Source organism: Pinus tabuliformis, chromosome 9 (assembly GCF_031772625.1).
Source record: "Pinus tabuliformis cultivar Carrire ecotype Pingquan chromosome 9, CPIR1, whole genome shotgun sequence".
Taxonomy (NCBI): Eukaryota; Viridiplantae; Streptophyta; class Pinopsida; order Pinales; family Pinaceae; genus Pinus; species Pinus tabuliformis.
Window position 1 is genome coordinate 1,627,437,252 of NC_142307.1, and position 144,179 is coordinate 1,627,581,430.

Here is a 144,179-nt window from a genome sequence, read left to right on the forward strand (position 1 = left end):
ACCCATGACTAAGAGGTCATTGTTCATCATTTGTCATGCTTGTCTTGTTTTTCCTAAAATGGCAAGAGATGCCGTTTAAGATATAAACTATGCAAGCTAAGTTGTTTCTGATGTGATTATTATTAGGTTGAGTTTTGTTATGTAAAATTGATATAGGGGTATGGGTTGCATGGTGATCAAATAGTTAATGTTGGCCACAATCATGGACTTCTATCAGTTATAAGTTACTTGGGACTGAGGGAAACATATGTGACAAGATCTATGTGTTGGATATTCCTTTGTTCAAATTTGACAATTTGATATCAAAGCATATGATCTCTTACAATTACTGCAACAAGTGGAGACATGATGAAATGATCAAATAGTTAATGTTGGCCACAATCATGGACTCCTATCGGTTATAAGTTACTTGGGACTGAAGGAAACATATGTGACAAGATCTATGTGTTGGATATTCCTTTGTTCAAATTTGATAACTTGATATCAAAGCATATGATCTCTTACAATTACTGCAACAAGTGGAGACATGATGAAATAATCTGGCCACCAATGTTATAATCAAATTAGAGTACTCTTTTATTATTGGAGTTACTTGACAAAAAAATGTCATGTTGATAAAGAAATAGTTCAAAGGATTACCATTGATGATGAGTAAACAATAAAATTTCCTTTGTTGTAAATATTTGTTAGTAGAGAACTTATATGCATTGCATGGGAATATTATGTAATGATATCTTAATTATGAATAACTCAATGTCTCTCATTCTTTTGCCAATGTAAATTCAAATGAATAATAATTTCCACTAATGACTAAAATAGGTTAGTGGGACTTGAAAGTACAGTTAATAATAGAAAAATAAAGTGTTCCTAAGGCATCTGCCTTACAAGAAAAAAGGATGTCATGGTAACAACTAAAAGTGAGGTTAGACCTAACATGGGTATACCCTCGATAATGAAGTAGAGTATAATCTTGAAGAGGAAGTTAGAAAGAGCAAGCAATGCTATGACAGAGAAAGCAATTCAACCAAACCACAAGCAAAGAGATAGATAATGAAGTGTCTCTAGCTAGTGTTTGAACCAAAGGGTAGCTTTGATTCCCATCATTCATCGTGAATTCACCAATTTTGATCCTAATAATGCCATCTAGAGAGTGGGTTGGATTAAGAGGATCTTGTTCCAATAATAAAAGTTTCATGGTACTCTGCATAGAATTTCTCCTAGCATCCATGGTTGAAAGGGCCCCAGAAGAGGGGAAAAAGCTAAATGTGCTTTTGTGCATTATTATCAATGTTTATCTTCCAAGTAAAAAATGATTTCACTTAAAAGCCTTAATGTTTATAATTAAACCAATCAAGTTTTTGCGTGATGTTATTTTGGCTTAGGTTAGTAGCTCAAAAAATTACTAGTTATAGATTTTGAAATTATGGTTTTGACCAAATGAACAATTTCAATGTTCTTCTTCTATGAATCGAATCATAATGTATTAGTTAATTCTTCTAATGTTTTTAGTTCTATTGTTTATATAGGTTTTGCAGCGTGCAACTAGTATGTATCGCAATCTTAATGCTCTTGCAATGCAATTGACAAACAAAGGAGGCTTGCTTATGACTTGTTCATGTTCAGGGGCAATGACACAAAGTGGGTCATTTCTAAGTATTTTGCAGGTGAACCCATTACTTAACAATCCTTTTTGTATACTCAAAAGCCACTTTCTTCAATTTATGCACATTTTGTTTTCCAATGCAGATAGAAAATATACCACCATATTTCTCATCCATGTTTCAAAATGTAAATTGACATTTTTTGATTTCTTGCTTCTTGGATGTTTTTGGCATATATGTGAATACTAAACCATTGTTTTGCTTGGGTTTTAAAGATACAATCTGAAATCCCTTTCAATTTATGCACTTCTTTGTTCCCAATGCAAATAGAAAATGTGGCATTATAGTTCTCTTCCATGCTTCAAGATATACATTTACTCTTTTTGCTTTGCCTCTTCTTGGATAATTTTGACATATAACTGAATACTAGATCATGGTCTTTTGCTTTGATTTTAAAGACACAATGTCTTCGATGTTGTGCATCATGCAAATAAATTGGACTCAAATATAAACACACCAAAAATTAATTTCAAATTAATAGAAATAAATCTTACAAAAGGATAGCCCAAGGGGCTAGTTCAACTGGTTATTGTCATTGTTGCTGGGCATTTGGCTAGTTTTGTGCCAGCAAGTGTCTAGTCAAATCCCTATGGGTGAGTTGCGCTAGTGCATTGATGGGTTTGCTAGGGTTGGAACGTGAATGTGGGGAAGCATCCATTGGGTTTCTTCACGATGTTTTCCTTGGACAAAAACACCTTACAAAAGGAAATGATACCCTATTTTAGTTGGTAAATTGACAAAATTGTTTTTTCTTTGTTTATTTCTAGCTTATGTACACTTTGATTTATGTCATCTATGGCTCAGATTGAACTTCTCAAAAGTTCATCTCAATTGCTTCAACATCAATGATTTGTGGATACATTAGTAGTTGATTTGACATCTAGTGTTCATGGATACATTAACAATTGATTTCGCGTTGTTGGTTTGTGAGTGCTTTGGCTAGACTTAGTGCATGGTCACAAAGTTTATTCTTAGACTTTAAGATTGAACAGGTTTCATGCATGAGAACTTTTGAGTTGTTTTCGTTAAGGATTAGTTTGAACTCATTTTCTTGAGCTCAATGGGTTTCCCATGCTTGCATTTAACATGCAATATTTGGCACATGTATGGGAATGAGAGAGCTTTAAAAATGTATTTATGAGATTTGCTATTTTGGGAAATTTCTATTTTTAGAAAGGTTGATATTTTTGGAAATTGGTCATATTTTTGGATATCCTTTATGGAGAAGTGCATATGTCTCAATTTTGGTGAGGATTGATAACTTTTGGGGTTACTTCAAAGGTGTTTACACCATGCTTGAGGGTGCTTCATGTGATGTGAGGTGCATGTTGTGTTGACTACCCTTGGTTGTATCATGGGCATAAATATTAGAGATATCTTACTCATGGATTGCTATGCTTTAGCCTTTGACTTGATGCTCATGTGGCACATTTTCTTAGGAGGTTGGAGACCTATGTCCCTTGGTGACATTCATCATGAGAGGTACACATGGAGGGCTTGGCTGCTTGCTTGGGAGGATGATCCATTTGGAGGAGGAGCATTGAGCATATAGGAGGGCATTGAGTCCTGGGTAGGATTGGGACACCTAGCTGCTTTTATGGAGGTTGTGCGTGACTTGAGGATGTTTGGGTTGAGTGCTCATGTTGGTGTGGTTGAGCTTGGTTAGAGTGCTAATATGGCATCCTTTCCTAGGAATGTGTAATCAAGGGGAGTGCTCAACTATACCCATGAGTAAATGATCTCAAGATGATAATCCAATTCCAAGTAAGCCCCAAAGAGCTATGACATTTCTCTTCAAGAGCCACCACACAATCACCATGTGTAACTCCCTCAGATACCATCATAAAGCAGGGCCAAAAGTGAAGAACTTTGTTATCTCTTAGACACTTCGTAATGGAAAAGTCCAACCTTACTCAAGGGGAAGCCTAAGGAGACCATCAAGTGGGTCATTATCTATCACTTAGTGACTCACTCCACACTTTAGGCTCAGGAAATCCAAGGCAAAGGGGGGTTCCCTTAACTAATCCTAGGTTTATGATTGGTATATGAGATGAATGCAGCCTAGGATAGTTGAGCTTTTACTAACTCACCCAGAAATGCTAATTTGAAAGCCTCGACAACAAGAAAAAATCTCAAGGGTTGAGAGCCTTGTTACCCCTTCATTTTAACAGGGGTTTATATGCATGTTTCATTTTTTGGGAGTGTTGACCACTCATGTGTCAACCACCCCTTGAGCAGAGTACAATGTAGAACAATCAGATTTTTTTTCAAATTTCATCATCATCATGTCACCTTTGGCCATTATAATGTAATCCAAATTCTGCAACCCTATGGGCCATGATGTAAAAATGATTCTAGTATGCTTATAAAGCCATGTAAAACATCTAGGTGAGCCTATGATTTTTACCAAAGACTTTCACTCTAGGGAGTTTTCTTTTCCTTCGCCAATTATTTGTGTTTTTAAACATTTATAATTGGTAGAGTTTTTCTCCCGAGCATGCCCCAAAACTAGAGTGGGGCTCGTTGGTAAGGTCTTAGGTGAGTCCTAGTGTATAGAGTCTATGTAAATTATCATACTAGATCATCTGTAAAGTGTCGCAGAATTTGGTTGAGTCTAGAGGTCATATTTTATTGTGAAAATTCCCATTCTGTAGGGATTTTCATGAAAAAAATCATGTAAGATGTAAGAAGTGTTGTCTATAGAAGTTATAGGTGGTATGAGTAATCATAATTAGATCTCATCACGTAAGATTTCTATCTAGACACACCTTGAGGGTGAAAAATTATGTACAAACCCCTCTAGAGTCATTATTATTATTTTCTGGCAAAAATTGGCAAAATAATTAGACAAGAATTAGTCAAAAAAATAAAAATGAGATAAAATAAAATTTCTCCAAGTGGAAAAACAATTAAAAAGGGAATGTGCACTTTCCAAAAAAGGATCAAATTGAAGATGAGAAAAGTCTCATTTCCAAGGCAGAAAAGTCCCACAAAAAATTCGTTTGGCCAAAGGAAAATAATTTCTCAAGGGAAATCAAATTTTTTGGTCCAGGTGGTTATTTTGAATGAGGGAATTTCAAGAAAATTATTTTTGAAGATTTTCCAGTGGTCCAAAACCACTCCAGGGTCAAAGATTGGTCCATCCAACACATCAATCAAGGAGGTTGAAATTTTTGGAGATTTGTGCAACAATAATCAAGGGTTAGAATTATTTTGACGAGGATCAAGCCATGGATCAAGTCAACTAGCCGTTTTTTCCACTTGGAGGCTCTCACACTCTCATTTTTCTATATAAGGAAGCTTTAAGCTCCTCATTTAAAAAATCATAAAAAAATTGAGATCTTGGCTAAGTGAAGCTCTACTACTCTTGTAATATTTTTTTTGAGCAATAAAATAAAGTCTTTGGGGCAAAGCTATGGTGTTATTCTTCAGTTATATGATATAATCTTTCTGATCTCTTGTGCTTAATGTTCTACTAGTGTTCTAATTTTGTTATTTTCGTTAGCAATTGATGATCCATTGGTGTACTGTCATCTTGCAACATTGTTTAGATTTGGAGAAACACACTAGGTGGAGAAGATCTATTGGTTTCCGATTAAACCCGTAGACTCCTCTATCACTGTGCTATACAATTCTTTGTGGATCTAACACATATTTTTCAAGTGTGTAGAAAATAATATTGTTGATCAGATCTTGGATACTTGGGGACATTCTCAGTTGAATTAACCAACTATTCAAGGCATAGATGCTGAAGAACCCATAGTGGGTCATCTAAAGACTTATCATTTGAAATAAGAAAAGGGTTTTTCTATCCTGGATTGGGTAGGACTTTACCCTCTTCCTCAGATTCCGTAACTCCTCGGATAGACTTCGGGTACTCCGTGCCAAGCGAAAGCTATTTTCTCTCCCGAATAAAGTGTTCTTGAATGAAGACCTCACAAGAACTCAAGTAGTTGAACTGAAACAAGCTAGGATGCACGTTGCAACAGCAAGACAGGCAGGGAAATGGGCAGTGATTAGAAATCTTCGAGCAGTTATTCGGGATACCTTCCCCCCAGGATGGGTATCCCTCTCAGGTAACTCCAAATGACGGGCCCGAGCGGAGAGGAGACGGGGCACGGATCTCTCGGTTAACTGCTGGAATGGCAATGGCTCCTTCTGGTCCTCACCAGGCCTACTTTATGAAGCCCTTAGCTCAGCAGACATCCTCCTAGTTACCAAGACTCATGCGAGCCCAGTCCGTTCTCTCCCTGGCATTATAGGATACCAGTGGACCGCAGTTAGCAGATAGGAGACACAGAGTTCAGGAGGTGTCAGAGGATCAAGGGGTGTTGCTTGCCTTGTCCATGATAGCCTCCGGAGCAGAGTTTCAATAGCTGCGACAGATGAGCATGCCAGATTCCTGTGGATCCAGATCAGAGCTAGAACATCACCACCGAGAGACATTTATGTCGCAGTCTGTTACTTCCCACCTATCTCATCCTCCTACGCTATTCACAATAGCTCAGATGGAGACCCTTTTACAGACCTGTACTCTGACATCACCAGGTTTTCGACAGTAGGGGACGTCATTCTCATGGGAGACTTCAACGCCCGGACCAAAGATCTCCAGACCCCTATACACGACAGGACAGAAGATATATTTTGCACTCGGGGGATTGACCCGACCACGATTGGCATGCACCAGACCTCTGAGGATCACTTGGGACCCACCACAACCTACGGGAGATATCTGTTACAGTTGGGAGAATCTCATGAGCTGATAATTTTGAATGGCCTACCTTGTTTCCCTTCCTCGCACTTCTTTACCTGCAGACCTTTTGGAGGCGGGGCAAGTGTGGTCGACTACGCTATTGCAAATCCAAATCTCCTCCCTTACATCAAAAAATTCTTGATCACCCCCATCCCTCTCGCGGACCACGCACTCCTCTCACTCTCACTGCAGTTTGATTTCTTGAATCCACCCCCTTCTCTTCCCCGAAGCCCCCCCAGAACCACCTTCCGATTTGAAGAGGGTGACCCTAATCTCTTCTCCTCTATCCTTAGACAGACACTCCCATCGATGTCCCAATTCACCTCTCTCAGCTCCGCTAAGGACAAATATCAGTGTCTCTCTTATGCTATCTGGAAAGCTACGCCCCAATCCTTCCCCTTCTCCACTCGCTCAGCCACCACCTCCCGCAAGCCGGGAAAATGCCCTATGAACAACTGGTATGACCAAGATTGCAAATTTGTGCATCAAGACCTCCGTCACGCCTTCCGGAACTCTTTGCCAACATACCCAGACCTTTGTTCTGCTTATCGTCGCCTCCTTCGCCGCAAGAAGCGCCTTTTCATTGCCCATAGGAGACAAGTTCTTTCTACTCTCCTTCTCTCACCTAAAGGTTTCTGGGGAACCATCCTTTCCCGGTGCTCACCTACCCCTATCGACCTTGATCCTGCCTCAATGTTTTCTCACACCTCCCAGCTGTATGACATCCCTGGGCAGCCTCTGATTCAGGTCACTCCCCCCCCCACCTCCTGCCATCTTTTCTTCGACAAAGATATCAGAGAAGCAATATGGACAATGAATAACAGCAGGGCAGCAGACGAAGAAGGCTTCCAGGCAGAGTTCTTCAAGCATGGACTTCGCCCCCTAGTAGGATATCTGGTGGACCTTTTCAACCAGGTGGTTCGAGATGTATTTCTAGACAGTTGGTCACACCACATTATCTACCCGATCCACAAGTCAGGGCCCACTTCCGACCCTAACAACTACAGGACAATCATGGTTGGGCACACATTCTCCAAGTTATATGCCACAACACTCCACAGGAAACTCTCCCACTTCCTTGAGCAAAGACAACTCAGGGCCAAGGGCCAAGCAGGATTCCGCCCAGGTCACCAGACGATCGACCACATCCTTACTCTCCGTGCGGTAATCGAGGAGGCCAGGCATCGGTCTTCTAAAGTGTACTGCTGTTTTGTAGACTTCCGGAAAGCTTTTGACTCAGTCCCGAGGGAAGATCTTTTTCAAAGGCTAAGCGAGATTGGCATTTCCTCTACTCTCCTAAATGCTATCATGCGCCTATATGAGGCCGTCCTTGGTCGTCTCCGCACAGTCAGAGGAATGTCGGATTTTATCCGAAGCACCATTGGAGTCAAGCAAGGATGCCCCCTTTCTCCTACTCTGTTCGGGATCTATATCGATGAACTTGAGTCCTTTCTCCGGGAGCATACTCAGGATACGGATGGATGTCTTCTTAACCAGGTCCTAATTTCCATCCTTCTCTTCGCAGACGATATTGTCCTCATTGCCTCCTCCCATGAAGGCCTTCAGAGACAGCTGGATGCACTCGCAGCCTTTTGTGACCGGAGGCATCTCACTGTAAACTTGGGCAAAACCAAAGTGATTATCTTCAATGGTGTCAAGAAAACCTCTGATTTACATTTCCTATTTAAAGGAGAAGAGATCGAGATTGTCAGCACCTATACATATTTGGGAGTTTAGTTTTCAGGACCTCGATTCAGTCTGCGGCCAGCCCTTCAGCCTCGGGTCAACAAAGGGTATGGCTCCCTAGTCCTTCTGGAGAGACAGTGTTTACGGCACCATTTCCAGGACATCTCGTCCAAAATGTGCATCATGGATACTTTGGTTCGGCCCACAGTGCTTTATGGCTCAAAAATTTGGGGCCCCTCTCTCCTAGAATCAGATTGGGCTTCAGTGGAACGTGTCTAGACTCTCCTTCTACGCCATTTTATTAGGTGCAAGCAGACAGTTCCCCAGCACATCCTTCTAGCCGAGTTCGGGGCTCAACCTTTCCGCCTAGAGGTGATATTCAAGCTAGTGTCACTCCTGCACAGACTCCGTGGCCTGGCAGAAGTGAGGGAGGGTCGTGACAGATACCCATATTTAGCATATTGCTCCTCGGAGAACATCGCCCGTTTACAGACAGGCCGATCCAAATGTTGGTACACCGGTGTGACAGAGATTCTGGAGGCTTCAGGAATCCAGATTGAGCGTCTCCCTCCTTTTCAATACTCTCTGAATGCTCCAGGCCACCTCCTTCCCAATGGGTTGCGCCCTAAAATGGCCTTTTACGCGGAACATTGCTTGGAGATCAAGGATGGGCTCATCATCAGACCCCAATACACGTTCCAGCATTGGATGCATGCCCTTAGAATCCCCCTCGGGCAGCCTAGAGTCGGATCTCACAAACTTCGGGTGGAAACAGACCACCACACTGATAGAGCAGATAGGATCTGCTAGCCTTGTCACTTACAGGAGATAGAGACAGAGACACATTTCATCTTCGGATGCCCTGCATACTACGAGATCCGGGGCTGTGTCCATTGTCTCTTCAGGTCTTCTCAGACCCTATCCAGCTTCCTCAGATATGTTGACCAGAGATGCCTAACACTTTATCTCCAGGAGACCTTCAGATTCCGGGCCCGCTTTCTTCAGCCACCAGCCAGACCGAACACCACACAAAAGATCACAGACTTCTTTAGAGCACTACCCTCAGCGCGAGGCACCAAAAGAATCATAGACCGACCCACAGACACTGAAACCAGATCAGTGCGGTCCCGGGGGGGCCGACCCACCAGACTGCGCCAGCGCTCCAGGATCAGTTCCACCCCTGTGAGGCGTTTCAGAACTTCTAGGAGACATCAACGACAGCCCAGTATGCCCACAAGACAGCAGACTTTGACGAGCTTCTCTCAGTTTTCTTCTCTCGACCTCGGATGTTAGGAGTAGGGGTTAGACAGGGCCCCCGCCCCCCCTCTTCTTCTTCCTCTTCTCCTTCGCTGCTTCATCGTAGCGCTTTGTTCCGAAGCTTCTTGACTCTTCATTTACTTTTAGATGTATTTCTTGCTTTTAAATAGAAATGTTAAAGGGGACCGTTTGGTCCACCGACTTGCATAATGTAATCATTTGTAACCGACAGTCCCATTGACCTATTATGGTCATTTGTTGGACATTAATAAAATTATCTTATCTTGTCTTATCTTATCTAGATCAAAATTTTATCTATCTTTAAAAAATCTCTTGAATTATTTTAGAGTTTAAATGAATAGATCTGCTATTTAAAAAGCTTTTATTGTAAATTTGTAAATAAGCATTGTAATTATTTTCTCCAACACTTGTATATAATTTCCTGTATATAAATTTTTGTTTTTATTTCTCTTTTGCAGATCTGAAGAGAGGACGTTGATTTTGGCTGTGGATTTATTTGTAAATATTTTTTTTTGTAGGATTTATCTTATCAATTCAAAGGAAGATTAGTTCTCTAAAGGCTGCAATCATCCTCCTAGCTAGACGATTGGGGTTTTTAGGCTAGAGATTTTTTTTAAGGGCTGTCTAGCATTCTGCTTGAGGCCTCAAAGGTTTATAGGGTTTCTACTTCAAGATCAATTTTTTTCCTTAAGGGGTTTTCGCTTGGAATTTGGTTATGTTTGCCCTTTAAATTCATCTTGTGATAATCACTGGCCTTAAGAGGCTTGTTTTGGTATCTAGCAAGGGTTTGATTTTAAGTTTTTATTGAGGATTGTTCTTGAAGGTTGCTAGCATTTTGCTCGATTTTACTAGGTCGTAAGTCCTCTAGGGCCTTATCTTTGTTTCTGGTTTTAGAGTGCTAACCCTTGTGAATTTGTTTATAGAAATCATCAATGGAAGGGTTTCTTGCACATCAAAATCAAAATCTCTCAAGAGGGTATTGTTATATATCACCAGTGGGTGACATGTGAAAATTCGAGAATCCCACCCGATCACCTACTGCAACAACTGATTAAACTTCTCCTATCTGTTAAATACTGAAACAAATTATTTATTGTTTATGACAACAAATATCGAAGCTAACACACTGCAGCCTTCACTTAATTAAATAATTTTCCCAAAACAAGAACAAAACAAATAGAGAAAGATGCATAAGTGACATAGTATTTTTTGGACAAATGTCCCCAAAAAAACCCAATGCGGGCAAACCGGTGTAGCAACTCTGAGGGTTTTATATTATTAAGCAGTAGTTTCTGAATATAACTCTGGATGCCCTTATGGCAATCTAGTTATAGAGAAATAAGCTGGCAGAAAAACTTAGTGAGATTACCTCACTCTACATGGCAAGTCCCTGGCTAATCCAACAACTGAACCAACTATCCTTGACTATCTCTGCGCTAGCCCTACGTCAGCCTCAAAGGCATCAGCCCTGCGCTGATTCTACTTTCCTCCTGGAGCTCTGATGTCAACCCTCCTGGCTCAGACATCAATTCCCCAACAAATCTCAGACTTCTGCTGGAAGATTGCGCTTCTTCTGCGTGAGCCCTTCTGGCTCTGCGTCAAGCACTGTATGGGCCATTTTGGCTCACCGTCAACCCGTCCTGGGTCTGCGCTGCCTCCTCCTGGTGTCTCTCTGCCTCTCTGCTGTGTATCCTGGGCTCTGGAGAAGATACTCCAACCCAACTATCCCTGCCCCTCACTGCAAAAGCTCACTATTGAAAATGTTCTGGCAGTTACTCTGCTTCAAAAAATTGATTCTCTGAACTCCCTCTATGTCTCTGTGTTCCAAATGACCCTTAAGCCCTCCTTAAATAATCTCCTCGTTGACAATCAATGGCTAAGATCATTTTGACTTGATCCTCATCTTCTTCTAGAAGTTACACCCATAGTTTACATTAATACCCTTGAATTATTTTATTTTCCCAAGTTTAGACTTAGGGTCCCATTAAAAATAATTAATTATTTTAATACAACTGTTTCTGGGTGGAATTTCCCAAAACAATTTCTAGGTTCTTTGGAATACATTTGCCCAAGCCTTCCTACAAAATTTGAGTCTTAGAGCACATCCGATGCTACCAGAAATCAACACTCCCTCTTAGCGAGGAATGTGCTCTAGCAATGCCTCTAACTGAAGCATCACACTTTTCTGTAACATCTCCCTCTGCGCTGCTGATGTTTGACATGTCCACCAACCTCTACGCAAATGCTGCATCTGTACTGTTGCTGACCCTACCACTGTCAACATTGCATCCGTATTGCAACTCCCTCTAAATTTCTACATCTGTGCTGCTGCTGGCACTACCATTGCCAACTGCTACCGCACTGCAAACTGCTGCTGCTACTGCATCAACAACGGAAAAGCTTCTCAAATTACTAAATTAACTGTGTTTAGTATGATACCATGTGAATGCTGGAGCCCAACTGCTGCTCATCTCTGCACTAACCCTCTGACTCTAATGCACTGTTGCTAACCTCTGCTCTGTGCCATTTGCACTGCTGCCAACTCTGCTTTGCGCTGTTCAGTCTCTGGCGCCCTTGGCCACTGCAACTGTCTCTTCGACACTCCTCGACATCATCCAACACTAGTCCATCTTGCTACCTCTGATTTGGGCTCCCGTAGCAAGGAATTGATCCAAGAGGTGGGCTCCTCAAGGATCCTTCCCATCTATAGCTCTTTCGAACTACAACTCCAAATTAGCCCACCTCCCTCCTGGAGGTATCTCGGTTGTCATGGCGAACTCCTCCTCTTCGATCTTCACGGGCGCAGCCTTCAGATCGTGTTTCTCATCTTTGTCCTTCTTCTTGAGAGGACACTGTGTAGCATAGTGACCCATCTCACCACACCTGAAACACTTGATCTTCGAGATGTCCTTCTTACGTCTCCGCTGCTCTTGTTGTCCCTTCGATGCAAGGGCTACATTCTCCTCCTCCTCCTTGGGCTTCGACCCGTTGCTGCTACTTCCATCAAGTTTAACCTTGACTAAGTCTCTCCTCAACTCCTCTTGTTTTAGAGCTGCCCACATCTCATCCCAATTCGGCAAAGCTGTGCTGCGCAGGATACTCTGGATCCACAGGCTCCCTCTACTGCATCTGAGCATATCTTAGTGTATGTTCAAGGTACAACTTTCGCTGCTCGGAAGATCCCTAATACAACGTAGACAATGCATCCCACATCTCCTTAGCAGTCCCTCTGCTAGTGATGTGACAAACCACATGATCCTTCACTCCGTCGAGGATCATCCTTTTTGCCTTCGCCATTTCGGCCTTGTATTTCTTCAACGGATCTGCATTTGTAGGCACAACCACCACGCTGTCGACATATGTCTTGAGGGCATGCTCATCTAGAAGGAATGACATCCTTGCCTTCTAGATGACATAGTTGGATGCTTCGTCCAACCTATCCTGATCCCTCAAGCCACTGGTTGCCATTTTTGCCACAAATAGAAAGTCGAATGACCTCCTCTCTCCTCTGCGTTGCTGCTGGGCTAGCCTACGCACTCCCTGCTGGAGCTAGTAAAACTACTGCTGCTCAGCTCATGAGAATTCGAATTCCTTTGGCTAGGAATTCTCTGAGGAAGAAATTCCCTCAACCGTGCTCCTTCCTTCTCTTCTGACGTCTTTCTACCCAACAAAACGGCCTGCAGAAAAGACTGCGTCCCACCAACTCTCCTCACGCTGAGGCTTCTGCGCTGCTCCCTCTGTCTCGATAAAAACTCGATCTGGAAGCCCTTCTCTCCGTTGACTCACTCAGAGAGAGACCACTTCGAAATTTCAGCGCTCTGGCTAGAACTGCGCAAACACTCTGGGGTTTCGAATGGCTGCCTCTTGCAGCTTTTTCGAACTCCCTCTTCTTCTCAACATTGGGTTTCTGTACTGTTCTTTCTTCTTTCACCTGCAATGCTCTGATACCCTGTGAAAATTCGAGATTCCCACTCGAATCACCTACTGTAGCAATTGATTAAACTTTGCCTATCTGTTAAATACTGAAACAAATTATTTACTGTTTCCTACAACAAATATCGAAGCTAACACATTGTAGCCTTCACTTAATTAATTAATTTGCCCAAAACAAGAACATAACAAATAGAGAAAGATGCACAAGTGACAACATTTTTTGGACAAATGTGCATGGAAAAACCCAATGTGGGAAAACCGGTGCAACAACTTTGAGGGTTCTATATTATTAAGCAGTTGTTTATGAATACAACTCTGCATGCTCTTTTGGAAATCTAGCTACAGAGAAATAAACTGGCATAAAAACTTAGTGAGATTACCTCACTCTACCCGGCAAGTCCCTGACTGATCCAGCAGTTGGACCAATTGTCCCCGGCTATCTTTGCGTTGGCCCTGCGTTAGCCTCAAAGGCTTCGCATCAGCTCTGCGCTGAGTCTACTTTCCTCCCAGAGCTCTGACGTCAACCCTCCCGGCTCATACGTCAATTCCCTAGCAAATCTCGGACTTCTTGGTGAGCCCTTCTGACTGTGCGTTAAACACTGCGTGCGCCCTTCTGGCAGAGCGTCAACCTCTCCTGGGTCTGCGCTTCCACCTCCTGGTGTTTCTCTGCCTCTCTGCCCCGTATCTTGGGCTCTGGAGAAGATATTCCAACCCAACTATCCTTGCCCCTCATTGCAAAAGCTCACTATCGAAAATCTCCCGACAACTTCTTTGCTTCAGAAAATCGATTCTCTGAACTCCCTCCGTGTCTATGTGTTCCAAATGACCCTCAAGCCCTCCTTAAATAATCTCCTTGTTGACATTCAGTGACCTATATTAGAAGCTAATCAACGGCTAAGATCATTTTGACATGATCCTCGTCTTCTTCTAGAAGTTACACCCACAGTTTATATTAATACCCTTTAATTATTTTATTTTCCTAAGTTTAGAATTAGGGTCCCATTAAAAATAATTAATTATTTTAATACAACTGTTTCAGGGTGGAATTTCCCAAAACGATTTTTGAGTTCTTTGGAATACATGTGCCCAACCCTTCCTGCAAAATTTGAGGATTAGAGCACATCTGATGCTACTAGAAATCAACATGACACCCATAGAAGAATTTTTTCTCCTAATTTGTCTTCAACCGGCAGCGAACAACCCCTTGCAGCCATCAGATAGCTTACCATCTCCGGCACCTGGGTCAACCATTATGTGCCCTTGCCCATTTGTTATGATTGTATGTTTGTGTTGAAATTTCTAAGTCTAACCCCTTAGAAACCCTTCATGTACTTTCTGATTTATTCCTACCTACTTGTTCTGTTAATTAAAAAGTTATTTACCATGTAAACACTGGAAATAAATACAAGTACACGCTCAACACATTACAGATCATCAACTGAAGGAAACAAAACAAGCACACAAGTGACACCGTCGTTTTTGGACCATTGTCCCAGGAAAACCCAATGCAGGAAAACCAGTGCAGCTATCTGAGGGTTTTATTATTATGCATTTTTTGAATACAATCTGGGTGCCAAAACCGGCTCACCCAACAGAGAATATCTCGGCAGTAGTACCTCTCCTTCGGAGATAGATGCTGCAGTTGAAACCCCGGATAAACACTTCGACAGCTCTTCAGCTCCAATCTGCCCCACGAAAAACCAAAGCGTTAGCCTCTAGGGACTGCGTCAGCCTCTTTTGCCCTCTGCGTTAGCTTTCCCGGTAGTTCTGACAGTTCCTGGCAGTTCTGGCTGTTCCTGGCAGTTCCGACAGTTCCTGGCAGTTCTGGCTGTTCCTGGCAGTTCTGACTTTTGCCCTTTGCGTCAGCTTTCCTGGCAGTTCCGGTAGTCCCCGGTAGTTCCGGCTGTTCCTGGTAGTTCTGGTAGTTCCTGGTAGTTCCGGCTGTTCCCGACAGTTCTGGCTTCTATCCTCTACGTCAGCTTTCCCGGTTGTTCCGGCAGTTTCCGACAGTTTTGGCTATTCCCGACAGTTCCAGCTTTTCTCAATAGTTCCGGCTTTTGCCCTCTGCATTAGCTTTCCCGGCTGTTTTGGCAGTTCCGACTGTTCCCGACAGTTCCGGCTTCTGCCCTCTGCGTCAGCTTTCCCTTCCATTCTGGCAGTGCTCGACAGTTCTGACTGTTCCCGACAGTTCCGGCTTCTGCCCTCTGCGTTTGCTTTCCTGGCTGTTGCGCTGATCCTCCTGTCACTATCTCTGCCTCTCTACTTCTGTATTCACTGCCCCTTAGCTGTAACTCTGATCACTCTCTCGACTTCCTCAGCAAACCTTGCCCTTGAAAGTCGAAATCTTGATCAACTCGGTGTGTTCTCTAAGTAACCCTCAAGCCTCCTCTTATACTTTTCTCGTTGACAAATCAATGGCCGAGATTAAGTCCCTAATCAACGGCTAAGATTAGATCTGGCTTGATCCATGACTTTTGGACCATTCTAACACAGTTTTATATTAATTCACATTAATATTTTAATTTTCCTAAGTTTAGACTTAGTGACTCCATTAAAAATATTAATTATTTTAATATCTCCCAAACTGTTTAGAATCTGCCCAAACTCTTTCTGGGTATTGGAGATCTCATGTGCCTTAGCCTCTCCACCAAAGTTCGTGGCTAGATCACATCTGATGCTACCCCAAATCAACACTCCCTCTTAGTGAGGACTGTGCTCTAGCAATACTCCTCACTGAGTATTACTCTGATCATCCGGCATCGGTCCCTAATGCTAGGCTTGCTGCCCATCATCTGTACTGCTGCATCCCGTACTGCCACCCATGGCTCTGCCAATGCCACTGCTGCATCTGTATGACAGCTCCCTCTGATTCCTTGCTGCTGCCCATGGCCTTGCCACTACCACTGCTGCGTCTGCACTACATCCCCTCTCATCATGTTGCATCGTGTTGCCCATAGCACTGCCACTGCTAACTGCTGCACTGCAACTCAATTACTGAGAAGTAAGTAACTGATCTGCCAACTCTGACATCTCTGTCAGGCTAGAGACACTCTCGATGGTGAAGCTCCCTCTATCGCTGAAAAGCGCTCCCTCTCTGACCTCTGCACTGCTGCAACAACTCCCTACATCTATCATCGTTGCACACCTCTCTGTGCCATCTTGTACTGGTGCAACACTCCCGTGCGTCTCACACTGTTGCAGCCTGCTAGCCTTGCGCTGTCTTGGGAATCCTGCATTGTAGCTCTCTTTGCCGCTCCATCCTCATCCGTCTCTACCGACAGCTGCCAGTACTGCTACTCCTCATCGGGGCTCCTGTGGCAAGGTACAATCCAAGAGGTTGGGTACCTCGAATATCTTGCCCCTCATTGCTTGTAATTCGCCTGACTACAGCTCTATGTCTCCCCACTTCTTCTCAAGTGGCACATGAGTACTCATAGCACAATCGTCATCCCTCAAGGTGAAGGCCTTGATACGATCATAGTTTTTAAAACCGGCCTAGCTTACCGGTTACTGGTCTAACCGACCGGTCAGCAGTGCCACTGGTTGGAACCGGATGAAAAACCCGGTTAAGGAGGCGCTGTGGCGAGAATTTGGCGCTAACCGTTCAGTTTAGGACGAAACCGACTGGTTACCTGCCATGTCCACTGAGGACTGACAGTGCGGCTTTTCCAAGGTAGTTTAGGGGTTTTGGAGGGAAATTAAGGAGTCAAACTTGCAGTGCTTCAGGTTGTGAGCGCAATTGGTCTGTTTTTGAGTGCATACACACGAAGAAGAGAAACTGTTTGGAACAAAAATGGTTAAATGATCTTGTTTTCGTGCAATACAACCTTCGACTGAGGAGGAACCAAATGATGAACAAAGCACCTGATCTAGATCCCATTGTGTTGGACGATATTGATCCAACATCAGAATGGGTGGAGGAGACTAATGATCCTGTGTTTGAGGCTAATTTTTATATTGACATGGCTTTAGTGGGGGATGAAGCAGATTTTGTGGCGGCATTACAACCAGGATCAATAGCGACATCAAGGAAAGGCAAAGAACCAATGGAAGGCACTAGTCGTGTAGATTGATAAACTCGTGCTTCCATTAGGTCCACTTCTATTGTTATTCGTGGCATTGCTACTGAGGTTGCAGATCAGGTTGAGGCATCCTTAGACTCTGAACCAGATGATGTCTATGTAGCTCCTGATGATGATTCAGTGGCTAGTAGTGGTGATGAACTTGATGATTGATCATGTGCACATTGTAGACTTGTAGTAGGCCAATGACCTCATAGCTTGCAGCATTGTTTTTGGACTTTATAGGCCATTTAGAGCCTCATTGCTTATGTATTTTGCTATTTTGTCGATGATATGTATTGCAGCCAGTGCCATTTTGATATATTCACCTTTACATGGTATACAAATGAGCAAACTTTGCATAGTTTGTCTCTATTGGCTTGGAATCATGGTTTTAAATCTTAAAAATAGTTTTGTTTCATTAAAAAATAATTATTTAATGTATTTTTCTAAAACCGGTTCGTTTAGACCAAACCAGTCCCGGTTAGACCGGTTCTGGTCGGTAAACCGGTTCATTAGGTGGACCGGTCCGATCACCGGTTCCGGTTTTAAAAACAATGGATCATACGATGTTTATCTAGAATGGACATGATCATGGCCTTCCAGACCACAAAGTTGGATGCTCCGTCCAACCTATCCTGATCCCTCATCCCATTCATGGCCATCTCTCTACTCTTCTCTGTCGACTCCTTCGAGTCTCTCTACTTCCCGCCTGGAAGTTCTTGGTTCGACTCCTGCTGAGTCTCTCTACTTCCCATCTGGAAGTTCTCTGTTTGACTCCTCCGAGTCTCTCTACTTCCCGTCTGGAAGTTCTCTTCTAGACTCCCTCTATGTCTCGATTTCCCTCTTGGAAATCCCTCTGCCAACCGTCAAGTTGCCCCTCTCTGATCGTCTGTGCAATTGCACCACTGATTTGGATTTCTTGGCTAGAAGTCTGCCTTGGCAGCAACTCCCTCCCCTTGGGCTTGACCTATTAGGTACTGTTCTGACTACAGTACCCCACCAACTTCACTCTACAACTTACCCACAGCCTCCTATATCCCAGCAACTGAAGGATTGAGCCACTTGGCTTTGCGCAATCTCGACACCGGTAAATCAGCGCCCCCAGCCAACTGTGTCAGCCCTCCAGGCCTCTATGTGGTTCTGCGTGAGCCTGATTTTGCCTCCGTTAGCCTCTATGCTGTATTTCTCTGGCCCAAAATGATGACGCAGTCCCTCTGCTTCACTCCTTCCTCTGTAGCCTTCTGCAAGGATCAACTCTGTCACTTGGGAGAACTGATTTCTGCTGCTGCTACTCTGCTTGGCTGATGTCCTCAGTTCTCCTGTGATCTGCAACCACCCTCTGATACCATGTTGAAATTTCTAAGTCTAACCCGTTAGAAACCCTTCATGTACTTTCTGATTTATTGCTACCTACTTGTTCTATTAATTAACAAGTTATCTATCATGTAAATACTGGAAATAAATACAAGTACATGCTCAACACATTACAGATCATCAACTGAAGGAAACAAAACAAGCACACAAGTGACATCATTGTTTTTGGACCAATGTCCCCGGAAAAACCGATGCAACTATCTGAGGGTTTTATTATTATGCAGTCTCTGAATACAATCTGGGTGCCAAAATCGGCTCACCCAACAGAGAATAATATCGGCAGTAGTACCTCTCCTTCGGAGACAGATGCTCCGGCTAAAACCTTGGATAAACACTTCGGGAACTCTTTAGCTCCAATCTGCCCGACGAAAAACCCCAGCATCAGCCTCTTTTGCCCTCTGCGTCAGCTTTCCTGGCAGTTCCCTTTAGTTCCAGCTGTTCTCGGCAGTTCCGGCTTCTGCCCTCTGCGTCGACTTTCTTAGCTGTTTCGGTTGTTCCCGGCAGTTCTGGCTTTTCCCGGCGGTTCCGGCTTCTGCTCTCTGCATTGACTTTCCCGGCAGTTCCAGCTTCTGCCCTCTGTGGCAGCTTTCTTGACTGTTTTGGTAGTTCCCAACAGTTCCGGTTGTTCCCGGTAGTTTCGGCTTCTGCCCTCTGCGTCAGCTTTCCCGGCTGTTGCGCTGATCCTCCTGGCACTATCTCTGCCTCTCTGCTTCTATATTCACTGCCCCTCAGCTGCAACTCTGATCACTCTCTCGACTTCCTCATTAAACCTTGCCCCAGAAAGTCGAAATCTTGATAAACTCGGTGTGTTCTCCAAGTGACCCTTAAGCCTCATCTTATACTCTTCTCGTTGACAAATCAATGGCCGATATTAAGTCCCTAATCAACGACTAAGATTAGGCCTGCCTTGATCCATGATTTTTGGACCATTCTAACACAGTTTTATATTAATTCACATTAATATTTTAATTTCCCTAAGTTTAGACTTAGGGACTCCATTAAAAATATTAATTATTTTAATATCTCCCAAATTGTTTAAAATTTGCCCAAACCCTTTCTAGATATTGGAGATCTCACGTGCTTTAGCCTCTCCACCAAATTTCGTGGCTAGAGCACATCCGATGCTACCCCAAATCAACAGTTTGAAGGTGGGCCTTCCAACCCCGAAGGTATGGCTTTTCATTATGTAATTGGGTATTTTTGCTTACTTATCATGGACACATTTGGACATGGATTAGTGGGGGGATTCAGTGGAAAGAATGGGCTTGGTTTGTACTCTTGTCCCCTTGTCCAACTTGGTGGTTAGTCTTGTATCCTAGTCCTGTGGGATCTCCTCTATTGGCTACTAGCTTTAGGAGTGGCACTACATGGGAAACGCTGATTGTGGTTGCGTGGTCCCGTAGTGGGAGGGCCCATGTGTCAAGAATGAAAAGATGTTTAATGTAAGAAGTCATGTCTAGAAGCCTCTAAGAGATGGGTCGACCAACCTTCTTCATGTTGGCCTAGAGAGGCTTAATTCACCTCCTTAAAAGCATATAAAAGGAACTCACTATCCTTATTGAGAGACACACAACAAGTGAGATCCATCTGATCTATATGAAGAGAAGAAGAGATCTGATCCAGCAAAGTTTAAGGAAGGAAGAACGAATTCTGTAGAGGCAAGCGAAGAAGGGAAATCTGTGTTTGGGTTGCTCACACGTGCGGATCTGTTGGAGGAACTAGGGTTTCTTCAGTCATTATTTTGCAGAGAATTGATTTGGGTTTTGGCTGGCTCATCACTTGGAAGGTTTGGTCTTGGGTCAAGGTCATGGTCTTGGAAGTCTTCATTGAACAGATTCTATAAGAAGAGATTTTGTGGGTTTTCCTCTCTAGGAGAGGTTTTGGCCCTGGCTAGCAGCCTACATCTAGTGTTCTTGTGTTTGCATTGTGATCTTCTTATTGGCATTTGTCTTGATGATAAACAAAACTAAATAATGATGAAAATATCCTAATATAAATTACAAGAAAATGTCAAGGATAAAAGAGAAATCAATTTAAATAAATACCCTAACTATCTGCCGTAGATTTCTCAACAAGATGGACCTGTATTAATGTTTACGCAGAAAGAAGAAAACCTAGCTCATGCAAGGAAATAATGACACTATGTTGATAATGAGGATGAGGCTGATAAATTTACAAGATGAATGCAAGAAGGTCAAGATCAAGAGGGAGTTGACATTGCCCTACAGTCTTTAAAAGATAAGTATCTTATATCTCTCTTCATTGATTACTATTGTTGATTAGTTAGCCTCGTCTTTATTTTCTTTTGCTAGGTTGTAATTGTTCTTCCATGACCTCCTAGTGAGGATTGCAGGTACATAGCGAAGGCTGCCAAGGCTCTGGTAATAAATGGAAGTAATGGAAGAACGAAGTAAAGTGACAAGAGGACTCTCCCAGAATAGGTGATCTGTATTGATAGATATTGTACTAGATGAGATCCGAGCTTAGAGGGAGCAAATGGATCAACAAGTTTGAAGTATAGCTCAATTTTAGCAAGGGGAAGTCTGTGGTGACTTCCAAATGGATCTACAAGATCTAGAGTGTAACAAATGGCAACATGGACAAGTAGAAAGCGAGACTTAAGACTTGAAGGTTCTCCCAGAAAGAGGGGGAGGATCAATTTCCATAATTATTGTTGCTTCTGTTATGGAATTACATTAAACGGGTGTAGAGACCATTTCTCCTCATGAAAAAATTGAGGAAGAGGTGTACATGGAACCACCTTAAGGCTTTGAGGGTCATGAAGTAGTCTCCTACTTGCAAATAAAAGATTGTACGTTAGACTTAAAATGATGGATCAAGGACTCGTGTCTGAGGGAGTTGTTGTTTTAGCTTTAGAGGAAGTTGATCTCTGAGTTCGAGATGATGGTCTGTCATTGAGATTGTCAGGCTAGATAGATGATATGCTAAGAAAACAACAGTGGAAGAGGGAGCTGCCAGGATTTCCATAGTAGGACCTGTTTCAAAAAGAGCACCCAGTTAGGGTAGCCAGAAAGTAGCCATGGTGGTGATTCTAGTAAAGGAAGTTGATCAATTTATGTTTGAACCAAGGCATGTGGCTCAACATGTGTTGAAGTACCAGCAGGTACAATTGGTCATGGCACAACCAGTTCTGGTTTGAGATATGTCTCAAACAGTGAAGTACAACTACAGGATACACAAATTTAGATTGGGCAGAGAGTGCATAAGACAGAACAAGTTTATTAGAATATTGCTTCAGTTTGGGCTCTGTTATGATTTCTTGGATAAGAAGGAAGCAGACATTTGTCGCACTCTGTACTGCTGAAGTCGAGTATATTTCAGCTTGGTTGACGAGTTGTGAAGCAATATGGCTTTAGAAGTTACTTGTAAGATTGTCTTGATTAGGTGTAGGTGACGACCATGATGGCAGGTCAAAGCACAATTCATGCAACATGAGCGGATTACCCATCATCTGGCTCCAACTTGGGGACATGAGCATACAATAGAGTGCCTGATCACATGCTTGAATGGGGAGTTCATGAGAACTCCAACAATCCATGGGCTTGTAGACCTGCTATCTGCACACTCAAATCAAGTTGTTTGGAAGCATATGCATTGGGTGTTGGTTATCACGCTAGTGTTGGAATTTCTAAGTCTAACCATTAGAAATTCTTCCTGTACTATCTGATTTATTTCTTCCTACTTGTTCAGTTACTTAACAAGTTATTTACCATGTAAATACTGAAAATAAATACAAGTACAGTATCAACACATACAGATCATCAACTGAAAGAAACAAGCACACAAGTGACACTGTTGTTTTTGGACTAATGTCCCCGGAAAAACCTAATGCGGGAAAACTGATACAGCTATTCAGAGGGTTTTATTATGTAGTTTTAGAATACAACCAGGGTTCCAGAAATGGCTCACCCAACAGAGAATGCCCTCGGCAGTAGTACCTCTCAGTCATAGACAAATATTTTGACTAAATCACTGGATGAACGATCCCACAACAACAATACAGCCTCTGCTGCTCTACATCACCTTGATAGGTACTACGTCACCCTATCCAGCTCTCCAGCTCCAATCTATCCCATGAAAATCTCCCAGCGCTGCCTTTAGGGCCTGTGTCAGCCTCTCTGGCCTAGCGTCAGCCTATCTGGCCCAGCGTCAGCCTCTCGGGGCTCTGCGTCAGCCTCTGGAGCCTCTGCGTCTCACATGCTGGCCCTCTCTGGTTTTGTGCAACTCCTGGCTGCCTCTGCATGGCCTCTAGCTGGCTCTGCATCAACCTCTCTTGGCTTCTGCGTTGATCCTCCCAGTACTAACTCTGCCTCTCTGCTATGTATTCACTGCCCCTCAACGACAACTCAGATCACTTCACTCAATTTCCTCAGCAAACCCTAACCCAGAAAATCAAGTTTTTGACCTCTCTTGGTGTGTCCTCCAACTGACCCTCAAGCCTCCTCTTATACTTTTCTCGTTGGTCCATCAACGACCGAGATTAAATCTCTAATCAACGACTAAGATTAGATTTGGCTTGATGCATGACTTTTGGACCATTCTAATCCAGTTTTATATTAATTCACATTAATTCCTAGGTTTAGACTTAGGAACTCCATTAAAGATATTAATTATTTTAATATTTCCCAAATTGGTTAGATTCAACCCAAATCATTTTTGGGCCTTGGAGATCTCATGTGCTTTAGCCTCTCCACCAATTTTCAAGGCTAGAGCACATCCGATGTGTTGAAATTTCTAAGTCTAACTGTTAGAAATCCTTCCTGTACTTTCTGATTTATTTCTTCCTACTTGTTCTGTTAATTACAAGTTATTTACCATGTAAATACTGAAAATAGATACAGATATAGTCTCAACACATTCAAATCATCAACTGAAGGAAAAACAAGCACACAAGTGACACCGTTATTTTTGGACTAATGTCCCCGAAAAAATCTAATGCGGGAAAACGGTGCAACTATCTGAGGCTTTTATTATTAAGCAGTTTTAGAATACAATCTAGGTGCCAGAAATGGCTCACCCAACAGAGAATGTCCTCGGCAGTAGTACCTCTCAGTCGGAGACAGATATCAGCCCCAATCTGCCCCACGAAATCTCCCAGCGTTAGTCTCTAGGGTTTGCGTCAGCCTCTCTAGCCCAGCGTCAGCCTATTTGGCCCAACGTCAGCCTCTATGGGCTCTACGTCAGCCTTTGGAGCCTATGCGTCTCCCATGCTGGCCCTCTTCAGGCTTTGCGCAACTCCTGGCTACCTCTGCGTGGCCTCTGGCTGCTTCTACGTGGCTTATAGCTGACTCTACGTCAACCTTCTCTTGGCTTTTGCGCTGATGCTCCTGGTACTATCTCTTCCTCTCTGCTACTGCATTCACTACCCCTCAGCTGCAACTCAGATCACTCCTTAGATTTCCTCAGCAAGCCCTGCCCCCAGAAAATCGAATTCTTGATCAACTCGGTGTATTCTCCAAGTGACACTCAAGTCTCCTCTTATACTTTTCTCGTTGACAATTCAACGACCGAGATTAAGTCCCTAATCAACAGCTAAGATTAGATCTAGCTTGTTCCATGACTTTTGGACCATTCTAACTCAGTTTTATATTAATTCACATTAATATTTTATTTTACCTAAGTTTAGACTTAGGGACTCCATTAAAAATATTAATAATTTTAATATCTCCCAAACTGGTTAGATTCTGCCCAAACCATTTCTGGGTTTTGGAGATCTTATGTGCTTTAGCCTCTCCACCAATTTTTGTGGCTAGAGCACATCCGATGCTACCCCAAATCAACACGATGCTACCCCAAATCAACACTCCCTCTTAGCAAGGATTGTGCTCTAGTAATACTCCTCACTGAGTATCACCCTGATCATCCATCATCGGTCCCTGTGCTGATGGTAGGCCTCCTCGCTCAACATCCTCTGCACTGCTGCATCATGTACTGCTACCCATGGCCTTGCCATTGCCACTGCTGCATCCGTACACCAACTCCCTCTGCATCTGTGTTGCTGCCCATGGCCCTGCCACTGCCACTGCTGCTTCTGCATTGTATCCCCTCTCATCATGCTGCCCATAGCACTGCCACTGCTAACTGCTGCACTGCAACTCAGTTACTAAGAAGTAAGTGACTGATCCTTCCAATTCTAACATCTTTGTCAGGCTAGAAACACTCTCGACGCTGAAGCTCCCTCTGTCGTTGACAAGTGCTCCCTCTACTGACCTCTGCCCTACTACAACAACTCCATGCATCTCGCACTGCTACCTCATGCTGTCCTGGGACTCCTGCACTGTAGCACCCTCTGTCGCTCCATCCACATTCGTTTCTACCGACATCTGCCAATCCTGCTACTCCTTTTCGGGGCTCCCATAGCAAGGTGTAATCCAAGAGGTTGGGTACCTCAAGGATCCTGTCCCTCATCGCCTGTAGTCTGTCTGACTATAGCTCGATGTCTCTCCACTTCTTGTTAAGTGGCGCATGAGCACTCATGGCACAGTCGTCATCTGTCTCCACTTCTTTCTTTGCCCTCGCTGGTGCTACCTTGGTCTCAGAAGCCTCTCCCTTGCTCTTCTTCCTCGGACATTGGTTCGTATAGTGACCCAGTTCCCCACAGTGGAAGCATTTGACGTTGGAGAGGTCCTTCTTTCATTTCTCCTGCTTTCCTGCAAATGCTAGGGCAGCATCCTCCTCTTCCTCCTTTTTGATTCTGACCCCCTTGCCACTGCTTCCCGCCTTGGTCAGCCGTCTGATCTCTTCTTGACGAAGAGCCGCCCACAGTTCCTCCCAATCTGGAAGGCTTGCCTTGCCCAATAAGCTCTGGACAAATACCTCCCAATCCTCTGAGACTGCATTCAATGCGGTCCTCACCAACATCTCCTCATCCGGCGTGGCCCCTATGGAAGTCAGCTGGTCCCGGATCTCTGTCAATCTCCCGAGGAAGATATCTATCTGCTCTCCCCTCTGCATCTGGTATGACCGCAGCTGATTTTCTAGAAGCATCTTCCTCTGCACGGAAGTATGCTGATACAACTTCTTCAGGGCATCCCACATCTCATTTGCCATACCCTTCTTGGCAATATGTGGTACCACATGATCCTTGACCCCGTCAAGAATGATGCACTTAGCCCTGGCCATTGCCTCCTCGTACTTCTCATTTTCAGCCGGGTCAACTGGGATTGCTATCGTTTTCAAGGCGAAGTGTTTGATGCGATACCTGTCTAGAATGGACAAGATCCTGGCCTTCCAAACTACGAAGTTCAAAGCTTCATCCAATCTATCCTGATCTCTTAGCCCATTCACTGCCATTTCACTGCTCCTCTTTCGACTCTTCGAGTCTCTCAACTTCTCGTCTGGAAGTTCTGGGTTTGACTCCCTCTGAGCCTCGATATCTCTTCTGGAAATCTCTCTGCCAATGTCAAGATGCCCCACTCCGATCGTTTGTGCAGCTGCACCATTGATCTGGGTTTCTTGGCTAGAAATCCTCAGCAACAACTCCCTCCTCCTTGGTCTTGCCCTGTTAGTTACTGTTCTGACCACAGTACCCCACCAGCTTCCCTCCGCAACTTACCCACAACCTCCCATGCCCCAACAGTTTGAAGGTTAGAGCCTTTAGGCTCTGCACAATCCCAACACCGGCACAATCTACACATCCTAGCCACAACATTGATCCTTCCTAACTGAGAAAGATGACCGGGTACTGCGTAGGTCAAGTTTGCTCCTCTCTGCCTCAGCATTGATCCTCCTCCTGGCTCGAACTGATGATGCAGGCTCTTTTGCATCACCCCTTCCTTGATGCTTTCTACTAGGAACAACTTTTGTCACTTGGGACAGCTGTTTCTGCTGCTATTGCTCTGCTCGGATGATGCCTTCAGTTATCCTGTGATCTGCAACCACGCTCCCATACCATGTTGGAATTTCTAAGTCTAACCGTTAGAAATTCTTCCTGTACTATCCCATTTATTTCTTCCTACTTGTTCAGTTACTTAACAAGTTATTTACCATGTAAATACTGAAAATAAATACAAGTACAGTATCAACACATACAAATCATCAACTGAAAGAAACAAGCACACAAGTGACACCGTTGTTTTTGGACTAATGTCCCCGGAAAAACCCAATGCGGGAAAACCGGTGCAACTATTTAGAGGGTTTTATTATTATGCAGTTTCAGAATACAACCAAGGTGCCAGAAATGGCTCACCCAATAGAGAATGCCCTCGGCAGTAGTACCTCTCAGTCGGAGACAGATATTCCGGCTAAATCACCGAATGAACGATCCCACAACAACAATACAACTTCTGCTACTTTGCGTCACCTTGATAGGGACTGCGTCACCCTATCCAGCTCTCCAGCTCCAATTTGTCCCACAAAAATCTCTCAGCGCTGCCTCTAGGGCTTGCCTCAACCTCTCTAGCGCAACGTTAGCCTATCTAGCCCAGCGTCAGCCTCTCGGGGCTTTGTGTCAGCCTCTGGAGCCTTTGCGTCTTACACACTGGCCCTCTCTGGCTCTGTGTAGCTCCCGTATACCTCTACGTGGCCTCTGGCTGCCTCTGCGTGGCCTCTAGCTGGCTTTGCATCAACCTCTCCCAACTTCTGTGTTGATCCTCCTGGTACTAACTTTGCCTCTCTACTATGTATTCACTGCCCCTCAGCTGCAACTCAGATCACTTCACTCAATTTCCTCAGCAAACCTTGCCCTAGAAAATCAAGTTCTTGATTTCTCTTGGTGTGTCCTCCAACTGAGCCTCAAGCCTCCTGTTATACTTTTCTCGTTGGTCCATCAATGACTGAGATTAAATCTCTAATCAACGGCTAAGATTAGATTTGGTTTGATCCATGACTTTTGGACCATTCTAACCCAATTTTATATTAATTCACATTAATACTTTATTTTTCCTAAGTTTAGACTTATGAACTCCATTAAAAATATTAATTATTTTAATATTTTCCAAATTGGTTAGATTCTGCCCAAACCATTTCTAGGTCTTGGAGATCTCATGTGCTTTAGCCTCTCCACCAATTTTCAAGGCTAGAGCACATCCGATGCTACCCCAAATCAACACCTAGTTTTATATGGCATAATAAAATCCATACAGAAAATAAAATCTATCTAAATGCAATCAAATCTACAACAAAATGATTAAATTAATAAGTAGGATGCTCACAGAAATGCAATGCAACTATCTACTCTAATCTATGCTAGCATACAATGCATCGCTTAAGAATAATCATATAACCAATGTAGCGAGCATATCATTAGATCTATATCATACCTCTTACCCTTATGATTAATCATGAGATAGAACAAGGAAACATCACAGTACTCAAATGCTAGATCTAAGTCATGAGGGTGGGAGGTGGGAAAATAAAAGTATCATGGATCAATCTTGCTACCATGAGAAGGGACAGAGGATGAAAAGGGAGAAGCCAAATTTTTCCTACTCTTGCAAATCCCTTCTTCCAAACTAATTATGGAGTAATTAATGATCAATTTCAAGAAATTTTGTCCAATAACTATCTTAGGCATACAATTCTCATTGATGTCCTTAGGGACATGCTTCGAGTGGTATGAGGAAGATGGCTGGAGGACACGATTTTGACAACTAGGCAACTTGTCACAACAATCGAGTTCAAAAGGGTCAACCCACATCTCTCATCGTGTTCAAAACTTACGTGACCTAAACTTGATTGAGGAATGGCAATAGGAAGATGTAAGGATGGCTCAAACACATGAACAATCACATCTTTTTGATCATTATAGAAGTTGCAAGGTAGGGCAAAATCTTCATATTTTGGGAAGAACCATAGTCCCTTGTCTTCAAGTGGGGAAATTTGTTGTTTCTTCAAATTAGGTCGATGAATATCTTCATCATAAGAAAGAAAATCACATGCCTCTTTTTCTTTGTCACTGTTCTCAATGTTACATCTAGGGCTGTCTTGGTCAAACATGAAGAAAATCCCCCTTTCAAAGGAATCAAGGGGTTGAGGATACTCTCTACTTTTTACTATATCATGGCTGCTAATAGAGCCTTGTAGATGGGCATCAAGCTCCTCACGGGCATTATTGACACCTTGTTTGATAGGCTGAAAATCATCATTATGAAACATGTATAAGAGGCCCTTCCATTCATTAGGATAACATTCATGATTTGATGCAAATGTGAAAGTCTCATGTTGATCTTCAACAACATGGTCATTATTATTTTTGGATTCTATGGTGTTGACCACACCTGTGTCAACACCCCAAGAAGCAGACCTGTGTCAACACCCCAAGAAGCAGAGTACATATCAACAGATAATTTTTTTTCAAGATCATCTTCATCATGTAGCGTCCAGATGTATCATTGTAATCCCAAATTTTGCAACCCTGTGGGCCATCATGGTAAAAATGATTCTAGTATGACTATTAAGCCATGTAACAACACCTAGGTAAGCTTATGATTCTTCTCAAAGGGTTTCACTATAGGGAGTTTTTTAACCTCCCTAATTATTTGTGTTTATAGACATGAATAATTAGTAGAGTTTTTCTCCCAGATATACCCCAAAGCTAGGGTGGAATTCATTGATAAGGTCTTAGGTGAGTCCTAGTGTTATTGAGTCTATGTAAATTTTCATTCTAGATCATGTCTTGAGTCTCGCAGAATTTGGTTAAGTTCAAGTGTCTATTTTAATTATTAAAATTTCCAACTGGTTGGAATTTTAATAATTTGGATGTAAATTGTAAAATCAAATGTTTGTAAAAGTTGAAGGGGGTAGAGTACTCATAATTAGAACCTATACACCTCAACTTTGTGTTTAACACCTTTGAGAGTTGAAATTGTCTTTCCCCTCAAATTATTTATATTTGTTGGTTTTCTAGCAAAAAATTAGCCAAAAAATAGTAAAAAAATTAAAATTGAGAGAAAATAGAATTCTCTCCAAGTGGATAAACGAAATTTTGGAGAAGGTGGTCTTTCTTGAGGAAGAATTGAATTTGACAAACTCAATTCCAAGGCAAAAAAAACCACAAGAAATTCGATGGGGCCATAAAGGAATTATTTTTCAAGAAAATTAATTTTATGGGTTCAGCTGGTTGAAGAAAATTCGTGGGTCCAAAATAAATTAATTTTTCAAGGTCCTCTATGAAGGGAAGAATCAACTTTTTAAGAAAAAACGAACGTATAGACCTAGACGGTTAAGTCAAAAGTGATGTTTTGAGGAAAAAGTTCAAAATAATATTTTTTGGACTAGGGAAAAAGGGGTTATTATGGAATTCGAATTTCTTCATCCAGATCAAGGGACATGATTCAATTTTGGCATGGATCAAGCATCAACTAGCTGTTATTCTTCAGGATCAAGTCAAAATTGTGCACATTTTTGGACCTAGCCATTTTCCATTTGGAGGGGGATCTAGATCTCTCTATTTTGAATTTTCTATACAAGGAAGCTATTTGCTCCTCATTTGTCATCGGAAATTTTGTAATTGAGCTCTGAGTCAAGCTCTGTTGGTTGTAATACTTTTTTGATCAATAAAGAAAAAGTCTTTGAGGTTTACTCTTGATGGTGTTCCTCTTCATTTTCTTGTGGTAATGTTTCCTAGATCATGTGCTTAATGCTCTACCGAATAAATTTTATAGATTATTATTTCTTTAGCCATTTGTTGGATCAACTATTTATACAGGTATCTTGTATTAGTTAATGGGTTTTAGAAAAACAATTTGATTTGATCTATCTAGTAAGCACAGAGTTGCGGGGGAGCGCTCCCCCCCCCTCCCGCTCCCAATCTGCGCTCCAGGCGAGAGCGGGTTGGGAGTGGGTCGGGAGCGCGCTCCCGATAAAAAATTTTCCACTCCTTGCCAAAATCAGGAGTGATATTGGGAGTGTCGCTCCCGTCGCTCCCAGAGCGAAAATTACAGCTCGGGAGCGATCGCTCCTGATCGCTCCCAAGCTTTAAATTTTCGCTCCGGGAGTGATTCGGCCGATGACGGGAGCGATCCGGCGGAAAAAAAATCGCGGACGCCTTAAAAAATCAAATTTTAAAAAAAAATTATGTTTTAAAAACATAATGGGGCCAAAAATATTTCGTTATCACTTGAATGAGAGCAAGAGCAAAGGAGAGCAAGTGCAAAGGAGCGAGGAGCAAGCGCCGAGGAGCAAGGAGCAAGCGTGCAAAGAGGTAAGTAACTTAGTAATTTAGTTAGTTTAATTTAGTTTATTTAGTTTATTAACTATATTTAGTAAAAAAATCATAAATCTAAATTAAATTAATAAATTAAATTAATTAATCTAAATAAATTAAATTAATTTGTAGATTCAAAAACCTACAAATATCAAACATCATGGACCTGGCTATATTTCTTGACATTTTCCACTTCTTGGTCCCTTTTATGGTTATTATGGTGCTGGAGAGTAGGAAACGGAGGGGCGAAAATGAAGAGGGGGATGAAGAAGCTGGAGAAAGTGGATTTGATGAAAACCCCGGTGGGGAGGAGCTGGAGGAGGGTGAACATGACTCTCAAAAAACTAAACAAGACCAAACCCCATTGTGGAAATATGTTAACAGGCCTGAAGCAGGGAGGGGGTGGAACCACTAAATTTCATTGCCCCCATTGCAACAATGATTACATAGGTTCATACACCCGTGCCAGAAAACACCTTTGCGGGAAAAGGCCATGGGATGGAGACAAACAAATAGGAATCAAAACTTGTCCAACGGTGTCAGTAGCGGATAGAGCCAAATACATAAGGGAAGAGGAGGAAGCCCAATACAAATCAAAAAAATCAAGGGGTTTCTTTGAACCAAGCTCACAATCACAAGCACAAGAACTCCTTCAGCATCCTCCCAAGGCAGTGGATATGGAGGCACAGGGTCATCAACTTTAAGGCATAGAACCATATCAGATTTCCTTGATGAGGGGTGTAGGAATGATGTGGATTCAAAGGTTTACAGGTTTCTCTATGCATGTGGGATACCATTCAATGTTCTTCGCTCACCTTATTGGCACGAAATGGTTTCTGCCATAAATGATGCCCCTAAAGGATACAAGAGCCCTGGGTATGACAAGGCAAGAACCGTAGGACTTGATCATGAAAAAGCAAAAATATCACATTCTTTGAATAGAATGACAAGTTCTTGGACTGACCATGGGGTGTCCATTTTATCTGATGGATGGACAAATGTAAAAGGCAAGCCATTGATAAGTGTTCTTGCTGTGTCTATTAGTGGTGCCATCTTTCTAACTGCACATGATTACTCAGGCAAGTTCAGGACCGCCATCAACATTGCAGAAGCATTACTTGAAACAATTGACCGTATTAGGCCATACAATGTCATCCAAGTCATCACTGATAATGCTCCTAATTGTAAGGCAGCGGGAGCAATTATTGAGGATAAATACCCCAACATATTTTGGTCTGGATGTTTGGTTCACACATTGAACCTTCTGATGCATGATGTTGTCAAGAACAAAAATGCACAATACAAATGGATTGGTGATTTGTACAAGAAAGGCAAACAAATGATAAAATTTATTACAAATCATAGCAATACCCATGGCTTTTTCCGCAGTCACTCGAGATTGGAGTTGTTGAAGATTGCGAAGACCAGATTTGGTAGCTATTACCTCACCTTCAGGCGCCTTTTGAAGGTAAGAGAGTTATTGGCTAGCATGGTATCAAGCCCACATTGGCAGGTATTAAAGGAAAGGGCTACAAATGCAGCTGACAGGCAAGGTTTTGAACTGGTGGAGGAGGCCGCTCTTGATGGTCAGTTTTGGACAAGTGTGAGGCAAGTATTGGATTTCACCAAGCCCATTTATCACATGATTTGGTTTGCAGATACAGACAAACCAATGATTGGCGAGGTGTATGAGCAGATGGATACCATGTTGGGGCAAATAAAAGATATTGTTCATAACAGAGATCCCGAATTGTACAAACTGATTCATGATTGTGTGTGTGAACGGTGAAATAGACTTAATCTTCCACTACATTGCTTGGCGTATATCTTTACGCCAAAATACTACTCTACATCTTGGTTGGGCCAACCTGCACCAGGGGGTGGGATTAGGACCAAACCCCATTTAGATGCAGAGGTAACTAGTGGATATTTGCAAGCATTAGAAAAGTTGATACCTGATAGGGAGGAATGTGCAGCTGTGTGCCTTGAAATAGGCAAATACTTCAGTGGCACTGGTTTGTTTGGTACCTTCCATGCAATGGAAGACAAAGATAGATTTGATGCTCTCACATGGTGGGAAACATATGGCGGCCATGGACTTTTGCCAAAATTGGCAAAAAAAGTTCTATCACAGGTTGTGAATACTTCTTCTGCAGAGAGGTGTTGGAGCACCTACAGCTTCATACACAATGTGAAAAGAAACAGACTCAATGAAAACCGAGCAGAAAGCTTGGTTTATGTGCACTACAACTTAAGGTTGTTGAGTCATTACTGTGATCGGGCTTATGAGGATCCCACATATAAAATTTGGGATAATCACGCAGAGGATGACAATTTGGAGGATGGTATAGTGCATCTTGAAGAACTGGAAGAGGAACTTATAAGGGATGAAGATGAAGCAGCTGCAGCTGCAGCAGCCATGCCACTTCCACCTCCACCATCTAGTAGCAGTGCTCGAGGTTCGAGTCTTGTTCCTTTGCTGTCGTCACCTCCATCTACACCCTCACGTGGAGGGCATGTGCCTTCTAGTTCTGGTCATCGGTCTGTGCGGGAGACTCCTAGAAGACCACCACGACCTGCTTATACTCCTGGAGACTCTCGTGGCAAGGGCCACATGTAGATTTACAGTTTACTTGTCTTTTCTAGTTTCTATTAGTTTTCATAATTGTTGAGTCTTGAGTCCTTGACTCTTGACTCTTGACTCTTTCATATCATAATGATATTTTTTGTAAACAATATATGACTGTGACAATGAAAATTTGAAGTTTGAAGTTGGCAATTATAACTCATTGGTAATGATTGTGAATTATGAATATGATGCTTCGTGAAAGACTAAAGTTGTTTCATTTCATTTCATTATTCATGTTTCATTTTATAACATTTCATTTCATGTTAACAGTTAGAAGTTAGGACTTAGAAATATCTAAGATATTATTTCTTGTAATGGTTAAACTTAGCTTACAAGTACAACTTTGGTGATCAATGATGATAAATGTTATATATTGAATTTTCAATTTTGAAAGCTTGAAGTTGAAACTTTAAGATTGAATTTGATGAATCATGATTCAACAGACTCAACATGTTGCAGTTGTAATATGTATTTTACTAACTTGTGGACATGGTTAATGAAGATTATAACTTCTAGATGATTGATGTGATATGGTTCAATGATCAATTTATGTTTTTTTATGTTTTTTATATCTAATTCATCATTCTACATGTTTTTGTTGACATATATTTATCAAAAAATTAAAAAATATAAAAAATATATATATTTTTAAAAAATCGCTCCGGGATTCGCTCCCAAACCGGGAGCTTCTGAAAATGTCGCTCCCGCTCCCGTTTTCGCTCCCACTCCCCGCTTTCGCTCCCGCTCCTAAGTAAAATTGAGTAGGCATCTCTAGATTTTGAAGGTTATTATGTTATCTATGCCTTTATTGATCTAATAATTTGATTTTAAGTGTGTAGAGACTTCAGGTAATCAGATCTTGGGCGTGAGAGGAAGTCTTCGGCTAGACCAACCCACTCCCAATTCAAGAAAACTCAAGAGTCCATTTGATTAAATTGCATGGCTTATCTAACGATTTGATTTGCAGGACAGGGATTTTGGCTATTGCTCACCCATAAAAAAATCTCTTATTTGCTTAAATTTATTGTGCATTAAAGAATAGATCTGTTTATAAGAGTCATAAGTCTTTGTGAATACTGTAGATTTTTTTTTTTTGTAAATAATTTTTTTCTAACCCTTGTTCATATATATTTTTTTGTATATAGCTTCTGGGGTTTCATTTGATATTTGCAGATCTGAAGGGAGAAATCGAATTTTTGGGCTTCTAGCCCTTACCTAGTCTAAACGGCTAGGGTTTGGGCTCATATTATCATCTCTTGGCTGGTCGTCTAAGATTTTTGGTTCCTCCTTCAAGGCAGCAGACTATTGAGGCCTAGATCTACCACTTTTAGGCCCTTTTTCTTTGAACGCTCTGACTATATTGGAGGCCAAAAGCCCTACAAGGGCTGATTTCACTGCAAATTTGAATTTTTTGTGAGGGTTTATCATTTAAAAATTTGCAAACAACTTTTTGAGGTTTTTTTTCATCATATCCTTGGCTTCAATCTGATTTTTTCCCTTGCAGGCTCACCGAAAAATTTGGAAAGCTGAGATCTGGTTTTAAAGACCATCTTTGGGCAGTTGCAGGCTTATCCAGCTTTCCTTCACTCAACTGTAGGCCCTAAAGGCCTCCACTTTATCTCTGCCTAGAAGGACTGTATAACTCACTGATCTGAATCATCATATTCAAAGGTTGATTTCATAAAATATTTTAGTAAGAAGCAGCCTAAAACATTTAAAAACTGTCACAGAAATAACAACAAGAATCATAACAACTATTTTGTGCTATTACTCTTACAGTTGCAGTGGACTGATCTAAACTGATTAGTAAGCTACAGCAGGCCTATCTCGTCTTAACAGTGGTATCTCTTAGGTCAGGTGCATTTTTTTGAAGTACTAGGACACCCAGAAGGACAGATCATATGAAGGTTTGCAGTGGCATTTTGGAGAATTCTGAGTTTTTCAAATCATAAGAAATACATCCATAATTCTTAGTAAAATTCAAATCAAATTTTTGTGACTAATTCTGGGCTAGGCCAAGAGCCCTAGTAGCCACTAGATCTCTGAAATGCGAGCCTTATTGACTGTCCAATTCATCTCTGTTTGGAGGTAGTGAGCAAGAGAGGGTCTGAATCTACTATTTTGAAATATTTTCAGATTGGAGAATAGGTGGATTAGCTGTGTAGACCTGTTAATTGCAAGCTTATTCATTATCATTATAAGTCTCTTTGGAAGGGAAGAGCTTCTCCCTCTTCTTCTCCTTGCTCTGATTTGCTTTGCAGAAATTAGCATAGAATTTTGATAAAGTTTTACCATAAATTCTTGGGCAAAATTTATTTTTTTAAGGAAATTGTTTGCAGGGATAAAATACTGACATTTGTGTGCAGGACCCTTGGAGGAAGGTCGCTGACCTTTTGTGTCTTTTCACTCATAAAAAGGGGCGTATTCTTGACCATCTTGATCACTGTCGTAAAGAAGGTCTATAACAGAAATCCCAAGCTTCTTGTTGCAGCAAAGATATGGTATATTTGTGATGTGTTTTGGGTATCAAATTCCCTAGACTAAGAGCCACCATCTTGCTGTCATCATTATTGAAGAGCCAAAGCTTTTGAGGTCTGATGACTGAGGAATTTTCTGAGGACATCTCAAGAGGATTTTTGTCTTTAAGGTCTTTTGGTTTTAAAAGCTCATTCTTGTAGAGAAGTTCCTTGAAGAAGAGCCTTTCTCCTCTGTCTAGAGGGCATCTTCTACTGTAATATCATCAATAAAAAGTGTTTATTTTTCTTTTGGGTAGCTTGGGATCTTTATCCCTTGGCATCCTCCATCTCCTTATTTAAAAGGGAGAATCCACTAAACTAACTCACTAACCTAAATTTAGTCACTAATTTGCTCTTCTTGCATTTGCATTTCTAGGTCTAATTGCATTGCATCCTAAGATCTAATCGCATTCCTATCTTGCATTGTTACTTGATCTAAGTGCTCTTGAGTATCTTGTTTATTATCTAATTACAAATGAAGATTAAGTAGTAGTTTCATTTACCTCTTGTCAGCAATCTCATTTGCCATCTTATAAGTGTGAGATATCTATAAATTTTTTGCTTTTTCAACTGTCTAAATAACTGAGAACACCTAATAGGCACACTATTATCTGAAGGCATTGTGGTTTTGCTTTAACACCTAATTATCATGTAATTGTTTCATTGAGTTATTTTGGAATATTGTCATAAGCTAGCAATCTTGTATCTTGGAAGTACCTATTTCATTGATGGTTGCAAGCATATTGGCATCTTGCAAATCCTGATATCAGTGTCATCTCACTGAAGCAATTGCATTTACATTTTAGTTCCTAATTTGCATCTTAAAACTTACCTCCAAGCATAAGCTTGGTTGTATAGAAATTTTAGGGCCACCTTCTTCATCTAATTTGAAGGGCTAGATCCTTACTCAACGGTTAAAACAGGTGACCTTGTAGTTCACTTGCTGGTAATCCCTTGTAGGAACAGAAGCACTTGGTTTGTTAGAAGCAAGAGGAGGTATCGTTAATAAAGCTCTAGCTTTCTTCCGCGGACCTTCTTTCTACAACCTTGTTAAGACTAGTTTCAAAACAATTGAAGAGAAGGCTTCACAGAGATTAGGCATATAACTAAAAAAGACCAAGATCTTTGCGTCTCATATAGCTTAGTTTGCATCTCATTTATCTAGCTTTCTCTCTTGTGGCATACCGTTGATTTTGAGTATTATATTTTCCTTGCAACATTACATTACTACTCTTGTACTTCTCTTTGCATTACTTGCTCATTGATCCTTCATTGAGTCCTTCTCTCAGTATGAGTGAGAGCTCATGAGTTAGACTTCATTTAGGATAAGTTATTTCAAGTTTACTGGAATAATCATCATGTTAGCATGCGTAGAGTTGGAGCCTTAGTTAAGTGGAGTTTTCATTAGTTTGATTATAGAACGAGGTGGCAGTTACAAGTTTAGTTAGAGTGAGTTAGTCTTCAATCTTGATTGAAGGAAGAACAAGTTAAGAACTCTAGTGTTGATTGGAGAGAGAAAGAGTGTCACTCTCAGTTAACTCATCAATCAGAACTCAACTTCTACAATAGAACTGGGCCTCCTTACATGTTCAAATTGGGCCTAAAAAGAGGAGGATGAAGGCATCGGAAATAATACGTTTTGTTCACAAGGTTTGTGAGACAAGACAACTCACGAGTTTGTGAGAGTATTTGATTGTAGAGAGCGCAAAACTTGTGTCTTAAGAAATAGGAGATCACAAGTGCATTAGAAAATAGGAGATTGATTATGCACAGGATTGAGAAGCTGGGTTCCTAAGAAATAGGAGGCAAGAAGTGCATATGGAAATAGGGGTTTTCTCTATAAAATAGGAGCTAATCTACGCTAGAGAATAGGGGCTCATGTGCACTAGGAAATAGGGACCTAGTGCACAAAGATTAGGAGAAGAAGAGCAGGTTTTGCAAAGCAAGTAAAGAAGGCAACAAAAGAACAATTGTGAGCTAGAGGGCCGGGATCAAGCGGTGATCAAGGAAAGCCGAGAGCAATTGTACCAGTTGAGATTTGTGAGAAGAAGTAGATCACTTTCTTAGAGACAGATTGCTTTGTAACAGATCCAATTGCTCAAGAACAATCAATAAAATTCCACATCAAGGAAGTAGGTTTTCCCTGTTGGGTTTCCTGAGAAAACAAGTGTGTCAATTTGTGTGATGTATTTTTATTTTTGTTTTTATTCCGCTAATGAATTGTTAAAAAACATTGTATCTTGGTGAAAGTAAACTAGTTTTCATTTTTTAGTTATTCATCATAGTTGTAGAGTTCATGGAAATTAAACAGTGTCTTGACCAAGGAGTCTTGCAAGAAGCATCCGAAGTCACACTGCTACACGATTTGCGACACAGGCTGTGATATGCTTTGTTCCTGTTGTACCGAGTGTGATAGAAGTCTGCTTCCTGCTAAACCAAGGTATCATAGCTAATCCCAAGCTGAAGCAACACCCTGATGTGCTCTTTCCGTCATCTACACTCCCGACCCAATTTGAATCATTATAACTTGTAGCCTCACTTGACCACGTGAGACATATTGTGAAATTTTCTAAACATAAATTCTATTACTGCAACAACTGATTTATTTTGCCTACTTATTTTCCAATAAGTTACTTACGAAATCCCTTTAGTAAATATTAAAATAAATTCTATTGCAGATATCACACCATTATACAGAAACAAACACATGCACAAGGAACAAACACATCAACACAGTTATTTTTTGACAATTGTGCTCGGAAAAACCCAATGCTGGAAAACCGGTGCAACAGAGGAGGATTTTATTAATCAGCTTTTCTTAAGTACAACTAGGGTGCCAGATTGGCTTACCTAACAGGGATAACCACACAGCAGTAATACCACAAAATCCTCCGGCGTTTCTCTAGGCTCAACGTCAGTCCAGCTGACCTCTACACAGCTCCCAAACCCTCTGCGTCAGCACTCTGCCTCACTGCATCAGCACTTGGCCTCTCTGCATCACCCATGCAAGCCCTCCAGTCACTGCGCAATCCAGTTGCCCCTGCGACTGCCTCTTTGATCTTTGCGTTGGTCCTTCGGTATTATCCTCGCCTCTCACTGCAATCCAGTCCACTAGTTCGAATTTCTCAGCAAGCCCCGCTCCAGAAATCGAACTGACTGGTCTCCCTCAGTATATCTCCAACTGACCCTCAAGTCTTCTCTTATACTTTTCCTGTTGATGAATCAACGGAAGTGATTGAGTCCCTAATCAACGGCTAAGATCAAAATAGACTTGATCCTTATCTCTTAGAAGCTTCTCATCCATATCTTTAATAATACCCATTAATATTTTTATTTTCCTAAGTTCAGACTTAGGAACTCATTAAACATATTAATTATTTTAATAACTCCTCATCTGGATGGATTTTTCCAAAACGATTTCGGGGTCTTGGAGATCTCATGTGCTTTAGCCTCTCCACCAATTTTCATGGCTAGAGCACATCCGATGCTACCCCAAATCAACACTCCCTCTTAGCGAGGAATGTGCTCTAGTAATGCTCCACCACTGAACATCACCCTGATTATCCTGCACTGGTACCTGTGCTGATGCTTGGCCTGCTGCCCAACATCCTTTGCATTGCTGCCTCCTGTACTGCTGCCCATGACTCTACCACTGCCACTGCTACATCTGTACTGCAGCTCCCTCTGCATCCGTGCTGTCGTTGGTCCTTCTTCCCAACACTGCATCTGCACTGCAACTCTCTCTCAAAAGCTGCATCATGCTGCTCATAGCACTGCAACACCTGATACTTATCCATTTCTGCTACTGAAATGGATTCTTTACCATCCCCATCTTCTCCCTGAAATAAGCAAACTTGGTTCTTCCAAGGGCCTTAGTAAGGATGTCCACCACCTGTTCTCCTGTAGGAGTGTAACTCAACTGCACAGCTCCTCGTTGGACACAGTCTCTGACAAAGTGACACCGAATATCAATGTGCTTTGACCGATCATGAAATACTGGATTCTCAGAGAGCTTGATGCAACTCTGATTATCACACATGATCTTGGTCGCTTCCATCCTTCTTCTGAATAGGTTTACAAGCAATTTTCTAAGCCATATGGCTTCGCACGAAGCTGTGCTTGTGGCCATATATTCTGCTTCGACCTACGGATTTTTGTTTGCTACTGCACTAGGAGGTCATCCCCGATCCAATGTTGAAACAGTACCCAGAGGTACTTTTCCAATCTACTGAACTTCCAGCCCAATCTATATTAGTAAATCCACTTAGTCTGATAGCATTGCTTCTAGTGTACAAGAGTCCATAATCGACTGTTCCGTGTATATATCTGAGGACATGTTTGGTTGCTGCCTAGTGCGCCCTCTTCAGTTCCAACATGAACTGACTGAGGGTGTTGACAGCGTAACAAATATCTGGCTTGGTATTGACCAGATACTTCAAGGACCCTATGAACTACCTGTATAAGGTGGGATCAACATCCTTGTCTTCTGATGCATCAATTTTCTTCCAGTTGGTGATCATTGGAGTAGCCATAGGCCTACAGTCCTGCATCCTGAATCTCTTCAGAATTTCTGTAGCATATCTCCCTTATCCAAGGAAGATCTCCCCCTTCTGCTGCCAAACTTCCAACCCTAGGAAATAATGCATCTGTCCCAAATCCTTCATGTCGAATTCTGTGGCTAGATTCTTCTTGCAGTCCTCGATGAGCCTGGATGATCTTGTCAGGAAGAGATCATCCACATATAATACTAGGATTAGAGGCTCATTCTCTACAACCGGATAATAGAGATTTGGATCTGCGTCAGTCTTGACGAACCCCATCTTCTGCAAGTAGCCATCAGTTTGACCATACCATGCTCTAGGTGCCTGTTTGATCCCATATAAGGCTTTCTTCAATTTGCATACATGAGATTTCTTTTCATGTGTCTCAAAGCCTTCTGGCTGTTCAATGTATACTTCCTCTTCTATTACTCCGTTCAAGAATGCCATTTTGACATCCATCTGATGAATCTCCCACCCCATCTGTGCTACAAGAGATATCACGGTTCTAATAGATGTATACCTGGCTACTGGGGCAAAGGTTTCTTCATAGTCTAATCCTTCCTTCTGAGCATACACCTTAGCCACAAACCTGGCTTTGTATTTTTCCACACTGCCGTCTGTAGCGTATTTGATCTTGTAGATCCATCTCGAACCTACCACTGATCTGTCCTGAGGCCTAGGCACTACTTCCCAGACATCATTCACCATTATAGAGTTGTATTCCTCTACCATCACATCCATCCAAACTTGATGTTGAGCTGCTGCCTCCTGAAAACTGGAAGGTTCCCCATCCCGAGCTACTAAGGCCTGATATCTATCCGACTGTCTTTGCTCCCTTTTATTGTTCTGGGGTGCACCGATGAAATCTTTTGCATCCCGCAGAATTTGTTGGAGTTTTCAGCTCGTTCTTCCCCTGGTAGTAGGTGCATCTGTTAGCTCTTCCCCTTCCTGTGATTCCTCCTGTTCTGAAGGAGAATTCTTGGTACTAGCTTCCGTTGGTTGAAGTGGTTTCATCTTTTGACTGCTCCTCGGAAGGCATTTCTCGAGACTTTTTTAAGGCCCTATCTTCCATGAACTTCACATCTCGTCGAACTACTACCTTCTTGCTCCTTGGAAGATAGATTCTATATGCCTTAGCGTTCTCGCTGTATCCCACTAGATATCCTTTCTCTGCAGTTTGATCTAACTTCTTCCTCTTTTCCTCGGGTATACAACGATATGCTAAACTCCCAAATATCATGAAATGACTAACTTTAGGTGTCTTCCCGGTGAAGACTTTCTCTAGAGTAATCTTGCCCGATGCCTTATGAAGAGTTCTATCCTGGACATAGACTGTCGTGCTGCATGCTTCTGCCCACAGGAATTTTGGCATATCCTGATCATACATTATAGCCCTAGCTACTTCCACGATAGTCTTGCTCTTCCTTTCTACTACTCCATTCTGCTCCGGATTGTAAGGAGCTGTCCACTCTCTTTTGACGCCCTCCCTAGCGCAAAATCGGTGAAGTCCTTGTCGACATATTCTCCACCATTGTCTGAGCACAAGACTTTTATTTTCTTTCCAGTCAGATTCTCCACTAGAGCCTTGAACTCTTTGAATCGACAAAAAACCTCGTCCTTGGTTTTTAGAAAATAAATCCAAGTCTTCTTGGAATGGTCATCGATGAAGTTGACGAAGTATTCAACACCACTAAGAGCTTTTGTGGACATCAGTCTGCAGATATCTGAGTGTATCAATCCTAGTACACTCTTGGCCCTGTTTTTACTTCTAGGAAACACTGCTTTGGCATACTTGCCTAGAGCACATCCTCTGCATACATCATCTCGTTCTGTACTAAGATCTGGAACTCCTGTCACAATTTTCCTGAGAATTCTCAGAGCCCCATGGTGCAAATGTCCCATCCTTCTGTGCCATAGTTCATTCAAATCATTGTCTCCATTACTGCTTATCAGTGCCATTGGTGGTTCTAGCTGCAACCTGTACACCCTGTTACTTCTGATTCCGATCTGTACTTTCTTTTTCCAGCTTGGGTGTTTGACGTATACTTTCTCCTTAATGAAGAAAATGTCATAGCCCTTGCTTTGAAGTTGTGATACAGAAAGTAAGTTCATCCCCAGTCCTGACACATGCAGCACATTGGTAGCTTTGAACTGCTCTCTTGTTTTTGTTTGAAAAATTGTGGTACTCTTCCCTATTGGAGTACACTTTGCCTTATTCCCCATGGCGATATGAAGATTCATTCTTTCCTCTTGATAATCTGAAAAACATTCCCAGATTCCTGTCATATGCCAGGAGGCTCCACTGTCTATATACCATACCCCTGATGATGCAGAGCTTGCTACGCAAGAAACTTCTTCTTCGAATCTAGAAGCTAGCATAGAGAAATCAAATTTTCTATCTCTTGTGCAACTTTCTGAAAATCTGCACGAGTCCCTTGACGTGGATGCCTCTGCATTACAATCTTCACCCATAATTGATTTTCCCTTCTTGTCTCTGATTACTTGCTTTGATACCATGTGAAAATTTCTAAACAAAAATTCTAATATTGCAACAACTGATTTATTTTACCTACTTATTTTCCAATAAGTTACTTACGAAATCCCTTCAGTAAATATTGAAATAAATTCTATTGCAGATATCACACCATTATACAGAAACAAACACATGCACAAGGAACAAACACATCAACATATTTATTTTTGGACAATTGTACCCGGAAAATCCCAATGCGGGAAAACCGGTGCAACAGAGGAGGATTTTGTTAATCATCTTTTCTTGAGTACAACTTGGGTGCCAAACTGGCTTACCTAACAGAGATAACCACACGGCTGTAATACCACAAAATCCTCTGTCGCTTCTCTAGGCTCAACGTCAGTCCAACTAGCCTCTACGCAGCTCCTAGACCCTCTACATCAGCACTTTGCCTCACTGCATCAGAACTTGGCCTCTCTGCATCACCCACGCAGGCCCCTCCAATCATTGCGCAGTCCAGCTGCCTCTGTGTCTTTCTAATTGGCTCTACGTCTGCCTCTCTGATCTCTGTGCTGGTCCTTCGGTATTATCCCTGCCTCTCTGTTATGTACTTGCTGCCTCTCACTATAATCCATTCCACTAGTTCGAATTTCTCAGCAAGCCTCGCTCCAGAAATCAAACTGACTGGTATCCCTCAGTATATCTCCAACTGACCCTGAAGTCTTCTCTTATACTTTTCCTATTGATGAATGAATGGCCGAGATTAAGTCCCTAATCAATGGCTAAGATTAAGATAGATTTGATCCTCATCTCTTATAAGTTTCTCATCCTTATCTTTATTAATACCCATTAATATTTTTATTTTCCTAAGTTGAGACTTAGGAATTCATTAAAAGTATTAATTATTTTAATAACTCCTCATTCGGATAGAATTTTCGAAAACGATTTCTGGGTCTTGGAGATCTCATGTGCTTTAGCCTCTCCACTAATTTTCATGGCTAGAGCACATCTGATGCTACCTCAAATCAACACATCTCTCAAATCATATCTATTATACCACACAGGTACCTCAACCATGCTTTGTTGCAACTCAATGTATCTGCCTTGGCTCCACCATATACTAGCTTAGGGTGTTCACTGCAAAGAAAATATCAGGCCTGGCGTTAACTAGGTACATCAAGGATCCAATCAATTGCTTGTACATCATGAGATCCACCAAATCTGAATCTCCAATACCAAGAAATAGTGTTTTTGGCCAGAATCATTAGTTTCAATCTCCAATGCCAACTCCCTCTAACACTGAAGCAAGTCTTCCCGTGGTAGTCTTGGCGACTCCCTCTGTCACGTAAGCAAGTCCTGTTGTTGTCACTCCCTTTATCATGTAAGCAAGTCCTACTCTTTGACATGGTCTCCTAAAAGAAGGCATATTTCTCTAAGAGACGTGTCTTTGAGCATCTTGACAATCTCAACCCATGTCATCCTCTAGGAAAGTTGCTCCTTCCACTCTGCTTGATGGTCTACTCCCTCAGAATTGGAAGCTCTTCCTGTCATCAAGCATGATCCTAGATGTCCTAACAATTTTTACAGTTTCTTCCTTTCGAACACCAATCACTCTACTAAGTTTGTGCTCGAGCCCTTAGGTCATAAAAAAAACTGATCTTCTGGTGACTGGAACATAACTATCCTTGTAGTCCACTCCCTCTTACTGGGAGAGCCCTCTTGTCACAAGCTTTTCTTTGTTCTTCCTGATGTTGCCATCTATTGCTAGAGTCATTGCCTTGGCAACCTTCATGATGTACCTGCAAACCTCATTCAAGAGGCCATGGAAGAAATAATCATAACCAAGAAAAAAATTAGAAGACAAGAGGCTGACCTAGGAATAAAAATAATAATAATAATAATCAAGGGAGAAAAATATGAAGTACTCATTTCTTGATTAAGAAGGAAACTGCTGAGGGTTGTATGGAATTGTCAACTCCCTCTTGATTCTTGCTTCCTTGCAGAAATCAATGAAGCCCATCTTCAATCTTATGAAGCTTAGATTCCTTTTTCTTCTGAGGTGGATGCTCATCTTTGACCTTAACATCAACTGCTAGTGCATGCTTCTTTCCTTTCCTTTTCCTTACATGAATTGTAAGGGCTAGAGTTTCTTCATCTTGTAGATTCATCGAGCTATGTAGCCACACCAAGGGCTCAACAACAAGCTAGCATCAATACCAAGTCATTCCATATGCTATCAAGGAGATGAACCAAATGTGCATCACACAAACTCTACTTGCATCAGCACTCCAAGTCTTGCTCTAGGGTTTAATTCCACAAACCCTAGGACTTTCAACAAGTATAAGGACTGCAATATGAATAAAAAACTCAACCCCCTGATCATAATAGCCACTGATAACCTAGCTGTTAGCCCTCCTTGAGCCATTTTGCTTATTGCTGGTTAGCCTACCTTTGCAGCCTCAAACCTTTTTAAACCTTGGCCTAACACAGGCCTGCAACTTTACCCTTAACCTCCGACTACCTTCCTTTTCTCACCTCTCCTGGCTGTAGCCTTTTTCTTTGCAGGTCCCCAAATCTAGGTTTTGGCCAAACTTCTCTGCCTGCGGAAGCTCTCTAACTAGCACCTTGTGCCCTTGGTCGACATCTCAAGGTTTTTGTCCAGCCATGGTTTGGTCTGATCAGACCACTCTAAGCCTTGTGGTTGGTCTTTCTAGATATGGCCAGGTCACTTGTGGTCCTTGGCTGTCCTGAGTAGGCTTCGGTCTACTTTCCAGCTCCTTGGCTTGCTGCCCAGGCAACCCTAACAGAATTCGGATGCCCTAGATCCACCTCAGTCCTCCAAGAATATCCCTCCACAAAACTTTAACAGACTTCAGCTTCTTGAACAGTGACTTCAACCCGGCTCCTTCCTTTTGCACAGAATGGTTACCAAACATACCTCCAAACTAGTCACATAATTTGCCCCCCACAGATTCGTTCACCTTTAGGCTGTGGCTTTCATTCTAGGGCTAGACCTCAATGGCTGCTCTTTTAACAAGGCTCTGATACGATGTTGAATTTTCTACAAGATGCATAGTAGAAACCAATCGTCTGATTTGATAATTACTACCTAATAATCTTCATACAATTTATCTTATGCCACCGATTTTATTGAGCAATTATACATAGAAGATTTCAACAGTATTGCAATGAAAAAATAAGATCATAAAGAGAACCATGCATGATAGGGACAACAAATTTACTCTGGGAAATCCAGACTTGGGAGAAAACCCAACAATATTTCTTCTAGGAGAAATTATTCGTCAACAAGATTTCCAATTCCGAAATTTGTCTAGCAATATGTGCCAAAATCCAAGTCTAAATACCAGTCAAATCTGGTCAAAATTCCAGCCTGTCAATCCTGGTCAAACCACTCAAATAATAAAATCTGGTCAAACTTTTGGCCTGGTCAACTTAGCTCCTGTGGTCAACTTTGGACCTGTGGTTGACTCCTGAAGTCAACTTGTCCTCTTCTGCAGTCAAACTCGGCCTCTTCTGTTGTCAAACTCAGCCATATATCTTGGTCAAACAGCAGGTCAAATACAGTCAAACAGTTAAGATATAGTTCGGTCAGACCTCCGAAAATCTCCTTTTACTTTGCATGTGTGGCTGGAATAGAAGAGAGAATGTGTGACGATTTTCGAATTAGTCAAAGTGGAGTAGCACATCATGTATTTATATAGGTCAAATGGGTGAATTTTGACCAAGGGACACACTCTTTCATGGTGGGGCTGACTTGACCATTTTGAGCCTACATGATGCCCAGAAAATAAAATTTTTGTTTTAATTTCCATAATTCTTCTGGGCTGACTTAGGAGGCCTCTTGGCATGCAGGAATACCTCCCGATGCTACACAAAAATCAACAAAACCTAATGAGTTGTGCTGGAAATTTCAAGTCCAATTGACTTGCCAAATATTCGCCACATTTGACATGCCTTCTTACTATAGGAAGAATGGTCATTTGAAAGGAGATGCAAAGTTCCATATAATGAATCAATCATCAAAAAAAATGCTCCTCTCTAATTTAGTATTATTATTTTTCATCTCCCATCTTGGAATGCTATTTTGGTTATATGTGTTGTGAAGGCTGCAACCTATTGTAGGATTAAGGTGATATGTTAGTTATGGGACACTTTTCATTCATCAGCAATGTAACATGTTGAAAAACCATTGTGCTGTTGATGGGTTTGTTTCAAGGCACCTTCCATTGCAAATTGGACTTCAAAATCTTGGACTATTATCATATTGAGATAGCTGAGGATTCTTATTGTATTAATACTTATGATACAAGTGCCCGGGAGGCTCCTGACTGCATTCCTTATAAAATGCACAAGGATTCCATGCGTATTCTCTAACTTTCACACTGCCGCACTCTGCTTTTAAGGTTCATCATTCTAAGTTCACTTAAACACTAGAAAGATGATTTTTTTTTTTGACATGCAATTTGCAAGCTGGATTTGTATAGATTGTTCATGACACGTTGATCATGGTTTTGAACTTTTCTTTGTGTGTGTCATAATTCCTCTAAATCTGTAATGTTTATTTATGTTATTAATGAAATGAATATTTATTGGAATTGCAGAGTATGCATACTATCTGTTTATGTTTCATTTCTTTGGCTTTCATGTTTTGTGCATGTGTACAATTTGATTATGAATTGACAAATATTGATAATGTTAAAATTGGCAACTAGGGCCAAACTCGATGTGGTCATCTTATTTATGGCAGCTGATATTTTTCTTGGATCCCTCTCATCGAGAGGTATAGGATTGATCTAAAGATCATCTGATTCCGATAAGTATTCATGGAGATATGAATTTATTTGTGTTATGGGACAATTCGTCAAGGTTGGCCAGCGACCAAATAACCCCCTCATGTGCTCAACATTTTAGTATAAAAGGAGATGACTTGAGAGTCTTTTCACACACATGCTTCACTCTTGATTTCTCTCCACTTGCTTTGGGTTTTAGTGGAAAAGTGTTGAGTTATGGTATGTTCTATGCTTATAACAGTTTACTTCTTTTTCTTATTATATTCCACAGATTAGCAATCACATGTACATAATGTAAAGTGCAGATAAAACATTAAATGATCGACAGAAAACAAGCCAAGACGAGACACAAGATGTGGCGGCCAGCCAGGGACAAAACCCACAATGTGTGGGGAAACCCTTTGATCAAATCTTCTTTTATTTTCAATAATTTAGCAGAGAGAAATAGTACAATAAATCTGATTCATATCAGCAGTAGCAAACCTTAGATTAGCAACATCAGCATTATCGGCTTCATTATCAAACTAGGGCAGACGATATCTCACAAACCGACTGTTGGATTGACTTCATTCCACCACCAAAAGTTGCGGCTTCGAGAGGAGGTTCAAATGAACCTACAAAGCAGTTCAGATGAGGAGATCTTCTAGGCCACGCAGGTCAATCTTTACTTCTGCAGTTGCAGCTTCAGTTTCAGTAGTTTTCGGCTTCAAACTAGGGCAGTCGATATCTTGCAAATCGTTCGTCGGATTGATTTCATTCCACCACCAAAACTTGCGGCTTTTAAAAGAGGTTCAGATGAACCTACAACGCAGTTCCAAAGTGGAGATATTCTAGGCCACGCAGGTCAATCTTTACTTATGTAGTTGCAGCTTCAGGTTCAATAGCTTCTGGCTTCACATGTGTGAGAGAGAGACCCATTTCTGCGCAGTAGAGAAGAGACTCATTTCTGTGTAGTAGAGAGAGAGAGATGTGATGAGAAGTGTGAGTGCAAATGAGGAAAAGTCCAATATTTATACACAACGTTGGTGTTTGAATAGATGCGACTGTTGGGCTTCGAGCCTACATGAATTGTAGGTCGGCTTGATAATAATTCCATAATCAAAATAAATTCATATCTCCATGAATACTTATCGGAATCAGATGATCTTTATATCAATCCTACACCTCTCGACGAGAGGAATCTAAGAAAAATATTATCAGCCATGAATAAGATGACCCACATGAAGTTTTGCCCTGGTTGCCAATTTTAACACTCCCTCTCAACTAGGGAGAACTTCATCTGCAATCTGTCTATCGGTCGTTACTATTCATCCATCAAATGCACTGCCCTGTACAGCCTGACCCTTGCTCTGCTCTGCTCTATTCTACCTATTTTGCTTTGTCTTGTTCTGCCCTGTACTGATCGGTACTGTTTTGCTCTGTTCTGCTCTGCTCTTGCATTGTTCTTGTTCTGCTCTGCTTTTGTCCGAATTATGAAGAAGAAGAAATGATCGAGGATGTATCATACTGACTCAAAAGTTAGTCTCAGAGTATGTACCACTGGTCCCAGACCAGTCTCAACCAACCCGAAGTCAGCGTCATAGTGAGTACAACTCCATTGGTCCAAGACCATTATCATCCTCCATTGACTCAAAGTCAGTCTTAGAGTACGTACTACTGGTCCTAGACCAGTCACAACCGACCCGAAGTCAGCTTCATAGTAAGTACCACTCCTATCACTGGTCCCAGACCAGTCTCAACCGACCCGAAGTCAACTTCATAGTAAGTACCACTCCTATCACTGGTCCCAGACCAGTATCGCAGTCTCAGAGAGTGTACCACTGGTCCCAGACCAGTCTCAACCGACCCGAAGTCAGCGTCATAGTATGTACCACTCTCACTGGTCCCAGATCAGTACTGCACTGACACGAAGTCAGTCTCAGAGTATGTACCACTGGTCCCAGACCAGTCTCAACCAACCCGCGGTCAACATCATAGTATGGTACAACTCCTACCACTGGTCCCAGACCAGTATCGCAGTCTCAGAGAATGTACCACTGGTCCCAGACCAGTCTCAACCGACTTGAAGTCAGCGTCATAGTATGAACCACACTCACTGGTCCTAGACTAGTACTGAATTGACACGAAGTCAGTCTCGGAGTATGTACCATTGGTCCCAGACCAGTCTCAACTGACCCGAAGTCAGCGTCATAGTATGGTACAACTCCTACCACTGGTCCCAGACCAATATCATTGATCCCAGATCAATGGAGGTCATCCTAGTGTAGGGAGTACGGTAGATACAACGATGCGTCCATCGGTACTACTATGGTCCTTAACTTCATTTCCCTGCTCATTGATCAGATGAGAGGTACTTCCCATGAGTGCCAGATTGCATGGGTAGGATGCCTCGACAGGGGAACTAATCAATCCTATCCTCACAGGAGAACACATCAATCCTGCTACAATCGCCATGGCGAACACATCAATCCAGGCCGCCATGGAGAACTAATCATCCTGCTACACAGGAGAGCGAATCATCCTGTTCCACAAGAGAGCGAATCATCTTGTCCCATAAGAGAGCGAATCATCTTGTTCCAGTGCGCACCACCAGGGGAGGGTGAGTCACCCTGTGGTTGTATGTTGTTCCAGTAAGAACCGCAAGCCCTCAGAGCTCCCAGAGCTCAATGTATGCAGGACCCTTTTACAAGGGTTTCTTGCCGACTCCAAGTTGTTTGGGAAAATCACAGATTAGATCTTTCCCTAGGGCTTTGACAAGGTGTATCGACCTGTACGTCATCTTAATGCGATGGAGCCTCCTTGCTCATTGACTTGCCATATCCCAGATGATGTTTATCTGCTGGAGCAATCGAAGAATACAGGATTCCTCAATAATCGAATCCCACCTCTGGTTGTTATAGAGAATCACAGTGGTATCCAATGTAAATCCAAACAGCTCACTGAAGAGCTTTCGCAACCAGACTGCCTCACACGAGGTCATGCTAACAACAATATATTCTGCTTCGGAGGTGCTCAAAGCCGCCAACTTCTGCTTCCTGCTCATCTAAGATATCGAAGCAGATCCCAAGGTGAAACAGCACCCGAAAGTGCTCTTACAGTCCACCACACTGCCTGCCCAATCAGCATCAGTATATCCAAGTAGTCTCACATCTCCGGCAGTGTATCTTAACCCATTGTACCACGAAGATATCTCAGAAGATTCTTGGCATCAATCCTGTGAGGCTCAACCAAATATGAGTTCATAATGCTAACTGCAAAACATATGTTTGGATTGAGGTTCACCAAGAACATCAATGCGAATGAGTTTATGAAGCTCAGAGGCATTTCCCAAATCTGGTCCGACATCACTACCATATAACTTCTAAAAGTTAAGATCCTCGAGGTAGTCACAGTTTTGCAGTTCATCATACCGAATCTTTCCAATATCTTTACCACATATTTTTCTTGAGATAGAAAAATTTCCCTTGGCTTCTGCCACACTTCAAGTACTTGGTCCTTCATTTCAAATTCAGAAGCCAACTCCCTCTTACATTTGTGAATGAGAGGGTTTGCACCTGTTAGAAAGAGGTCATCCACATACAGCACCAGTATGAGAGATGACAAGCCTCTCATTCAGATGAACCTACAACGCAGTCCCAAAGAGGAGATCTTCTAGGCCATGTAGGTCAATCTTTACTTCTGTAGTTGCAGCTTCAGGTTCAACAGCTTCTGGCTTCACATGTGTGAGAGAGAGACCCATTTCTACGCAGTAGAGAAGAGACTCATTTCTGTGCAGTAGAGAGAGAGAGATGTGATGAGAAGTGTGAGTGCAAATGAGGAAAAGTCCTCCAATATTTATACACAATGTTGGTGTTTGAATAGATGCGACTGTTGGGCTTCTGAGCCTACATGAATTGTAGGTCGGCTTGATAATAATTCCATAATCAAAATAAATTCATATCTCCATGAATACTTATCAGAATCAGATGATCTTTATATCAATCCTACACCTCTCGACGAAAGGAATCTAATAAAAATTTTATCAGCGATGAATAAGATGACCCACATGAAGTTTTGCCCTGGTTGCCAATTTTAACACTCCCTCTCAACCAGGGAGAACTTCATCTACAATCTGTCTATCCGTCATTACTATTCATCGATCAAATGCACTGCCCTGTACAGCCTGACCCTTGCCATGCTCTGCTCTATTCTACCTGTTCTACTTTGTCTTGTTCTGCCCTATACTGATCGGTACTGTTTTGTTCTATTCTGCTCTGCTCTTGCATTGTTCTTGTTCTGCTCTGCTTTTGTCCGAATTGTGAAGAAGAAGAAATGATCGAGGATGTATCATACTGACTCAAAAGTCAGTCTCAGAGTATGTACACTGGTCCCAAACCAGTCTCAACCAACCCAAAGTCAGCGTCATAATGAGTACAACTCCATTAGTCCCAGACCAGTATCATCCTCCACTGACTCAAAGTCAGTCTCAGAGTGCGTACTACTGGTCCCAGACCAGTCTCAACCGACCCGAAGTCAGCGTCATAATAAGTACCACTCTTATCATTGGTCCCAGACCAGTATCGCAGTCTCAGAGTGTACCACTGGTCCCAGACCATTCTCAACTGACCCGAAGTCAGCGTCATAGTATGTACCACTCTCACTGGTCCCAAACCAGTACTGCACTGACACGAAGTCAGTCTCGGAGTATGTACCACTGGTCCCAGACCAGTCTCAACCGACCCGAAGTCAGCGTCATAGTATGGTACAACTCCTACCACTGGTCCCAGACCAGTATCACAGTCTCAGAGAGTGTACCACTGGTCCCAGACCAGTCTCAACTGACCCAAAGTCAGCGTCATAGTATGTACCACTCTCACTGGTCCCAGAATAGTATTGCACTAACACGAAGTCAGTCTCGAAGTGTTTACCACTGGTCCCAGACTAGTCTCAACCGACCTGAAGTTAGCGTCATAGTAAGGTACAACTCCTACCACTGGTCCCAGACCAATATCATTGATCCCATATCAATGGAGGTCATCCTAGCGTAGGGAGTACGGTAGATACAATGATGCGTCCATCGGTACTACTATGGTCCCTAACTTCATTTTCTTGCTCATTGATCAGATGAGAGGTACTTCCCATGAGTGCCAGACTGCATGGGTAGGATGCCTCGACAGGAGAACTAATCAATCCTGTCCTCACAGGAGAACACATCAATCCTGCTACAATCGCCATGGCGAACACATCAATCCAGGCCGCCATGGAGAACTAATCATCCTGCTACACAGGAGAGCGAATCATCCTGTTCCACAAGAGAGCGAATCATCTTGTCCCATAAGAGAGCGAATCATCTTGTTCCAGTGCGCACCACCAGGGGAGGGTGAGTCACCCTGTGGTTGTATGTTGTTCCAGTAAGAACCACAAGCCCTTAGAGCTCCCAAAGCTCAATGTATGCAGGACCCTTTTACAAGGGTTTCTTGCCGACTCCAAGTTGTTTGGGAAAATCACAGATTAGATCTTTCCTCAGGGCTTTGACAAGGTGTATCGACCTATACATCATCTTAATGCGATGGAGCCTCCTTGCTCATTGACTTGCCATATCCCAGATGATGTTTATCTGCTGGAACAATCGAAGAATACGGGATTCCTCAATAATCGAATCCCACCTCTGGTTGTTATAGAGAATCACAATGGTATCCAATGTAAATCCAAACAGCTCACTGAAGAGCTTTCGCAACCAGACTGCCTCACACGAGGTCATGCTAACAACAATATATTCTGCTTCGGAGGTGCTCAAAGCCGCCAACTTCTGCTTCCTGCTCATCTAGGATATCGAAGCAGATCCCAAGGTGAAACAGCACCCGAAAGTGCTCTTACAGTCCACCACACTGCCTGCCCAATCAGCATCAGTATATCCAAGTAGTCTCACATCTCCGGCAGTGTATCTTAATCCATTGTACCATGAAGATATCTCAGAAGATTCTTGGCATCAATCTAGTGAGGCTCAACCAAATATGAGTTCATAATGCTAACTGCAAAACATATGTTTGGATGGAGGTTCACCAAGAACATCAATGCGAATGAGTTTATGATGCTCAGAGGCATTTCCCAAATCTAGTCCGACATCACTACCATATAACTTCTAAAAGTTAAGATCCTCGAGGTAGTCACAGTTTTGCAGTTCATCATACCGAATCTTTCCAATATCTTTACCACATATTTTTCTTGAGATAGAAAAATTTCCCTTGGCTTCTGCCACTGTTAATTTTTGGTATGTTCTATGCTAGAGCAATTTATTTAAATTTTCACAATTGGCAATCACATCAGCATTATGATAAACTGCAGATAGAACATAAATATAAAACGCAGAAGACAAGCCAAGACAAGAGGACACAAGATATGGCGCAAGCCAGGGACAAACCCCACAATGTGTGGGGAAACCCTTTGATCAAATCTTCTTTTATCTTCAAAGTTCAGCAGAGAGAGAGAGATAGAGTACAATGATTTTAAGTCAATACTTGACTTGCCAAATAGGAGATCAGACATCAGAGATCTTCACCTTGACGATGACACAATGAGGTTGCAGATCTGATCCCAAGGACTGAAGATATGTAGCAGATGAACAGCTCAGTCAGTTACCCATATTACTGAAGTTTTCCTTCCATAAGACTCTCCTTCCTTTGCCGATTCACTGATCATGTCAAGGCTGCTAATCTGGTACCTTTCATAAGGACAGGTGCATGGTAGACATGGTCATTTGTTAGGGCACCCTCTGAGAGCCACAACACCTTAACCATGCCCCACAGTTCACCTGATTACTGCAGCTAGCTTTCATACAATCCTCCAATGATACGCTGCCTTATAGGGCTGCTTACCTTCTGAACGCAGCTACTAAATAAAGGCCTCCAACTGCTGGCTATGGCCTGCGGCCTAGCCCATCAGTGGACTGTAACTTTAGTCCCTTCAAACAGTGATCCAAACAACTCCTTAAACTACTATCCCTAGCTCCTCCTTTTTGCGGATTCTTTTGCTCAGCACACCGAGATCAAGAACAGCTTGATTATGCCCAAACAATCCTGAAATAGGCCACGCTGTTACCTACAGCAATGTAGCATTATGTCAGCGGCTTAGGTGACAGCAACTGGGTCTCTTTGGGCTGCGTATAAGGGCTCCCCTTACTGCGGCTAAGGGCACTACTATACAGCTGCTTAAGACCTCCATTTGCTGTGGCTGGAACCTCCTTCTTTGACTGCGGCTAAGGCAGATTATGACTGTGGATAAGGAGTCTCTTTCTTGCTGCATATAGGGTCAATAGACAATGGATTCAGACCTTCATTTAGGGCCTATATTAGCCCTCCTCTCATCTGCGGATTGAGCCTCTTGAGACAGCGTATAGGGGCTTATTCATGCTGCACATAAGTCTCCTCTTATCTGCATTTAGATCTTCTTATAAGCCTGCGGCTAGGGCATCATCTGCACTGCGGCTAGGGCACAACTGAACTGTGGCTAGGGCATCAGCTACTGCGGCTAGGGCATCAGCTACTGCGGCTAGGGCATCAGCAAATGTATATTTTAGGTGTCCCTCCTTCTCCAAAAACCCAAGACGTGGAGAGGAGGAGAACACACCAAGAATGTGTGTTAAAATGACTTCAAATCCTCACCAATTTATACTAGAACGTAGATGATGAATAGACACGTCTATTGGGCTTCTGAGCCTACTCAAGTTGCTGGTCGGCTTGGTAATAATTATATAAACAAAATAAATTCATATCTCCATAAATACTTATCGGAATCGGATGATCTTTGGATCAATCCTACACCTCTTGACGAGAGGGATCCAATAAAAATATCAGTTGTCATAAATAAGCTGATCCACATGGAGTTTGGCCCTAGTTGCCAATTTAACAGCCACACTTCAAGTCCTTGGTCCTTCATTTCAAATTCAGAAGCCAACTCCCTCTTACATTTGTGAATGAGAGGGTTTGCACCTGTTAGAAAGAGGTCATCCACATACAGCACCAGTATGAGAGATGACAAGCCTCTCATTCAGATGAACCTACAACGCAGTCCCAAAGAGGAGATCTTCTAGGCCATGTAGGTCAATCTTTACTTCTGTAGTTGCAGCTTCAGGTTCAACAGCTTCTGGCTTCACATGTGTGAGAGAGAGACCCTTTTCTACGCAGTAGAGAAGAGACTCATTTCTGTGCAGTAGAGAGAGAGAGATGTGATGAGAAGTGTGAGTGCAAATGAGGAAAAGTCCTCCAATATTTATACACAATGTTGGTGTTTGAATAGATGCGACTGTTGGGCTTCTGAGCCTACATGAATTGTAGGTCGGCTTGATAATAATTCCATAATCAAAATAAATTCATATCTCCATGAATACTTATCAAAATCGGATGATCTTTATATCAATCCTACACCTCTCGACGAAAGGAATCTAATAAAATTTTTATCAGCAATGAATAAGATGACCCACATGAAGTTTTGCCCTGGTTGCCAATTTTAACACTCCCTCTCAACCAGGGAGAACTGCATCTGCAATCTGTCTATCCGTCATTACTATTCATCCATCAAATGCACTGCCCTGTACAGCCTGACCCTTGCCGTGCTCTGCTCTATTCTACCTGTTCTACTTTGTCTTGTTCTGCCCTGTACTGATCGGTACTGTTTTGCTCTATTCTGCTCTGCTCTTGCATTGTTCTTGTTCTGCTCTGCTTTTGTTCGAATTGTGAAGAAGAAGAAATGATCGAGGATGTATCATACTGACTCAAAAGTCAGTCTCAGAGTATGTACACTGGTCCCAAACCAGTCTCAACCAACCCAAAGTTAGCGTCATAGTGTGTACAACTCCATTAGTCCCAGACCAATATCATCCTCCACTGACTCAAAGTCAGTCTCAGAGTGCGTACTACTGGTCCCAGACCAGTCTCAACTGACCCGAAGTCAGCGTCATAATAAGTACCACTCCTATCATTGGTCCCAGACCAGTATCGCAGTCTCAGAGAGTGTATCACTGGTCCCAGACCATTCTCAACTGACCTGAAGTCAACGTCATAGTATGTACCACTCTCACTGGTCCCAAACCAGTACTGCACTGACACGAAGTCAGTCTCGGAGTATGTACCACTGGTCCCAGACCAGTCTCAACCGACCCGAAGTCAGCGTCATAGTATGGTACAACTCCTACCACTGGTCCCAGACCAGTATCACAGTCTCAGAGAGTGTACCACTGGTCCCAGACCAGTCTCAACTGACCCAAAGTCAGCGTCATAGTATGTACCACTCTCACTGGTCCCAGAATAGTATTGCACTGACACGAAGTCAGTCTCGAAGTATTTACCACTGGTCCCAGACCAGTCTCAACCGACCTGAAGTCAGCGTCATAGTAGGGTACAACTCCTACCACTGGTCCCAGACCAATATCATTGATCCCATATCAATGGAGGTCATCCTAGCGTAGGGAGTACGGTAGATACAATGATGCGTCCATCGGTACTACTATGGTCCCTAACTTCATTTCCCTGCTCATTGATCAGATGAGAGGTACTTCCCATGAGTGCCAGACTGCATGGGTAGGATGCCTCGACAGGAGAACTAATCAATCCTGTCCTCACAGGAGAACACATCAATCCTGCTACAATCGCCATGGAGAACACATCAATCCAGGCTGCCATGGAGAACACATCAATCCAGGCCTCACAGGAGAACTAATCATCCTGCTACACAGGAGAGCGAATCATCCTGTTCCACAAGAGTGCGAATCATCTTGTCCCACAAGAGAGCGAATCATCTTGTTCCAGTGCGCACCACCAGGGGAGGGTGAGTCACCCTGTGGTCGTATGTTGTTCCAGTAAGAACCACAAGCCCTCAGAGCTCCCAGAGCTCAATGTATGCAGGACCCTTTTACAAGGGTTTCTTGTCGACTCCAAGTTGTTTGGGAAAATCACAGATTAGATCTTTCCTCAGGGCTTTGACAAGGTGTATCAACCTGTACATCATCTTAATGCGATGGAGCCTCCTTGCTCATTGACTTGCCATATCCCAAATGATGTTTATCTGCTGGAGCAATCGAAGAATACGGGATTCCTCAATAATCGAATCCCACCTCTGGTTGTTATAGAGAATCACAGTGGTATCCAATGTAAATCCAAACAGCTCACTGAAGAGCTTTCACAACCAGACTGCCTCACATGAGGTCATGCTAACAACAATATATTCTGCTTCGGCGGTGCTCAAAGCCATTGACTTCTGCTTCCTGCTCATCCAGGATATCGAAGCAGATCCCAAGGTGAAACAGCACCCGAAAGTGCTCTTACGGTCCACCACACTGCTTGCCCAATCAGCATCAGTATATCCAAGTAGTCTCACATCTCCGGCAGTGTATCTTAATCCATTGTACCATGAAGATATCTCAGAAGATTCTTGGCATCAATCTAGTGAGGCTCAACCAAATATGAGTTCACAACGCTAACTGCAAAACATATGTTTGGATGGAGGTTCACCAAGAACATCAATGCGAATGAGTTTATGAAACTCAGAGGCATTTCCCAAATCTGGTCCGACATCACTACCATATAACTTCTAAAAGTTAAGATCCTTGAGGTAGTCACAGGCTTGCAGTTCATCATAACGAATCTTTCCAATATCTTTGCCACATATTTTTCTTGAGGTAGGAAAATTTCCCTTGGCTTCTGCCACACTTCAAGTCCTTGGTCCTTCATTTCAAATTTAGAAGCCAACTCCCTCTTACATTTGTGAATGAGAGGGTTTGCACCTGTTAGAAAGAGGTCATCCACATACAGCACCAGTATGAGAGGCTTGTCATCTTCAACCTTAAAGTAAAGGTTAGGATCGGCTTCACTCCTAGTGCATCCCAGCTTCATCAAGTAGCTATCAATCCTCTCATACCATGCTCGGGGTGCTTGCTTCAGCACATAGAGAGCCTTCTTCAACCTGCATACATGAGATTTTCAATCATAAATCTCAAATCCTTCGGGTTGCTCCATGTAGACTTCTTCTTTGATCGAGCCATGTAAGAACACAGTCTTGACATCCATCTGATGTAGGTTCCATCCTTGTGAAGCGGCAAGGGCTATGATCAACAGATGGTCGTAATTCTGGCAATAGGTGCAAATATCACATCATAGTCTATACCTTCCTTTTGGGAGAAATCACCAGCAACAAAACGATCCTTATACTTTTCCGTACTTCCATATGCTGCATGCTTTATCTTGTAAAGCCATTTTGAAGTAACAATTGTCTTGTCCGGGGTCTGGGAACTACTTCCCAGACATCATTCTCCATAATAGACTCATATTCTATGGTCATAGCATCCTTCCATACTTAATGCTTGACGACATTTGAGAATGATGAAGGCTCATTTTGTATGATTGTGCTCATGATGGTTAGGTATCCCTAATACCTATTAGGTTTCTTACTTTGACAGAAGGTTCCTTAGGGTGCAGCATGTCCTTCAGCATCATCAAGTATCCCCCTAAGCCATGAAGGCCTCTTCCTAGAAGAGGAAGGATCATGTGGATGAGGATCAATCGGATCCATGGGTTCTTCTACATCAGGCATTGATTCATCAAGAAGAGGAAGCCCTAATGGAGTTTAGATCTCAGCCATGGAAGGAACCCACGCAGGCCCAGCTAGTGACTACATAGTCTCCTGCTGCCTCTGCGTCTGCCTAAAATGCCTTGCGTTTGACTCTCCTGCCTCAGCGCTGGTCTCCAGTGTTTGATCCCATCTCTTTGTTCTGTACTTGCTACCTCCTGACTGCTCACCAGATCACTAATTCCAATTCCTCAGCTAATCCCGCTCCAGAAATTGAATTAACTGATCTCCCTCAGTGTGTTCTCCAAGTGACCCTCAAGCCTCTTATACTTTTCTTGTTGACAAATCAACGGCCGAGATTAAGTCCCTAATCAATGGCTAAGATTAGATTTGGCTTGATCCATGACTTTTGGACCATTCTAACACAGTTTTATATTAATTCACATTAATATTTTATTTTTCCTAAGTTTAGACTTAGGGACTCCATTAAAAATATTAATTATTTTAATATTTCCAAAACTGTTTAGAATCTGCCCAAACCCTTTCTGGGTATTGGAGATCTCATGTGCCTTAGCCTCTCCACCAATTTTCGTGGCTAGAGCATATCTGATGCTACCCCAAATCAACACTCCCTCTTAGCGATGATTGTGCTCTAGCAATACTCCTCACTGAGTATCACCCTGATCATCCGACATTAGTTCCTGCGCTGATGCTAAGCCTCCCTGCTCAACATCGTCTGCATTGCTGCATCCTGTACTGCTGCCCATGGCTCTGCCACTGCCATTGTTTCATCTGCATGAAAACTCCCTCTGCATCCGTGCTGCTATTGGTCCTTTCTCCCAACACTTCATCCGCACTGCGGCTCCCTCTGCATCCGTGTTGTCATCACTGCCATTTCTGCTACTGAAACGGGTTCTTTACCATCCCCATCTTTTCCCTAAAGTAGTCAAACTTTGTCCTTCCAAGGTCCTTGGTGAGGATGTTCGCCACTAGTTCTCCTGTGGGAGTGTAGTTCAACTGTACAACTCCTCGTTGGACACAGTCCCTGACAAAATGACACTGGATATCAATATGCTTCGACCTATCATGAAACACTGGATTCTCAGAGAGCTTGATGCAACTCTGATTATCGTACATGATCCTAGTTGCCTCCATATTCCTTCTGAATAGGTTCACAAGCAGTTTTCTAAGCCATATGGCCTCACACGAAGCTATGCTCGTTGCCATATATTCTGCCTCAGATGGGCTCAGAGCCACAGACTTCTGTTTCCTACTGCACCAAGAGGTCATTCCTGATCCAATGTTGAAACAGTACCCAGAGGTACTTTTTCGATCCATTAAACTTCCTACCCAATCTGCATCAGTAAATCCACTCAAACTGATATCCTTACCTTTGGTGTACAAAAGTCGATAATCGACTGTTCCCTGTAAATACCTGAGAACGTGTTTGGCTACTGCCCAGTGTGCCCTCTTCGGTTCCACCATGAATTGACTAAGGGTGTTGACAACGTAGAAAATATCTGGCCTTGTATTGACCAGATACATCAGGGACCCTAGGAGCTACCTGTATAGTGTGGGATCAACATCCTTGTCTTCTGATGCATCGATCTTCTTCCAGTTGGTGATCATTGGCGTAGCCATGGGTCTACAATCCTCCATCCTGAATCTTTTTAGGATTTCTGTAGCATACCTCCCTTGCCCAATGAAGATTTCTCCCTTCTGTTGCCAAACTTCCAACCTTAGGAAGTAATGCATTCGTCCCAAATCCTTCATATCGAATTTTGTGGCTAGATTCTTCTTGCAGTCCCTAATGAGCCGGGATGATCCTGTCAGAAAGAGATCATCCACATACAATACTAAGATTAGCGGCTTGTTCTCTACAACCAGATAGTAGAGATTCGGATCTGTGTCACTCTTGACAAATCCCATCTTCTGCAAGTAGCCATCTATTCGTCCATACCATGCTCTCGGTGCTTGTTTCAGCCCATACAAGGCTTTCTTCAATCTACATACATGAGACTTCTTCTCATGAGTCTCAAAGCCCTATGGTTGTTCAATGTATACCTCTTCTTCTATTACCCTGTTCAAAAATGCCGTTTTGACATTCATTTGATGAATCTCCCATTCCATCTGAGCTATAAGAGATATCATGGTCCTAATAGATGTATACCTGGCTACCGCGGCGAAGGTCTCCTCATAGTCAATTCCTTCCTTTTGAGCATACCCCTTAGCCAAAACCTGGCCTTGTATTTCTCAACACTGCCATCTGTAGCATATTTGATCTTGTAGATCCATCTTGAACCTACCACTAATCTGTCTTGAGGCGTTGGCACCACCTCCGAGACATCGTTCACCATTATGGAGTTGTGCTCCTTTATCATCGCATCTAGCCAAACCTGATGTTGAGCTGCCTCCTTGAAACTGGCAAGCTCTCCATCCTGAGCTACTAATGCCTGATATCTATTTGGCTATTTTCGCTCCCTCTTATTGTTTCTTGGTGCACTGATGAAGTCCTCTGCATCTCGTAGAATCTGACGAAGTTCCCTGCTAGTTCTTCCTCTGCCAGCTGGTGCTTCTATTAGCTCCTCCTCCACATCTTGAGAATCTTCCTGACCCGAGGAAGAATTCTTTACTTCCTTTGGTTGAAGAGGCTTAACCAGTGACTCCTCTTTTGATTGCTCCTCAGAAGGCATCTCACGAGATTTTCTGAAAGCCCTGTCCTCCATGAACTTTACATCTTATTGAACTACTACCTTCCTGCTCCCTGGAAGATAGATTTTGTATGCCTTAGCGTTCTCGCTATATCCCACCAGATATCCTTTTTCCGCAATTTGATCCAGCTTCTTCCTCTTTTCTTCAGGTATGCGGCAATATGCTAAACTCCCAAATATCCTGAAATGCCTGACTTCAGGTGTCTTCCCTGTGAAAACTTTCTCTGGAGTAATCTTGCCCAACGCTCAATGAGGAGTCCTGTTCTGAACATAGACTGCTGTGTTGCATGCTTCCGTCCATAGGAATTTTGGCATATCCTGATCATACATCATGGCCCTAGCTGCTTCTACAATAGACTTGTTCTTTCTTTCTGCTACTCCATTTTGCTCTGGATTGTAGGGAGCTGTCCACTCTCTTTTGATGCCCTCTGTAGCACAAAAATCAGTGAAGTCCTTATCGACATACTCTCCACCATTATCTGAATGCAAAACTTTTATTTTCTTCCGAGTCAGATTCTCCACCAAAGCCTTGAACTCCTTGAATCGACAAAAAACCTTGTCCTTGGTTTTTAGAAAATAAATCCAAGTTTTCCTTGAGTGGTCATCAACGAAGGTAACGAATTACTCAACACCACTGAGAGCTTTGACGGACATAGGTCTGCAAATATTTGAGTGTATCAATCCTAGTACACTCTTGGCCCCGTGTTTGCTCCTAGGAAATGCTGCCTTGGCATACTTTCCTAGAGTGCATCCCCTGCATACATCATCTCGTTCCGTACTCAGATCCAAAACTCCTGTTACAGTGCTCTTGAGAATTCTCAGAGCTCCATGGTGCAAATGTCTCATTCTTCTTTGCCATAGTTCATTCAAGTCCTTGTCTCCATGACTACTTATTAGTGCCATTGGTGATTCTAGTTGTAATCTATAAAACCTATTACTTTTGATTCCGATCTGCACTTTCTTTTTCCAGCTTGGGTGTTTGACGTATACCTTCTCCTTGATGAAGTAGACGTCATAGCCCTTGCCTTGAAGTTTTGACACGGAAAGTAAGTTCATCCCCAATCCTGGTACATGCAACACATTTGTAGCACAGAACCGTTCTCCTGATTCTATTTGAAAAACTATGGTACCCTTCCCTACTGGAGTACACTTTGCCTTGTTCCCCTTGGTGATCTAAAAGTTCATCTTCTCTTCTCGATATTCTGAGAAACATTCCCTGATTCCCGTCATATGACATGAGGCTCCACTATCTATATACCACGCTTCTGATGATGCATAACTAGTCATACAAGCCACTTATTCTTCCAGCCTGGAAGCCAACATAGAGAAATTGAAGTCTCTTTCTCTTGTGCAATCTTCTAAAAATCTGTGCGAGTCCCTTGACGTGGATGCTTCTGCATCATGGTCTCGACCCATAACTGATTTTCCCTTGCTGTCTTTGATTACTCGCTCTGATATTGTGTGAAAATTCTATCACAGCAACAACTGATTTACTTTTCCTACTTGTTCTTCAATAAGTTATTTATGAAATTCCTTCAATAAACATTAAAACAAATTCTGCTGCAGATATCACACCGTAATACAGAAACAAATACATGCACAAGTATCAAGACATTGACACAGTTATTTTGGACAACAGTCTCGGGAAAAACTCAATGTGGGAAAACGGTGCAGCAAGGGAGGATTTTATTATTCAACAATTCTTCAGTACAATAGGGTGCCAAATTGACTTACCCACAGAGAGAAAAATTCTCTCTCAGTCCCAGCGTTAGCTTGGTTGACCTCTGCGTGGCTCCTAGACACTCTGGGTCAGCCCTTGCTTGACTGCGTAAGCCCTGGGCCTCTTTGTGTCACCCATGCAGGCCTAGCTAGTGACTGCGCAGTCCCCTGCTGCCTCTGCGTCTGCTTGAAATGCCCTGAGTTTGCCTCTCCTGCCTCAACGCTGGTCTCCAGTGGTTGATTCGGTCTTTCTGTTCCGTACTTGCTGCCTCCTGACTACTCACCAGACCACTAGTTCCAATTCCTCAGCTAACCCCGCTCCAGAAATTGAACTGACTGATCTCCCTCAATGTGTTCTCCAAGTGACCCTCAAGCCTCCTCTTATAGTTTTCTCATTGATAAATCAACGACTGAGATTAAGTCCCTAATCAACGACTAAGATTAGATCTGGCTTAATCTATGACTTTTGGACCATTCTAACACAGGTTTATATTAATTCACATTAATATTTTATTTTTCCTAAGTTTAGACTTAGGGACTCCATTAAAAATATTAATTATTTTAATATTTCCCAAACTGTTTAGAATCTGCCCAAACCCTTTCTGGGTATTGGAGATCTCATGTGCGTTAGCCTCTCCACCAATTTTCGTGGCTAGAGCACATTCGATGCTACCCCAAATCAACATCTTCAAATTCACCAAGGGTGAAGTCGAAGCAGAGAATATTATCAGAATGGCGCAGCGGAAGCTTCTGATGGCCTACCTAAAGATCACTTCATTGGGAAGTCTAGATCTAAGGATGGAAGGAAAGGCAAATGCCTTGTTTGTAATAAGTTCAACCATTATGCGAAGTAGTGTCCGAATGGTAGGGACACATCACTTGATGATGATAACAATCATTCCAGAGACATCGTCAATGATCAGAGGAATGACAGGTAATGCAGGTCATCAAGGAAATGACTGACTCTTCAAAGAAAGCAAGGAACCTCAGGTATGAAGAATCTAGTGTTGTTTATGATAAGATAAAGAAGCGTTATCTTGTATTGGTCCTCTCCTTCAGACTCTTTGGGAATCTGGCTTATTGATTGTAGTGCTTCAAGGCACTTCATCGGATAAAAGGGTGCTTTCTCTAATTTGGTAGTGATAGAAACAATCGTGGGATTATACCTGGAGTCGATGCCACCTATCTCGAAAAGGGTGTAGGGAATGTTACCCCTCAATTGGATGAGGGTAACTCGATTCATTTACGAGAATCTCTTTATGTACTTGATCGCAAGAAGAACCTGGTGTCCATTTCAGCAATGGAAGTCAAAGGTTTTAGGGCGCCATTCATCGATGGAAAGGTACGTGTTTGAAAATAGAATTTTCAAAGATGCTTTTACTCATGGGTTCAGGATTGGCAATTTGTATCAAGTTGCAAGATGGTCCATTGGGGACCATGTCGGTTGACACATCTCATTTATAGCACCAGAGGTCTACTTTATGGGGCCCTACCCGATGTGAGTCAGATGGTGATAGGGATGCCTGAATTCAAAAAGAGCATGAAGGTACATGTCTGAGATGTATCGAAGGAAAATCTTACAAGGGGACCATTCCCCTCATGTAGCAGGTCCACAGGTTTGGAACAACCTGAGGGGTTTGAGATTCATGATCAGGAATCTCATGTATGAAGGTGGAAGAAAGCCCTCTATGGCTTGAAGCAAAACACCCCGTGCATAGTATGAGAGGATTGATAGCTGTCTGATGAAGCTGAGATTCACTAGGAGTGAAGTCGATCCAAACCATTGCTTGAAGGTTGTGGATGATAGACCTCTCATATTGGCACCTTCTAAGGACGACCTCTTTCTGACAGGTGCAGACCCTCATTTGCAAAAGTAAGAGGGTGTATGAGAGGATTGATAGCTGTCTGATGAAGCTGAGATTCACTAGGAGTGAAGCCGATCCAAACCATTGCTTGAAGGTTGTGGATGATAGACCTCTCATACTGGCACCTTCTAAGGACGACCTCTTTCTGACAGGTGCAGACCCTCATTTGCAAAAGTAAGAGGGAGTTGGATTCCGGATTTGGAATGGTAAACTACAAGCTCGTGACTACCTCAATGGAGCTTAACTTTCAGAAGTTATGTGGTAGTGATGCCGGACTAGATTTGGGAAATGCCTCTGAGTTTCATAAACTCATTCACATTTATGTTTTTGGTGAACTTTCGTTCGGATATATGTTTTGCAGTTAGCACATTGAGCTCATATTTGGTTGAGCCTCACCAGATTGATGCCAAGAATCTTCTAAGATATTTTCGGGGCACAATCTCTCATGGATTGAGATACACTGCCGAAAACGAGACACTGCATGATTATTCGAATGCTGACTGGGCAGGCAGTGTGGAGGATCGCAAGAGCACTTTTGAGTGCTGGTTCTCTTTGGGTTCTGCTTCGATATCCTGGAGGAGTAGGAAGCATAAGTTGGTTGCTTTAGGCACTGCTGAGACCAAATACATAGCTACGAGTATGATCTCGTGTGAAGCTGCTTGGTTGTGGAAGCTCTTCAGTGAGCTGTTTGTACACATGATGGATACCACCGTGATCTTTTGTGTCAACCAGGGGGGATTTGATTGTTGAGGGATCCCATATTCTATGATTGCTCCAGCATATAGACATCAGATACTACCTTATCTGGGATATGGTACATCGATGAGCAAGAAGGCTCCATCGCATTAGGACTGATGTGCAAGTCGCAGACATTCTGTCGAAGCCCCAAGGAAAGGTCAAATTTGTGACTTTCCAGAACGACTTGAAGTCGTTGAGAGACACTCTTATGAGGGTCCTGCATGATGCATGCATTGAGCTCTGGGAGATCTGGGGGGCTTGGGGTACTTTTTGGAGCAACAAGCGACCATAAGGAAACTCACCCTCCCCTAATGGTGTGTTGTGTACAGGGTGAATGGTTCAGCCTTCCCCTGTGATACCCCGTGGTGACTTATGGACAGGATGAGTGGTTCTCCTGTCGAGGCATCCTACCCATGTAGTCTGGGACTCATGGGAAGTACCTCTCATCTGGCCAATGAGTAGGGAAATGGGGTAGGGACCATATTAGTACTATCGATGGACGCATCGTTGTATTTACTATACTCCCTATGCTAGGATGACCTCCATTGATCTGGGATCAATATGAGTGGTTTGCAACACTCTCTTTTGATATTGATCTGGGATCAATTGGAACTGACTTTGGGTCAGTGAGAGTGATATGACTCACTCTCTCTTGGAACTGAGCTGGGATCAATAAAGAGTGGTATGACACACTCTCTTCATATGGGATTTTGACTTCGGGTCAATAGAGAATATTATGAGACATTCTCGATCAATTCTTTTTCTTCATGGTTCAGCAGAGTAGAGCAGTGTAGGGCCATGACAAAGATTGTATAGTCTGATAGATGGATTAGCAGATGGAGTTCTCCATAGTTGAGAGGGAGTGTTAAATTTGGGAACTAGGGCCAAACTCCAGGTTGGTCATCTTATTTATGACAACTGATATTTTTCTTGGATCTCTCTCATTGAGAGGTATAGGATTGATCTAAAGATCATCTGATTCCGATAAGTATTCATGGAGATATGAATTTATTTGTGTTATGGGACAATTCGTCAAGGTCGGCCAGCAACCAAATAACTCCCTCATGTGCCCAACGTTTTAGTATAAAAGGAGATGACTTGAGAGTCATTTCACACACACTTCACTCTTGATTTCTCTCCACTCGCTTTGGGTTTTAGTGGAAGAGAAATCTAGGAGAGGAAGCCCTAATGGAGATCAGATCTCAGCCATGGAAGGAACCTCTATGTTGGTCCTAAAGAAGCCCTAGACACAGTCCTAAGGAAGCCCTAGCCGCAGTCCTAAGGAAGCTCTAACTGCAGTCCTAGAATACCCTAGACGTAGTCATTTAAATGAGGTTTGTTCACACTACGGTAGACCGCATTTCATAAGGGAAATTCTGGGCCAGATTTGAGGACAGTTAGGGACTGTTGTGTGCCCTAACCAGTCCAAGAAATTACAGCAAAGGAAGATGGGACAACAAGGTCACATGGGGCAGCAAAGGAAGATGGGACAGCAAGGTCACATGGTGTTGCAAACACAAATGGGACATCAAGCAATCATAGGAGCAGTAGTCACTAACAGTGGGACAACAGTGCTAGGAATGTGACAACAAGGTGACCCATGAAGTTTGAATGCATGATAGTGCAGCAAGATGCATGGGCAGCATGATAGAAATGATGGCATGGTACAACAATGTTACAATGACAACATGATAGCAGCAATGTTACAATGATGGCATGATAGAAGCAATGTAACAATGGGTCAGCAACAAAGACATGCTAACAATGAAACAACAATATGGTAACCAAGGTGCGGTCACATGGTGCAGCAAGCACATGGGACAGTATGGCAAACATGGTGCAACAATGGCACATGATGCAGTACAGCGATGGGTACAGTCATGATTGATGAAGCATGATGAGATGCAGCATAGTGATGATGGGTGCAACATGATGATGAGGAGCAGCACAATGATAGGTGCAGCATGGTGATGGAGTAACCTGGGAGAATCAGTTGAAGCAGCATGTCTTCAACTGAGTTCAACTACCTCATGTATCATCTACTTAGAGATGATCTATGCTCTTATTTAGATAAGTCAAAGTGTTGACTTCTGTTGTAAATGTACTATCTCTCTCTCTCTCTGCTGAACTATTGAAGAACATATAAGAAGAATTGATCAAGGGTTTCCCCACATTGGGGTTTGTCCTTGGCGAGTGCCACATCTTGTATCCTCTTGTCTTGGCTTGTGAAGCGAACAAAGTTCCTTCTATAAATTAATTACTCCAAAAGACTTGGAATATCAAGATATCCATTAGGATACAAATATTATATATTAAATATGTGAATAAGAATAAGAATGAGAATTGATTTACAAATGAGAACGAGAAGCTTGCTTATATATCAAGCAAATGTCTCTTCATGAAGAGTCATGTCTCAATTAGACATCCTAATTACTACTTAACTAATAATTATTTATGCTTATTATCATTTATATTATTTTACATTATTAATATATATTTTATTCGTTACATTGCCTCCTTCCTCAAAAAGCTTTGTCCTCAAAGCTTGTCGATGAAAAAAAACTTGATCTCTTTTTCGGCTTCGAATGTCTTTCTCTGTACACTGGATAACATCATTCTGTGGAAGTGATGATGGATGTAGAGAATGGAAGAAGGATTCTTTATAACGTTTCCTTCTATATATGTATGTATTTTTTTATATTAAGACCCTTTTTCAAAATAACTTTATGATCTTATAATAATAATAGTTTCACTTATTTTTTTAAATAATAAATTGGTCCCTTTTTTATATACTTAATTACTCCCTTGATAACTTTTAATGTCACCTCACTTTAATATAAGAGTCACACTTAATATAAACTTTTATGATGTCACCACACTTAATAAATATAAAGGTCACGTCTTTTCATATGACACGGTCACGATGTTAAAATACCATGGGCTATTACCATGGGTTGCTTTTAAAACCTCCGTTAGAATGTTCTCCACGTAAAAAGTAAAACGTATTCCTTTTGTTTTTTGTTTTTTTTTTGTTTTTAACTTTTTAAAATACCATGGGCAATTACCATGGGTTGTTTTTAAAACCACAGGCTTCTCCACATAAAAAGTTTTAAATATACTTGGTATGAGATTTTGTATCCGTTTTGTTTTTTCTTTTACTTTTTTTTCTTCTTCTTTTTTTAATTTATTTACTTATATATTTTTTTTGGTTAATTTTTTTTTTATGGCCAAAGGCCTAGAAAAATGGAGAAAAGGAGAAACTCCTAAACATTTAGCAAAACGCTTGAACTGCAACAGCAATAAATTTGACGAAGAGTCGATAGCCAAAGACTTGGATCGGAGAGCGAGCTTTGTGCACTGGTTAAACAACCTAGAGGACCGAACTGCGCTGATACCACATGAAGCGAACAAAGTTCCTTTTATAAATTAATTACTCCAAAAGACTTGGAATATCAAGATATCCATGAGGGTACAAATATTATATATTAAATATGTGAATAAGAATAAGAATGAGAATTGATTTACAAATGAGAACGAGAGGCTTGCTTATATATCAGGCAAATGTCTCTTCATGAAGAGTCATGTCTCAATTAGACATGCCTCTTCAACCTAATTACTACTTAACTAATAATTATTTATGCTTATTATCATTTATATTATTTTACATTATTAATATATATTTTATTCGTTACAGCTTGTCTTCTGCGATCTATGTTTATGTTCTATCTGCAATTTACTTTTAATGCTGATGTGATTGCTAATCTGGAAAAGATATTGAGCTAATTGTGAAAATTGAAATAAATTGCTCTAAGCATAGAACATACCTAAAATTAATAGATAACCTTGGTGTTTTTCTTTGTTTTCAACGAATTACTAATATTTCTACCTTAGTAAGACTTCAGTTTTATAAACTTGCTGGAACGAACTTAAACTGTTTTCTACAGTTTTGATTTATGGTTGAAAGTCCAGACAATTATTGACTTGAGAAGGTTGGTCCTCTTTTGTCTATTGTATGAAGCTGCATCAGAAAGTTGGTTTTTTCTTGGGTGAACCTGTTTTTTACTTGGAACTCTATTTGATTGGAAAATATTTTAAGAGGATACCAAAAAAATGCCAAACATGAGACTAAGAAGTTTTTTCCCAAATCAATTACTCGTGTCTTAAAACTTCATGTATGTGCATGTAATGCAAAATTTTGAAAGCATTATGGATAGATGACCGAATAGTTTACCTAGACAATATGTTGATAATCACAAAAATGTTTATCTTAATAGCTGTTACACTGTAGTAGTAGTTCAATCATGTTAAGAATAGTGCTATTCCAGTGTAAACATAGAGGCAACAGTGCCCATTTTCCTGGTATCAATTCAATAAGGTTTGAAAAGCATTGAGGTGAAACATGTTTATGTATTCTATCAGTAGCAGTTTTACCCTTACATGCAAATTATCCATTTTTGGGTCTTGCAGAAAGCAGCTTCTTCAGTAGGTAGAAAAATTACAGTGCTTCGGCAAATTGGAGCAGCTGCCGATCACCCTATTGATCCATCATATCCAGAAGGCGCTTATCTTACCAACATATTACTTAGAATACTTTAACTGGTAAATTCTTTAATTAGTTTTGAAAATGTTTTGGAAGCTCTGAATTCAAAATTGAGTTCTCTTTAAATAATATTTCTAGATGCTGGGTGTTACAATTCTTTGAGCTTTGAATTTTTCGGACAGTAGTTTGTTGAACATAATTATGAGCATTTTCTGAACTCACATATTGTACAACAAGTGAAACTCTTATCGCGGGTTCTGATTATCAACGAAAACTCTATCCCGAATGTTGCAAGCCTGGTGATTATTCACTCTAATTCTAGCGAGTCTTGTGAAGCTAAACTCAGAAAATTTGCATTTAGTATTTCCCTCTATATGAAATGCCATTAAATAGTTCTATTGATCCTTACTCACCATGAGAATGAGATTGCCAAACTGCATAATTTGTGTAGAATTCAGGTCTTACGAAAATGTTTATTAGAATAGCAATTTTATTCTTGTATTATTGATCAAAATTGATGCCAACTATTCCTTATTACCATTAACAATTTACAAATTCTCTTGGATTGGGATTGGGAGTGTAAGCTATTTCTTAGGGAAACTCTTACAATGCAGGGCTTTATGATGAATCTGTTCAGCTTCTCCTCATTCAATTGCCTTGGTTTCAATACCTCTCCTTAATTGTCACCTTGGATATTCTGCAGATCAAAGATGAGGTTATCCAGGGAGATGTGTTGCTCAAGGTGCTCTTCTGAGGTGATATTTGAATTGTAGTACTTTTGTTGACTTCATGGTAGCTTGGTTCATTGGTTTTTTCCATTTTGGTTAACTGACAAAATTCTGACTATCTATATTCCAAGGTGTGAACTTTCTAAGCCTCACAACAACAGTTTTCTGCTAAAATCACTAATACTTAGTCTCAATAGGTGGAAGAAAATGAAGGAAAATTGGATATAGAGGCTGACCTTTTTTACTGAAGTTTTAAGTTTGAGCCATATATCTATTCAGCGAAATGTGTGGAAGAAATAGAAGAAAATAATCAATGTTTCTTCCTGAAAGCAAACTGCTACTTACCAAAATAAATCTATCTGACAACAGAACGTCTGCCAGCGCCTTGTTATAAGTAGTAGCAATCAAAGTAAATTAGTTAGATGAGGGGAGGTGATGCAATAGTTGAATAACTGTATGCTAAGAGCAATGCAATCTATGTATATCTTTACATTGAGAATTATTTTTATTATGTGATTTTTAATATGACAAATACAATTCTCTCCTCTCCCATATATAAATATTCTTCTAATTTCTTATAGTATATTATTTGTGATGTAACCCACCAATTTGTGCATGCTTAGAATGCTCCAAAAACATTAACTGAGGCAAGCACACATGTATGTATATCAATGTTATCAGAACTGAGTAGTTGATTGAACTGGTAGACCCCCCCCCCCGAATTGGGAACAAGTTAGATTCAGACCGAAATTGGTAAAAAAAAAGGACCAAAAAACCAACAACCAAAAACAAATAAAATATTAAAAAAAACACATATATTGATGTCCATCCTGCGAAAATTCTTATTTATATAGCATGTAAGGGTGCACATAACCAAAATAGCACTTTGTGCAATCCATCTCTGAACCAAAAATATATCAACAAACAGGCTCTAGATGGCCTCTAGCATCCAAAAAAAATATGCTACAACAAATGCCTACATATAATAAAAATCATTGCCTATATTGGGATTTTCATCATCAATATTGTGAAAATTCTATCACTACAACATTTAATTTACTTTTCCTACTTATTCTTCAATAAGTTATTTATGAAATTCCTTCAATAAACATTAAAATAAATTCTGCTATAGATACCACACTGTAATATAGAAACAAACACATGTACAAGAATCAACACATAGATATTTTGGACAACAGTGCCCGGAAAAACCCAATGTGGGAAAACTGGTGCAACAAGGGAGGATTTTATTATTTAGCACCTCTTCAGTACAACAGAGTACCGAACTGGCTTACCCACAGGGAGAAAAAATTATCCGACACTTCTTCTAGTCCCAACGTCTGCTTGGTTGACCTCTGCGTGGCTCCCAAACACTTTGTGTTAGCCCTAGGCCTCTCTGCATCACCCATGCAAGCCCTCTAGAGACTGCGCAGTCTCCTGTTGCCTCTGTGTTTGCCTCTCCTGCCTCAACGCTGGTGTCTAGTGGCTGATCTCGTCTCTTTGTTCCGTACTTGCTGCCTCCTGACTGCTCACCAGACCACTAGTTCGAATTTCTCAGCTAACCCCGCTCCAGAAATTGAACTGACTGGTCTCCCTTAGTGTATTCTCCAAGTGACCCTCAAGCCTCCTCTTATACTTTTCTCGTTGACAAATCAATGGCCGAGATTAAGTCCCTAATCAATGGCTAAGATTAACTCTGGCTTGATCCATGACTTTTGGACCCTTCTAACACAGTTTTATATTAATTCACATTAATATTTTATTTTCCCTAAGTTTAGACTTAAGGATTCCATCAAAAATATTAATTATTTTAATATCTCCCAAATTGTTTAGAGTCTGCCTAAACCATTTCTGGGTATTGGAGATTTCATGTGCTTTAGCCTCTCCACCAATTTTCGTGGCTAGATCACATCCGGTGCTACCCCAAATCAACAAATATCACCCTCGAAGTATTAAAATAAGATAGAAAAAGCTTAGCATGTTAAGTCAAGATTTTGTTTGAGTGATGGTTGTTGAATTTGTAACTATGGTCGGTCTTCATAATGTACATTTGGTCACTTGATGTAATTGTATTTATTATAAAGCATATTTATAAATACTTGAGTCAAAGGGAAATTTTATTTTGAGTCAAAGTCCCATTGTGACTTTTTAAAGATGAAAATTTGAATTTTTGAAATGTAAATTTTGGCTCCAAAATTGACAAGTCGACTTCCCTCCAAGTCAAGTTGGCCCTAGCCAAGAGACATGTCCATTTACTCTGGACAAACTACTATATGTTGAAGTTTCTAAGTTTACTTAGTTAGAAACCCTCCATGCACTTTATTTGATTTATTCCTACCTACTTGTTATTTACTTAACAAGTTATTTACAATGTAAATACTGCAAATAAACACTAGTGCATGCTCAACATATTATAGATTAGCAGCTAAAAGAAACAGAAACAAGCACACCATATGATGCCATTATTTTTGGACTAATGTCCCCGGAAAAACCCAATGTGGGAAAACTGGTGCAGCTATCTGAGAGTTTTCTTATTAAGCAATATCAGAGTACAATCTGGGTGTCGAAACTGGCCTACCCAATAGAAAATGTCCTTGGCAGTAATACCTCTCAGTTTCTGACAAATCTCCTGCCTGAAACCCCAGATAATCCTTCCGGTAGCTACTCAGCACCAATCTGCCCCAGAAACCCTAGCGTCAGCCTATTTATTGTTGATTTGGAGTAGCATCGGATGTGCTCTAGCCACGAAATTTGGTGAAGTGGTTGGGGCACATGAGATCTCCAATACCCAGAAAGGGTTTGGGCAAATTCTAAACAGATGAGAAGATATTAAAATACTTAATATTTTTAATGGAGTCCCTAAGTTTAAACTTGGGGAAAATAAAATATTAATGTGTATTAATATGAATATGTGTTAGAGTGGCTCAAAAGACATGGATCAAGCCAAATATAATCTTAGCCTTTGATTAGGGACTTAATCTCGATCGTTGAATTGTCAACAGGAAAAGTATAAGAGGAGGCTTGAGGGTCACTTGGAGATCACACCAGATGATTAGTCATTCTATTCTCTAGAGCGAGAGATAGAATCAGTGATCGGAAGAGCAACTGAGGGGCATTGAGTACAGAGGAACAGAGAGGACAGAAATTGTGCTGGGAGAGCAGCGTAACAGCCAAAGAGGGTGATGCAGAGCGAGCAAGGGCTCACATAGGGCGACACAGAGGCAACCAAGTGCTATGCAGAGCGCAAGAGGGGCTAGCGTAGCTGACGCAGAGGCTCCCAGAGCTGACGCAGGGCCTCCTGTGGTTGACGCAGGGCCATCGTGAGACAGAGAGGGGCTGACACAGTCCAGATTGGGCATACGCTGGGGTTGCAGGAGTAGTTTTGTGTTGAGGAGCTGCTGGAAGGTTTTTTCGGGGTTTTAGCTAGGAGATTTCTCTCAAAATGTGAGGTATAGCTGCTAAGGAAATTCTCTGTTGGGTAGGCTAATTACGACACCCAGATTGTAGTCTGATATTGCTTAATAAAAAAACCCTTAGATAGCTGCACCAATTTTCCCGCATTGGGTTTTTCTGGGGACATTGGTCCAAAAATAGTGGTGTCATGTGGTGTGTTTGTTCTTGTTTCTTTTAGTTGTTGATCTGTAATATGTTGAGCATGCAATGGTGTTTATTTTCAGTATTTACTTTGTAAATAACTTGTTAAAGAAAAATTAACAAGTAGGTAGGAATAAATCAGAAAAGGTGCCTAAAGGGTTTCTAAATTAAGTAAACTTAGAGATTTCAACATGGTATCAGAGGGTGATTGCAGATCACAGGAGGACTAAGAGACATTAGTTGAGCGAAACAATAGCAGCAGAAAACAACTGTCCCGAGGTGACAGAAGCTGTTTCTAGTAGCGCAAAAGCCAAGAAGTGTGACGTAGAGCCAGCCAGAGCCATGCAGAAGAAGTCGGAAGTTGCGTGGAGCCTCAGAGAGGCCAGCGTTGCTGACACAGAGGGCCAAAGAGCTGATGCAGGGCATCCGAGGGATGACGCAGACCCATCTGGGGTGACGCAGAGCTAGCGTGAGGAAGAGAGGGGCTGACGCAGTTCACAGAGAGGCAGTTGCTGGAGTCTAGAAGGCTGCAGAAATATTGCAGAGTGGAGCTGGTGAGGTACTGTAGTCAGAACAGTACCTGACAGAGCAGGGCCAAAGGAGTTGTTACTAAGGGTTTCTAGCCGAGGAACCTGGATCAGTAGTGCAGTTGCACAAGACGATCAGAGTAGGGGGCATCTTAACAAGCGGCAGAAGGATTTCCAGGAGGGAAATCAGGACTCAGAGGGAGTCGAGAAGAGAACTTCTAGACGGGAAGTAGAGACTCAGAGGAGTCGAACAGAGAACCTCCATGAGGGAAGTAGAGGAGCATCATGGCACTTCACGAGGTAAGAGACCAGGATAGACTGGACGGAGCATTGAACTTCGTAGTTTGGAAGGCCAGAATCTTATCAGTGCTTGACAAGAATCGTGTCAAGAACTTCGCCTTGAAGGTTATAGTTGTCCTAGTCGACCCCAATGATAACGACAAGTATGAAGAGGCGATGGCGAGGGCCAAGTGCATTATCCTTGACAAGCTCAAGGATCATGTGGTACCACATATAGTCGAGAAGGACATGACAGTTGAGATGTGGGAGGTTCTTAAGAACCTGTACCAGCATACTTCTTTGCAGAGAAGAATGCTGCTCGAGAACCAGATGAGGTCGTATCAGATGAAGAAGGGTCAAACAATGGACTCCTTCCTCGGAGGACTGAACGAGATCCGAGATCAATTGACTGCTATAGGAGCGACACCGAATCAGGAGCTTATGGTGAGGACACCCTGAATGCTGTCTCAAAAGAGTGGGAAGTGTTTGTCCAGAGCATCCTGGGCAGAGGGACTCTCCTACCTTGGGACGAGATGTGGGCAGCTCTTCGCCAAGAATAGATTAGACGGTAGTCAAAGACAGGTAGGAATAACAAAGGGATCAAGGTCAAGTAGGAGGAGGAAGATGTGGCCCTAGAATCTGAGGGAAATCTGGAGAAGCGAAAGAAGAAAGATCTCTCCAAGATCAAGTGCTTCCACTATGGGGAGATGGGTCATTATGCAACCCAGTGCCCAAGGAAGAAGAGTAAGGGAGAGTCTTCTGAGACCAAGGCAGCGCCAACATGGGCAGAGAAGGAAGTTTTGACAGACGATGGTTGTGCCATGAGTGCACACGCACCACTTGAGAATAAGTGGGGAGACATCGAGCTCTAGTAAGATGGACTACAGGTGATGAGGGGCAGGATCCTTGAGGTACCCAGCCTCTTGGATTAGACCTTGTTACGGGAGCCCCGACAAGGAGTAGCAGGACTGGCTGGGTGGGTAGAGACGGATGCAAATGGAGCAACAGAGAGAGCTGTAGTGTAGGAGTCCGAAGACAACGTAGAGCTAGCAGGCTGCAACAGTACGAGAGACACTAAAGTGTTGCACCAGTGCAAGAAGGCACAACTAGGTGTGCAACGGTGCGAGATGCAGGGAGTTGTTGCAGCAGTGCAGAGGTGAGAGAGGGGGAGCACTTGTCAGCGACAGAGGGAGCTTCAGCATCAGTGGGTGTTTCTAGCCCAACAAGGAGGTCAGTTGGGAGATCAGTTACTTACTTCTTAGTAACTGAGTTGCAGTGCAGCAGTGGGCAGCATGATGCAACATGATGAGAGGAGGTGCAGTGTGGATACAGCTAGGAGAAAGGACCAGTGGTAGCACGGATGCAGAGGGAGTTGTTGTATAGATGCAATAGTGACAGTGGTAGAACCGTGGGCAGCAGTACAGGAGGCAATAATGCAGAGGATGTTGGGTAGGAAGGCCTAGCATCAGCATAGGTATTGATGCAAGATGATCAGAGTAATACTCAGTGAGGAGTATTGCTAGAGCACAGTCCTCGCTAAGAGGGAGTGTTGATTTGGGGTAGCGTCGGATGTGCCCTAGCCACGCAATTTGGTGCAGAGGTTGGGACACATGAGATCTCCAATACCTAGAAAGGGTTTGGGAAAATTCTAAACAGATCAGGAGATATTAAAATAATTAATATTTTTAATGGAGTCCCTAAGTTTAAACTTAGAGAAAATAACATATTAATGTGTATTAATATGAATTTATGTTAGAGTGGTCCAAAAGACATGGATCAAGCCAGATCTAATGTTAGCAGTAGATTAGGGACTTAATCTCGGCCGTTGAATCGTCAACAGGTAAAGTATAAGAGGAGGCTTGAGGGTCACTTGGAGATCACACCAGATGATTAGTCATTCTATTCTCTAGAGCGGGGTTTGCTAAGAGAGATAGAATCAGTGATCGGGAGAGCAGCTGAGGGGCATTGAGTACGAAGGAACAGAGAAGGCAAAGATTGTGCCGCGAGAGCAGCGTAGCAGCCAAAGAGGGTGACATAGAGCCAGCAAAGGCTCACGCAAGACCACGCAGAGGCATCCAAGTGCTGCGTAGAGCGCCAGAGGGGCCAGCGTTGCTGACGCAGAGGCTCCCAGAGCTGACACAGGGCCTCCTGGGGTTGACGCATGCCAAGAAAGGATGATGCAAGGCCAGCACGAGACAGAGAGGGGCTGACGTAGTCGAGATTGGGTAGACGCTGGGGTTGCAGGAGCAGTTTTGTGCTGAGGATCTGCCGGAAGGTTTCTCCGGGGTTTCAGCCAGGGGATTTCCCTCAAATTGTGAGGTATAGCTGCTAAGGAAATTCTCTGTTGGGTAGGCTAGTTACGACACCTAGATTGTACTATGATATTACTTAATAAGAAAACCCTCAGATAGCTACATCGGTTTTCCTGCATTGGGTTTTTCCAGGGACATTGGTCCAAAAATAATGGTGTCTGTGGTGTGTTTGTTCTTGTTTCTTTTAGTTGCTAATCTGTAATATGTTGAGCATGAACTGGTGTTTATTTTCAGTATTTACTTTGTAAATAACTTGTTAAAGAAAAATTAACAAGTAGGTAGGAATAAATCAGAAAAGGTGCATGAAGGGTTTCTAAATTAAGTAAACTTAGAAATTTCAACATCTCTGGACTGCGTCAGTCCCTCTGCCTCACGCTGGCCCTACGTCACCTCGGATGGGTCTGCATCACCCCTCGGAGGCCTTGCGTCAGGCCTCTGGCCCTCTGCGTCAGCAATGCTGGCCTCTCTGAGGCTTTGCGCAGCTCTCGACTGCCTCTGCGTGGCCCTGCGTGAGCCCTAGCGGGCTCTGCGTCACTCTCCTTGGCTACTGCGCTGCTCTCCCGGCACTATCTTTGTCTCTTTGTACTCAAATGCTCCTCAGTTGCATCTCCCGATCACTAATTCTATCTCTCTTAGCAAACCCCGCTCTAGAGAATAGAATGACTGATCACTCTGGTGTATTCTCAAAGTGACCCTCAAGCCTCCTCTTATACTTTTCCTGTTGACATATCAACGATCGAGATTAAGTCCCTAATCAACGGCTATGATTAGATCTAGCTTGATCCATATCTTTTGGACCATTCTAACACAGATTCATATTAGTACACATTAATATTTTATTTTCCCTAAGTTTATACTTATGGACTCCATTAAAAATATTAATTATTTTAATATCTCCTGATCTGTTTAGAATCTGCCCAAACCCTTTCTAGGTATTAGAGATCTCATGTGCCCTAACCTCTCCACCAAATTTTGTGGCTAGAGCACATCCGATGCTACACCAAATCAACACTCCCTCTTAGCGAGGACTATGCTCTAGCAATACTCCTCATTGAGTATTACTCTGATCATCCGACATCGATCCCTATGCTGATGCTAGGCCTTACTGACCAACAGCCTCTGCATTGCTGCATCTAGTACTGCTGCCCATGGTTCTGCCACTGCCACTGTTGCATCCATACGATAGCTCCCTCTGCATCCGTGTTGCTGTTGGTCATTTCTCCTAGCATTGCATCCGCACTGCACCTCCTCTCATCATGTTGCATCGTGCTGCCCACTGCTGCACTGCAACTCAGTTACTGAGAAGTAAGTAACTGATCTCTCAATCTGAGCTCCCTGTTGGGCTAGAGATGCTCAGTGATGCTGAAGCTCCCTCTGTCGCTGACAAGTGCTCCCTCTCTGACCTCTACGTTGCTGCAACAACTCCCTACATCTTGCACCATTGCACACCTCTTTGTGCCATCCTGCATTGGTGCAACACTCTCGCGCCTCTCGCACTGCTGCAACCTGTTAGCCTCGTGCTGTCTCGAGACACCTACACTGTAGCTCTCTCTACCGCTCCATCCGCATCCATCTCTACCCGACTCAGCTAGTCCTGTTACTCCTCTTTGGGGCTCCCGTAGCAAGGTCTAATCCAAGAGATTGGGTACCTCAAGGATCTTGCCCCTCATCGCCTGTAGTCTTCGTCACTACAACTCGATGTCTCCCCACTTCCGCTCAAGTGGTGCGTGAGCACTCATGGCACACAGAACAGAAAGGATCCTGGCCTTCTAGATGACAAAGTTGGATGCCTTATCCAACATTTCCTGATCCCTCAACCCATTCATGGCCATCTCTTTGCTCTTCTCTATCGACTCTTGCTGAGGCTCTCTACTTTCCGTCTAGAAGTTCTCTATTCGACTCCTACTGAGTCTCTCTACTTCCTGTCTAGAAGTTCTCTGTTCGACTCCTACTGAGTCTCTCTACTTCCCGTCTGGAAGTTCTCTTCTGGACTCCCTCTGAGTCCTGATTTCTGTCCTAGAAATCCTTCTGCCGCTGTTAAGATGCCCCCTACTCTGATCGCCTTGTGCAACCGCACCACTGATCTAAGTTCCTCGGCTAGAAACCCTCGGTAGCAACTCCTCTGGCCTTGCTCTGTCAGGGATTATTTTGACTACGGTACTTCACCAGCTCCACTCTACAATATTCCCGCAGCCTTCTAAACCCCAGCAACTTGACGGTGAGAGCTCCTAGGCTCTGCGTAATCCTGACACTAGCAACCCGGCCTCCTTAGCCAATTGCGTTAGCCTTCCCATCTACTGTGTGGCTCTGCGTCAGGCTCCCTTTCCCTCCTTAGCTTTTGCGATGCCTCTTCTCAGTTCACCCTTGATGATGTAGGCACTGCGTCACCCTTCCTTGTTGGTGCTCTGCTAGAAACAACTTCTGTCACCTCGAGACAACTGTTTTCTGCTGCTATTGCTCCGCTCCGCTGATGTCCTTTAGTCCTTCTATGATCTGCAATCATGCTCTGATACCATGTTGAAGTTTCTAAGTCTACTTAATTAGAAACCCTCCATGCACTTTATCTGATTTATTCCTACCTACTTGTTATTTACTTAACAACTTATTTACAATGTAAATACTGAAAATAAACACTAGTGCATGCTCAACATATTACAGATCAAGAACTAAAAGAAACGGAAACAAACACAGCATATGACATCATTATTTTTGGACTAATGTCCTCGGAAAAACCTAATGTGGGAAAACCGGTGCAGCTATCTGAGGGTTTTCTTATTAAGCAATATCAGAGTACAAATTGGGTGCCGAAACTGGCCTACCCAATAGAGAATTTCCTTGGCAGTAATACCTGTCAGTTTCTGACAAATCTCTTGGCTGAAAGCCCGGATAATCCTTCTGGCAGCTACTCAGCACCAATCTGCCCCAGAAACCCCAGCGTCAGCCTCTCTTTGGACTGCATCTGTGCCTCTGCCTCACGTTGGAGCTACGTCACCTCGGATGGGTCTGCGTCAACCTTGGGAGGCTCTGCGTCAGCCCTCTGGCCCTCTGCGTCAGCAACGCTGGCCTCTCTGAGGCTCTGTGTAGCTCCCGACTGCCTCTGCGTGGCCTTGCGTGAGCCCCGGCTAGCTCTGCGTCACTCTCCTTGGCTACTGCGCTGCTCTTCCGGCACTATCTCTGCCTCTCTGTCTCTCTGTACTCAAATGTCCCTTAGCTGCATCTCTCGATCACTAATTCTATCTCTCTTAGCAAACTCCGCTCTAGAGAGTAGAATGACTGATCATTGTGGTGTATTCTCAAAGTGACCCTCAAGCCTCCTCTTATAATTTTCCTATTGACATATCAACGATCGAGATTAAGTCCCTAATCAACGAATAAGATTAGATCTGGCTTGATCCATGTCCTTTGGACTCCATTAAAAATATTAATTATTTTAATATCTCATGATCTGTTTAGAATATGCCCAAACCCTTTCTGGGTATTGGAGATCTCATGTGCCCCAACCTCTCCACCAAATTTCGTGGCTAGAGCACATCCGATGCTACCCCAAATCAACATTATAAAAACGCAACTCAACCTCCTCCATTTGGACATTTGAATTTTCTCACACAAAACAGTTTCTGGGCAAGCAAGTGAAGGACGAGGTAGGACGCAATTTCTCTCCTCTCTCTCTCTCTAGTAACTCATATGTGTGGATCTCTCTCTCTCTCTCTCTCTCTCTTTCTCTGGTTCGCATTTTTCTGGGGCACCTGTTGCAGGACCAAAATTCCGGAGCAATTGGTTATTGCAGAAGGGTCGAAATTCTGGGTCAGACAGGCAGAGCGAAGTGCATAATCAAATTGGGTGACCTGAGTTGGAGGAGAAGGCTAGATTCGACCATAGATCTAGACTTGTCTCTCATTGAACAAGAATAATTTCTCTATGGAAAAGTTTGTTCTGTTTTCCCAAGGTAAATCTTGTCTTCTCATTTTGTGTTGTGATCTTTATTGTTCCACACTCTTTTATGGATGAATTTCTGAAGTGTAATTGCTGAATGATATATTGTAATAGTTAAAAGAAGATCTGCATCAAAAGTAATTATCAGAATTTCAGAAATATTGTGCTAACTTTAACTGCACTAAGAAAATCAACATGGTATCAGAGATTTGGTGGAGAAAGAAGGGAAAATTGAGATTACCTTGACAAAACCTAGAAAGAATTTTATTCAAATTCTTCTTCTAGATTGGACTCTATGGCTTCTTCCATGAAATCTGAAAACAAACTAGAGGGAGCTTCTAATTTCAGAGCTTGCAGAGTTAGAATAAACATTCTTCTTGCTAATAATAGGGTTTTGGATATCGTTATAGGGAAGGTTAATGAACCAAAAGATGATGTAGGAAAAGCAAAAGTTCAAGGAGAATGACATCAATGCTATGATCATTATTGTAATGTTGCAAATGGAAAATTAATAGCTATATTAAGCAAAATGTGCATGCAACCTAGAAAAATTTCAAACTACAAATAAACACCCATTAAATTGCACTAGAACTGTGCCAAACTGAGCCATTTTATTATCAAAAGGAGAGTACAATGCATGGAATGTGTGCACTTGGGCCTGCCAAAGCAAGCTAGACAATCCCAAGTGAGAAAAAAGCCGCCCAGATGCAAATAAAGACTTCTCCTCAATGTACTGTGTTGGCCCTAGAATTTTAGCGACTGCTGGCTGGATGAAACCCCTGTTTGAGCCTACAAAAGTGCTCAAAAAATTCTACCAAATTAATCTTGGGCTCTCCACCACAAACTCAGAAAAACCCAAAAAAGGGTTTCGACAAATTCTACCAACCACTCAAAACCCAAAATTTCAGCTCACTCCTCCCCATTGGCTACCAAATAATTCTGCTGTTTGGGGTGCCAAAACTCCCTTAAAAATTTTGTAAAATTAAGAGCCAACTCCTTGACCTTCGACTAACAAAACCCAAAAATGTTTCGAGCTAACTCCGAGCACCCTGAAATACCCAAAATTCGTTCTACGCCCTCCTTCGCAGAAACTGTGTCCCTACTGGCTTTATCTGTTGCAAATTCTCCTTATTTCTCCTTTATTTGTAATAAGAATGATATAGGAAATTTCCCTGGATGTAGGGGAGAGGTTTCACATCAAATTCCGACACAAGATAGCTGAACCCAACTCCACAAAATGCTAGTCAGTGAACCCCCATGCATGCCTGAGGAAGATAAATTTGTTCCCCTCAATATCAGTCACCGCAAGCTCCAAAATTTTCCATAAAGGCTAGACTCCCCCTTAAACAACTCCACTAATTTTCTCCTGGAAAGACACCCTTAGAAACTAGTTGAAATGAGTGGTACGATTTCTTTACTGCGTTCTCCCTAAAGTACGAATTGTCTGAAGGAATCTGCTGAAATGTGCTACAATACTCCACAAACCCTCTCACCAAAGTAGTAATAGCTTGCCTCCTTAGGGTGGCACTCGAAGTCAACCGAAAGAAGGGTGAGTTCTCCCCTTGGAGAACTCTGTGCTAAGTAGCACTTGTGACCCAACTAAACAACTTTAGCAACAAAGGAAATAGATGAGTGAACCAAAAAACCCCAATAACTCTATGGTCCTTCTATTTATAATTTTTTCTTGCCTCCTCATGTGTGCCCCTCCATCCAATATTTCGATCTCCTTCCCATAGCAATTTGATTTTCTGTCCAAGTGGTGTATTTCTTGTAGGTGTGGACCCCACATTCCACTAGCAAAATAATTTTCTATTTCTCGGAAGTCCCATGCGCCAAAAATGCCTCCAATGCTCAAGTTACAAAATTGTGCTATGCTTAGCACCTCCCCAATAAACTCCAATAACTCCCTCAGATGATAAATCAAAATTGGGGACATTACGATCCTCCCATCAAAAATTGCTTGTCCTCAAGAAATGCTTGAACAAGTGCCCTCTTTGACGGTGGATCCCCATTATCACTCCAAACTTCACTAGGGTCCAAAATGTGCCATTGGATCATCCCTGAACTCTGTACTGTCCTATAGTGAAGGAGTCCCTTGATACCAGGATCCCAAGCTAACCTAATCAACGTGAAGCTCCCCTTTCTCCATTCACCATCCTGTTTAATATAGGTGTTAGAAGCCCTCTGTCTACTGCCAATAAGTAAAGCATCTCAACGATGTAAAACTTTGTCCAAATCCTCATGAAGTTGCCCTACCGAGTAGTGCATCTCATGCACTCTGGTTGTGGGTCCTTGAAGATACAACCCACTCCCTATGTGAACGAAGTCTCCCCTACATGAGCTCCTCTTGAAATCCTCTTGCTGGCCAACTTGCCATGTTGATGAAGTCCCCCACACCATCAACGAGTCACTAAAGCCCAATGGAAGATTTGAGTGACCTCCCCCTGTAGTAGCCAGCTCATCCCTAAAGGTTGTTGAGCTGCCAAGTATTGTGATGCTCGGGTCCCATGCTACCCTTAGAAAGGTGCCACCATGTTGTCATTGCGCCACTCTGGCTCTAACTGATTGCCCATTGTGCGTGCACTGTATCTTCCTCTCCTAGAACTCGATGATGAAATACTAATAGAGGCGAGATGCATCTTGCCTAGACATCTCCATGACGCCAAAGCCTACCCATCCAAATCTAACTCCGAACTTGTGCAGCAACAGGAAATGTATGCCTCCCCATAGGATGAAATCCTCTGCAAATCCCCATATATCATCCCAAGAGCGAACTATATCACTCTTTGCCATGACTCTGCTCATCACGAGGCAAAGTGATCTATCGATCAACTGAATCCTTGCTTCCCATAGCCAGACTTGCTGCGCCATAGCTTTGACAACTTCCGAAATCCCTCTGGGTCTCATTTCTAGTCCCTGCATGCCACCAATATATAGGCTCCATATATCATGAACTAATTTGAGGCATGTTAAATGTCCCTGTGCCTGCCACTGTGTAGTATTGATGACAACTAAAATCCACATGTGCCAAATAGCTACCCCCTGAATGCAACCAATAGATAGATATCTGATACTTGCAATCGACTCAGTGTATGCAGATCCATCCTGCTCTTGTCAACCATCGCCACTGGGTCAACCACTCGCCCTCTGGATAACGTGCCGATAGAATGTCGGGGATCTGGACACATACTCTAAAATTGTCTTAGCCGTATGCGGTATCCTCTACTCATGCATGGTCTAGACATGCCCTGTGGAAAGAGTGGCACATGGTTCCCCTGTGACCAGCTCCCTAGGCGTAGGATCAGTGATGAATGATATACCAGCCCTGCAGATGATCATCTCATCCCTCGACCTGTGGCTGTCAACTTGCGCATCAACTCGATGCCTCCACTGCAAAGTCTCTCCCCTTGTGTACTGAGTGTCATCCAAATATCTCGGGTAAGCTCCATGTTAAAGGACAACAACCAAATCACCTGTGCCTATAAGTGATGTAGAAGAGGGATAGGAGTGTGAGTCCCCTTGGATATCGTCAAGTATTGCTCATGCATGTCCTTATCGATCCTTGGTGAACTATACCCAAAGGTGTCTCTGTGCATAAGTCTCCCCGGAGGCGACACTCCATGACCTCCCGTGTAGCACCATACACCCCCGCATCCCTATACTCCTCGTCATGTCACTGTACGCTGTGACCTACCCCTGTGCACTGTTGGATAACCCCTGCTACTATTGTACCATCATGTACCGTCTCGTGTCCTGCTTGTGTCACTATACCTAACACTCCCTGCGGGTACTCAATGCGATGCGAGTCACTCCTCCTACCGCACAGTGTAAACCGGTACACTGTGGTATACCACCATGCATCTCCATGCTCCTCTGCACGTGGTTTCTCCTCACTGCATATCCCTGCACACCACTGGGTGTTATGGCCTCAAATCGGGTCTAAATGAATCGGGCCACACCTCCTCGTCCATCCTGGTAGACCTGAGTGCCCTAACTCTGCTCTTGCTAGAGGGGATATCTATGTTGTGCTAATCTTCGATTACCCCTAAGTCCTAAACCTTAATGGGAGAACATTGTCTCCATACAATGGCCGGTCCAGTGGCCTACCCATGCCACCTCCTCCAACTGTCTCTTGCCAGAGAACGTTGTTGGGGAAATTATGTGTGTTATAATTCCAACATTAAATCATCAATCTGGGACTCGTAAGCTTTGAGGCACAAGTGCAGGTAATGCATGATCAAAGCGTCCAATCTAAACTAACATCATGCAATCTGAGATCTATTCCTAAATTAAATACAAAATTCCTATTCCTAATTTGATAGTAATCCATTGATAAAAACATGCTTAAACAATACCAATCACTGTTCAAATGAAGCTAACTCTAATTAATCATAAACCAAGCAATACAAATTACTATTCAAATGATTTTAATCTAAATGGAAGTCTCAATCTAAATAATAAGATCTATTTAATCTAAGTACAAGAATCTTAAATCAATCAAGATTAATTTAAAATGATACCAAGCTTATGCTAAATCTTAATTCCAATAAAATTCACTCTCATTAAAACGATCTTAAACTAAGGCAATGGGCAAATAAGATTTCAACTAATCTAATTCTTGGGATGCATAAAACAAATCAAATAAGCATTCAAACTAGCCTCGATCATCACTCTACAACTGCTTCAAAAGAAACTAAGTAAACCAAGATTCTAATTGACATGCTTTCATATCTAAAAGACTGCAAAATAAGAAACTATTTGATCCTTTGATTACTTAATCAAGCTCAAGAAATCATTCAATCATAAGCACATTGACTAATGGTTCTACTAATAACTAATTACAATTATAATTAATTTCAAAACTAAACTCTCCAAACAATGATTTAATAGTCTCGTTGCATTGTTTTCAAATACTTGATTGCCAAAACACAATGTTACAAGAAATTATAGTGAATTAGTAAGGTGTAGAGTTATCGATATCTTGTTTATCCAATTAAGAAGCACCTTTGAGTATTCCAATTGTAAACTTGTAACAAAGGGATTATTTATGCAATACAATCGTTGATCAAGACAATTTGTTAGTTTCCAATGAGTTGAAGATGAAATATTTATTTAATTTCAAGAAAACAAATTACAATCTTGAGTACAAAATCGTAATTATGAGATCTAATTAACAAATGCTTTCAAAACAAAATCCCTATGCCTAGATCTATCTTATGATGTTTTAGAAAACTTGATTCCAGGCAGTGGTGGGCCCTTGCCACTCTCGGAACAAGTTTAATTTAACGCAATACTCTTTTAAAAATAAAAACACATTAATACTTACAACAGATTGAGTGCAGAATCAAAGTTCTGTGTTATGGTTCAACAATCATGCATTTAAACAAACTTCAACAAAGCTTCCATTGTATTCATAACGTAAACAAGATTACATACAATCCTTCTGATTGCTACCTTTACTCTCCGCTACCCCCAGCTACATGTAGAGCATAAGATTTTATAAGGTGCAACTAATGGAAACAAAGAACAACCAAAAACTCAGAAAAAAAAAATACAATTGCAAAGAAATCGTATGTAATCTTCTGGAGAGTCTTCAAATGGATGATGGTTGGGTTCATCCTAATCATGGCATAGCTGGAGGAACTAATTCCCTTTTTAGCACAAAGAAAACTCATCAAAGTCGTTGTCCTCCACGTGGACCCAAAACCGTTCTGAACTGAACCCGAATTGTTCAGAGCCGAACCCGAATTGTTCAGAGCCGAACCCGAGTCTTTCAACGATTCTGTACTTATGCAGACATTGATTTTGTACTTCAAATTGTTTTGAACATAACTTCTTGTTGGTGATGCATTTTGACAAACGGTTTCTGGGTTACATGAATGAGGGTATTTTAGACAAGCTCCAAGTCTCGAAATCTCAAGATTTTTTCCCATTTGATCACAAAATGAGATTTTAACTTGTAGCAACTTAGTTTAATTGACTCATGAAGAATTTCGGCAATGGAACCCTGTGACAAATGAACTTAGCAAAACCATCATTAACAAATCATGACAAAATCATATCTAATCATAGAAAAGTTAAGAAAACTAATGATAATTAACCACGAAGTGTAGGATATGAAGTGGTAGCAAGTTGTCGAATTATGATATGAAATGAGTGTAAAAGTATAGAAATTTAGGCTAGGCAAAATGGTGCAATACAGTGGAAAATTTGGCATATTCGAAGCCCAACAAACGCTAATCATCCTGTGACCCCATGCACAACCAACATGCCAAAACAACCCATGGAGTTTTCTCACAAACCATCTGGCCACTAGTGCCGATTGGAACTCCCCTAAGGAATGCTTGCGCTCAAGCACTGGGTTGACTACCTCATCAATGCCATAGTCATCCCCCATGTCTAATGTCGGAAGGGAAGCCCCACCTGGAGCTCAATGCCAACCTGGGCCTCCAGTACCCTCGATGTCTGGGAGCTCCCACTGAGCTTCGCTCTGGACTATGATTATCTCCATGAGTTTAGCCCCCTCCATCGTGTATCGAATCGGAATCTCTCGCCATCCAACCCCAAGAGAGGGATCAAATGCATGAACTCTAGCACATAGAACAAGCCATTCATACTGTGAGTGCGGCTCCCTGCGCAACTCATGTCGCCTTAACTCACCATCCTGGTCAACACATAAAATATGACGAGGTAGTTCTACCTCTCTCTCTCCAATGGGCAAAGGTAACCTAACAGTGTTGTTAGCCCCATCTATGCATGTGTGAAGAGGGTTGCTCTGATGCTCTAATGTGCAATCTAGCTATACCATTAGGGAATCCAACTATTCACCAACACGAGTCAGTTTGGTCACTGACTCGACACAAACCACTCTCATGCCTTCCAACTCCTCATTTTACTGCAGAAGGGCCTCGTGTACTGTCGTGGCATTCTCTCTCAATGTTAGAAGGCCAACCTGGAACTAATGAAACTGTTGTGGGCATCCATCACCTGTAAACTTGGTCACAACTCTGAATACCTCAACATTTATCGACATTTTATCCATTGGTGGCACCTCCTCCATAAATGGCTCTATGGGTGTAGTCTTTATCCTCTCCACCACGATGTCAACTGGGGGTTATCAAAGAGGTCTCTAACAATGGTGACTCCTGCGCCCCACCAGGTATATTGATGTGCTCCTCACCATCCTGTGGGCCCTCAACGTCATGATTGTTGTACCTTAAGAAACCAATTTCCTGGCGGTGTAGAAATTGTGCTTAAGACATTAATGTTTATAGTTATTGTCACTTGTTTGTCACTTAATTGTATGTTGTGTTCTTAAATGAAGGACCTAGGAGACTTGGTTTTTAATCTTCAATACTTAAGTGACATGTAAATATCAGAATATCACTTGATTGTTGAATATAAATGATGCATGAAGAAAGCTCGAATTAGTCATAGACAATATGTTGTTTTACATAGGATCTACTACCTGTGACACTTGGAGAAGTTATAGATAATATGATGTCTTACGTAGAAACTACTATCTATAACTTAGAAGAACTGCAAAGATGTAAACTTCAAGTATAAGAGCGCTCTTTTAAGGGATTTTAACTTCATTTACATAAGCAAATAAAGACCTGCAGCTTCATTACCATACTTAAAGGAAGAAAACATAAGATGACACATAACAAAGAAGTCACAAAATCATACACAACAATGTATGGAAAGCTTCTAATTATTTCATTAATCAATAGTTGTATCAGGAACTCAGTGGCCTTGTATCCAGGTTCTCCAAAATTCCAACCCCCTCTTTCTAAATTTTCCTCCTTTTATACATTATGAGACAGTTGGTAATCACCAAATCTGTCAAACTACTTAACTATTTTCCTAACTGTCTAAAGTAAAAATTATTACAAAATATTACACAGAGGGTAAAAGACACCTCATGCTAAAGAACATAGAATAATAGGAAATAACGGAAATTAGAAGATGATGGCTGTTCTCTTTTCAGATCTGTATCTTTGAGCCTTAACAGAGCAGTGGATGAAGGGCAAAAGGCTTTGGAAGCACTGCGGGGATAACGAATGTATGGAAGCCTCAACGAGGTTGAACCCCCGCAGTGATTTTTGGCCGCACACTTCGATCAACTGTGCTAACGTCACGGTCAACTGCGGAGGTCGAGCTTTGACTAACCTTCATGCTGATTGCTTCCCTGCAACGCACCTTAAAGTACTTATCAAACTATCACTTGATCATGCTTCATGAACCTGTTATGACATTTAAACGATGGGTTGGGCCCACAGAACTTTAAAGAATTAACACTCTGATTCATAAAACCTGTCGCGTCCGCCTTTTAACGCACCTTTGAATCCCTTACGGACCTGATGGGACATAAAACTGTATTTAATGATTTACCGGGTTCAATATTAAGGACTGAACCCGATGAGTTGCCGATCCGATAGGAAATAAAACTGAATTTGATGATTTATCGGGTCTGATTAAAAGATGGAACTTGATTACTTTCCAACCCGCTATTGTGACCTGATATTAGACCCGATATCCGTCGGATCCCATTTCTTTTGATGGATGGCTGAGATTGGCCCGGACTTCAGCAAGTTTAAACTGCGTTTGATACACCGTTGCATCCGATCTCCGAAACAAACCCATTCTAGTTAAATTATGCGATTACCGTTAGATCTGTGGCTTGTTGATTGGACGACCCAAAGCTTCTCGCGGGTTTGTCACTTTCAAAATCATTGAAAAAATAAAATCAACCATTTCTTTCATATTTTTTTATTTTTCTTCCATTTAATAATAGAACTAAAAATAAAACTTAAATAACAATGGACAATGGATGCTACAACAATGATCAACCTCCTCCTCGGGCTCTTGTTATCTAAATCTAGGTCTCTCCCAAAAAAAGCGCCCCCTGGGCTCACCCTCTAACTGTCCCCGTCCTGCCTACTCCTTTCGAGGAGATCTGGTATCCTAAGTCTGTTGACTTAACCCACATGCTGTAGATGGTTGCACCCCCACGGTCTTTGTACCTCTAGTGTCTCTACTGAAGGGATGAGGATGGGTATGGTCTGTCACCCTCCTCAACTAGGTCAACCTCTCATTGTTCCAATGAATTCCACCCTAGAATTCTTGCATATTGAATTTCCCTTGGGCCATGGGTTTGTCTACAGTTTCACCAGTCATTGTGCCTACATACCCAAATCTTCCATGGTCTAACTGGTTACCCATAGTTGGGCCAAGATCATGCTTTGATACCACTGTAATGTTCCAAATGGAAAATTAACAACAATATTAAGAAAAACATGCGTGCAACCTAGAAAAATTCAAACAACAATTAAACACCCATAAATTGCACCATAACTATGCCAAACTGAGCCATTTTATTATCAAAAGGAGAGTACAATGCATGGAATGTGTGCACTTGGGCTTACCAAAGCAAGCTAGACAATCCCAAGTCAGAAATTTTTTTCCGGGATGCAAAGGAAGACTTCTCACTATACTACGCTGACCCTAGAATTTCCGCATTTGCTAGCTGGAAGAAACCCTTGTTTGAGCCTCCAAAAGTGCTAAGAAAATTCTACCAAATTAATCTTGGCCTCTCCACCACAAACCCAGAAAAACCAGAAAGGGTTTCGATAAATTCTACTGACCACCCAGAACCCAAAATTTCAGCTCACTCCTCATTGGCTGCTAAATAATTCTGTTGTTTGGGGCACCAAAAGTCCCCCCAAAATTCTGAAAAATTAGGAGCCAACTCCTTGACCCCTGACTGACAAAACCCATAAATGTTTGGCTTAATTCCGACCTCCCAGAATTACCCAAAATTGGTGCTATGCCCTCCTTGGCAGAAACTACGTCCCCAATGGCTCTATCTGCTGCAAAATCTCCTTATTTCTCCTCAATCTGCAATAGGAAATTTTTCACGGATGTAGGGGAGATGTTTCACATCAAATTCCGACACAAGATAACTGAACCCAGCTCCACAAAAACACTATCCAGTGAACCCCTACGTAGACCCTAGAAAGATAAATTCGTTCCCCTCAATAACAGTCACCTCAAGCTCCAAAACTTTCCATAAAGGCTAGACTCTCCCTCAAGCAACTCTACTAATTTTCTCTCGACAAAGCACCCTCAGAAACTAGCTGAAATGAGTGGTATGATTTCTCTATTGCGTTCTCCCTAAAGTACGAATTGGCTGAAGGAATCTGCTGAAATGTGCTACAATACTCCACAAACTCTCTCACTAAAGTAGTAATAGCTTGCCTCCCTACGGTGGCACTCGAAGTCCATCGAAAGAAGGGTTAGTTCTCCGCTTGGAGAACTTTGTGCTAAGAAACACTTGTGACCCAACTAAACAACTTGAGCAACAAAGGAAATAGAGGAGTGAACCAAAAGACCCCAATAGCTTCTATGCTCCTTCTATTTATAATTTTTTCTTTCCTCCTCATTAGTGTCCCTCCATCCAATATTTTGACCTCCTTCCCTTAGCAATTCGATTTTCTCTCCAAGTGGGGCGTATTTCTTGTAGGTGTGGCCCCTACATTCCAGTATCAAAATAATTTTCTATTTCTCCTAAGTCCCATACACCAAAAATGTCTCCAATGCTCAAGTTACAAAATTGTGCTATGCTTAGCACCTCCCCAATAAACTCCATTAAATCCCTCGGATGAAAACTCAAAATTGGTGACATTACAATTATAGTGGACTCCATTAGGGATCATTTGGTTCCCTACATTGCAAAAATTGATACCTCTAAGATGTATGATGCCCTAATGAATATTTACACTATCAAGAATGTTGGTTAAGCAATGAGCTTAAAGAATGAACTTCGAAGTTCAAGGATGACTAATGGCGACATTGTGGCTTCTTACATCGTAAGGATTTCAAAAATAAGAGATTAGATCCAAGCAATTGGAGAATCCATTCTAGATCAAGAACTAATGATTACAACAATCAATGGTCTTCCTAGATCATGGGATGCTTTTGCAGTAGGAATAAGTAGTTGGAAGGAAGCTCCTACATTTGAACAACTATGGACATTGTGTAGTCAAGAAGAAGCAAGATTGATGACTAGATATTGCCAAGATGAGGAAGTTCAAGCCCTTGTAGCTTGTTTCAAGAACAAGGGAAAGTAGAAGTTTGGACATCAACACAATAAGCTAGGAAAATGATCTTCTTCCACTAAGAAGAAGAAAATTTTATCAAAGATCCAATGTTATCACTGTTAGGAATATGGACATTTCAAGAGAGATTGTCCTAACATGGCTAATAACAAGAAAAGGGAAGCAACATGCTTTCGTAGTAGATGTTGAAGATGAACAACCAAAGAAGGTTAAAGGTGATAAGGATTTATTTTACTATTATGCTTTGATAGGTTTTTTGTAGATGATGACATTAGAGAAAATTTGAGGGCTAAAACGGGCCTCCTAAGGAAGATTATAAAATAATAGTGGAAATAATAAAATAAGATTAGATTACATCATCAAATTTTAGAGGGAAAAAAGAAAAAATTGTTTTTCAACTCGTATTTTCAATTGATCCCTCTATGGTTTTACTCAAATTTCGATTGAGAACACTCGTTGGATGCGAAATTTAATTCCTCACCCAAGGAATACCCATGTTGCATAGTTTCGATGGACCCTGCTACACAAAAATGGATAAATACATGAAAAAATGTGATTGCTGTCACTTTTTTTCCTGTATTTCTCATTTTTGGTGTAGCGGTGTCCATCGAAAGTATCTAACATGGGTACTCCTTGGATGAGGAATTAAATTCCGCATCCAACAAGTGTTCTCCCTTGAAATTTGAGTAAAACTGTAGGGAGATAAGTTGAAAATATGAGCTGATTTTTATTTTTATTTTGGAGGCTTAGGCTTAGGCTTTGGAGGGAAGACACCACTGCTCACTAGAACTACTACATGGGCTATAAAGATGGTCTCCTCAGGGTCCAACACAGTGGGAAAGTGCAGGGCACAATGTGGTGAGCTTGTTGACTGAAATTGCGTAGCGCACAAGGTCGAAGGGACAAGGAGGTAGTGATATCACAGTTGAGCTTCACAATGACTGTGGGGAGGTCTCATTGTGGATTAGAACTGTGGCATGCGCCAGGGAAGTAGGGAAGGACTCAGTGACTATGCAATGAGGGAGTCTAGTGGAAGAGGGTTGATGGCTTGCTGACTAAAATTGTGACATGCGCCATGAGTGAGAGACAAACTTTAGAAAGAGAGCAATTTTCTTCAGCAATGATCTACGAAAGGCTCCACTGTCCACTAAAAATGTGACATGAAACTAGGAAGGAAAGCAAAACAAGGCATGCCATAGTGAGGGGTTCTAATCAACAGAGGAGGGATGACTAGGCACTGTAACAACGACATGTGCTAGGCTTGAGGGTCAGGGTCCTATGCTAGCGCAATTTGTTTATGCAGTGGTTGACTATCCACTAGAAATGCGACTTGCACCAAAGGAGGCTCATTGGAAGAGGATATTGTGCAGTTGGCTAGGGAAAGCAATAAAAGATCAGGTCACTTTGTCCAAAAGGTGCTCACTGCATTGTAAGAAAGAAAAACCTTGTATTGCACAATTTTCTTTTGTAGGGCCACTATAAATGCTCCATGCACTATACAAGGAAGAATTTCTCAAATCTCAGTGCAGTGAATCAGTGCATGCAACATGGGTTAGTGACTATGCTTTAAAAGTTCTCAATTTGCATTGGTAGGAACTGACCTTGGGGAAGACTCGATGCACAAGTCTGGGATGGAGATAGATACCTCAAGTCACAAAAATAACAATGTTGTAAGACAAGTTAGAAATGGTACAATATCAAATATGAGAAGATAAAAATAACTTGCACAACATAAATAACTTGTATTTTCAAGAAAATGTTCAAGATAAGAATGAAAATCAAAGATGAGTACAAAGACAATGACACAATATTGCAAGGAAAATATAATGCTAAAAATGATAATTGTGCCACAAGGGATGAAGAGTCAGAAGGATGAGATGAAACTCTAACCTAGGTGAAGTGCAAATTCTTGGTTGATTAATGTCTAATCTAGGTGAGACCTTCCCCTGATTTTTTTTGAAGTTAGAACTCCAGGGTAGGTATCATTAATAAAGCCATAGATTTCTTCCCCTAGGTTTCTTTCCACAACCTACATTTAAGACTAACTTCAAAACAAGTGAGGAGGTCTCACTTAGAATAGGTCTTAACTAAAATCAACAAAGATTTTGCACTTCACCTAGGTTAGATTTGCATCTCATCCTTCTGATTCTTCATCCCCTGTGGCATAGCTATCATTGTGAGCATTATATTTTCCTTGCAATATTGTATCATTGTCCTTGTACTAATCTTTGATTTTCATTCTTATCTTGAGCATTTTCTTGAAAGTACAAACTATTTATGTTGTGCAAGTTATTTTTATCTACTCATATTTCATATTGTACCATTTCTAACTTGTCTTGCAGCATTGTTATTTTTGTGACTTGAGGTATCTATCTCTTTGCAAGTACCTTCATTTGCATTGAGCATTGTTGAAGGAATTGGTATATTTTGCATCTGCCTTATGATCTCAATTGTATTTGTCTTAATATACATTGCTCATAATTTCTCATATTTTCTCTAATTAACAACCAAGTTACTCTAATAATAATTTTCCTTGCCTTTAAAGTCTTCCAGAACTTGTTCCAACAAGGTTCCCCCTTCCATCTACCCTTAGGGACTACCCCCTTTGACATAGCTAGGAGAGAGTCTAAATAGAGTGAATAGGGATTTAGAGTGACAACCCCTATTCTGAGCATTGATCCTTAGGTGTACACTTTAGGAAACAATACTCATCACCTGGAGGAGAATTCATGTATTCACAACTTGCATTGGGTAGGAGTACCAAGAAGAGCTCCAAAATGGCTAAGTGTGGGATCAATAGAGTAAGAGAGAAAAAAACATCCGAACAAGTCCAAAACACTAATCACACACATGAGACCATAAATACAATCTAGGGAAATGGACAAGACTCATGAAAAACAATCACATCTTGAAACGACAACAAAGTGAAACTTATTTCTAAGTGTGACCGTTGAAATGCCACATTGCGACACTTAAAATACAAGTTGCGACAGAAGTGTCGACTGCAACCAGAAAGTGCGCTAAGCTGTAGGAATGTCTCTAGTGCATATTTTATGATATGTAGGACCATCTAATGCAGAAGGGTGCACTAGGACTACCTCTAGTGATGTGTAAAGGTGCGACACATACACGAGTGAAATAGTTAGAAGTGACACTTGCGGAAGTAAGAAAACGTGAAAGAAACATTTGCAAAAGTTGAAGAAATTGAAAGTGACACATGCCAGAGTGAAGAGAACATGAAAATGCCACTTGTTAAAGTGAAAGCATGCAAAAACGAAAACTGCGAACGTGAAATCGACACTTTTGAAAGCAAAGGTGTGCAAACGCGACAGTTGCGAAAACTGACTAGAATGGAAGTACAATTGCAACAAGAGTGAGTGAGAGACTATTGGGAGATGTGGCGCACTGATTATTATCATAAGTTGCGTAGTGCATTGTGCTTATAGAGTGTGAAGTGACTATAAATAGTGATTGTGCAAGCCTTACTTTCAAGAGTTGCACAATGGCTATCTAAGCTTGCAGAAGATGGGTGCGCTTGTTAATTCATTAAAGACTGAGCATGTGTGAGCAAGTGAATATGACACTTAGAACTTGAGAAGAATACTTGAACACTTTGCAAAACATCGACTGACCATGAATTGTTTTTGGAACGACAGATCATAAGATCCTGAGTAGGCCCCAAAATTCAAGTGTAGGCAAGATTTTGGAGGGTGTTTGTCACTGCGACAACAATGCCCAACTGGAAATCCTCTAACAAATAATCTAGAAAAATACTGGGAGACAATTTTCTCCCTTTGCAATACAATTTGACCTCCCTCTAGCCTTCTCGTTCTCTCTCCCCGAGAACATGACCTTCTTGGAACTCGCACTACTAGCATGGGAATATTCATACTTTCTACAATTCGACTCTAACTGAGCTGTCCAGTCTCCCTTTGCCTCTGGAAATGGCTCACTTTGCTTTCCAGGTGATCTTTCGACCTTCCACAGTTAAATCGTCCCTCTCTCTGGCACTCACACTGGTTTTTTGGCTGCTTGCACTAGGTTTTCTTGCTGCTTGCGCTAGCTATTTAGTCTCTTTGCAGCATAATTTTGGCCTCCCTTTTCCTACCTCTCTGGCACTTGAAAACTACTGGAAAACTCTTCATAATTCTCCTCTATCACTGATTCTCTCCTTTTGGCTCGAACTCACTTCCTTGTTGAATCACTGCAACTACATAGCTCGACCTACCAAGGAAATTCACTCCCCTCTTGTGTCTCTCTCCATCCAATTGACTTGCTCTTATAATTTCTCAATGGAGCACCAATGACCATGATTAGATCATCATTAACAAATAAGATCATCTTAGACGCAATCCATGTGAGTCTCCAGAGCATTCTCGATCATCCTTAATTCATTCCCATTAATTACCCAGTTTTCCTAAGTTAGACTTAGGAAGTATTAAAATGATGGCTAATTAATTTAATTAAGGAATTTTGCAAGCTTATCTCGTGAAGCCTTTCTTAGTTTTTGGAGATCTCATATTCCTTATCGTCTTGGAACCAAATCGAGACTAGAACACCTGTCTGATGCTACCAAAATCTAACATAGAACACCTTCCCGATGCTACCAAAATCTAAAACTCCCTCTTAGCGAGGAATATGCTTTCTTATCCACTCCAACATCTCTATTCCTTTGTACCTGGACCACATTGCTGGTGTCTGACATTTGCAACAATTGCCACTGTCAACCAAGCTACTACGCATACTCTGATTCATCTGCTACCTCTGTATCTGAATCACTTTGCATCTACGTTGCTGCTGACACTACATTGTGCCTCCCTGCACTACTGCCAACACTGCCTACACTGCATCTGATCTCATGTTGCTGCTGCAACTACTGCAACTGTGAACTAATCTATTGTCCCTGCAACTGGCTTATGTAATTGTCCATTGAGCCTTTGAATACAAGTATATTTTTTCTTTCCACTGAGTACTTAACTATGCACGACTCTCTTTGTGCCATTCTAGCATCTAACTACAACTAGCTCTGCATTGTCTCTCAAGATTTGACTATGCCTTGCTGACATATCGATCCTCCTTCTACTTAAAACTGTGGGCCCCATACCCAAGGTAATGATCCATGAGGAAACACTTGTTCGATGTCATGCCTCAGATCTTGCCCAATCTCGCGGCTCTAAAGCCTTACACTGTTAATTTTTGAAACTAGGGTCAAATTCCACCTTGGGTAGCTCAGATGAACGAGATGATGATTGGATTAAATTCCTCTTTTCAAGATGACCAAAATCGGCTGAAAGATCACCCCATTTGGACGAAAGGAAGTTTATTTTTGAATTATTTTATTCATTCATGTATAATGGAATGGGTTTGCCGTAGGCACATGTGAAATTGGTTAGGTCGGCTTCAACTCCAAGTGGACCCTCATGAAAGCCTATAAATAGAAGCAACCTCAAGCTCATTTATACACATTGATCAATCCATCTTCTACTCCTCTTTTGTCTTGGTTCACACAGGTTTGACGGATGAAGTTCATGCAAGGGTCCGAAATCATAGGGGTGAAGCTCGCACGGATCTAGGGTTTTTGTTTCTCGGACGCAGGCACATAACTGAGTTTTTTTTCATCACCGAACGCATGCACATAGTAGCTAAGGGGGCATCCAGGAAGTCTCAGATGCTCGCACAAAGGCCTGAAGGGAGCATCCAGGGTTTCAGAGGTAGATAAGATAGTATTAGTCCCCGGATGCTTGCACAGAGTGGTCAAGGGAGCATCCAGGTAGTCCTGGATGCACGCATAATAACTAGAAGAGAGTGTTTGGGGGTTTGGAGCGAATCTAAGTGAGTTTTGCCCCGAACGCACACACAGAGTCTTCCTGAGAGCGTCTGAGTAGACTCAGATGCCCTCACATAGTGACTGAGAGGGCGTCCAGGGAGTTTCAGACGCACGCAATCAGTCTAGCTGAGAGCGTCCAGGATTTTGATCTAGGGTTTGACAGTTGACTTCAGTTGGCTTTAGTGGTCTGATGGATCAAGGGTTTCTCTCTGCTGTTCTGTAGATATACAATCTGTTTCTGTAAATCTTTGCTGCAAATTTATGTATTGGGCTCATTGTACTCTCTACTGAAAACTTTTTATGACAATCTAATAAAGAAGAATATTTGAAAGGGTTTTCCCCCTTGTGGGGTTTTCTCTTGGTCTTTGGACCAATCTGTTGTCTCTTATGTTTGTGTTATTGTCTTCTTTTTCATTGGATATACTGTTCTATCTTTAGTTACAATTTATGATTGGTTACATTTCTTATAATTAGATGCATTGTTAATGAAGAAATAAGTTGGGCTCAAGTAATTGATACAACATAGAACAATCTGAAAAATTAACATGGAATCAGAGATGAGGTGAAGGACAAGCCCAAAAGAAGACAAGCATTGAAACCCTCACTATTAGAAAGAAGATTGCCTAGTCAAGGTCAAGATGTCTTCCTCTACTTTCAAGAAGCATGAAAAGTTGGGTGATGCATCAAACTTTGCTACATGGAAAGTCAAGTTGGAGATCATAGCTGACAACAATGATGTGTTGGAATACATCCAAGGAAGGATGCTCGAGCCTACAGAAAATGGTTTCGCTTCCCTAAAAAAAAAGTACAAGAAAGGTGAGTCCAAAGAAAAGAAAATTATAGTTGATGGTTTACAAGATCATTTACTTGCATATGTCAGGAATTTAAGGAAGTCTAAAGACATGTATGATAAGATATCCAACATGTATGAAATCAATAATTCGAGTGAGATCATCACCTTGAAAGATCAATTCAAGGAAACCAAGATGAACAAAGGAGAAGTTGTTCAATCCTACATTATGAGGATTTCTCGCCTTAGAGATCAATTGCAAAGAGTTGGAGAAAATGTGCCTGACATGGAACTAGTAGTTGTGACTCTTAGAGGTCTCCCTCCTATTTGGGAAACCTTCATTACTACAATCAGCAACAACAATGTCCTTCCGTCATTTGATGAAATTGTTGGGAAACTTACTCAAGAATAATGAAGGATGATAGCAAGAGGAAGGATTCAAAAGCATGAAGAGGGAGAGCCCACTGCATATATCACTCATGACAAGAAGAAGAAGGAAAAGGAGGTCCATCAAGGAAGCCTCCTCCCGAAAATGTAAAAGGAAGGAATAACAAATCGTTATCTCATATTGAATACTATAATTTCCACAAGAAAGGTCATTATGCACGAGACTGTCCTGAGAAGAGAAAAAGGCCACATTACAACACCAAAAGAAACAACAATATTAAAAGAAGAAAAGACAATCAAAGGAATAACCATGATAGAAGATATGAAAGAAGAAGAGACTCCTCAAGTGATGCTGAAGAAGACCATCCTCAAAAGAAGTCAAGAGCTCCCAGGTGTGCAAGTAATGTTGTAAATAAATTTGAATACATTCTTATTGTTGCACTTACTAGTTCTTCTCCACCAGGTTCGTGGGATAGTTGGTTTGTTGATAGTGGCACCACTCATCATTTCTATAGATACAAGGAAGCCCTCTCTAATCTAGTAGAGAGGGAGACTAAGCTGAAGATCATTCTTGGAGACCACTGCACTCATCCCGTAAAAGGATTTGGGTTTGTCAAGTTTTAGTTGAATTCTGGGGAATCAATTCTGCTGCATGATGTTATCATTAGGGAAATTTTGAGGTCTAAAATGGGCCTCCTAAGGAAACTATAAAATAATAGTGGAAATAATAAAATAAGAATAGATTACATCATCAAATTTTAGACCAAAAAAAAAAAACTACTTTTTCAACTCATATTTTCAACTTATCTCCCTGTGAGATTACTCAAATTTCGAGCAATAACACTCGTTGGATGCAAAATTTGATTCCTCATCCAAGGAATACCCATGTTACATACTTTTGATGAACCCTACTACATGAAAAATGTGATTGCAATCACATTTTGTCATGTATTTCTCATTTTTTGTGTAGTAGGGTCCATCGAAAGTATGCAACATGCATACTCCTTGGATGATGAATCAAATATTTCATCCAACCAGTAATCCCACTCGAAATTTGAGTAAAACCTTAAGGAAATAAGTTGAAAATACGAGTTGAAAAAGTAGTTTTATTATTTTATTATTTTTTAAATGTTTTACTTTTTTACTCCAAAAATAGTGAATCATCCCCCATGGTTGACATCGTCATCTTGAATCCTATTGGTTCTTATAAAGTTTATTTTGGTTGTACATTTTTCTTAGGAGGCCCATTTTAGACGTTAAAAGTCCCCTAATGTGAAGAATTTGGTATCTATATCCACATTGGAAGAAAAAGGGATGAGGGTTGCCTTCATCAAAGGAAAGTTTTTGACTTGGTCTTTTGATTCACCTATGACATATGCATTCACATTAGGATCAAGATTTGAAGGAATCTACAGAGTCATTGGAAGACCACTTCTATCATTGGTTCATAATACCAATCATCTGAGCAAGTTGTGGCACCAAAAACTGGTTCATCTTCACTATGATGCTCTTTCGAAATTGAAGAAACTGGTCTCAGGTATTCCCGATGTTCAAGCTTATCATGATGGAGTTTGTCAAGGTTGTGCGAGTGGAAAGAAAACAAGTGGACCATTCCCCTATAGTGAGAACAAGACAAATGGCATCCTCCATCTCATTCATTCCAATTTATATGGTCCAATGCTTGTGCATTCTATTGGTGGTCATCTCTACTACATCACCTTTATTGACGACTTCTCAAGAAATACATGGATATACTACCTTAAGCACATGAATGAAGCCTTTGAAATGTTCAAGGAATTCAAATCCTTGATCTAAAATCAAACAAGAAAGAGAATCAAAGTATTCAGGTCCGACAATGGAGGGGAATACATGTCAAACGAATTAATAACGTTTTGCAAGAAAGAAGGGATCAAGAAGGAAAGAACTGTGCCATATACTCCTGAACATAATGGTTTAGCTAAAAGAAAGAACAGGTCTATATTAGAAGCTTCCCGTGCTATGCTACATGATAAAAAGGGGCCAAAATTCCTTTGGGCTGAAGGCACACATGCTATTGTATATGTTCAAAACAGGGTGTGTCATCAAGCTTTAGAAAACAAGACCCTCGAAGAAATATTCATAGGTGTCAAGCTCGATATTAGCCATCTTCGTGTATTTGGATGCCTCGTATATTTTCATGTGTCAAAGGAAAAAAGGAACAAGTTGGAAGTTAGAGGAAGAAAAGGTATGTTTGTGGGTTATTGCGAAAATTCTAAAGCATATAATATATATTCTTGGGCAAAGGAAGGTCGAAATTAGTAGGGATGTAACATTTGATGAAGATGCAGCTCTTGGAAAAGCGAGAGACTTTCCTCCGCCTCCTCCTCCCAAGAAAGAGAATGATGACTTGGATATTCTAGATGGTCCTTCCATACTCGAGTATTGTTGATGATCCCATGGAGCCTGTGGATCCTTTAGATCCTCCTCCAAGTGATCCTCCTACTAGGAAGATACCACTTTGGCTCCGTGATACTCTACATAATGCTGAAACAAATGTTCCCATTTGTAGACCATTTAGAGAAATGAAGCAACCATGCAGGTATCAAGGATATGTTGCAGCCATGAACACTATGATTCAAGATGAACTGTCCTCATTTGAAGAAGCTATAAAAGAACAAGTTTGGAAGGATGCTATGGCCGAGGAATATGAATTGATTGTGAAAAATGATGTATGGGATGTTGTGCCAAGACCAAATGGGAAGTCTATCGTGACTTCAAATTGGCTATTCAAGATCAAACATGGAATTGATGGCAGCATTGAGAAATACAAAGCAAGGTTCGTAGCTCGAGGATTTTCTCAGAAAGAGGGAGAAGATTATGATGACATATTTGCTCCTGTGGCTCGATATATAACCATCCGTTTGATAGTTTCCCTTGCTTCTAGTCAAGGATGGACTCTTCATCAGATGGACATAAAGACCACATTACTTCATGGCATGTTACAAGAAGAACTGTATGTTGAACAACCATAGGGATTTGAAGTGGAATATCGTAGAACACATGTTTGCAATTTGAAGAAGGCATTGTATGGTTTGAAGTAAGCACCCTGAGCTTGGTATGCACGCATCGATAATTACTTAATGAAGCCGGGATTCACAAGAAGAAATGTCGATCCCAGCCTCTACTTCAAGATAGTCCAAGGTATGCCATTGATTTTGGTTTTACATGTTGACGATCTATTCTTGACAGGTAGTGAGCCTCTGATGATCGAATGTAAGAGAGAGCTAGCCTCTTAATTCAAGATGAAGGACCTTGGTCACATGCACTACTTTCTAGGCCTTGAGGTGTGGCAAAGGCTTGGTGAGATTTTCCTTTCACAAGGAAAATACGTTGTGAAGTTGCTAGAAATATTTGGAATGATTGAATGCAAATCCATGGATACACTGATGGAAATGAACTTCAAGAAGTTATGTAGATAAGTTGCAGGACCCGATTTGGCAAATCCATCTGAGTATAGACAACTTATTGGGGCTTTGATGTTCCTTGTGAACACCCATTCAGACATATGCTATGAAGTAAAAACATTGTGTCAATTCATGACAGATCCCCTCCATGCACATTGGATCACTGCCAAACACGTATTGAGATATTTGCATGGGACGATCACACTTGGTCTGAGATATTCTGCCAGAGATGTTCAACTTCATGGATACACTGATGCTGACTGGGAAGGAAATGTTATCGAGAAAAAAATACATCTGGATGCTTCTTTAGCCTTGGATCTGCCATGATATCCTGGATGAGTAGGAAACAAAATTCTGTAGCATTGAGCACCACTGAAGCAGAATACATTGCCGCTAGCATGGCTAGCTGCGAAGCAGTTTGGTTGAGGAAGCTCTTTGGAGAGCTATTTGAGCAGGTCCTAGACACTACAGTGATATATTGCGACAACAAGAGTATGATCAATTTGGCAGAGAATCCCGTGTTTCATGACAAGTCCAAGCACATTGAGATTCAATATCACTTTATTCAAGACATGGTGCAAAGAGGCGCTGTTAGACTCCATCACATTTCGACAGATGAATAGATTGCAAATATTCTCACCAAGGCATTAATGAAAGGAAATTTCTTGGTATTCAGAGAGCATCTTGCACTGATGGATGTGGCCCCTCTAGATAAGGGGCAGCGTTGATTTAGGACATTAAGCGAACTCTTCCCACCCTGTTTGAGCTCTCAGTGTGAGGAATTGAGATAGAGGGCTCCTCGGGTTGAGGGATCTCTTGACAATAGGGTACTCCCCTATCTATTACCCATAGGGTTGGAAATGCTACTCCCATATATGGTCTATGCAGAGTATACCCTGTTAGTGTCGGTCTTGAAAGCCCTCCATCAGTGATCAAAGCTCTTTGCATTTGCATTAGTAGGTGTCTCATCAGTGTCAAATTTTGCATCCCGTTAGGCATGCCATAACCCTGATGGAGGAGCTGGTCTATTTATACCCCTCTTGGTTTTGCTGGATTAGGTCATATCAGTCATTAAAATTCTTTCAAGATTGTCTTGTTTTGTCTTGAGGTCAAAGGTCCTAGGTCTAGGGTATTGGTCATTTATCTCTGCTAGGTTATGTCTTTAAGAGTCTTTGAATGCCCAGCAAGCCAGAGGGAGGATGGTAAACATGTTTCTTTGATATTTTCATCATGTACAGTTCATTTTTAACCTTGGATTTAAAAACTCTGTTTTTAAAGCCAAGGTCATGCTAAATTTTTGTAAAAAGAATAAAATTCCAAAAAGTCTTCAAAAAGGCAGCAATAACCCTGGTCCCCTTGCCAAAGTCCCTCAGATGATTTACCTGCAAAAAGAATCAAGTCAAAGCACTCAGAAAGTCAAATTCAGGATAAAGGAAACCAAAAAATCAGTGTTTTAAAAAGTGTCAAAAATAAACTTTATAAAGTGGGTTTATGGATGAAATTTTTCAAATGGAGTTTATAAAGGTTCAACTTTCCTCCTTTTACTCTCATTATGTGTCTCAACGCTTGGAAGAGAGGTTTGAGAGAGTGATAGGCGAAAGGAGCAAAATCGCAGTGATTTCGGGCAGCAGAGTGGTGCGCGACTCGTTGAAGGAGGTGCGCGACCTGTTGGGCGGTGCGCGACCCGTCGAGGACCCCTCAGCAGTGCAGAAATACTACGGGCGCGACCCGTTGGGAGGTGCGCGACCCGTTGGGAGGCCTGCGCGACCCGTTGAGCTGTTTGCCTCCAAACTTCAATCGAATTCCTCAATCTCCCTTCAAATCATCCAAATTGGTCGAGGTAGGCTCTTTACACATTGTCTTGGAGGTTAATGATGGATTGTAAGCCCTCAATGCTATGATTTTAACCTCAAATCATGCAAATGAAAGGACTTGTATGGCTGCAATATTCATGTGCAAATTGTGTTAGGGTTTATGGTGTTTCAAGCTGTTTTTCCCTTTGATTGGTTTCTTTCCCTTCCCTTTTGCCCACACTCATATGTACATTTCCTTTCCCCATGATTATTTTATAAATGAAATATGAATTCCCTTCCCATCCCTAAATCACTAAAACTGAAAACCCTACCCCTCTCCCAAAGCATCAAAAAACAAAACAAAGTGAAAACCCTAATTCCCCTCTACCACATGCATATGCAAGATAACAAAAACTGTTGGTAAAATGTCAACATGTGTGGTGTATGGTTTCCCTTCCTATTAAACATGTATGCATATGTTCCCATGTTCACTTTTATGCATGTTTTTTCCCATATGCAACAATCTTTGCAAATGATTTCCCTATCACAAATATGTGTTCCTTTATGAATATGATTTGCAAAATTTCCCTTAAAATTTCCCTGTTATCTTTATATATTCCCATTCCTTGTTAAAAGATCCCTCCCCTAACATTTCCCTCATGTCTGGTTCCCCTTGAAACAACATAGATTTCAGCACTTTTTGCAGGCAGAGACAGCAGTTCAGTTTGTCCACTTTGCTCCAAAACCATGTCAGAAACCGAAACTTATGAGCAAAGTGATGACCATTCATCATCTACAGAGGTTGAGGAACAGAGGAGGCCTCGTAGAGGGGGTAAGGGAGGACATCATAAGCGGGAAGAGCCTACTTCTTTGGCAGAATTACAGGCTTGTCCTTTGGCAGTGAATTGCTTCCAGTACATGTCCTGCTATCAGTTTTGTGAGAGGATCTCTCGGATTCAGCATCATAGAGAGTTGGCCCGCTTGTTTGTCTTACACCTCCATGATGGACATGTCACTCTGGCAGGGGTGAATTTCACATTGACACCTGAGGTGATCTCACAGGCTACAAGGATACCAAATGTGGGTGAGGTGTGGCCTAAGCGCAGGTTGCTTGATTTTGTTCACTTTGAGCCCTATGTCCGGCCATCATTTGTGAGACTCTTGACGGGTGTTTTCCCATTCAGATTTCTCCGGAGCGAGTATGCTCCCCTCATGAGGCTTATTATGCATTATTTTACCTGTGAGGGCAGATTTTCACAGGTCTATTCATATCACATTCACCTTTCGATGCATTTCACCCGAGTGAGGATGATGAACCTCCCGGTCTTCTTGTTTCATAACATTCAGAGGATGGTGCCCATGTTGCAGAGGAAGACCCCGGCCCAGCAGTACAGGAGCCTATGCCATTATGGTTTGATTCAGCTCATAGTCTCACATCAGTTGACTCAGCAGGGCATCTCATGGGAGGAGTTCATCTCCCGTGAGTTTTTCACAGTGCCACATCAGCCACATCAGGAGGTCATTCATGCGGAGGGAGGACCATCTCAGCAGCCTGATGCTCCCGTCACCCGACATGTTAGCTCCACTCCTTTGGTCACTTATCAGAAAGGCCCAAGGGCCTTATTTGTAGCAGCTAGGCGAGTACTATCTCCACAGCAGGTGGAAGGGGTCTCGCCTTCATCTTCAGCTCAGCGAGTGTTATCTCCACATCAGGTGGAAGGGGCCTCGCTTTCTTCACCAGCACAGGTACTGCAGAGGGGCAAAGAGCCCATGATTCATGAGGATCCGGTGATTGATCTCGAGGCCAGATCTCCTAGCCAAGAGGCGAAGGAGATCATTCGGCATCATAGAGCTGAAAATGATGTTTTACAGAGGAGACTTGAGGGTGCCCAATGGACCATCACCTACTTGGAGTAGCGGAACACACAGCTAGAGGAGGAGAAGGCACTTGATGAGCTATGGAGGATTCGTAGCGACCGAGTCTTGAACCGTAGGAGGCCCGGTGATCCATTGCCTGCTGACCGAGAGTCACTGCTCATTCAGGAGAATGCTCACTTGGAGAGGCTGTTGGCTAAGGCCAACCAAGAGAAAAGGCTGCTGAGAAACATGAAGAATCATTATTGGGCAAGAATGCATGTATGTAAAGCCAAGATGAAAGTGTTCCAAAGGAGGTTGTCCGAGGCTCTTAGGCGGAGGAAGAAGACCAATCCACTCCGTATCTTGGCTGAGGCATCCCTCAGAGATCATGGCACTCACTAGCATCAGCTACAGCACAAATCCCAAAATTTTTTGAGAATTTTGGGTAATTTTGGTATTTTTGGGAAATTTACAGGTTTTGGCTTCTCAACAGGGGTGAGACCCTTTGTCATCGTAGCTCCGTTTTGCAAAAACTCAGCATTTCTAGATTTGTCATGCAAAGTTACACATGCCTATGGATGGACTTGAGTTTTTATGGGGTTTTGGGCCTCCAGAAGGTCAAAATACATGCAAAATTTGACTTTCTGCCCCTTTTTTGAGTTGCAGAAGCAGTCTTGGGAGAATTGACTTTTGACTAGGCAAATGAACTCCAAATTCAAAAATTCTAGTTGGGTTGGAAAGTAGACTCGCAGACCTTTCCAACGAGCTATCTTGCACCTAATTCTGACACCGGAAAGGCCTCCAAACAGAGCTCCAAATTGCGCGACCCGTTGAGGAAATGTGCGCGACCCGTTGAGGAAATTGTGCCAGATTTGACCAGTTCAGCCCAGAAAACGCAGTTTGGCTCCAGTTTGACTTTTTGAGGTTGATGGTGGTCCTCTTGGATGTAATTGTGACAATTTTTGGATACTTTTACTCTTGTTTAACTCTTCTAGAAGATTCTTGCATGTAAAGGGTAAAAATTGAATGTATGAACTGGTTTCCAAGTTTATAGAGGCAAGTTGTTTTGACTGCCTATTTTCTAGTGTTTAGTTTAGAAGTGGTTCAAACAGCTCCTAGGATAGTGAGCTCGACCCATGGAGGCAGGGAAAGAGGTTAAATCATCTATATTATGTACTTTCTTGCTCATTTTCATGGTTGGACTCTTGAGGGAGAAGCTATCATTGTATTATTTCACTGTATCTCTGCAATTTTTGGTTAAGGAAGACCAGGGTTTTGCAGTCATCTTTGGGATTCTTGTGGACTCATGTGTTGATGGTGTGTTTCTCAATGTTCTTGTAAGCTTTGTTATGTGATTCATTTCCTTTCTTTGCTTCTGCATATTGAACAAATGAAGTGTTAAAGTATGAATTCATGCTAGCCATGCTCTGCTTTTAAATTTGTTTAATTTCAATGTTTTCTACTGTCTAAAGGGAATTCAAAGTCATTGTTTGCTCTCTTTAGCTCCTCTTCTTTCATTCCTGATCATCCATCTCAAGTTAAGGCATCAATACTGTTTCCTACCTCGCCCCAAGGAACCCCCTGCAGAAACTGTGTCCAATCCCCGCACCCAAAATTGCAATTCCTCAATTTGCCACCAAAAACCCAAAAAACCCCAAAATCAATCTTTCTGATCAGTTTACTAGCCTAATATCAGTGTTATCTTGTTGGTCATCTCATCCCATTGAAAATTTGCCGAGATTGACCGGAGAGAGCCTTCTCCTGCCCCGTAGGGCTAGCTACGAGGCTAAATGGTTTGATGTAGCTTTGAGATTTGCCTTTTCAGCCTGAGGTGAAATTTCAAGTGCTAACATACCCCATTTGGCATCATACCCTCAAGCTAGGCTTGTTGGGAATACCACTCCCCGTTTGGCCAACGGGTTGAGAGTGTACTTGGGGTGTACAACCCAAGTCGATTATGATGCAGGTGTTCTACCACATGAATATTGAGGGTCATTGATGGGAATATCGGTAGGAAATAGGATTGGGTTGAGACTTGCTCCCCTTTTGAGATTCCTAGTTGAGAATGAGCTCCTTGATGAGATTCCAGGGTTAATATGTGCTCCCCTGTATGATTAAGTTAACCTATTGCTTGATATGGGTGGAATTTATTTCTCCCCGATTCTTCTTCTTTTAGATTCGAGAAAGTTTCAGTAGATAGAGTTGAGCAGAGACAACCAAAGCATGACGACAACATGATAGGATGATGTGATGATCAACAAACATATATTAGCAGGTGGAATTCTTCCTAGTTGAGAGGGAGTGTTAATTTTTACAACTAGGGTCAAATTCCACCTTGGACAACTCAAATGATTGAGATAATGATTGCATTAAATTCCTCTTTTCAAGAGGACCAAAATCGACCTAATGGAATGGGTCGGCCCTAAGCACATGTGAAATTGATTAGGTCGGTCTCAACCCCAAGTGGACCCTCATGAAAGCCTATAAATAGAAGTGAACTCAAGCTCATTTCTACACATTGATCAAGCCATCTTATACTCTTTTCTTTTGTCTTGGTTCGCATAGGTCTGACAGATGAAGTTCACACAAGGGTCCGAAATCACAGGGGTGAAGCTCACACAAATCTAGGGTTTCTGTTTCTCGGACACAGGCGCATAACTGAGTTTTTTTCGTCCTTGGACGGATGCACAGAGTAGCTAAGGGAGTGTCCAGGCAGTCCCAGACACACACAATAATTGGAAGAAAGCACATGGGGATTTGGAGAGGATCTGAGTGATTTTGACCTTGGACGCACACACATAGTCTTCTTGAGAGCATTCGGGCAGACTCAGACGCCCTCACACAGTGGCCGAGGGAGCGTCCAGAGAGTTTCAGACGCACACAGTCAGTCTAGTTGAGAGCGTCTAGGATTTTGATATAGGGTTTGACAGTTGACTTTAGTTGGCTTCAATGGTCTGATGGATCAAGGGTTTCTCTCTGCTGTTTTGTAGATCTGCAATCTGTTTCTATAAATATCTGTTGCAAATTTATGTATTGCGCTCATTGTACTCTACTAAAAACTTTTAATGACGATCTAATAAAGAAGAAGATTTGAAAGAGTTTTTCCCTAGTCTTGTAGCAATCTGCTATCTCTTATGGTTGTGTTGTTTTCTTCTTTAGCATTGCATATATTGTTCTATCTTCAGTTACAATTTATGATTGGTTACATTTCTTATAATTAAATGCATTGTTAATGAAGAAGTAAATTGGGCTAAAGTTATTGATACAACATAGAACAATCTGAAAAATTAACACACACTCCTCCATCTGAAGGTATAACTGTTATCAATGCAAATTCCTCGAACCTGGAGGTTAACTCATCTATCTCTATCAAAGTTGTTGTTTGTTGCTCCCCCTTCTTGTCCTTTTTTTGGGACACTCAATGTTTTAGTGACCAAACTTATCACATCTAAAGCATTTGATCTTCGACAAATCCTTCTTCTTCTTTTTGCCTCCCTTTGAGCTCTATCCCTGGCTGGGACCCTTCTTTGCCTTTCCCTTACTAACCAAGGCTACATTCTCCTCCTTGTTCTAAACCTTCAACCCTTTTCCATTGCTACTGGTAGTTCTCTCGACAAGACTGAGTCTTAGCTCCTCCTGTGCAAAGTCACTCCAAAGACATTCCCTATCTCGTAATTTGTCTCCTCTAGTTATACCATAGACAAACATTTCCCACTCTCTCGTAAACCCATTCAGAGCTATTCACACAAGTTCATTGTCCTATGATTTCTCACCTATAGTTGTTAGCTCATCTCAGGCATTATGAATTCTAGTGAGATAGGGAGTTACGCCTTCACCCTTCTGCATCTTTGTGGTCCTCATCTTCTCCTTGAGAATCATTTTACGATTCTCTGATCGATCCTGGCATAGTTTCACAACAACATCCCACATTCCTTTTTCACATTCTTATTTGCAATATGCGAGATGATATGATCCTGAATCACATTGAAGACCATACTCTTTGCCTTGGCCATATCCTTCTTTTACTTGTGAAAGTGGATAGGGTTTGCCGATACAACAACGATTGTTGTCACGAACTTCTTCAGGCCATGCTCATCCAAAAGTAATTGCACACTAGCCTTACAAACACCAAAGTTTGAGGCTCCGTCAAGTCTATCTTTATTTTTGAGACCTACTATGACCATCTCTACAAAACTCAAATGACTGTAGAATGGAACTAGAAATATCCTTCTCTTCCCTCCTTGGCTTCTCTTCTACTACTCAAACTCCCTTAGGAATGTGAAAATCTTCTCTTGCTTGCCTTCATAAATCCTTCTTTGGATCTCACACCATTTGTTTCTCCTCAACTAGACAACTCGCTCAACCTCTCGGATGTCCTCCGGAATCTGGTGCATGATCTGTTGCTCCTCAAGCTCACATTGGTTGATTTGAAGAAATGCTATGACCTAATGCTTCTAGAAATTATGTATTTCTTCTTGGATCTGGATCTAGAAACCCTCTGAGAAATTCTAGAAAATTCTCTTCATTGTGATTTTCTCTTCCTATCCCTGCATAGATCTACAACTATAAACTTTTGCTACAAAAATTTTGTGCCCAAATATGCTCAACGAACTGAATGATTTTCTCACTGAAACCCTTTCTTTGGAAAATATATTGCTTGCAAATTCTGCTTCTGAGGCTATTCGGATTTTTCTCCACCTAGAACTGGAAATCGAACCCCACTACCTTTGCAATTCACACCCTTGGCTGGCCTCCGCAGAGCTAGAGAAATTGAGCCTAGATCTCCCTCAAAAGATGCACAATTTTTCTCCTTTTGCTTCTGAACCTTTGTTTTGATCTTCAAGGATTTGATACCTTGTGAAAATTCCTTTATTACAATTACTAGAAATTTATCTCCTAAATGTTGTGCAATTTATTTGTTATTACAACAAATATCGGTAAACTCACAATTTCAATCTTCATAAATAATCGACATAAAATTTTTTGGACTAACGTCCTTGGAAAAACCTTGAAGGGAAAACTGGTGCAACAGATGAGGGTCTATTTTATTATAATGCAACAGTAAAAATATTATTACAATAATCTGAATGCCCAACTGGTAATCCTCCGACAAGTAATTTGGAAAAATATTGGGATAGAATTTTCTCCCTTTGCAATATAATTCGGCCTCCCTCTGGCCTGCTCGTTCTATCTCCCTGATAACACGATCTTCTTGGAACTCGCACTACTAGCCTAGGAAAATTCCTACTACTTGGAATTCAACTTTAACTGAGTCGTCCGTCCTTCCTCTACCTTTGTAAATGGCTTGTTCTTATTTCTAGGTGATCTCCTAGCCTTAAGCAGCTAAATCAACTCTCTTTCCAGTACTCGCACTGGCTATTTGGTTGCCTTGTAAAATAATTTTGGCCTCCCCTTTCCCGCCTCTCTGATGCTAGAAAACTGTTGGGAAACTCTTTTGAATTCTCCTCTGCTTTTCCCTCAATCATCTATGTTCTTCTTCTAGCTCGAACTCGCTTGCTTATTGAATCAATGCAACTTGATAGCTCAACCTACCATGAAAACGCACTCCCCTCTTGTGTCTCTTTCCATCCCATCGATATGCTCTTATAATCTCTCGTCGGAGCAGAAATGACCATGATTAGATCCTCATCAACGAATAAGGTCATATTAGACTTGATCCATGTGAGTCTCTAGAGCATTCTCGATCATCCTTAATTAATTCCCAATAATTAACTAGTTTTTCTAAGTTAGACTTAGGAAATATTTAAATGACGGCTAATTAATTAAGGCATTTCACAAGCTTATATCGCGAAATGTTTTATGGGTTTTGGAGATCTCGTGTTCGTTAGCCTCTTAGACATAAATAGAGACTAGAACATTTGTCCGATGCTACCAAATTCTAACATTGAGGCCCATTTTAGACCTCAAAATTTCTCTAATGTGACATGTGGCTGGTGTTGAAAAGTGTAACTAGTATCGGTCTTTATAATTTCTATTTGGCTCATATATTGTTAAGTTATGGTATGTTCTATGCTTATAACAGTTTACTTCTTTTTTTATTATATTCCACCGATTAGCAATCACATGTACATAAAGTAAAGTGCAGATAGAACATTAGACGATCGACAGAAAACAAGCCAAGACAAGAGACACAAGATGTGGCGGCTAGCCAGGGACAAACCCCACAATGTGTGGGGAAACCCTTTGATCAAATCTTCTCTTATCTTCAATAATTCAGCAGAGAGAAATAGTACAATAAATCTGATTCATATCAGCAGTAGCAAACCCTAGATCAGTAGCATCAGCATTAGCGGCTTCATTATCAAACTAGGGCAGACCATATCTCACAAACCGACAGTCGGATTGACTTCATTCCACCACCAAAAGTTTCGGCTTCCAGAGGAGGTTCAGATGAACCTACAGCGCAGTTCAGATGAGGAGATCTTCTAGGCCACGCAAGTCAATCTTTACTTCTGCAGTTGCAGCTTCAGTTTCAGCAGTTTCCGGCTTCAAACTAGGCCAGTCGATATCTTGCAAACCGTTCGTCGGATTGACTTCATTCCACCACCAAAAGTTTCCGTTTCCAGAGGAGGTTCAGATGAACCTATAGTGCAGTTCAGATGAGGAGATCTTCTAGGCCACGCAAGTCAATCCTGGCCTCACAGGAGAACACATCAATCCTGCTACAATTTCCATGGAGAACACATCAATCCAGGCTGCCATGGAGAACACATCAGTCCAGGCCTCACAGGAGAACTAGTCATCCTGCTACACAGGAGAGCGAGTCATCCTGTTCCACAAGAGAGCGAATCATCTTGTCCCACAAGAGAGCGAATCATCTTGTTCCAGTGTGCACCACCAGGGGAGGGTGAGTCACCCTGTGGTCATATGTTTCTCCAGTAGGAACCGCAAGCCCTCAGAGCTCCCAGAGCTCAATGTATGCAACATGCAGGACCCTTGTACAAGGGTTTCTTGCCGACTCCAAGTCGTTTGGGAAAATCACAGATTAGATCTTTCCTCGGGGCTTTGACAAGGTGTATCAACCTGTACATCATCTTAATGTGATGGAGCTTCCTTGCTCATCAACTTACCATATCCCAGATGATGTCTATCTGCTGGAGCAATTGACGAATACGGGATTCCTCAATAATCGAATCCCACCTCTGGATGTTACAGAGAATCACAGTGGTATCCAATGTAAATCCAAACAGCTCACTGAAGAGCTTTCGCAACTAGACTGCCTCACACGAGGTTATGCTAGCAACAATATATCCTGCTTCGGCGGTGCTCAAAGCCACCGACTTCTGCTTCCTGCTTATCCAGGATATCGAAGCAGATCCCAAGGTGAAACAGTGCCCGGAAGTGCTCTTACGGTCCACCACACTGCCTGCCCAATCAACATCAGTATATCCAAGTAGTCTCACATCTCCTGCAGTGTATCTTAATCCATGAGAGATTGTGTCCTGAAGACATCTCAGAAGATTCCTGGCATCAATCCAGTGAGGCTCAACCAAATATGAGCTCACAATGCTAACTGCAAAACATATGTTCGGACGAAGGTTCACCAAGAACATCAATGCGAATGAGTTTTTGAAACTCAGAGGCATTTCCCAAGTCTGGTCCGACATCACTACCATATAACTTCTAAAAGTTAAGATCCTCGAGGTAGTCACAGGCTTGCAGTCCATCATACCGAATCTTTCCAATATATTTACTACATATTTTCCTTGAGATAGGAAAATTTCCCTTGGCTTTTGCCACACTTCAAGTCCTTGGTCCTTCATTTCAAATTCAGAAGCCATCTCCCTCTTACATTTGTGAATGAGAGGGTTTGCACCTGTTAGAAAGAGGTCATCCACATACAACACCAGTATGAGAGGCTTGTCATCTTAAACCTTAAAGTAAAGGTTAGGATCAGCTTCACTCCTAGTGAATCCCAGCTTCATCAAGCAGCTATGGATCCTCTCATACCATGCTCGGGGTGCTTGCTTCAGCCCATAGAGAGCCTTCTTCAACCTACATACATGAGATTTTCAATCATAAATCTCAAATCCTTCAGGTTGCTCCACATATACCTCTTCTTTGATAGAACCATGCAAGAATGCGGTCTTAACATCCATCTGATGAAGGTTCCATCCTTGTGAAGCCACAAGGGCTATGATCAAGCGGATGGTCGTATATCTGGCAACAGGTGCAAATATCATAGTCTATACCTCCCTTCTGGGATAAACCACGAGCAACAAAATGAACCTTATACTTTTCCATACTCCCATTTGCTGCATGCTTTATCTTGTAAATCCATTTTGAAGTAACAATTGTCTTGTCCAGGGTCTGGGAACTACTTCCCAGACATCATTCTCCATAATAGACTCATATTCTATGGTCATAGCATCCTTCCATAGTTAATGCTTGATGACATCTGAGAATGATGAAGGTTCATTTTCTATGATCGTGCTCATGATGGTCAGGTATCCCTGATACCTGTTAAGTTTCTTACTTTGATGGAAGGTTCCTCAGGGTGCAGCATGTCCTTCAGCATCATCAAGTATCCCCCTAAGCCATGAAGGCCTCTTCCTAGAAGAGGAAGGCTCATGTGGATCAATCGGATCCATGGGTTCTTCTACATCAGGCATTGATTCATCATCCTTTTCTTTCGGTTCCTTGGTGTCGACTTCTTGAGAGCTACTCAAAGTCAGCAGATTGTTCACCTTGCTGAGAGCCATATCTTTGTCAAAGGTGACATCATGACTAATCATGACTTCCCTTTGACTGGTGGTGAACATTTCTTTAGGAGTTTAGGAACCCAATGCTTGATGAGGGCATCGATTTTGTACATATACAGCGGTGATTGTAGTTTCAGCCCATAGAAACTTCGGAAGTCTTTGATCATGTAGCATGGCCTGGACAGCTTCCATCATCGTGTGGTTCTTCCTTCCCACCACACCATTCTGCTCAGGAGTATGTGGTGTAGTAGTCTCCCTCTTAATGCCAACCTCAGGTATGCCTGAGTAAACCAATTGTAATATATCGGAGGTCTTGCTTTGGCTTGAGGGGAATGGTCCCCTTTCGAGCTTTCCTTTGGCACATCCCGGACATACACCTTCTTTCTCTACTTGGAATTCAAGCATCCTTGTTACCATCTGTCTTACATCAGGTAGAGCTTTGTAATGAAGGTGGGAAAACCTCCGATACCAAAGTTCGGACTAAAGAGTTGTGTCACAAGACATGACACCTAGCGGACTTCCATCGACCTGATATAATGAATCAACACTAAACCCAAGAGTAAAGGCATCTTTAACATTATTTTGCCATATACATACCTTGCCATTGCTGAAGGTTACCTTGTAGCCTCTGTCTTCCATTGCCAAGATGGACACTAGGTTCCTTTTGAGGTCAGGTGCATTTAATACATCCTGGACTTTCTAGCCTTCTTGAATGGTTGTCCTCTTCCTCGATCTCTAGCTCTCCTCTTACCTTTGCTGTTGAATTTGTCATTCCTTTGATTTGCCATCAGAGGGATTTTGATCATCGTCCCGGTGTGAGTCCTTTCTTCTCTTTGCATGAGAAGAAAAGGCAACAGGAGGACCTTTAGGCATGGGCATTTCTTGCACTTCTTCCCTTGTTTCTTCTTGAATGCATCTGGCCATTAATTCCTCGAAACCAGGAATTACATTATAGTTCAGAAGAGTAGTCTTGAACACGTACCATTCGGATGGTAATCCTCCAAGAGTTGTGAGTGCCATTTCTCTGTCAGTAATAGTTTCCCCAATAGATAGGAGATCGTTCTTGATCTCGGTGATTCTTAAGAAGTATGCTTGCATACTTTCATCCTTACCCTTCTTGATTTCCCTCAACTTATTTCTAAGAAACAAAACTTGATTTGCATTATTAACTTTAAATAAACTCACCAGTCTGTCGTAGATTTCCTTGGAGGTGTCTAGATCAGAGATGTAGGCCACCAAGCGCTTGTTGATAGAGTCCCGGATGATCTTCTTTGTTTTGACTTCTCCATTTTTCCATTTGTTCTAGGCAGCAGCAGATGCATTTGATGAAGGCTCAACAATATTGCCTCTCACATGATCCAACACTCCTTGATTCTCAAGGGTTAGATCGATAGGCATCTTCCATCCGTGATAGTCAGCTTTCTCACGGAGCTTGTCTTCAGCAGGAAAGAGTGTTGAGGACCTCATAGTTCTTTTAGGATAGCCTTGCCAATATTCTCTTCGATGATTGCTCTTGCTCTTGCTCGGGCTTTGTCTTCACCTCAGCTCTGATACCATGTTAAGTTATGGTATGTTCTATGCTTATAACAGTTTACTTCTTTTTCTTATTATATTCCACCGATTAGCAATCACATGTACATAAAGTAAAGTGCAGATAGAACATTAGACGATCGACATAAAACAAGCCAAGACAAGAGACACAAGATGTGGCGGCTAGCTAGGGACAAACCCCACAATGTGTGGGGAAACCCTTTGATCAAATCTTCTTTTATCTTCAATAATTCAGCAGAGAGAAATAGTACAATAAATCTGATTCATATCAGCAGTAGCAAACCCTAGATCAGTAGCATCAGCATTAGCGTTTTCATTATCAAACTAGGGCAGACCATATCTCACAAACCGACAGTCGGATTGACTTCATTCCACCACCAAAAGTTTCGGCTTCCAAAGGAGGTTCAGATGAACCTACAGCGCAGTTCATATGAGGAGATCTTCTAGGCCACACAAGTCAATCTTTACTTCTTCAATTGCAGCTTCAGTTTCAGCAGTTTCCGGCTTCAAACTAGGGCAGTCGATATCTTGCAAACCGTTCGTCGGATTGACTTCATTCCACCACCAAAAGTTTCGGTTTCCAGAGGAGGTTCAGATGAACCTATAGCGCAGTTCAGATGAGGAGATCTTCTAGGCCACGCAAGTCAATCTTTACTTCTGCAGTTGTAGCTTCAAATTCAACAACTTCCGGCTTCACATGTGTGAAAGAGAGAGACCCATTTCAACGCAGTAGAGAAGAGACTCATATTTGCGCAATAGAGAGAGAGAGATGTGATGAGATGAGTGAGTCCAAATGAGGAAAAGTCTTATATTTATACACAACGTTGGTGGGTGAATAGATGCGACTGTTGGGCTTCTGAGCCTACATGAGTTGTAGGTCGGCTTGATAATAATTCCATAATCAAAATAAATTCATATCTCCATGAATACTTATCGGAATTGGATGATCTTTATATCAATCCTACACCTCTCGACGAGAGGAATCTAATAAAAATATTATTATCCATGAATAAGATGACCCACATGAAGTTTTGTCCTGGTTGCCAATTTTAACACTCTCTCTCAACCATGGAGAACTTCATCTGCAATCTGTCTATCGGTCGTTACTATTCATCCATCAAATGCACTACCCTGTACAGCCTGACCCTTGCCCTGCTCTGCTCTATTCTGCCTGTTCTGCTTTGTCTTGTTCTGCCCTGCACTGATCTGTACTGTTTTGCTCTGTTCTGCTCTGCTCTTGTATTGTTCTGTTCTGCTCTGCTTTTGTCCGAATTATGAAGAAGAAGAAATGATCGAGGATGTATCATACTGACTCAAAGTCAGTCTCAGAGTATGTACCACTGGTCCCAGATCAGTCTCAACCAACCCAAAGTCAGCGTCATAGTGAGTACAACTCCAATGGTCCCAGACCAATATCATCCTCCACTGACTCAAAGTCAGTCTCAGAGTATGTACCATTGATCCCAGACCAGTCTCAACCGACCCGAAGTCAGCATCATAGTATGGTACAACTCCTACCACTGGTCCCAGACCAGTATCATTGATCCCATATCAATGGAGGTCATCCTAGCGTAGGGAGTATGGTAGTTACAACGATGCGTCCATCGGTACTACTATGGTCCCTAACTTCATTTCCCTGCTCATTGATCAGATGAGAGGTACTTCCCATGAGTCCCAGACTGCATGGGTAGGATGCCTCGATAGGAGAACTAATCAATCCTGTCCTCACAGGAGAACACATCAATCCTACTACAATTGCCATGGAGAACACATCAATCCAGGCCTCACAGGAGAACACATCAATCCTGCTACAATTGCCATGGAGAACACATCAATCCAGGCTGCCATGGAGAACACATCAATCCAGGCCTCACAGGAGAACTAGTCATCCTGCTACACAAGAGAGCGAATCATCCTGTTCCACAAGAGAGCGAATCATCTTGTCCCACAAGAGAGCGAATCATCTTGTTCCAGTGTGCACCACTAGGGGAGGGTGAGTCACCCTGTGGTCATATGTTTCTCCAGTAGGAACCGCAAGCCCTCAGAGCTCCCAGAGCTCAATGTATGCAACATGCAAGAACCTTGTACAAGGGTTTCTTGCCGACTCCAATTCGTTTGGGAAAATCACAGATTAGATCTTTCCTCGGGGCTTTGACAAGGTGTATCAACCTGTACATCATCTTAATGTGATGGAGCTTCCTTGCTCATCAACTTACCATATCCTAGATGATGTCTATCTGCTGGAGCAATTGACGAATACGGGATTCCTCAATAATCGAATCCCACCTCTGGATGTTACAGAGAATCACAGTGGTATCCAATGTAAATCCAAACAACTCACTGAAGAGCTTTCACAACTAGACTGCCTCACATGAGGTTATGCTAGCAACAATATATCCTGCTTCAGCGATGCTCAAAGCCACCGACTTCTGCTTCCTGCTCATCCAGGATATCGAAGCAGATCCCAAGGTGAAACAGTGCCCGGAAGTGCTCTTACGGTCCACCACACTGCCTGCCCAATCAACATCAGTATATCCAAGTAGTCTCACATCTCCTGCAGTGTATCTTAATCCATGAGAGATTGTGTCCTGAAGACATCTTAGAAGATTCCTGGCATCAATCCAGTGAGGCTCAACCAAATATGAGCTCACAATGCTAACTGCAAAACATATGTTCGGACGGAGGTTCACCAAGAACATCAATGCGAATGAGTTTTTGAAACTCAGAGGCATTTCCCAAGTCTGGTCCGACATCACTTCCATATAACTTCTAAAAGTTAAGATCCTCGAGGTAGTCACAGGCTTGTAGTCCATCATACCGAATCTTTCCAATATATTTACCACATATTTTCCTTGAGATAGGAAAATTTCCCTTGGCTTCTGCCACACTTCAAGTCCTTGGTCCTTCATTTCAAATTCAGAAGCCATCTCCCTCTTACATTTGTGAATGAGAGGGTTTGCACCTGTTAGAAAGAGGTCATCCACATACAACACCAGTATGAGAGGCTTGTCATCTTCAACCTTAAAGTAAAGGTTAGGATCAGCTTCACTCCTAGTGAATCCCAGCTTCATCAAGTAGCTATGGATCCTCTCATACCATGCTCGGGGTGCTTGCTTCAGCCCATAGAGAGCCTTCTTCAACCTGCATACATGAGATTTTCAATCATAAATCTCAAATCCTTCAGGTTGCTCCACATAGACCTCTTCTTTGATAGAACCATGCAAGAACGCGGTCTTAACATCCATCTGATGAAGGTTCCATCCTTGTGAAGCCACAAGGGCTATGATCAAGCGGATGGTTGTATATCTGGCAACAGGTGCAAATATCATAGTCTATACCTCCCTTCTGGGATAAACCACGAGTAACAAAATGAACCTTATACTTTTCCATACTCCCATTTGCTGCATGCTTTATCTTGTAAAGCCATTTTGAAGTAACAATTGTCTTGTCCAGGGTCTGGGAACTACTTCCCAGACATCATTCTCCATAATAGACTCATATTCTATGGTCATAGCATCCTTCCATAGTTAATGCTTGATGACATCTGAGAATGATGAAGGTTCATTTTCTATGATCATGCTCATGATGGTCAGGTATCCCTGATACCTGTTAAGTTTCTTACTTTGATGGAAGGTTCCTCAGGGTGCAGCATGTCCTTCAGCATCATCAAGTATCCCCCTAAGCCATGAAGGCCTCTTCCTAGAAGAGGAAGGCTCATGTGGATCAATCGGATCCATGGGTTCTTCTACATCAGGCATTGATTCATCATCCTTTTCTTTCGGTTCCCTGGTGTCGACTTCTTGAGAGCTACTCAAAGTCAACAGATTGTTCACCTTGCTGAAAGCCATATCTTTGTCAAAGGTGACATCATGACTAATCACGACTTCCCTTTGACCAGTGGTGAACATTTCTTTAGGAGTTTAGGAACCCAATGCTTGATGAGGGCATCGATTTTGTACATATACGGCGGTGATTGTAGTTTCAGCCCATAGAAACTTCGGAAGTCTTTGATCATGTAGCATGGCCTGGACAGCTTCCATCATCGTGTGGTTCTTCCTTCCCACCACACCATTCTGCTCAGGAGTATGTGGTGTAGTAGTCTCCCTCTTAATGCCAACCTCAGGTATGCCTGAGTAAACCAATTGTAATATATCGGAGGTCTTGCTTTGGCTTGAGGGGAATGGTCCCCTTTTGAGCTTTCCTTTGGCACATCCCGGACATACACCTTCTTTCTCTACTTGGAATTCAGGCATCCTTGTTACCATCTGTCTTACATCGGGTAGAGCTTTGTAATGAAGGTGGGAAAACCTCCGATGCCAAAGTTCGGACTAAAGAGTTGTGTCACAAGACATGACACCTAGCGGACTTCCATCGACTTGATATAATGAATCAACACTAAACCCAAGAGTAAAGGCATCTTTAACATTATTTTGCCATATACATACCTTGCCATTGCTGAAGGTTACCTTGTAGCCTCTGTCTTCCATTGCCAAGATGGACACTAGGTTCCTTTTGAGGTCAGGTGCATTTAATACATCCTGGACTTTCTAGCCTTCTTGAATGGTTGTCCTCTTCCTCGATCTCTAGCTCTCCTCTTACCTTTGCTGTTGAATTTGTCATTCCTTTGATTTGCCATCAGAGGGATTTTGATCATCGTCCCGGTGTGAGTCCTTTCTTCTCTTTGCATGAGAAGAAAAGGCAACAGGAGGACCTTTAGGCATGGGCATTTCTTGCACTTCTTCCCTTGTTTCTTCTTGAATGCATCTAGCCATTAATTCCTCGAAACCAGGAATTACATTATAGTTCAGAAGAGTAGTCTTGAACACGTACCATTCGGATGGTAATCCTCCAAGAGTTGTGAGTGCCATTTCTCTGTCAGTAATAGTTTCCCCAATAGATAGGAGATCGTTCTTGATCTCGGTGATTCTTAAGAAGTATGCTTGCATACTTTCATCCTTACCCTTCTTGATTTCCCTCAACTTATTTCTAAGAAACAAAACTTGATTTGCATCATTAACTTTAAATAAACTCACCAGTCTGTCGTAGATTTCCTTGGGGGTGTCTAGATCAGAGATGTAGGCCACCAAGTGCTTGTCGATAGAGTCCCGGATGATCTTCTTTGATTTGACTTCTCCATTTTTCCATTTGTTCCAGGCAGCAGCAGATGCATTTGATGAAGGCTCAACAATATTGCCTCTCACATGATCCAACACTCCTTGATTCTCAAGGGTTAGATCGATAGGCATCTTCCATCCGTGATAGTCAGCTTTCTCACGGAGCTTGTCTTCAGCAGGAAAGAGTGTTGAGGACCTCATAGTTCTTTTAGGATAGCCTTGCCAATATTCTCTTCGATGATTGCTCTTGCTCTTGCTCGGGCTTTGTCTTCACCTCAGCTCTGATACCATGTTAAGTTATGGTATGTTCTATGCTTATAACAGTTTACTTCTTTTTCTTATTATATTCCACTGATTAGCAATCACATGTACATAAAGTAAAGTGCAGATAGAACATTAGACGATCGACAGAAAACAAGCCAAGACAAGAGACACAAGATGTGGCGGCTAGCTAGGGACAAACCCCACAATGTGTGGGGAAACCCTTTGATCAAATCTTATTTTATCTTCAATAACTCAGCGAAGAGAAATAGTACAATAAATCTGATTCATATCAGCAGTAGCAAACCCTAGATCAGTAGCATCAGCATTAGCGGCTTCATTATCAAACTAGGGCAGACCATATCTCACAAACCGACAGTCGGATTGACTTCATTCCACCACCAAAAGTTGCGGCTCCAGAGGAGGTTCAGATGAACCTACAGCGCAGTTCAGATGAGGAGATCTTCTAGGCCACGCAAGTTAATCTTTACTTCTACAGTTGCAGCTTCAGTTTCAGCAGTTTCCGGCTTCAAACTAGGGCAGTCGATATCTTGCAAACCGTTCGTCGGATTGACTTCATTCCACTACCAAAAGTTTCGGTTTCCAGAGGAGGTTCAGATGAACCTATATCGCAGTTCAGATGAGGAGATATTCTAGGCCACGCAAGTCAATATTTACTTCTGCAGTTGCAGCTTCAAATTCATCGGCTTCCGGCTTCACATGTGTGAAAGAGAGAGACCCATTTCAGCGCAGTAGAGAAGAGACTCATATTTGCGCAGTAGAGAGAGAGAGATGTGATGAGATGAGTGAGTCCAAATGAGGAAAAGTCCTCTTATATTTATACACAACGTTGGTGGGTGAATAGATGCGACTGCTGGGCTTCTGAGCCTACATGAGTTGTAGGTCGGCTTGATAATAATTCCATAATCAAAATAAATTCATATCTCCATGAATACTTATCGGAATTGGATGATCTTTATATCAATCGTACACCTCTCGACGAGAGGAATCTAATAAAAATATTATTAGCCATGAATAAGATGACCCACATGAAGTTTTGCCCTGGTTGCCAATTTTAACATATATGTACTTGTCGAAAGAAGAAAAAGAAAAATATTTTTTTAAAAGAAAATATTTTTATTTAAGCATGAAACCGTCATTGGTCATTAGGTCAAAGCACCCATTGTGTGCTTCTAGGGTTTTTGTCTTGAGTCAAAGCCATTGTCATGATGTAAAAGACCCTATTGGGCACTTGTAACAAGAAAATAAAAAATATTTTAATGTTTAGAAGAGTCTAGAAAGACCCCAAGACCAAGTCGGCTGGCCTATATGAAGTTGGCCTAACGTAGGCTTGAGGAGCCATGTGAAGACTATATAAAGAAGAGGGCTTCGACCTCTTAGGAGTAGAAAAACGCACACATATCTTGATCTTATTTGTGATAGGAAAGGAGTGCAAAAGCTTTAGAAGGCAACAAGAAGGGTCTAGCGAAGGAAAGAAGGAATATCTGAAGGCCCAGTGTCTGAAATTATTCATTGTTTAGACTACATGTGTGAGTACCATGTGATCTCTAGGGTTTCACAAGTCCAAAAAGTGTGGGAATAGTTGTAGACTCTATTTGAAGGTTGAATCAATGTTTTTGGAAGGATCTTGTCTCATCATCCTTGAAGATCTTGCCTTACCTTGCAGACGACTTGTTTGGTGGCTAGCTTGGTCTTGGTCAGAGTCTCTTTTTTTGGGTCTTGGGGTCTTATAAGTCTCCTTTGAAGTTGTTTATATTAGAAGAGAAGTTATTTTGGGTTTTCCCCTTTGGAGGGGTTTTGCCCTGGCTTGGAGCCTATCTCTAGTGTCTCTCTTTCTTTTGTTGGTGATCTTCATTGTTTTACAATTATCTTGATGATAAAAACATAAGAATCATAAGAAGAAGTAATAAATAATCACAAGTAATTATCAAGAAAAGAGAAATCAATTTAATAAGAAACCCTAACTGCTGCCCTAACAATTTCTCAACATGGTATCTGAGCCAAGGACAAGCTAGAAGATCATTGGTTGAGAGATAAGAAAGGTTTTCAAGAGCACTATATAAGTGGTAGTTGGCTTACTAAGAAAATTCCAGGCTTGATTACAAATCAAAATTACAATGATTAGACCACAAACTTGGACTAGAAGGGAGAATATAGTGAAGGTGCCAAGAAGCATTACCTAAACATCAATTGTCATCACTTTCAAAGAATGTAGAAAACTTAGACAAGACCAAGGGTCATGTAAAGAAGTTTGAAATCATGAGCATAAGAATAAGTGTTTTGACATCATCTCAGCGATCTGAGCATAACAATGTAAACTTTGAAATATGAACTGATACGATTACTCGTTTCGTTGAGGTAGCAAAAAATTCAACCGATTTTGAAAAGTGGTGATGCAGAATACATATATATATTTTTTTCGGAGCATATTTTTGACACTTTAAATTTTCTTATGTATCAAACATAAATATTTGTTTAAAAATGTTGGTGATTTTCATGTTGATTTTGAAACGTGTTAATGCAGCATCAACCCCTTTTTTTAGAGGGCTTATTTTTGACACTTTATATTTTTTAATGTATTAACTGTGGATATATTTTTTTAAATGTCTCATTTTTGACACTTTAAATTTTTTTATGTCCAATTGTTTTTTAAATGTTGATTACTTAACAAATTTTCTAGTTGTATTATTTTTCCTTTTTTAAATGTTGATTACTTATAAAAATAAATATAAAAAATATATATAAAAAGACAAAAAAATATAAAAAATGTAAAAAATATTATCTCGTAAAAAATAAAAAAAATTGAAAAAAAAAACATTTTTTTAAAATAAAAACCACAAAAATAAATAAATCAAAATACAACCATTTTAAAAAACTATTAAAAAAACTAAAAATTAAAAATAAATAAATTAAAAACAAACCAAAAAAAATAACCCAAAAAAATAAAAAAGATCTTAAATAATTTAAAAATAAAATTAAAATTGAACATTTTTTTTAAAGCTATTAAAATTAAATTAAAAATTAAAAAAAAACATAAAAAAATGTAATAAACCTAAAAAGACAAAAAAAAAATCAAATTAAAAAAAAACAATATAATTAAAATTTTTAATACTACAATGTTAAAATCTTAAAAAAAAAGTATTAAAAAAACTTAGAAAAAAATATTAATAAAATTTAAATAATAAAAAAAAACGAGGTAACCATTCCTAGGGTCGCGCCCCCCGAGCCCCCTGGGTGGGGTTGTCTCTATTTTTTATTTAAATTTTGTTAATAATTTTTTTTGATATATATATATATATATATATATATATATATATTAGATTTTAACATAGTAGTTTAAAATTTTTAATTATATGGTTTGTTTGTTTTGTTTTGTTATTTTTTCCCTTAATTTAAAATTTTAGTTTTAATAGTTAATTTTTTTTTTTTAATAGTTTTTTAGAATTTTTGTATTTTTATTTATTTATTTTTCTAGTTTTTATAATTTTTTGTTTTGTTTTATATATATATATATAATGTTTTTTTTCCAAAACATGTTTTTGTTATTATTTATTTCTTTATATTTATATTTTTTTATCTTTTATTTGTTATCTTTTATAGGTTAGGTTTGTTTTTCTTTTTTTTTTTGGTCTTTTCTATATATTTGATTTTTTTTTTTTTTTAGTTTTATGTTTTTTCTTGAAAATTATATATCTTTATTTACTTTTTGTTATTTTTGTTATTTTTTAATTTTTTTTTGTTTTTTTGTTTTTTGTTTTTTTTTTTTTTTTTTTCGTTGTTTTAATTTTTGTTTTTATTTTTAAATTGATGTTTTCATTATTCTTTTGAAATTTTAATGTTTTTTAGAGTCATGATAAAATCTTTTACACCAATTTTTCAAAATGTTGAAAATTGATCTTGAAAAAAAAGCAGATGTTATTTCAACATAACACATCAACACTTTTCGTTTTCAAGATATTTTTTGCACAACTTTTGCACAAAAAATTGGTTTTCACTGCCATTTTTAAAACATGTTGAAAATTTACCCTAGAAAAAAAAGCGCTATTCCAGCATCAACACTTTTCATTTCCAAGTTGATTTTTCATGTTTTTGGGGGATTTTTTGGCTAGAGTTCTTGTTTTGAGTTTATAGTTCCCGTTTCAAAGTTTACATTGTTGCATCATAAATGGATTTGAATTCTTACTTTGCCAAGTGATCCAAATCAATTGTAATGCAAGTCATCTAATAAGACATCACTGTAATATGAGACTGTATCTAAGTTGTTTCTTGATCCAGGTTCCTCCTATGTAATTTTGACATGTCAGTCATACGTCAAGTCTCTTCTACTTGGACAATGATGTGAACTAATACAATATTGTTCCCTCCTTGGCTTCAACTATAATATTGATCTATGGACAAAAATATGTAATACCTATAATACAATATTGCGAATTTACCTTTTGGGAATAACATTGATACAAAGAGACATAAAGACTAAAGCAAGCAATTTTGACATAAAGTCTACTATTCCTACTCTTGAAGTCTATTCGAAATTCCAAATTTGTTCGAGTTCGGTAAACGATCCAAGATACCTCTCTGTGGCCCATCCAATCTTTACAAGTCAAAATCGTTTCTATTGTGATGTGAAATGATACATGAAGTAATACAAGTCACAATATAAGTATGACAATACAACAAAAGGGAGTTGATAACCGAAGATCTCTGCCAGAATGAACAAAGTAACACTAACTAGATTTGGAAAGGAGCAACAAATATTATTGTTTGGAATTGGAAGGAAATCTCTAGAAATATCAAGTATCTTGGAGCATGTTAGATTGTGGAAGAAATCTTGAAGACTTGTGGTAGCATCTGATCAGAATTCAAGAAAGAAGAGCAACAAAACTATCTCTTGGAAAAAGTATTCTTGTTTGGATCTTCAAAGAATCATTGAAAGACGATCTATGTTGGAAGCATCAAGAAATATCACCGATAGGTTGAGATAACAAGCTCTTGAGATCTTGAAGAAGGATCATTTGAAGACTAAGGTATGTAGATTTTAAGGTACGTATGATCACTTTATGCATAAAGGGTCTAACATGAAATTTATTAGGGTTTTGTGACATGTTTAAAGATTAGGGTTTATTATCTTCATCTTTTTGAAGACTATTGGCATCTAGGGATAGTAAACCCTAGTCAGTACTTAAAAACCCTAGTTAGTGAAGAAACCCTAACCCTAATATGTTCTTAGAATCCCTAGATCTTGATCTCTAGGGCTTGTAGCTAGTCTAGGGTATATGGAAAATCTTGACTAAGATGAAATTTAGGATATAACATTATGTCTCTAAAAAGGTTAGTGCTTACCCTAGGAAATCACCCTAGAATATTCCATGTAAACCCTATATTAATGAAATTGTCTTCATGATTTTTGTGCTTGTATACCTTAGCTTGGTTGTGCTTGCCAATGAATGATGCAGGTACTTAATAAAGGAAGCAAAATAAGCATATATATTTTGATCTTATGTCATGAATAGCATGATGAATGAAACTTGGTAATCAAATTGGATCCTTGGGCACTCTAACAAGGTAGACTCATATGAAGACGGACCATGAGGATGTTGATGCTTCATTGAAGAAGACTATCATGGTGAGAGGGAGCCCTTCAAGAAGGATCCCTTCAAGGTTTGTATAAGGAGAAAATAAAGGCATGTTTAAAATTATAAGAGTTGTAGCAGGCTCCATCATAAAAGAAGGTATGCTCATTTTGTCTTTTAAGTTTTTCTTTATGATTCTCTCATTTCTAGGTTTTTGTTATAAAATCATGAAGACTCCTGTATTGTTAGGGTGTTTGAGTTCTAAGTTTAAAATCAATGCTTACATAGTATTATCTTTTGCTATCTGTTCACTTTGGTGAAACCCTATATTTTTAGGGTTTGATGATAATATCTAGGGTTTATGACAAAGCCCTAGTAAAGGTTGATATAAGATCCTAAGGCGTGAATGTGAAACCCTAGGTGTAAATGCTTTCGATATTGTTGAAACCCTAACATAATTGTTGAATATCTAAGATTTAATTTTTGAAGTTTTGATAACCCTATATGCTCTTATTATTATGACATGACCCTAGATTTATAAATTTAACTTCATGCTCTTGTGCATATATATTTGTGCTTGGTTGTATTTACTTGTAGGTAAATAGTTTGCAAGAGGTTGTAAAGATGTATGTCTACCTCTTGATGATGACTTTATGATGATGTTGAGCATGATGAAAAGAGGAAGTTGTAAGAACCCTAATGACTTTGAAGTTTACATTGATGATTGAAAGATGACCTTGTTGTCATATGAAAGGAATTATGTTGTGAAAGGTCGAAATTCTTTGATGATATGGTGATGTGAAAGAAAGAGTATGTGTAGCTAGAAGAATGAAGTTGTTGATGATGGACTTATCTCCCTAGTTGAGAGGGAGCTTGAATATAAAAGAAAGTATATATCCTCCATAGTTGAAAGGAGGACATGATTCTCTACTTCATGTGTCATGTAGTCATACATCTAGTGAAGGACATCAGGAAAGAGTGAGATTGAAGAATGGATAAAGCACTACTGATGGTTATTCATGTTTGATGAAGTCGTGAACAAGAATCAGTGGTTTTGAGAAGTGTTGAAGCTCAATTTGGTTCTACTTGAGAAGTTGGGAAAGGAAGCTTCCACAAAAATTTGTTCGGATATTATGATGGCCTAAGAAACATCAGAATGGTTGTAAAACTTAGATTTTATGCTAGCATATTGATAGTAAGAAACAATATATTGAAAGTTTGATACTGGTTGGGGTCGTGGAGCAACAATATGTTATGATGGATGAACAAGTAGTTAATGTGTTAATCTCTGCCTAAGAAGTTTTGAACATTTAATAAGCATGCTTGGATTGATGGATATATCAAAGTGGGAGAGATGAGTATCTTAGGCTGTGTGCCCATATGGTGATACTTGGGAGGACATCTTGGCTTGGTTGGTATTGAGATCTCAGTTATAGTTTGGCCTTGATGATGTCTAGATCCCTGTGTGGGAGGGTATCTTGGTCTTGATGATATGGAGCTTCGTTTTAGTTTTGATATTTTGACCTTGATGATACCTAGATCCCTATGAGGGTTGATGTCTTGGTATGGAGGCCTAGGTGGTATCTATATCCAGTTGGAATAATACCAGGGTTGTAGCCTGATGGTACCTATAGTGGAAAGTTTCCTTGATGACAACTTAATCCTTTTTGGATTGATACCTTGGTAGTTATGGTATCAACACCCCTAACATTTCATATGTTGATAATTTTCTTATGAGAAGTTTACAAAGTGAGTACTGTACTTGTACCGATTGATCAATTATGAATACCTCCCTAGTTAAGAGGTAGTGTTGAAAAATGTAACTATTATTGGTCTTCATAATTTCTATTTGGCTCATGAAATGATGTGATTCTTATGTACTTGTTGAAAGAAGAGAAATATTTTTTTTGTAAAAAAATATTCATTTAAGCATGGGTTTCATGCTCAAAGTCATTGGTCATTAGGTAAAAACATCCATTGAGTGCTTCTAGGTTTTTTGTCTTGATTCAAAGTCATTGTCATGATGTGAAAGACCCTATTAGGCACTTATAACAAGAAAGGAAAAATTATTTAAATGTTTAGAAGAGTCTAGAAATACCCCGAGACTAAGTTGGCTAGCCTACATGAAGTCAGCCTAATGTAGGCTTGAGCAACCATGTGAAGACTATATAAAGAAGAGGACTTCGACCTCTTGTTAGTAGAAAAACACACACATATCTTGATCTGATCTGTGATAGAAAAAGGAGTGTGAAAGCTTTAGAAGGAAACAAGAAGGGTCTAGCGAAGGAAAGAAGGAAGTCTTGAAGGCTCATTCTTTGAAATTATTCATTGTTTAGACTACAGTGCAAGTACCTTGCGGTCTCTAGGTTTTAACAAGTCCGAAAAGTGTGGGAAAGGTTGCAGACTTTGTTTGAAGGCCGAATCAATGTTCTTGGAAGGATCTTGTTTCATCATCCTTGAAGATCTTGTCTTACCTTGCAGAAGAATTGTTTGGTGGCTGGCCTGGTCTTGGTGGGAGTCTTGTTTTTTGGGTCTTAGGTCTTCGAAGTCTCCTTTGAAGTTGTTTATATAAGAATAGAAGTTATTTTGGGTTTTCCCCTTTAGAGGGGTTTTTCCCTAGCTTAGAGCCTATCTCTGGTGTCTCTCTTTATTTTGTTTATGATCTTCATTGTTTGGTAATTATCTTGATGATAAGAACATAAGAATCATAATAAGAAGTAATAAATAATCACAAATAATTGTTAAGAAAAGAGATATCAATTTAATACGAAACCCTAATTGTTGCCCTAACGATTTCTTAACAACTGGTAGATAATGGAGCATCAAGGCACATGACTGAAGAACGTGGGAATATTTAAAACATGACATAAAATAAGTTGTCTCAAAGGGTTGAATTGGGAGACAGTAACAACTATGTAGTCAAAGGAGTCAGAAAGGCATCCATAGAGCTGGAATCTGGTAACGATGTACATCTCAACAATGTTCTTTATGTACTAGGTTTGAAAAAGAATCTTGTTTCTATTTCTTATTTGGAAGATAAAGGAGTCTGCCTTTGTGGATGGAAAAGTACTTGTTTGGTCCAAGGGCTCTAGTATAGATGATGCTAGGGTTATTGAGATTCGTGATGGAAGACTGTATAGAATTTTAAGTCAACTAGATCAAGCACTAGTACATGATGAAATAAATCCAAGTGAGTTATGGCACAAATGGTATGGACATCTTCCCTTTAGAGCATTGCCTAAATTGAGTCAAATAGTGTCAGGGGTTCCTTAACTACAAATAAAGACATAATGGTGTAGTAGAACAAAAAAACAAATCCATTGAAGAATATGTTAAGGCCACAATACATGATTTGGACATGTTGTTGTTCTTATGGGGGGAGGCATCACAAACAATTGTGTACATTCAAAATGAAATTCTCATAGAGTTCTCAAAGGTGTGACTCCCGAAGAAGTATTTTATAAAAGGAAGCTAGAGGCTGGTCACATGAGGATCTTTGGTTGTCTTATATGTTGAAAAATGTAACTAGCTTCGGTCTTCATAATGACATGTAATTATGATTTTATGTAATGAGATGTAAATAAGGAAAACAAAATTATTGTATTGCTTGCTTCATGGGTTTCATGAGCATGAGATTTTATTTTTGAGTCAAGACTCCCATTGAGAGTCTTTAGGAATTATTTGTCATCTAGTCATAAAATATTAGTCATTGTCATTTAATGAAGTCATGTTACACTTTGTAAAAGGTCAAACTTGTCTATGTAAAGTATCCTCCAAGATCTTGTCACTTCTCCTCTTCAACTCGGCCTACAACGATGAAAGAACTTGTTAGAAGAAGTCAACCTAACCACTAGTGATTGTGTCGGCCTAAAGGACATGTGTTGAAGTGTATATATAGCCACACTAATCCAGGTGGATATTGGTGGCCACCCACCTATTCCACGTGGACCCCTGCCATTGTTTCTTTCAATTTTTTAGTTTCCTTATTTGTAGCACAATTTATTATTTTTGCCAGTTTTTCAGGTCCTAAACTTCCTGAGTCGTTTTGAGGCCCTAAACGACGTCTTTTGGGAAAACGGGGGCAAACATGGGTCATACATTGATGTTGGCCACTTGAAGTTGCAGTCCTCAGATAGATATTTCTAACGAGGTATTGTACGCGTCAAACAAATATCGTATGCCAAAGTTATGACCCCGGGAAGTTGATGTACCAATTTACCCAAACAGGGCCCATAGTTTGGCGCTTCATCTCCTAGGGTTAGGTTTTTGGACGTTTAGGGGTTTCCATTGTTTCTCAATAATAAATAGGCCTTTGAGCCTCATTGTAACATAGTTGAGAGGCATGTAGTCGCCACATCTCTTCTCAGAGATAAGCTACCATCACCCGAGCTAGTCTTATTTCCATTCTGTTTGTAAGCATACTTTAGTATTTGATATTAATGAAATGAAGTGTTATTTCTGTTGCATCTTTGTTTTTATGGTTATATCTATAATTTGTTGCGATCTTGTTTAAATTCATATAAGTGGTATTAAAGCGGTCTGCTCTTTCTTTGTTTTTCTTTACATGTCCCCAACAAGGTCGGGATATAAGGAGTTAGGGCTTGAACTGGTCAAACCTTTGCAAGACTACCCTCACAAATCTTGACGACCTCCCATGGGGGAAGAAAAGAAAGACGAAGGAGCAGGAGATCCTACCAAAATACTGCTCGAGGAGGCCCTCGAGAAACAAAGGAACACGATGATGGATAACTTTGCCTAGATCCTTCAACGGTTGCCCACCGGTGATGCATCCACATCCAACAGACACTCTGGAGGCACCACTCATTTTTAGGTACAAGTAAACGTTGACATTCCTGTATTTGAGGGCCAAGTAGATGCAGACGTCGTAGATAAATGGTTAAATATTCTAGAAGGATATTTTCATGTTCAAAGCCCTCCTCCATGTCAAGGACTAGTGGGAAACCTACTGTGAGCAGAAGGATGAAAGTAAGCCCTCACTGTTTTCAGCCACACCCACTTGGAATTCATTCTGGGACTCCATCAAGGAGCAGTACTGCCCTATCAAGAGCTATGAGGATAAATACATAAAGTAGACCACGCTACGGCAGGGAAGGGACCAAGATGTGCCAGAGTTTACCAATGTTTTTCATACTCTTCGCACGAAGTTGCGTATCAAGGATTCTAAGAAACATTTGGTACTCAAGTACTGCTGCTTCTTACGCAGGGACATCCAAGATGAGATGGAGTTCCTGGACATATCCTCGCTCAGCACGATGAACCGATATGTTGTCAAGATCGAGAAGAAGCTTAAACAAAAGAAGATCTGCGAATTCGAAGCAAGGGAAAGGTGCCTCCATACCACATAATAAAGGACAAAGCCAAGGCGGGGTGGCCGAGGAAAACCCGCCAAAGTTGCAAGAAAAGAAAAACACCATGAAGTTGAAGAAGGACACGGGAAAGTGGTGTGAGTTCCATAAGAGCTCCACTCACAATACAAGTGAGTGTTGAGCCAAAAAATTAGTGGTGGCTGAGCTGAAGGCTTCTGAATCAGATGCATGTTCCAACTATGAGTCAGAACCCAAGAAGGGGAATGAAAAAGGGAAGCAAATTATCGATGCGGAGCCCAACGCCACAATTTCCGCCACAAAGATCCAAAAGGAGGAACCCGAAGATCCAGAGGAGGAGGAACACTCCCAAATGTGGGTAAAGGGTTCCCCGCTATAGTTCATTATCGACAGTGGGAGCCAAAAGAACCTCATTTTAGCAGAGGTCGTGAAGTGACTAGGCTTACTGAGCACAACACACCCACAACCATACACCATCGGGTGGCTTCACCAAGGACAGGATCTTCGCGTCAGCCAACAATGTCGCCTTCCATACAACATCAAGCCCTTCATGGATGAGGTATTATGTGACGTTTCTCTCATTGATGTTTGTGATGTATTATTAGGCCAACCAAACTTGTGAAAGCGACATGTTGTATATGAGTCAAGGCCTCGCGTTGTTATTGTTACCTTGGGAAATAAGTTGTACAGAATACCAGAGGTAGCACCGCCTACCACCATCTCTTTGGTTACTGCAAAACAATGCAGTAAGCTCATTTCCAAAACTAGGAAATTTGTTTTCCTAATGATACGCCCTCAGGGAAAGAAGAAGACGGTGGCCATGACCTCCAAACAAGGCCCCTCCACACGACACAACATATGAACAAGGTCGTGGAGGAGTACAAGGACATCCTCACCTCCACCGCAAGGGTGCCTTAGCACTGTTAGGTCAAGCACTCCATTGATCTGACCCAAGGTGCGTTGTTTCCCAATGGACCAATCTATCAGCGCTCTGTCTTAGAGAATGAAGAAATCAAGAGGCAGATTCAGGAGCTGCTGCAGAAAAGTCACATCCAGCTAAGTTCATCACCTGTAGGAGCCTAATCGTGTTGGTATAGAAGTACTATATGTACCTAATCTTAAGAAGAACCTGGTGTCCATTTCAGTGATGGAAGATAAAGGATTCAAGGTGGCTTTTATTGATGGAAAGGTACGTGTTTGGAAAAGAAATTTCAAGAATTCTTTTACTCTTGGGTTTAGGGTTGATAATTTGTATTAAGTTGGAGGAAGTCCATTGGGAGCCATGTCTTGTGACACATATCTACAATCTAAACTATGGCATCATAGGTTCACTCATCTTCATTATAAGGCCCTACCCAATGTGAGATAGATGGTGACAAGTATGCCCAAGTTAGAATCCAATGAATTCCAAGATTATTGCAGAGAAGCTAGAATTAAGAGGGAGACTACAATGCCATACACTCCAGCACATAATTGTGTGGCTGAAAGGAAGAATTGCTCTATTGTAGAAGTTGTCCGTGCCATGCTTCATGATCAAGGCCTTCTGAAGTTTATATGGGGTGAAGCTGCAAACATCGTTGTGTACGTTCAAAATAGATGCCCTCATCAAGCGTTGGACTCCAAGACTCCTGAAGAAGTTTTCACCAGTAAGAAACATGATGTTTCTCACTTTAGAATTTTTGGTAGCCCTGTATATTTTCATGTCTCGGAAGAAAAGAGAAGAAAATTGGATGCTTCTAGGAAGAAAGAAACATTTGTGGGCTACAGTGAAACTTCTAAGGCATATAGAATCTATGTGCCTGGTCAAAGAGAAGTGGAGATAAGTCATGATGTCACTTTTGATGAGGGTGTTGCCCTTGGGAAGATTAGTAACCTTCCTCTTCCAAGGAAGGACAAAGAAGAAGATTCTGGAAAGTAGGGAGAATTGCAGGATGAACAGATACCCGATGCTGAAGGACCAATGGATCCCATCGATCCACCCCCTCATGAGACCTCCTCCTCGAAAAGGAGACCCTAATGGATTAGGGAGACTCTTGAAGATGTCGAGAGACATGTTGCACCTAGGGGGACATTTTGTGAAAGTAAGAAGCCGAACAGGTAGCAAAGATATTTGACTGGCATGAGTACTATCATTCAAAATGAGCCTTCATCATTCAAAGAAGCCATGAAGAAACAAGTATGGAATGATGATATGAATGAAGAATATGAGTCAATTATGAAGAATGATGTCTGGGATGTGGTCCTTAGACCCCAGGACAAATCGGTTGTCACTTCTAAGTGGCTCTACAAAATCAAGCATGAAGCTGATGGAAGTGTAGAAAAGTTCAAGGCTCACTTTGTTGCTCGAGGCTTCTCTCAAAAGGAAGGTATAAATTATGATGAGATATTTGCACTTGTTGCCTGATACACCACCATCTGCTCGATCATAGCCCTTGTTGCCTTGCAAGGATAGAACTTACATCAAATGTATGTCAAGACCGCCTTCTTGCATGGTTCAATAAAAAAGGAAGTCTATGTGGAACAACCCAAGGGGTTTGAAGTACATAATCAAGAATCTCGTGTATGCAGGTTGAAGAAAGCTCTCTATGAATTGAAGCAAGTACCTCGGGCTTACTATTGGAGGATCGATAACTAATCTGATGAAGCCAGGATTCACTAGAAGTGAAGCCGATCTGAACCTTTACTTTAAGGTTAAAAATGATAAACCTCTCATTCTGGTACTTTATGTGGACGACCTCTTTCTGACAGGTGCAGACCCTCTCATTCACAAATGTAAGAGGGAGTTGGCTTCTAAATTTGAGATGAAGGACCTAGGATTGATGCACTATTTCCTAGGGTTGGAGGTCTAGAAAAATCCAGGTGAAATTTTCCTCTCTCAAGGAAAATATGTTGTGAAGATATTGGAAATATTTGGGATGGTGCATTGCAAGCCTGTGACTACTCCGATGGAACTTAACTTTAAGAAGTTATGTGGTAGTGCCACTGGACCTGAATTGGGAAATGCTTATGAGTATTGTCAACTCATAGGAGCACTGGTGTTCTTGGTGAACTCCCATCCAGAAATATGTTTTGCAGTTAACACATTGAGCTAATACATGGTTAAGCCTCATCATATACATTGGATTGCTGCCAAGAATCTTCTAAGATATCTTCGGGGCACAATCACTCATGGATTGAGATACACTGCCGAAAATGTGAGGCTGCATGGTTATTCTGATGCTGATTGGGCTGGTGGTGTGGTGGATCGTAAGAGCACTTATGAATGTTGTTTTTCTTTGGGTTCTGCTTCGATATCCTGGATGAGCAGGAAGTAGAAATCGGTTGCCTTGAGCACCGCTGAGGCCAAATACATCGTTGCTAGTATGGCCTCCTGTGAAACTGTCTGGTTGAGGAAGCTCTTCAGTGAGTTGTTTGGACATGTGCTGGATACCACTGCGATCCTCTACAAAAACCAAAGTGGGATCCGATTATCAGAGAATCCCATGTTTCATGGTCGCTCCAAGCATATAGATATCAAGTACAACTTTATCCAGGATATGGGACAATGAGGAGCAATAAGGCTCCATCACATTAGAATTGATGAGAAGGTCGTTGATATTATGACAAAGCCCCTGGGGAAGGTCAAATTATTGGCCTTCTGAGAATGACTTGGATTCGTGGAGAAACCCTCTTATGAGGGTCCTTTATGAGATGGACATTGAGCTCTAGGAGCTCTAGGGGGCTTGGGGTACTTCTTGGAGTGGTTAGCAACCATAGGGTGAGTGGTTTAGCCTTCCCCTAGTGGTTTTCTATGTACAGGGTGAGTGGTTCATCCTTCCCCTGTGATACCCCTTGGCGACATGTGAGCAGGACGAGTAATTCATCCTTCTCCTGCCGAGACATCCTACCCATGCAGTGTGGGACTAATGGGAAGTACCTCTCATCTGGCCACTGAGTAGGGAAATGAGGATAAGGACCGGAGTACTACCAATGGATGCATCGTGTACTACCATACTCCATATGCTAGGATGTCCAATATTGATCTGGGATCAATGAGAATTGACTTCGGGTTAGTAAGAGTGGTATGAGACACTCTATTTTGATTGGAACTGAGTTTGGGTCAGTAAGAGTGGTATCAGACACTCTCTTTTGATTGAAATTGACTTTGGGTCAGTAAGAGTGGTATGAGACACTCTCTTTTGATTGGAATTGACTTTGGGTCAGTAAGAGTGGTATGAAAAATCTCTTTTGATTGGAATTGACTTCAGGTCAGTAAGAGTGGTATGAGGCACTCACTTTTGATTGGAATTGACTTTGGGTCAATAAGAGTGGTATGAGACACTCTCTTTTGATTGGAATTAACTTCGGGTCAGTAGATAATGGTATGATACATTCTCGATCACTTATTCTTCTTCATAGTTCACCAGAGTAGAGCAGAGCAGTGCATAACAGTGCACTGATGTGAGAGATAGTACAGATTAGTAGATGGATTAGCAGGTGGAGTTCTCCCTAGTTGAGAGGGAGTGTTAAAATTAGAAACTAGGGCCAAACTCCACATGGGTCATCTTATTTATGAAAGCTGATATTTTTCTTGGATTCCTCTCTCCGAGAGGTTTGGGATTGATCTGAAGATCATCTGATTCTGACATGTACAAATGAAGTTATGAATTTATTTTGATTATGGACAAATTGTCAAGGTCGGCAAGCAAACTCATGTAGGCTCAAAAGCCCAATAGTCACATCTATTCATCCTAAACGTTAGCCTATAAATTCATGATTCCTCATCCTCATTTGGACACAATCATCTTCACACATCTCTCTCTCCTCTTCTGATTGGGTACGGATTTCTGGGCTTCTCTCTCTCTCCACACGTATGAAGGAAAGGTTGTTTACTTGCTTTCCATGTGTTGACCAGATTTGACCAAAAACTTCAGGAGGCTATTTTGACCAGCGTTGACCTTCCTTGACTGTGGATTTGGGTGAGGAATTTCTATTTGGGCAAGTTGCAATTCTGGGCACGAAAACCAAGGCTTTTTGACCCTTGTTTTCACTGTACTAGGGTTGGCTACAAGGTTGACTTTTGTTGACCTATTTTGACTCGACCTTTTCAAACTGTACTGGGCTGATTAGACTTGCTGTTGGAGGTTGAAGTTGACTAGGTTTGACTAAGCTAAATTGAGGAAGAAATCTGCCCTGGTGACCAGCATTGACTTTTTTGGTTAGGGCTCTTTTGGTGATGTTATAAATTATCAGATTTGTAAATTGTATTCTCTCTCTGCTGAACTGTTGAAGACTAAAAGAGAATTGATCAAGGGTTTCCCCACATTGGGTTTTGTCCCTGTTTGGTGCCACATCTTATGTCCTCTTGTCTTGGCTTGTCTTCTACTGTTTATGTTTATGTTCTATTTGCATTTTACTATCATGTTGATGTGATTTCTAAACTGGATATTGATATTTGGCTAATAAAGAAATTGAAGTAAAATTGCTCTAAAGCATAGGACATACCATTGTTGCCTAAAATTAACACTTATTGCTTCATTTGTGGGCTCATTTGGGTTTGAACCCGGGAAATTTAACCTATCTTTTGGGCATTCTGGAGGTTTTGTGAGGATTGGTATAGTTTTTGTCACATATACTGGTGGGGTTTGGATCTCCATTCAGATGTGTTGAGCACGCCCTGTATCTCGGCTTACTAATATGTCCGTTGCGCATATGGCTAAGTAAGAAGAATCATGGAAAGTTTTGTTGTTTTTTGGTGGAATGCTCGCAACAAGTCTATTTGTAGGATATATTGTGTGGTGGCCCAGATGATAATGCATCGTCAATGTGAGCGGGTAAGAAGGGGAACTGGTGGGTGGGGTCAACACAATGGACACATTTTGGTTGACCCTAGCCATGGTGAGTCCATTAATCCCAACCTATCCCAACCACCTAGATCTGAGGAACAACCTCCCCCTATGGATAGCTTTGGAAGCCGACTCTGACACATAACTCTTCTCCTGGAGCAACTCAGTATGGGACCATCATGAACACAAGAATGTCATCATCAACTTCATGAACAATCTCCAACAAAATTAGTGGCATATCCAACATTGGTTGGCCACCTTGTAGAGGGGGCAATGGCATCAACAAGAGAAATTGGGCTGCTTTGAAGGAAGGCTAACCCATATGGAGAAGCATGTTCATTGCAACTTTAAACCTCCACCTTCAACTAGCTTCAAACCGAACCATCCTGCGTTGGTCAGTTCCTTTGATTCCTAATGGTCACTCGTGACGTTCTAATTTTGAAGATCTTTTTGTATAACTTTTCTTTTTGTTTCTGGTTAATGAAGTTGTTTTGGAAGTTAAGTATTTGTTTTAAAGTTTGCCCCACTGGAAAATAAATTTGGTAAGAGTAACACCCATAAAATTTTGAGAAAATATAATTAAAAATATAATCTTTCAATATAATAAAAACTCTTTGAATTAATATATATATATATATATATATATATATATATATATATATATAATTTTTTTCTTTTATAAATAGAAAAATATATTGAAACATACGTTTATTAATTGAAATACTTTTATAAAGAAAAATTAAATTCAAATAATATTGATAAATTAAAAAACATGAAAAATAAATTTGAAATTATATATATATCGACTTCAACCGCATCATATTAATATGGATCAAAATAGTGAAGGAATCATGACATTGAACTTAAAGTAATAAGTTTAAAACTTCAAATAAAGAAATTTATTTAGATATAAATAAGTGTATTAATATGGTATGATATTGGTATCCAAGTATTGTACTAATATGGATTAAGATGTTGGAGTAATTATGACATCAAAATTAACGTTAAATTTATGAATTAAAGATATTATTAATTTTAAAGAAATTAATGTAAATGTGATTGAACATAAATGAACAATGTAAAAGGATGATGGTTAATGAGTTAGTAAAATGATTTTTTAAAGTATTTAGTGATATTTTATTGTTGCTTTATATTCTAGTATAAAATGATTCGGATTTTGTTTTTTTACATTTTAGTATAAAAGTAGATGTGTAAGTTATATGTCGACTCAATTAAAAAACAAGAAAATGTTTGTTATGAAATCAAATAAAAAAAAGATAGAAAAAATAGATTGAAGACTTAGAAGTCAGCTTCTTTGAGGGGACAACCTCCTTTACATTACACAAATGAACAATTTTTGGATGATACAAATGAAAAAACCTCCTTTCTATATATAGGATTCTAAGGGGTCACAATATAACCAAAGTCGACCTAACAATAATAATATAAGAACATAAAAATAACAATAGTGGGCTTCTATGGGGCACAATAATAACAATATGGGAACAATAGGGGCACAACAATAACAATAAGGGATACAATGACAATAATAATGGGGAATCACTAGTATTATAGGGACCTAACATGCCCCTCTCCTTCAAAAAAGTGTTTTCCTCAATGCTTGAGTAGTTCTGGATGCTTCTATATAAAATTCTCATCCTCCCATGTGGAATCTTTAACGGGTAAGGTCTTCCACTTGATGAGATACTCTGAAATTGATCGATTTCATACTTGTCAAGTTCTTGTTTCTTTGACTGCTTCAGGTTCCAATACATTTTTTCCTTCTTCATCAAGTTCTGGCAATATTGTTTGAAGTGGGATCTTGTCACCTATAACCTTATTTAAGCATGAAACATGGAAAACTGGGTGCACTCGAGAAGCTGCAAGAAGCTCCAATTTCTATTCCATAGTACCTATCTTTTGCAACACCTTGTACGAACCATAATACTTTGGTGATAATTTGTTATTCTTCATAGCTTGCTTGAGGGACATTTGTTTATATGGTTGTAGCCGTAGGAATACCAAATCACCTACATCAAAACTTCTTTCGCTGCAATGTTGATCTGCCTACTGTTTCATTCTATTCTACGCCAACATGAGATTACCTTTTAAGAGTTGGAGAACTTGTTGTTGATACTCTATGTGATCTTCCACTGCTTGAACCTTAGAATTTCCTGTTAAATATGATGTGACGGATGGTGGATGATATCCATAAAGTGCCATAAATGGGGTCATTTTTGTTGCAGTATGGAAGGAAGTGTTATACCACCATTCAGCCAGAGGCAACCATTTGACCCATTGTGTCTGTTTATTAGATACAAAGCAACGAAGATATCCTTCAAAACATTTTTTTACTATCTCAGTTTGCCCATCAGATTGAGGATGATAAGATGAGCAATGAGCTAACTAAGTACCAAGACAAGAAAATAATTTTGTCCAAAAATTTCCACTGAAAATGGGATCTCTATCGCTTACAATAATCTTTGGGTTTCCATGTAGCTTTTAAATTGTTTCCATAAATGCAATAGACACTGTACTCACTTTAAATGGATGAGATAATGCACAAAAGTGTGCATACTTGGTAAGTCTGTCAACTACCACCATGATAACACTCTTTCCTTCGGACTTGGGTAAACCTGTGATAAAATCCATTGAAACCTCCTCCCAACGTTGGCTTGGAATAGAAAAAGGTTGTAATAAACCTCAGGTCTTAATTGTTTCAACTTTATTTTGTTGGAAAACCTAACATTCCACCACAAAATTTTGAATATCCGATTTAAGGCCATCCCAAAAAAATTCCTTCTTAACCCTGTGGTAAGTTTTTAGAAATCTTGAGTGCCCTCCTGAGGGAGAGGTGTGCAATTCCCTAAGAATCTTTTGTTTGAGTTCGGAATTCCTACATAGGTATAACCGATCTTTGTACCATAATGAATAATTTTTCTAGCTAAATGTATCAGATGTACTGGGATCTTGTTGTAACTTTTGAATGAGTGCCCACACTTCTTCATCATTCTTCCATTCATCCCTTGCTTCGTTTATCCAATCTGGTTGGATAATAGAAATGGCACAAAGAAATGCTTCCACATCCTCATCCTTTCTTGAGAGTGCATCTGCCACAACATTTTGCTTCCCTTTTTGTAGATGATTTCAAAGTCATAACCCAACATCTTTGTGACCCATTTTTGTTCTAAAAAGTATTTAAGACTATGATGATCTGTTTTTACCTTGAAGTGTCTTCCCATTATGTAGGGTCGCCACTTCTTAAGTGCATGTAGTATTGCCAACATTTCCTTCTCATAAATAACTTTGTGTAAATACTTTCCTTTGATTGGATGACTTTTGAAAGCAATGTGTCTTTCTTCTTGCATTAAAACAACACCAATTCCATTTCTTGAGGCATCACATTCCACAAGAAAGATTTTTGTGAAGTCCGGTGTAGCTAACATCAGTGCTTGGCACATTGCCTCTTTAAGATGCTCAAAAGTATTCGTAGCTTCTGGAGTCCATGAAAATGCATATTTCTTCAATAATGTTGTTAGAGGTGTTGTTATTCTCCCATAATTCTTAACAAACTTGCGATAATACCCTGACAACCCGAGAAATCCTTGTAGATGCTTTATGGATGTGGGGATTTTCCATTCCTTAATGGTTTTAATTTTGCTAGGGTCTACCTTAACACCTTCATGAGAAACAATATGACCCATATATTCCACCTCTTGTACTCCAAAGAAACATATGGAGGTTTTTTCATATAATTGTTTCTCCTCTAATAGTTTGAGTACCCTGTCAACATGTTGAACATGATCCTTCCAAGACTTGTTGTAGATTAGTATATCATCAAAAAATACTAACACAAATCTTATAAGGAAGGGTTTGAAAATGGAATTCATTAAACCTTGAAATGTAGAAGGTGCATTGGTAAGGCCAAAAAGCATGACCAAAAATTTATAATGACCCTCATGAGTTTTAAATGTTATTTTCGGAATGTCTTCAGTCTTCATTCTGATTTGATGATATCCTGAACGAAGATCCAACTTGGTGAAGTAAATTGATCCATGAAATTCATCCAATAATTCAACAATGACAGGAATGAGAAATTTATCTTTAATAGTGAGCTTGTTGAGCTCCCTATAATCTAGACACATGCGCCATGATCCATCCTTCTTGTGGACCAATACTATTG

General features: G+C 41.1%; 1 long non-coding RNA gene across 1 annotated transcript; it reads left to right on the top strand.

The window, feature by feature from the left end:
• Window positions 1-1,524: 1,524 nt before the first annotated feature.
• Window positions 1,525-72,307, top strand: LOC149155053 (uncharacterized). Its single transcript, XR_016262690.1, has 4 exons — window positions 1,525-1,664; window positions 70,924-71,055; window positions 71,700-71,751; window positions 71,856-72,307. It is a non-coding gene; the product is annotated as an uncharacterized LOC149155053 (long non-coding RNA).
• The last annotated feature ends 71,872 nt before the right edge of the window (window positions 72,308-144,179 follow it).